Genomic DNA, 144179 nt, shown 5'->3' on the forward strand with positions numbered 1-144179 from the left:
TCTTCATGGAGTATATTTATCGATAGTGACGGAGTTTGAGAACTAAAACATTTTCACAGATAGTCAGGTATACTGAATATACCAAATACTATATACTGAATATAACAAAAGAGCAAGGGTTTTACAAATTTATGTGTGGTAGTTCGCTGGCAACGGTAACATAATTAGATATATTTTGAATGATTGTCCTGTTTTCTGGTATCTTGCTATTTTAGGAGAAATCAAGCATTGGTAGTCTAAGCAATCATGTTACTATTCTCTTTCGAAACTAATGGATTAATTGTAAGTAATACAGACACTGACTGCTCGGCGGTGAGATTGCTGCAGTAGTCTAATGCAAGAGCCGCAGTCGGAAAGAGTAATGATTGAGGTTTAAATGAGAGTCCAGTCGATCATATCTACATTGCCTACTGATTCTTTGAAACTTTCATAGTGCTGGAATGGTCCTTTGTCTTGTTTTTTTTCCTAATACAGTTGTAACAAGTCACCTAAAAAAAGAAGTATTATATCGACACCTAAAGAACTTCTGTGCTCAGTAAAAGAAAAAAAAATTGTTTGGTGACCATTAATACCTAAAATGTCATATTCTTGAGCAGCCATGTAAGAAAATATCATAACTAAAATCTTCGCACCAGAAAAGCAGTAGTGGTAACCTACTGCATGTAAGCACTGAAGAACAATATCTCAAGGAGAACATTCTGAAAGAAGAATAATCGCTTGTCAGGAATGGTAGTTGGCACCAATTACTTCTTCGAAGGTAGTTTTCGCCTCATTTACATTTAAAATCAGTTTAATTTTTGATGGGTTCATTCGTTCATTTTGGTTATTTGCACCCTCATTTGTATAATATTCATCATTTAAACTTCTTCTGACTGGTGCTACAGTCAGCAGGTGCGTAGGAACTCTAATGTAGCGTCACACTTCATACGTCAACTACTTTGATACTTCGCTAGTCTGTTTTTAAGGGTCATTAACAACTGTGTGATTCCAATATTAACGACTCTATAGCATCTTACTGTGTCAAATAAAAGAAGAATTTTCAGCACATGTCTCAATGGCACGCTTTTTTCAACATTTCGATCGTTCTCTTACAACATCATTTATTTAAGACACCTCATTATGTACCTGAAACGCATACTACCTTTTCTCTACAGAATACTCAAGTTTCACTACGGTCTTCGTTTTTGTGTATTTTGCTATGGGTGAAAGATTTTCTTTATTACTTGTCGCAGCAGACATTTCCAGTAACATGAAACTTTACTCGTGGATAATATCTACCGATCAAACTCCTACTGTTGCCTGTTGGTTAAATTTCAAGATGAACCTTGTACATTGAGATGACAGTGCTTATTAATGTAAAATATTTGTGTCAGCTGAGAACTTCATGTCACATTGGGGCTTTATAAGCCAGATAACAATCAAAAGCCGTGTTCTTCCATCAAAAATTGCGCTCTTATATCTGAGTCATCTCGCCTCACTTTGTTTTGACTCAAGTTCTTGTCATGTAAATTGAAGGTGGCGGGTCCGCGGAGGGAGGAAGCGAAAGGAAATGAAGGAATTCGTCATGTCAGCTGCATTTGGACTTTATGTGGAGTCAGCGGTGACGAATGAAAATGTGTGTCAGACCGGGATTCGAACCCAGGATCTTCCGTTTAATAGTCAATTGCATTAACCACCGCACCCACAGACACAGTGTTCACGCAGTTGCGTGGGCTACTTCCAACCTAGCACCACCTACCCCCATGCTTACTACTTTCAGACTGCTGCAGGAGGTCTAACGTGATTGTGCATTCATCCTGAAGATGTTAGATTTGTAGCCTATCTAGGCGACACAGTTATATGAATGCGAGGAGTCTTTTCTTTCGGACATGTCTGTAAGAACAGACACCACACTCTCAAGTAATCAAGTTCGTGTCACTAGTCTATCTGCATTCCTTCCCATTGGGGCCCTTTGTGGCGCCTGGAAGGAAGGAAACCAAAATACCAAAGTCCATCATTCCCGGATCGCTCAACTGTAACAGTACTTCCCATAAAAGCAGTGTTCTGGTTTTAATATCAGTTTAAAGAAGTAACCTTTGGATGAATGGAAAAAGTATACAATCGCAAAACAGAGGCAGGACAAGCAGAAAAATCTTGACTAGCAATCTGGATTGCCTTAGTATTTGTACTCGAAGTTCAGCTTTCGTGATATGAATGCCCAGCCTTCTCTATCGAGTTGACGACAATTTAGCTTCTGCGGCCAACAAACAACAAATGTTATGTTCAAATATGTGTGATATCTTATCGGACTTAACTACTAAGGTCATCAGTCCCTAAGCTTGCACACTACTTAACCTAAATTATCCTAAGGACAAACACACACACCCATGCCCGAGAGAGGACTCGAACCTCCACCGGGACCAGCCGCACAGTCCATGACTGCAGCGCCTTAGACCGCTCGGCAAATGTTATGTTGCTTCCTACCACAAACTGCCGATAGTAGTGCATACGGCCTTTGCTCTTGACAGCTGTCCAATAGTAAATACAGAGTGAGTCACTAACTATTGCCACCAATAATAGCTCCGAAAGTATTGTAGTAGCTGGAAGGCTTCTGGAACAAATGTTGCATGGGACAACGGGGGCCATGATATGACAGGTTTTTTGTTGCTAGGTAGGGTCGCGTCAGAGATATGGTCTTTGAAGGTCAACGAAGGTCACAAATCTGGCATGAACGTCCATTTACAGAAGGTGTTCGAAGTGATGACCATTGGTATCAATGCAGTGCGGCAATCTTCTTACAATGGATTCAGTGGTATTCCTTATCACATAGCCACTTATCGAAGCATGTGCTCTGACAATTCTATCTCGCATAACTTCAGATGTAGCTGGAACGTCTTTATAAACAATGTCTTTTACGAATCCCCACAAGAAAAAATCCAGAGGCGCCAAGCCTGGCGAACGAGCCGGTCACGACACATCTCCGCGTCCAATCCTATGATTTGGGAATTGTCTCTGCAACTCATTTTTAGTCATCAGCGAAAAATGTTCCAGACACGCATCGTGTTGATGCCACATTCTATTCCTTGTTCCTAAAGGTATTTCTTCCAATGACAGATCTAATGTTTCGTGCAGGATTTTGGTGTACTTCCTACCATTAAGATTTCCTTCGATGAAATGGGGGCAATAATTCTGTCCTCCAGAATCCCACACAATACATTCACCGACCACGGTTTTTTGTGCGCAACTTGCCGTAGCCAACATGGGTTTTCACTTGCCCAATAATGCATATTATGGAAATTAACATTTCCATTGCAGCCCCGTCAGTAAATAAAATCAAATTAATAAATGTGTCACCCCTGTGAATCTGAAGTTGAGCCCATCGGCAGAATTCAGTGCGACGCTTACAATCAGTAGCAGTTAATTCTTGCTGGAGACTGATATGGTGAGAATGATATTTATGGCGATGCAGAACACGAACAACACTACTCTGGCTCATGCCAGATTCCCTTGCGATTTGACGCGAGCTGACACAACAATCTCGAACCACAGTAGCAAGAGCACCGATTTCCGTTTCCTCGTTAGTAACTTTCTTTTGCCGGATATGTTTCGATGCGCTAAAGATCCAGTTGTCCTCAATTTATCATATACATATTTAATGTACGACGTGTAGGGCGAGTACATTGAGGATATCTTTCTAGCTCTCACTGAATTTCGTTGGCATTCTGCTTAAATGAGAAGCATATCGACTTGTTCTTCGAAGGAATACATTATTCACATTCGCGTGATTCGGCGATACTAGTCTTACCGTTCCTATTAGTGTTGTATTGCGAAACCATCAACTGGTGTTTACATCTCAATGGCACGTTAGATGGATACGCCGTATTCGGCGAATATTTACTATTGGTACGACATACGAGACAGAATTGTCAGAGCATGTACTTCGATAGCCGGCCGGTGTGGCCGAGCGGTTCTAGGCGGTTGACAGCGATGAGACGCGCCTGATAATGCTGGCCCAAAACGTGATTGACCCACCTCTTCTGAACTTTTACTGCACGCTTGAGACGTGTATTGATACGTCGCTGTCCCCATACTCTTCTTCTACGACGATCTTCAGTGTCGAACATGTCCTGAACTCGTCATAAATGGGGAAGCCGACGTTACTGATGTAGGTTTCACTCCAGGTGTTGCTTTACCCATTTTCTTTTGTATCACGGTGGTACGAAGTTTGTACTGTCGTTCGGAATGGACACTTAGATGCTAACTAAATTGATGGTGTGTAAAGCCTTGACTTCTGTCTGCGTCAACGCCGCTGTCCCAGTTGCCACCAAAATAGCAGTACGTAGTTCTCTTGCTTTCTAGTGCCAGCCATAATTTGCAGGTAGTATAGTACTGCAGCGGTGTGGTCCCGCTGAGTGATGTGCAATACACTTCGAAAATGCTGACAAAAGTTCCTGGTGAGGTCCGATGCTGCCTCTCCCAATGACGGCCGAGTGAGCGCTTATCTACCGCCACGTGGGTGTCACGCACTCCCACTCTCTTGCACACAAGCTGCGAATTTACTACATGCATACGTTTGATGCACTGTCCTTACCAACAGATTTGGGCAAAATTTATTCGAATGACGAATAAGGAATACAGCTAAAAATTATATTTATTCGAGACATTACTCATTTATGATAATAAAAACATTTTCCCTTGTATGTGAACAAAAATGCGTTGCAAACAGTAGACAAAACTGAAATCCACCGAAATTAATTGCTCTAGTTCCTTTTTATATATTGAGCAGATATACTTTACCGTAAATATACCTTTTGTTACTTAAAATTAGTTTTCAGAACAAACTCTCTTTCTCAAACACCTTGTCTGTATTTCATGATAATAATATCAGTCTTTCAAATCACAATCTTGTTCAACGACAATTGAGAAACCATTCAGTCTGCTGCAAATGAGTTTGTTGTGATTGCTTCACTTCCCAAATCAGGTTCAAAATAAATTTTTCTTCTTACGTGATAATATCATTTGAAATTCATGACCCGATGTTTTCAACATTTCGTTGGCTATTATATGTCTGTAGTATGTTGCAAGCTTCCCTTAGTCTTAGCCAGCAATGCAGGTGAACTTTTTCTTATTAAACTGTGGATAAGTATTTGCAGTTGCTCTAGAAAGCCGAATAAATTCTTATAGTCGTCTGTTGATACTTTATCTATAAAAACGTTGCCAGCCTGCTGCAGTATTATGAACTCTTTTACATCCTCAAACCCAAGGTCTCTTCTGAAATTTTTCAATCGTAAAGCTCCATGAAACTGCACAGATGCATGTGGCATCGATGAAGTATTTCATCTTCTAACGAAAACCGTACTAAAAGTTAATCTTAAAACACTTTCAGACTGCTTTCGACATCCAGCAGCATTACACAAACGTTTTAGGAGTTCTTTTGATTTAACGATTGTTGATATTAGTCATTAGCAGCCACTAAGTTCTTACTTTGGTCACTTATTATGCAGCACAACAAGTACTATCAAACTGCGTAATTCTATCAGCAAAACATCAATATTATATAGTGTTAGCAATCTTGGTACAATGCAGGAAAGTGTTGAATATTAAGAGTTTCTGTTGGCTGCATTCTCATCTTTGGCTATATACAGAGGGTACTATCGCATGTTAGTAAGGGGATGGCGGAAGTACTTGCACCTCCAGTCTCTTGAATTGAGCCCCGTCGGTATTGTAACTGCTAAGGTCGTCCGCCTATAAAGCATATTTATGGTACATTTATTGCAATGTAAAGCGAGTAAAGCCGTTGTGGCGCACGAAACGTTGGAAGTGGCCATAAATCCGTAGGAGTCTTTAAATTTATTTATTAATCAGTTTCAACAAATCTGAGTGCATACTCAAGATGACACAAATAAGGTATTCAGAGCTCTATTGACCAAAATGCAAAACTTAATACCTAATACGATAGAGCGCAAGATAAAATAATCTGCCCCTTTTAATTTCACTAACTTTACAATGAAGGGGGTAACTAATGTTATACCAAAAATAACAGGGAAAGGCAAACAAGAAATACACAATAATCGTTCTTAGCCCGAAATACCGAAGACTAAAATATAAGCAACCCAAAGCTAACACCCAGACTAACACTAAATAGGTAATTAACAAAAGAGCGAAAATCATCACTAGAATACATCGCTGCATGTTACCCTATGCTCGGCACAATAAATGAGGACACAATAAAGTGAATGTCAGCAACAAGGAGAGATTAAAATTTCATTGAACACATCAACAATAAAATAATGTTTTCTACTTTTAATACATCAGACTCTGCAGAGGCCTCACTGCAGTTGAAAACTATAAGCTCTTGGTCTTGGTAAGTAACTTAGTAAGTAACAATCGTCTGCAATACAAGACCACACCTGTCATAACCAGCAGTTTCCTTTAACCGTTGAAGCTGAAAACACACTGTAACTATGAACACTAGACTCCTGGCTGTGCTGCGTTTCCTGGATCCACGAAGCCAAGCTCCGTTTGCTGCTCCATACTGGAACAACGACCCACGTTGACAACAAGCCGCCTCAGCCCTGTCTGCAAGTCCACAAGGGTGCCTCGCTGCTTTGCTCCATGGCTTCCTGCTTCGCCACATCCAGCCAGCTGCTCTCTTCAGAAGTTGTCAGTTGCTGCCTTCCAGCTGGCTGTCTTGATACTGCTGCTGGCCATCTTGATATTATATCTCCTCCACCGAGCCTCTGCTCTTATGATGACAGTGGCCACCCTATTCCACATACATGGGGCCATTACCACGGAAAACTCCCCTGGGCCAGCCAAATCGGCACATAAACAAGCTCGGCCGGCACCTTATGCCTCGTCCGGTGCTGATAACAAAGACTCGTCAACCATTGTTCATGGCTCCAGGCTGCTGATGCCGCTAGTTCACTTCCATACGGCAGAACGTTTCTCTTTGTGACAGCATGTCGTTCTGTGCCTCACCGTAGGGATGTAAGCGGCAGGTTTGCTTCAACAGACGTGCTCTGCCATGGCAGAACCCAACACCAACGCCCGCACCAACAGCCCAGGATTGCGGGAATATGACTGTGCCGTGAACTGCTAATTCACAACACAGTGCGCTCAACCAGAAGGTTGATTTGAGCACTGCGGTGCTTTACTAGGCCTTCACTTTCTTCCACCTCTGAACCGACAACCAGAGGGTGACCTACTAGTTCAGCATTTACTCTAAACCACAGTGTAACTTGACTTGCCGTGTTTCTCATTATTAGAGGCGAAAGAAGCGATAAATAATGGAAAACAGTGTAGGACCCACGTGTGTTCAAACTCCAATCTCTTAGAGTTTTAGTCTGTAACTTAATCCATTGAGCCACCAAAGCCCTTTTCTGCACAAACCATTTATAAGTTATTTACCAAACAGAAATTGTGCTCAGCCCAAGGAGCAAACACTAGTTATGCAATTCCGTACAAGAAGTAAACAAAGAAAGTGCGTTGGCATTCTATGTTTCGGTCTATATTTAAGTTATGGATGATTGATTTGTGAATAAATGTATTTAAATGATCTTCTTATTCCAGTAATTATTTAGAGGGAAATTTATTCGAATAAAGGCCATCTCTACTTACCACTGCAACTTGGTTCAAATGGTTCAAATGGCTCTGAGCACTATGGGACTCAACTGCTGTGGTCATCAGTCCCCTAGAACTTAGAACTAGTTAAACCTAACTAACCTAAGGACATCACACACATCCATGCCCGAGGCAGGATTCGAACCTGCGACCGTAGCAGTCGCGCGGTTCCGGACTGCGCGCCTAGAACCGCTAGACCACCGCGGCCGGCCCACTGCAACTTGCTTTCTCTTTCCGTTCAGTGCCGTTAATATTACCAACTTTAATTAGTCCTATTGCTTCATTTGCTCGATTTACTCACGAGAGCCTACAGTATAGTTAGAATGCAGATTTTTTATTGAATATAAAATAGTTGATGATATAACCAGTTGTCAAGCTCCCCAAAATAAACCTTTCTCGTTTGTTCTGTCTAAAACATGTCTCAAGTCAGTGTGATTTTAGCTGCAGAGTGAAAGTGAGCATTATTTAATTAACTACTCATTTCTGCAAATTTACAGTTGCACAGCTAAACCAACGACTGTCAGTAATATTCAATATTCGATTATCGCTTTAGTTTTCGTTGTACGTAATGTTAATCAATCGCTGTGATAATGCTTGGTGAGTCTCAGGTACACAGTATATATAGGATGGGGCATGTAGATGTGGCCTCGAGAACGGAGTTCCACGGTACAAAGAAAAACAGCAGAGGAAAGGCAATACAGTAGTAACCTGACTATAGCAGATTCATCTCTTGGTACTTTTGGGACCTTGTCAGCAAGTTACTGATGGAATTGCTATAGTCTCATCCGAAATGTTCTGCTGCAGTTCTTTAAGATTATGAGGGTTGTTGCGATACACCTTAGACTTGGGGGCTTACCGCCAAAGTAATCACACAGTGACAGATCCGGTGACCTGGGTGGCCAACCAGGAACCGCGACCAGACTGACTGATAACAACTCTGCCAGGCGTGAAGATTGTGTGAATGTGCTCCAAGGTTCGGCTGGTTGTAAGGGCAGTTGTTTCATCCTGTAGGAAGTAACTACAGGTCTTTTCTTCCTCCGTTAATTCAGCCACAAATGGTTTAAAAATGTTGGTAATGTAGTGAGCCGAAGTTAACGTCTGATGAATGAAGGTGGGATAAATAATGCGAGGCGCAGACATTACATACCAAACCCCAATCTTCTGGTCACGCATTAGTGTTTCATGGAGGTTACGTGGATTCTCTGCTGCCCAGAATCTGTCATTCTGTGAGTTGACATAACTACTCAGGTGAAGCCAGGTTTCATCAGATATAAAGAACAGACCCATTTCCAAGCCATTCATTTTTAACTCAGTGAACAGCCACTCACAAATCTGGAGGCTCTTAGGAGCAACTGCTGCTTTTAATGCATGAACAACAGAAACTCTGTAGGGTTGCATTTGCAGGTTCAGATGGAGTATTCGCCCGCATGATCAACGTGATATACCGATCTCTTGCGACAGGCGTCGAGTTGCTTTGTTAGGACTCCGAAGCATTTTCTGGTGAACAGTAGCCACATATTCTGATATGCGGGCACATTTCGCAATGTCTTTTCACTTGTTCAAAACGGATCCTGCCTGACGTCATTTTCGAACTAAGCATTAAATGGCACTCTTTGCTTGCACTTTGACACCATTAAACTTCTCAGGTAACAACTGAGCACACTGTTTCCACGAATTTGTTATCACATAAATTTCCACAACGAACAACTGCTGTGCCACAGTGAGTACCATAGTTCCCTTTGCACTGCTCCACTCACACGACATATCCCGCACGACGCTCTGAACCGGTGTGGATCACGTGGGGGGCTGCACGTGGTGTACGTGTCTTGAGGTGTAGCTACACGCATACTTTCAAATCCAATCGTATCCACTCGGCCGGGCCACTTTTACTTGCCTCACACTATACATACTCTGTAGAAAACATGGATAATACGAGCAGATACTTAGGAAATTATAATTTTAAATGCATTCCAATGCTTGCAGACCGATTAGTGCCACTAAGTCGTGATGAAGCCGCATAGAGCCATATTTCTTTAGCCGCATTGCAGTGCCTCTCGCCCGTTGCCCTGCATACAATGAGTGCACACCCGCGTGATGGCGAGTGATGAAACTGCTGGTCGCGTCCTTCTGCACCACGTCCAAAATGAGCGATAGGGAACGAACACAGATCATGCTGGTTCGCTGCATGGATGCAATGCTCTAGTAGGTAGTAGTCATTAGCCGGTGGCGTTGACCACACGTGAATCCTACAACGCACATCTTCAGTTTAGCAGTTGACGTACAAATGATGTAGCTGTGGTGTACTGCAACTCGGCCGGAAACTTACCGGGCTTACAACCTTTTTGCCATAAGTGATGATGCGCAGACTGTCAAAGCTTGAAATGACCCTTCGAGTCACGCACACGTATAAGCAATGTGTACAAGCTGATTTGTGCCGTTCAAAATTGGAGACAAACCGTTTACAGCGAAGTACATGGAGAAGTTAGATTTTCACTTGCATTACATTAGTCCTTGTGTGAACCGATTACCTGTGGTGAAACGAGTACTGAAAAAGGCGTTCCCATTTTTTTTTTTTTAAATCAACACGTACAAAATATTGAGGGCGGTGCAAAACGTTTCTTGAGAAATTTATGTGGAATGATTTGTTATGGCGTTCGTTTCCTAATACATTTTAACTGGAAAGGTGCACGGGAAAGTATGGAGAGTACCACCATGTAGGCCTCACCACGGATTGTGACAGCCCACAGTAGTCGTAACTTGATGAGCGCCTCTTTGGTGTTCTGTCAGACCATTTAATCCCTGCAGTCTACATTCGTATATAAGACATTGCGAATTAAAAGCTGTGTTGAATGCTTGAAAGGTAGGTGGTCTTATAATGCCATGTATACCCAGGTCTCTATTCATTTACTGGGATGAATCTCATCTTCCATCTACGTTACGCTCATCCACTGTCATGCTTGCCGCATCAAGTAAATTTACGTAATCAAATATGATCAATGAATACGATTCACGCAATGGATAACTTTGATGTTCTTACACAAGCATTGAGTAGGGATATTACGTTATGGCAGTTGCTCTAGGGGTTGAATTCGTTAATAATTCGTTAATTTCAATCTTATTCTGTTTTCAGGGCACACACTCATTCATTTTGCACCATCAGTTAGCGTTTAAACGGGTAGGAACGGATGGGGATCGGAATTTCATGATATAAGAATACGTCAATGGAGAAACAAGATTCTCTGATCATGAATGACAGTTTATTTTAAAGAAACAATAAGCTCTTATCGACGTACATTGAAAACACGTGCATATGGCGTCATTTACAATACAATGGATATATAATTTAACAGACGATTGGATTCCGTAACAATTAATTAAGTGGATGATCTCTTAATGCACATCCACTCTAAGTGGAACCAGCCTCGTGTTTGAGCCTAGAAGGAATACAACGGACAGGAAAAGGAACATTTAACAAACACACACACACACACACACACACACACAAACACACGCAGTGAGGCAGCGGCCAACGCTTATCATAGTAATCTGATTGCATAAAACACTGACACAACAAGAAGAGAGAGAGGAAGCCGGCATGGTTGGTTGGTTTGTTGATTTGGGTTGAAGGGACCAAACAGCAAGGTCATCAGTCCCTTGTTTCAAATGTGGTCCATTTCGATAGTGTGATATCTCAGAAAAGTCAGGACGATAAAAGGGAAAAGGCTAAAAAATGTAAAAGGGCAGTCATGTTGTCAATGGTAAAAACAAAATGAGGTAAGTCAGCAAGAGAGAGAACCCAACGCTATGATAGAGGCAGGAGCAAGACCACCTGCGACTTAAAAGGTGCAACCGCTAGAAAGTAGAAGTGCGTATGGGAAAAGGAGACTAACCAGTCCTAAAAAATGATAAAAACAGAGTAAAAGGGCAGAAAAGAGGATCACGGTCAGGGAGGGGAGTCGGTAATCTCCAAACACGGCTAACAGTGGGAGATACCTCAACACTCACCGCCCTGCCTCAACACCAGAGAGAGATTAAAAACCTTAAAACTGAGAATAAAAACCACTATCCCGGAGGAAACAGAGAACCAGGGCGACCCTCCGTGAATTGTCAGTCAACATCAAAGGTAAAGTGTGGGGAAGCCTGTACTTAGCACGCAGGGCCAAAAGAAGGTGGCATTCAACCAAAATATGGGCTACTGACTGGAAGGCTCCACAACCACAAAGTGGGGGTGGCTCATCACGCAAAAGAAAACCATGGGTCAGCCTGGTATGGCCAATGCGGAGATGACACAGTGTGGTCGAGTCCTTTCGGGAGAGGCGAAAGGAAAAACGCCACGGGCCTGGTGTCACCTTAATCGCATGCAGTTTATTAGACAGGGAAGTAGCCTCCCAAGAGTTGGCCCATGACTGTGCGAAGTGGGATTTGATGTGAAGCCGTAAATCTGCTGCAGGAGGGGTTACAGAAAACGGGGGGTAAGTGCTGCTCCCCCAGCCAAACGATCAGCGAGCTCATTACCCGGGATACCCACATGGCCAGGGACCCAAAGGAAGTCAACGGAACAAGTAGCACGGTGAATATCAGCAAGATGGTAATGGATGGCATAGACCAAGTGATAGCGCGAGAAATAGCCAGAAGGCCACTCATTGAGTCTGTACATAACAAAACGTGGTTGTGTTGGGACTGTTTAATAAAGGTAAGGGCTTGGGAAATTGCCATCAGTTCCGTAGTAAACACCCCACATGTAGGTGGCTGCAAATGATTTTCCGTTCCAACAGAGGACGTGAAGGCATATCCCACATGATCAGCAGATTTAGAGCCATCAGTGTAAAAAACAACAGCATCTCGAAACTCCCATTAAATTCGGCGGAAAAAGGAACGGAAGACCATTGGGGGGATGGAATCTTTCGGACCTCTTCGAGGCTGAGGAACTAACCAAGGGGGGGGGGGGTGGAGGGGAGGGAGCGAGGAAGACAGGACAAAGAAGGAAGCCGAAAATCACGGCAAAGAGACGCAAAGCGGAGCCCAACCGGTAAACCCGCCCGAGGGCGGGAATCGGGTTGGCGACGTCCATGGTCTGGGAACAGGATAGAATAGGAAGGATGAGTGAGACAGGAACGGACAGCGAGTGCATAAGACACCAGAAGCTTGGACCGCCGAACAGAAAGGGGGGGATCCCAGCTTCAACCAGGGGACTATCAACAGGGCTAGTAGGGATGGCACCAGTGGCCAAACGGATACCACGATGGTGGACTGGATCCAGCACGTGCAGTGTGGAAGGAGCAGTCGAACCATAAACTTGACAACCATAGTCCAAGCGAGACAGAACTAGAGCACGATAAAGACGGAGAAGGAGGGAACGGTCTGCACCCCAAGAGGAGTGGGCAAGGAAGCGAAGGACATTGAGTTTACAGAAACATCCTACCTTCAGAAGTCTGATATGGGGCAGCTTAGTGAGCTTGTTGTCGAAAAGAAGACCTAGGAAACAAAACTGTGGGACCACAGGCAATCGTTGTGCATCGAGATAGAGCTCTGGATCAGCGTGGATCGTAGTACGGCGACAGAAGTGGACCACTCGCGATTTTAAAGGAGAGAATTGAAAATTGTGTGAGAGGGTCCATGCAGAGGCACGCCGTATAGCTCCCTGGAGCTGCCGCTCTGCAGAGGCCATCGAGGAGGATCTAACCCAAATGCAGATATCATCTACATACAGGGCAGGGGCGACCAAAGGACCGACAGAGGCCACAAGTCCATCAATAGCAATGAGGAAAAGAAGTACACTCAAGACAGAACCCTGTGGGATGCCCGTCTCCTGGGTCTGTGGAGAACTAAAAACAGTACCAACCCGAACCCTGAATGACCGATGGAACAGGAACTGGCGGATAAAAATCGGGAGTGGGCCCCAAAGACCCCACTGATGAAGAGTAAGTAAGATGTGATGACGCCAGGCCGTGTCATAGGCCTTGCATAGGTCAAAAAATACTGCAACCAAATGGCGGCGCTGGGAAAAAGCCTGCTGAACTGCGGATTCCAAGCGAAGTAATTGATGATCGATCGGAGACCGTCCCTCTCGGAAGCCACACTGATAAGGGGACAATAGATCCCAAGATTCGATGATCCAATTGAGACGACGGGCTACCATCCGTTCAAGTAACTTACAAACAACATTGGTCAGACTAATTGGCCAATAGCTGTCAACACATAGGGGGTCCTTACCAGGCTTAAGGACAGGAACCAGGATGCTATTCCTGAGAAGGGAAGTCACCCTGGAGCCAGATACGGTTAAACACCCGGAGAAGATGTTGTCGTTGTGGATCACTGAGACGTTGAAACAGTTGGTTATGAATGGAATCTGGGCCAGGGGCTGTATCATGAGAAGATGAAAGTGTGGAAAGAAATTCCCATTCAGCAAAAGGTTCGTAGTAAGATTCTGACTGACAAGGGGTAAAACATAAGGTGGAAGCTTTGGCCCGCTGTTCCCGGAGAAGGAAAGCAGCCGGATATGAGGCTGATGCTGATGCCATTGCAAAATGGGTCGTAAGATGTTCTGCAAGCACTAACGGGTCCGTACAAAGGCCATCTGGGAGGTGAAGGCCTGGGAGGGTGGACTGCCGATGGCAACCCTGGAGAGAGCGAAGTGTAGCCCATACCCGTGACATAGGAACAGTATAACCGAGGGAAGAAACAAATCATTCCCAACATATCCACTTGCTCTGTTTGATTAAATAACGGGATTTAGCACGAAGGTGTTTAAAGGTAATAAGGCTGGCAACGGATAGGTGCCTCTTAAAGTGTTGCAAAGCTTGATGGCGATCACGGACGGCAATGGCAATGGCCGTACTCCACCACGGGACTTGCCGGCGACGAAATGGTCCAGATGAGCGCGGGACAGCAAGGCTAGCAGCGCGAACAATCGCGTCAGACACGTCACGTAGGACGTCATCAATACAACCCGACTAAGAGGGAGAAAACACGACCTGTGCAGTGTATAGAGGGCAATCGGCGCGTTGGAAAGACCAACGAGGTAACCTGTCCATCGGGGAGCGGGAAGGGAGCGTGATAATCAATGGGAAATGGTCACTATCACAAAGGTCGTCGTGTGGCGACCAGTGTAATGAAGGAAGGAGAGAGGGAGAAGAAAGAGAAAGTCAATGGCAGAAAAGGTACCATGACCAGCACTGAAATGAGTAGGGGAGCCATCATTAAGAAGGCACAAGTCGTGGTCTGCAATAAACTGGTCCATGAGAAGACCTTGATGGAAATGCACTGCCCCACAAGGGATGATGAGCATTAAAATCCCCATGAAGGAGGAAGGGAGGAGGAAGTTGCTGAAGAAGGGCAGTTAAGGCAGCAGGTGTAAGAGTCCTGTCAGGAGGGAGATAAAGATTGCAAACCGTGACCTCAGAGTCCAGATGGAAGCTAACAGCAACCGCTTCCAATGTAGTTTGAAGAGGAATCCACGTGCTAGCAATGTCTGTACGGACCAACGTACAAACGCCACTAGAAGCCCGCAGGGGTCCGACCCGATTTCGACAGAAAACACGGAACCCACGGAGGGTCAGTGAGCGAGCATCAGTAAAATGAGATTCCTTTAGAACCAAACAAGCTGCAGAGTAAGACGAAATACGCCGGCCGCGGTGGTCTCGCGGTTCTAGGCGCGCAGTTCGGAACCGCGCGACTGCTACGGTCGCAGGTTCGAATCCTGCCTCGGGCATGGATGTGTGTGATGTCCTTAGGTTAGTTAGGTTTAAGTAGTTCTAAGTTCTAGGGGACTGATAACCACAGCAGTTGAGTCCCATAGTGCTCAGAGCCAAAGTAAGACGAAATAAGGGATTTCAATTCCAGAAGGTGACGATAGTATCCATTACAATTCCATTGGATAACCACAGAATTATGATTTAAGTAGGGGCTGAATACGCTAAAGCCAGTCATACCGCCGGGTCACCACCCGTCACTGACAAGGAGGGGGCGACATCCATGAACGACACGTCAGAATCTGGTTGTGAAGCCGTGGATGGGACCTCTGGTGACACCAGAGACTCTTTGTCCCGGGACTTATGTTTCTTCTTCTTTTCAGGTTGAGATCAAGGAGGGTTGTGTGGCATAAAGGAGCCATCTGCAGCAAGATCGGGAACAGAAAGAGATCGGGCGACCTGGGGGCCGACAGACCGCGGCTCTCGCGGTCATCGCGTGGCAGCAGACCTTTGGCCTGGAAGGTGCCGGGAAGGGGCATCCCGGGAGAGGCGCCCTTGACCGGCAGACGCCGAAGGAATGGGACACTTCTCTGCCTGGGGAGGGGGAGCAGCGCCTAGGGGAGAAGGTGTGGGAGCCGCAGCTGAGGGGGGGGGGGGAGGAGAGGGATCCGGGATTGGGGTAAGGAAGGGGGAGAAAGGGGTGAAGTAACTAAAGCGTAACTAGATGTCATAGACACAGGGTGAAGACGTGTATACTTCTTATGAGCCTCTGTGTAGGTTAAACGATCAAGGGACTTATACTTCTGTATCTTCTTTTCCTTCTTATATACTGGGCAATCTGGTGAACGTGGAGAACGATTGCCATGACAATTAACACACACAGGAGGGGGAACACGGGGACTCCCGTCATGGAGTGGACGTCCACAGTCACCACAGAGAGGGGCCTGTGAACAGCGGGAAGACATGTGTCTAAAACGCAAGCACTTAAAACATCTCATAGGAGGTGGGATGTACGGCTTCAAATCACATCAATAAACAATAATCTTTACGTTCTCAGGGAGGGTATCCCCTTCAAAGGCCAGGATAAAGGCACCGGTATCAACGTCATTGTCCTTAGGACCCTTCAGAATACGCCGAACAAGGTGAACACCCCGCCGTCCGAGATTGTCCCGAAGTTCCTCATCAGTTTGAAGGATGGGGTCCCTGTGAAAAATCACAGCTTGAACTACACTGAGAGACTGGTGAGGGGTAATGGACACAGGAATTGTGCCAAGATGGGTACAGGCGCGAAGGGCCGCAGACTGGGCAGCTGAAGCAGTTTTTATCAGCAACGAACCCGATTGCATCTTGCTCAGGGAGTCCACTTCGCCAAACTTGTCTTCAATGTATTCCACAAAGAATAAATGTTTGGTATTGGTGAAAGTATCCCAATGAGTCCTGGTGCAAACCAAATAGCGGGGGAAAGGTTTTGCCCCTAGCCGACAGGCCTGACTGTCTTCCCAGGGGGTAGCCATGGAAGGGAAAGCCGAAGGAGCAAGAGAAGCAGCACTCGAAGAATCAGTTCCACGCAGAGAGACGGCCGCAGAAGAACGGCCAGAGTTCTGGACCCGTATGCGTTTCATTTGCATAGCGTCCGTCCTGATACCACCCACTCCGATCAGGGGCTCTCCTCAAGGGCGCCACCAGTCACAGCAAGGGCCGTCTGGCACAGCAGCCATTGCCGGGAGTTCCGATGCTCCAGGGTGACAAGCAACCACTCCAAGGCTTGCATGAGGAGGTCACAGCTCAGGTATCAGAAGTGTGATCCCTATGTGTTCAGGGGGCTCAATCAAAAGGGTACATAGTGACCACACCACACGGGCTGGCTACCGTACTGGCTATGCACCCTAGCATCAGACAACGACGTAAAAGAAAAGGTGGAATGTACTAGCAGGGCACACGTCGGAGACACTAGGTAATATGGCTCAAACTACGGAAGAGAAATTTAGTAATGGATGTCAAACCCCAGAGGGAGACCAGGGAGCGCCAAAAGGAGGAGGTGATTACGCAACAAAGCCAAATTGTAAAACCAACAGAACCAGGAGGATAGTGGGGGCCAACATAAGCAAGGACACCAAGAGAGGGAGAGGAGAGGGCGAGGGGGAAGGAGCAAGGAGGGAAAAGGAGGGGAAGGGGAAGGAAATGCAGCCCTGGAAAAAAGGAAGGCTGCAATAGCTCGGGGCGACATGCTCGTCACGCACGTATCCACAAAAGAGTTGTGGACCCCCTGGGGGGGGCTGGCATGGTCAATCTGACACACGTGGCCGTACAATTGAAAAATGGCAACCGATGGAAAATTCTCGTCACATATAGGTATTCATTCTATGGGCAATTTTGTGTTCTTGAATATGCGTAGCAGCATTTTGTGATAGCTACTGAACCACTAGCATCTACCTTGGTTCACATTCACTGAGTTCTACAAAGTGTGGATAATTCATCAAGCTATTTGAGAACGCATCTCGTCCGAAATATGGAAAAAAAGAACTGAGAATGAACGGGGAATGACTGCTGAAGGCATTGCCACTCAACACAATCGTTTCGTGATCAGTTGAATTCAACTTGGGCACCCCGTGGCGATCTAACGAACGAATGCTAGATCATCAGACACAATGACTACCCACTTACAAGAACAATACATACAGAACACTGTTTATCCCATGATTTGTGATATGAAATGAAGCTGAATGAGATCCACGTGTGATCAGAGTCCAGAACGAACAACGTACGTTACACTAACGCGCGAAATTAAGTAGAAGGTATCAGAAAGAAAGATCACGATTCAGTTCTGTGACATCACTGAAATAAAGAAGATTAAACACAATTTCAAATTAAACTACATAATTCCAATACCTTGATGCATACCCTAAGAGGACTGCCCACAGGAGTGAAAAGCTTGTACCCGAAATGTCTCTCACTCGCAGACAGGTAGAAGGGGGCGGGGGGAGGCGAGAGGGGGTTGCCTGTTGAAAATTTCTGAAACACATTCCTTGTACATCTGTGCCCTCACGGTCGTTTACAGGAAAAAATTTGGAATTAATATGACTTGCTCAAACGAAATGAATGAACAGGTTGGCATTTTGTTGTTGCGGTCAGCATCAGCACGGCGACAAATCATAGCTGAAAGTGTTGACGACTTATGCAGACTTTGAATGACATTCCACATGTTCATACAGTACATTTGAGTAAATTTTAACGATGTTTCAGTTATATTACCTAGTTGCACTGCACACATAAAATCATCACAACAGTTTGGCTAGAGTACAATCTACATCTATAGGCCTCCATATTTTCTCGTTTTTCCTCGTCAAGCGACTTTACGGTACAAAACTGATCATTCATTATTGAGCTCGTCCGTTCTGAATACTCTTTCCAAAGAACAGATCATAAATCTAGGAGGCATACTGTCAGTTAACACCTTTCTACATCAGAGATACCGTTCAGTTTGTTAATATTGCTGAAATTTATGAACAGGCTAATATCGTTACACAGCACCATAATGATTCATGACTGCTCACACTTTATCATTACAAGACTCAGTACTTTCCGATAATTAGTAGTTCCAACATAATTTTATATACTAATTTCATGTGGTTCTTCATTCTCATAGCAACAAAACGTGCTCTATCAGCAGAAGCGACTTTTCACAAAATGTGACGAACCCTGTCTCGCTACAGATCCATATTCCGACTAACTCTGATAAAATAAGTCTGTTGAAGAAAAACACAGGAACAGCGTTTGCAATCGGTCACTTGCTTTATTCGGAAATATATGTCCAAGTGATGCTAAATGTTATTATCCTTACATAAAGAAAAGTATTATCTTCTCAACGATCTTCAAACCGTGAGCTATATCCTTAATTTTTATAAATGAAAACGTGAATTTACTGATGGCACTTTTGTTGCCTATGTCTGCGTTCACTTTTAGAATTCAAATTAATAATAAAGTTAACTAATTTAATACGATTGCATTTTGAATTTCTGGTGTATCCACGTATCATCACAATAAAATAAAAACAGTGAATGGTTGGAGGAGTATGAATGAGAACAATGGAGTGTTTAATAATAATGACAAGTTTTTATTCATAACTACAGTCGAGATGATAAATCTTACAAAATAAATGACAAACCTAAACCATAAAAAGGGACGGTGTTTGATTGGCAAAGCATTTATTGGGGTGGTAACTATACAAATTGTCCCTTAAATTAATTCCTCTTACAACGCAATCTGAATTTGTTTCCATGAATCCACTGTGAGGTCCAATTGTGTTCAAATGGAATCAACTACGACCAAGTGCACCACAAAATATGGGTGATCTCACTCACTATTATAGAAATTAACTAAAGTTCTCTTAAGAAAATATAAGAAAAAATAATAAATATTACACGAATGAGTTCAATATTAATGTATTCTGTTACAGATATTAACAGCCCAGCTAAACTTTTAAATAATTGAAAAACTTGTATGCAAGGAAGCAGACACTACCTTGAAACATGTACGCTTTGAAGATAGGTTTATGAACAAAAAGATCATAATCCAGCCAGTAAACTGACACTGAAATGTCGGCGGCATCTAACATGATGTCGATTACATTCTTGCTGTTATCACGCTCTTTGTTTTCTGGTTCACACTTTGAGCCATTTCATGAAGGATTTTGCTGGTCAATAGCAGCCAGTCACTGCGGGTAGCTTCTGCCGATATCTGTCTTTGTACTTTTACTGCTCAGTGTGGACAGTTACTATGTTAAATTCTCACGCACCATGCTCACCATCTACACTTCCATGCAAGAGGTTTGCATCTTTCGTTTACGGTCGCTCGAATTGCTCAGTATATGTTGATGTGACGCTTACACCGACACGGGAAAACAGTGTGCAAACTTTACAAAAGTTTATTAACCAAAGAAAGAAAACATCTTCTTCGACAATAATAACAATATCGCAATTACAGTGCCTCACAGATATGAAAGTACGGCGATTCCAGAGTCTGACGAAGTAACACAATTAGTATCTTGTAAGTCTGATGTAGCTGTCCTGAATAATACCACTCTAGGGACAGCAGACTCTATCCTGGATCCAGTCCGAGTGCAGCAAAGGAAATAAATATGAATGCTGAATACACCGGCGTCGGTCGCTACGATGGAGACGGTGGGGTGAATAGCTCCCGCCCGAAGGGTAGGAGAGGGTCTCGAAGCCGGAAGAACTGGCTTGTGCGGCTCTGGCGCCGACCGTCATAGCGGCCAGCGGCTGAATACTCGCGGCACTATTTTCTGGTCACGTGTGTGGTGGACGCGAATAGGTGAATTGGAAATGGAGGCCTCTGCTAGCGCTGGTACCGCCGTCTGGTGTCCGCGACACTGAGACGTGCAGCGGCCGTGTAGGCTGCACGCGCGCCCGAGGTGCCCTAAGGGTTGCCGATAGCTTTTGAGAAGATCGCCGGTATAGCGCGTGTGGTTGAGCGGAAGTCCGGCATATATCAGTATAGCCGGTTAGGGCTATACTGCTCGAGTGGCCTGACCGTCTACTCCAAATATCAACTGCGGCTCAGTCGCCCGCCGCAAGTCTATGCCAAGTGAATGGCAGACGAAAGAGAGTGTGAAAGAGAAACTAGATTCGAAAGAATATATCCTAAGTGTGAAAGACAGTGGCCGTAGTAACATCCGAGAGATTTTCTACTGGTGATCTGTAAGGATGGAAATCGCGTCGGGTACATGTATTGTGGTAAGTGCTCTGCTCTGCTGACCTACATATCCGGCTTAGGGCAAATGCCTGCAGAACTCTACAAAGTGTTAAGTTCTGAACCATTAGCAGTTTCAGTAAAAGCTACGTTCACTAGAAAGAGCGCGCCAAATCTCTTTTTCTGTGTAATGTATCCGGTGGAGTATTTCGCACATTATGTGAGGAGCTTGTAAACGTCACTTCAGAGTGTGGACGTTTCCAACATTTTGTCTCATCCTTCGACAGTAGCAAGCCACACTGAAAGACATTCCGAGGCAATGCGAGCGATTATGTCATCTGGCACCGGCCAGGCCGTGGGCCTCAATGTTTGTGCAGTGGATAAGTGGAGCGATACGTATCGGGAAAGATGGCACCTATCTATTACTGCGCACTCTGTTTATGAAGCGTAGGCACTGCGAAAAATGGTGTTGGTGAAAACTCAGTTTTCTGAGAAAGAAAAATTATAGGGAATGTATTGCGAGCTACACAACTCCTAAATAACAGAGACATTGTTGGACAGGAACAACCACAGGCAATGATGGACGACGTGAAACACAATACATATGTAGTAGAGATGGAGTGCTATATTTGTAACGAAAAACGGTACAGATTTTGCCACATACGGAAGTAGGATGACAGACATAAATGACGTTCATGTTTGACGCAGGTCAGAGAAACAACGTAAAGGTCTATATAGGGCTCCCAGTAACTGATGTACCGTCTTCGGGCACTAATGCTATTTGTAACCTGTTATTCATGCTGGCTGCCAAACTGATGAGGGATATTACTGCTCTCCTCTGTCAACGTGATTTTCGGTTCTTGCACTGATCGGGGAGGAGTGTTCGTTGAAAAACACGTCTGCCAAAAGCATTCTGTAGGATATATGTCTTCGGAGTAGGCAGGCCATTCCATATGTTCAATAAATGTGTGACGCCTCAGTGGTCCTGTGTAGACTGGAGATGTCGTCCATAAACAGAAAGTCGGGACTTACCGCACCCCTATATATACGGACATGATACAGAGTAATCTCTCTGCAGTACCGCTGAGCTATAACGCTACCTCACACGAAGGTAAACATCAGTGTTCGGCCATTGTACATAATGCCTGTCCACACTCTAATGCTTAGGCTATACCGATGACGTGGTGTCCTTAGGTTAGTTAGGTTTAAGTAGCTCTAAGTTCTAGGGGACTGATGATCTCAGATGTTAAGTCCCATAGTTCTCAGAGCCATTTGAACCATTTGATTCATCGGACAACGTCACTCTGGACCATAGTAGCTAACCCGAATCGACATGCTCCCTGCACAAATAAATTCTTTCTCGGCGATGGTGTGGTTGAAGTGCGACGCATTTAACAGGCTTCCGTACACACAAACCAGCCTGACTTAATCGCCGCGAAATGGTTCTGACAGGGGTACGTGTTCCGTCAGCAGTTGTAAGGCCTGCAGCTACTAGGGCAAAGTAGCAATCCTCTTGCGTCATGGCGGTCCATCTACGGCCACCAGCATGCATCCGCATAGAATTTTCATCTTCAACGTCCTCTTCTAATAGCGGATATCTTTTGGACCCACCTGTTACTGTGCTCGAAGTGGTAACAGTTGAATGGCTTCGAATCGTCCAACTGCTCGTCCACGATCGTAAGCACTCAAATGATGTCTTTTAGACATTTTGCGATTCTACACGGAATGTAGTACTAATCGTTTCCACAACAACCTCCACCAAAGACAGTGCAGCATAAACTATCGAATGATGCAGTGCGATCGAGCACAGGTTTCTCTGCAGTTAACACATCACGCGCTCTACATTTCCTTTTACTATCATTGGTGGGGTGTTCCGTAGCAATTGCCGGCTGTTACGTAGCAACTGGTAGTTATTTCTTAGTAAGTGTCAGTTGATCCTCAGCAAGGGACAGTTGTTCACTAGCTAGTGTCAAGGATCATTTTTTAGCTTAGGAGTAAATCCTAAGCGTCATAATAAGGTTTCATTTGGCACTGACTGAGGCGCAAATATATGCAAGGCATTGCAACTATTTCAGCATTGTGTATTCATTGCACATGTTTTGAACACAGTCCTGAACATATTTTCGATGAAGATTACTTTGAAAATAAGTTTTCAGTGCTTTTTTTCACAACATTCGTTGCCAAAGATACAGTTCAATTCATGAAGAAATCTGGTAATGGGAATTTGATACAGGTAAGCTTGGAACAAGCAACGGACACTAGGTGGAGGAGCTTTGTAGAGCACTACAGTCTGTTGTTAGGTAGTTCGATAAAATTATGGAAATACATGCAGAGAAGCACATCTATGAAAGCGTTACTGGTCACGACAAGTACACTTCAAAATAACTCGTGACATTTTTAGAACCATTCAAAGATGCGATAGAGGTGCTCGAAGGCGAGAAGTGTCTCACAATTTGGCTGTTTTGTTACGGGAGCGTAAACCTGAGCCGTGCGCGCGCCCTGATATCGATTCTGGTAGTCGATGAACCTGTTTGGTTGCGTTGCTAAGTTGCTGATTCCCGAGCGACACCTCTGGCGGCACTTTTGCAGCTACGCGAAGACGATGTAAGTGCGTGCATAGTTTGCAGCTGGGCTGTCTGCTCAGGGGGCCGTTGGCTGGAGGTCGCCAAGGAGTCAGCCGATGGATGGAGCCGTGATAGGAAACTTGGTTGTACGGAGGTGTCGTGGTAGGTTGCTCCCTGTGTTTGGATCGCTCGGGATGACTTCGCGGATCATGCCTTGGTCTGCTGCAGAGCTGCGGTCTTACTCTGAGGTGACGAGGCCACACGATGCAGTTCGTTTTCGCCTTGGTTGAGCAGGACAACCAACGTCGTCCACAATTGACTTCGGCCAAATACAGGAGCCATGGTAGCCAGCAGTTAATATGTTAGTGGCGCCCCGTGGAGTGGCCACACAGTTAGAGGCGCCATGTCACGGATTGCACGGCCCCTCCCTCCGACATGTGTGTGTGTGTGTGTGTGTGTGTGTGTGTGTGTGTGTGTGTGTGTGTGTGTGTATGCGTGTTGTTCTTAGCATAACGTAGTTTAAGAAGTGTGTAAGTGTAGGGACCGATGACCTCAGCAGTTGGGTCCCTCAGGAATTCACACTTATTTAACATTTTGTTAGTGGCGTGACAAATTTTTACTCTGTAACCGTTAAGTGTCGTTTGTTGTTGTCGCCCGATCATTCTACTGGCCGTAGTTTAGCCAATAAGTTAAAGGTGGCTCACCATCCTCAACGTCATCAAAGCTAACGCTCGTTTGAGTAAACTTTTCGCTTTTCCACATTTTTGTGTTCTTGAGTTAATCACTTTGAGAGTTGGCAATACTCTCTTAGAATTTAAAGGTTGGCTACAGCGCGCATACACAAACTCTGGAATCTAAGATATTGTTGTCGCGCGTCGCAGCGCACGGATTAATTAGTGGCAGTTTGGAAGCCAGTGTAGGAGCCCGCTTGCTGTGGTGCGCACGTGTATTGGGCGAGGGGGTCGTCGCCGAGCTGCCGTACTGCCGTGTCCGCCAGCAGCGACACAGAATTTGGTATTGAGTTGATATTTTTTATAATTTGCAGCGCGCTTATTAATTTAAAGAAAAGGGTTTGTGTATGTGCGTATCAGCAGACGGTAATTTTGATAATGATAGGAGTTACATTCTTAAGGGAAACTATTGTTAGGCGAATAGATTAAGTATTGATTTTTGTCATTGATTTCTTTTGTAATTGTCAGGGAATTGTTTCACTATGTATTTAATCGAGAAGTATTTCGGTCTGTCTCAAGTGTTTGATTAATTTGTAATATTGCTTTAATGCCACTGGAGGCAGATTTACATACGAAGCGATTATTCAAAGAGCTTCTACCGTTTTGTTAATTGAATGAGGAAGAATCGCTTTCAGAATATAGTTTTTGAAAAAAGGAATTATTTGTTTGGGTTATCATTTATAGGGCTTACATTTGACGAAACCCTTTCTCTCGAATTATATGTAGTTGTAGTAAGCAGCAACAGTCGCAGCAACAGCAGGAGCCGCCATACAGAACATGCATTGCACTCAGCATGAATAATAGGTTTTTTTTATGTTTTTGTTAAATAATGGAATGCATCAGATCAAGCAGTGGCAGCAGAAAGACCAAGTAAGTTATTTGTTGCGCACAGGACCAATTTTAAAAAAATAAAGTTTAGGCGATCTCTGTAATAGTAAAGTTAACAAGAGTACAAGCACGAGATTTTCAGTAGAAAACACGAGATAAGAAGATAGAGCTCGCGACTTTCAACTTTCACTCAAGTTCAAGACTTGTGCTCCATTCCCATGGTGTTTTGTGGGAAGCCTGTGCGGTCTTTCAATTGCTATTTGAGTTTCGTTTTGAATTTATGTTTAAGAATACATATTGGCTCTGTACTCTGGTCGCGATAGCAGGCAAGGACACCTTTACGTAATTTGTAAGATTTTAGTCTGGTGTATCCATCTCTTTTATTTACAGCAAGTCAGAATTTCACCTAGTAGTAATTTGCGCTATTGATGCTTGTATTTGGTAATCTAAAAATTAGCTTAACTGAATTTACGTATTTCCTTTGGTTAGTGTTTGATCCCCCAAAAGCGACTTCGTTGCATGTTCACATGTTACTGTGCTTAGGGGGCTTGTTTATGGTTTGTCATTTCTTGCTACTTAAATCTAATTTGTATTCTGTATATTCTGAGTCTAGCAACCACCTGGACTCCTAACAGTGAAAAAATAAATCATGAATTAAGGATGGTCCGTCTGTTTGGAAGTACACTAATTATTATTTTGCTTCAACAGCTCAACAGGTTTTTTTAATTTCATTTTTCTTTTGCTTTGCATTGTTTGTGTCCTGTGGCTGCCAACTGAAATCAGGCACTGGTCCGAATTATTTCAACATGTCATCATTGAAGTATTTGGCTAGCCCTGAGCTGTGCAAGTTTGTCTGTGTGTGCCAAACGTGTTTGTGTGCTTGAGCTGAACGTTTTCTCCTGTTCGTTTCTTAATACTGTGTCTTGCTGTGTAGCTATGGCTTGGTGCGCTTCCCACTATGTAGCTCAACTACACAAAAACACGTTTGGCAACCAAAAACTAACTTCACACACCCCAGGACTACCCGAATACTATGTTGTACTAATTTAGATCTTGTGGCTGATTTCGATTGGCAACCATAGGGCACACACAACGTAAAATAAAGAAAAAATAAAAGGAAAAAAGCACCGAGGTTGCACAACTGTGGTGAAACATATTTGGGTCTTAAAACCAAACAATAAATTGTGTGCTGGCGAAAAGGCAGACCCGTCCTTAATTCATTATTATTTTATGCAAGCTCGGGAACTGAGCTCAAAACTCCAATACGATAGTAAAACTGTTAATAAATAAAAAGCTTAAGTTATATGCAGCAGTCTGTTACGTTCGCTTCACTGACATGCATAATTACTTTCTCTGTAAAGTATTTTTATTAACATCCTGCTCTATCTGTTTCACAGACGCGTACGGTTTGAGTCTTTTTCAAACGTCTGATTGTGTTACCTGTTTGTTTTATTAATGATCATAAAACATAAAACTTCGTGTGAGTTACAGATGAGTGTGAAAAGTTCTCTTTTAAATAGTTTGGATTATTGGCTTCACTGCCTGCTTTACGGGCGTGCATAGTTCGTTGTTCTTTTACAATTTTGCGCATTAATGGTTTCACTCATTGGCTTTGATAACTTTTGAACGTACTGTAGGGTGTGCTTCGTGCAGATGCAGTTTGTTGCCTTTCTAAAATTATTTTCTTTTATGGTTGCACCATCTGCTTCACAGGCGTGTATAGCACCTTAACGCTAGTACACTAACGGGCAGAAATGTTGCATCGTTATTAAACCACCATAAATTTTATTACTCCATATTTTATTCAAAGCAAGTCGTAATTTATAGTTCATGCACTACTTAATTACAGTTATAGGGTCTCCTGTGGTACACTACATACAAAATTAGTAAAAAATGTTTTATATCCTATAGTGACAATACCAAACTGTCGGGAAGCGTAGTACGTCACACATTCTGCTATTACTTCACGAAGTATTGCTTGTCTGTTAGTGCCGACAATTCTAAGCAAAATCCTCTGCTCTCGTCGTTAGGAAGAGGTCGTCGACCATTGCCTTGTCCGTGGTGAGAGGTAATGCCTGAAATGTTGTATTCTCAACACACTCTTGACCTCGTGAATCTCGAAATACTGAATTCCCGGACGATTTCCGAAATGGAATGTCCCATGCGTCTAGCTCCAACTACCATTCCGCGTTCAAAGTCTGTTAATTTCCATCATGCGGCCAAAATCATGTCGGAAACTTTCAATATGAATCACTTGAGTACAAATGATAGTGCCACCAATTCATTGCCCTTTTATGCCTTGTTTACGCTATACTACCGCCATCTGTAGTTGCATATCGCTATCCCATAACTTGTGTCATCTCAGTATACACAGTGACAAGTAAAACCGTCTTAATGATACTCCAATGCTAATAACATGGACCTACGCGGAAACGTCTTTCATACTACTATACTACACATGCAGATAATATTACGCAGATTTCCATTTGAACGATTTTCGTAGAAAATTATAAATTACAAATCTAGAGATAAGAAATAATGAACAGATACCAAGCTGTATCAAAAAATACCACAGCACAAGTTTTCCTTGCTAAAGGGCAAGAGGTCAGTCACTTTGTGCAGTAGTCTAACGGAAAAGTAGTTAATGCGTTAGATGTAGAGGAAGCATGATATGGGACATTTGTGCCTTGTATATCTTTAATTTTGAATTGTGCCCGAGAGGAATTTGGTGACAGAATTTCTGAAAATATATGTACTCACGATCATTGGACTCTTGGACTGGTCTGCTGCTCCTTAACTCGTGTATTATTCTGCTGCGTTTCTTTTCTTCCAATATTAGTGTGCTACTGGTGCGACTCACATCGAAATTTACATTTGAACCGCTGAAAATGTATCCAAATGTCTGTCTGATGTGTATCAACATCTTAATGTTTTGTCTGTGGAAGAAAAACAATAATTTCCCTTGTGCATAGCATTATACGACAGTATGACCTGTTACACTGTTTACCCAACCAATATTTTCAGCTATTAAATAATGTGTTAGCCAACATATTGTGTTTTATATATTAGTTAAGTACCTAGGGTTACCAAGTATATATTTATTCAAATTTTTTATTAGTCTACATTCTCCTTTCCCCTCTCTCTGTCAATCTCCATCTGCTCCTCTCTCTGTCCATCTGATCTTCCCTCCTCTCTAATTCCATCTGTTCCTTCCCACTCTTGCATTCCATCTCAAACTCCCTTCCATCTGCTCATTCTCCCCATCTCTCTGCTCCTCTCTCCCTCCACTTCTCCCAATCCACCTTCTCCTCCGCCCCTTTCTCTTTGTACCTTCACCATACCCCACTGTCCATCTCCTTCAGCTCCTCTCCCCATCTTTTTCCCCTCTTCCTGTCCACCTCCTCCTCTCCCCTCTCCCTGTCAACCACTTTCTCCTTTCTACCCATTCATCTCTTCCTCCCACCCTCTCTGTTCATCTCTTCATCCCCTCTTTGTCCATCTCCTCCTCTTTCCTCTATCTGACCATCTAATTCTCCTTCCTCTCTTTGTCCAGACCCACTCTTTGTCCAACACCACTCTCAGTCCATGACATCTCATTCTGACCCTCGTCTTTCTGCCAATGTAATTCTACCCATCTGTCATTCCATCTTCTCATCCCCTCCTCCCTCTGTCTTTCTGCTCTTTCCCCTTTTGTCCATCTCATCCTCTCTCTTTAAGTTCATTTAGTTCTTTTCCTACTCCCCCTCTTTCTCATCATCACTCCCTCTAAGCCCATCTCCTCCTCCTCCACTCTGTCTGTCTCCTCCTCTTCCCCCTCTGTCCATTCCATCCTCCTCCCTGTCTTTGTCCTTTAATCCCTCCCCTTCTGTCCATCTCCTCCCCCTATTTGTGTTCATCTGCTTTATCCCCTCTGTTTATCCATTTCCTCCTCCTTTTTCTCTGTCCACAGTAACACCCTCACCCAGATATGAGGCTGCTGGTTCTTACTCCCACAGTATTTCTTTCCAGGTAATATAAGTACAAGTCTGTCTGAAATTGATCCTTGGGTTTAGGGGCAGCTTTTTACCTTCAACTTTGCCCAAATATGCACTTGTCACATACGTTTCACATAAACGTAATATATTTCACTCTCTAGCGAATTTCACCCTGCTCTTTCGGTATCACGCAGTTAAATGTTTATGACATCGTATCTGTAAAATCATGTGTCGTACAATAATATACAGTGTGGTTATAATTAAACTTCCGTTACTTCAGCCAATGTTGGTAGAGATCCATTTACTGTATGGTTGTCCAACTTTTTAGGAATGGTGTCCAAACTGTTCTTTGCAGCATTTGCGTTGTTAGTAGTATTAGTGTCATGAATTACCATTAGGAGCAGATATTGGTACAGCAACGTAGGGAGGAACTCGGACTCATAGGATCAAGGAAATTCAGCGTGAGCGGCACAAGTATTGTGATCTGCTTCGCCAACATGTGATCGCTGCTCTACGGGAGAGAGATGCTTTGGAGTCAGCTATTCTGATGATACTGGATTGTAAGGCGTACCCAGGAGCAGATATAGACTCAGAACACAATTTAGAAATGATGAAGAGTAGGCTGAAGTTTAAGACACTAGTCAGGAAGAATCAATACTCGAATAAGTTCTCTAAGGCTATAGATACTGCGATAAGGAATAGCTCAGTAGGTAGATCAGTTGAAGAGGAATGGGCATCTCTAAAAAAGGGCCATCACAGAAGGTGGAAACAAAAACAGAGGTACAAAGAAGATAGCTACGAAGAAGTCGTGGGTAACAGAATAAATACTTCAGTTGATCGGTGAAAGAAGGAAGTACAAAAATATTCAGTGAATTCAGGAATACAGAAATACATGTCACTTTGGAATGAAATAAACAGGAAGTGCAAGGAAGCTAAGACGAAACGGCTGCACGAAAAATGTGAAGAAATCGCAAAAGAAATGATAGTCGGAAGGGCTGACTCAGCATATTGGAAAGTCAAAACAACCTTCGGTGAAATTAAAGACAAAGGTAGTAACATTAAGGCTGCAATAGGAATCCCACTGTTAAACGCACAAACGCAGAGAAGAGAGTGGGTAGGTGGAAAGATTACATTGAAGGCCTCTTTTAGGGGCGGAGGCGGGGGGGAGGGGGGGGGGGGAGAAGATTTGTCTGATGTTATAGAAGAAGAAACAGGAGTCTATGTGGAAGAAATACGGGATCCAGTGCTAGAGTTATAAGTTAAAAGAAACGACCATTCATGTTGGTGTGTAGAATGTATGAGTCTGACGATGTATCATCTGACGTTCGGAAAAATGTCATCCACACATTTCAGAAGAATACAAGAGTTGACTACAAGAGTTGACTAGTGCGACAATTACCGCGCAACGGCTCATGCATCCAAGAATAATACACAGAAGAATGGCAAAGGAAATTGAGAACTGACGATGATCATATTGCCCTAGGAAAGGTAAAGGCACCAGAAAAGAATTTCTGAACCGGTTGATAATGCAAGCAAGACTGAAGAAAAATCAAGACATTCATATGATTTGTCGAGCTGGGAAAAGCGTTCGACAATGTAAAATTTTGCAAGATGTTCGAAATTCTGAGGAAAGAAGTGGTGAGCTACAGGGAGAGACGAGTAATATACAGCATGTACAAGAGCCCAGAGAGAATAATAAGACAGACAGGCCAAGAACGAAGTGCTCGTGTTAAGAAGGGTGTAAAACAGTGATGTAGTCTGTACATTGAAGTAGCAATGATGAAAAGAAAGGAAAGATTCACGAGTGGAATTAAATTTCAAGGTGAAAGGGTATCTATGCTAAGTTTCGCTGATGACATTGCTATCCTTAGTGACAGTGAAGAATAATTACAGGATGTGTTGAAAGGTATGAACAATCTCATGAGTACAGAATATGGACTGAGAGTAAATCGAAGAAAGACGAAAGTAATGTAGCTCTGGCAAGAAGAACATTCCTGGTCAAGAGAAGTCTACAAGTATCAAACATAAACCTTAATTTGAGGAAGAAATTTCTGAGAATGTACATTTGGAGTACAGCATTGTATGGTGGTGAAGCATGGACTATGGGAAAACTGGAACAGAAGAGAATGGAATCATTTAAGGTATGGTGCTACAGACGAATGTTGAAAATTAGGTGGACTGATAAAGTAATGAACGAGGAGGCTCTGCACAGAATGGGAGAGGAAATGAATATACGGACAACACTGACAAGAGGATGGGGCAGGATGGTAGGACTTCTCTCAAGATATCAGGGAATAACTTCCATGGTGCTAGAGGGAGATGTAGAGGGTAAAAACTGTAGACGGAGAAAGGGATTGGAATCCACCCAACAAGTAATTGAGAACGTAGGTTGCATGTGCTGCTCTGACATGAAGAGGTTGGCAAAGGAAAGGAATTCATGGCCGGCCGCATCAATCCGGTCCGAAGGTGATCAAAATAATAATAATAAAAAAATCTAATGCATAATGAAGCTACGCCTCACATTCCATAACACATTTGGGGAAAACCGAATCATTGGCCGATCGTTCCAAATTGCGTGGCAACTAAGGCCATCAGATTTAAACCTGTGTGATTTCCTCCTATGGGGTTACCTGCTTTAGCAAAAGGACACACGTTGCAGGTTGAAGATGAGCAAAGCTAGGAAGGTGACCGACTTTCCACATGAGACGCTGCGGGCAGCAATAGAGCAATCTCTAGTGAAATTCTAGGCTGTTGTGGGTACAGATGGTCGTCACATTGATATACTTGTGTAACCTTGAATGTAAACACGGTACACAACTAACAGTTATGTTACCGTCTTATGTGGAAATTAAAATGTGTTTCTTTCAATGGTTTATTCGTTATTTCTCTTCCACTTCTCCTTACAAATGTTTCACTGTGCTACGATGACAACTTTCGTTGAGGTCCTCTCGTGTAGCGGAAGGAAACTTATAATCCCGGTGCATTTTTGAAGGTACATTTAGTACTATTGTAAGTACTGTCTACATATACAGTTAGTAGTAAATACGTAATAAATCAAAACGACATACATGATGCGGCAGTTTTACTGCCAGAGCAATGGGAGTCGTCAGCGACAAAAACGGCGTAAGGGTATTATATTATGTATAAAGTTTGTAGAACTCACCCGTGGTACATGAACTAGTAAGGGGGTAGCAGAGTTGTCACATTTTTTGCACCATTTAACGAGCAGCTAGACGATTTTACGGCGCGAGACTTCCTGTGGTTCACACTTTGCGAATTACTTGGGATCATTGTGTACACACCCTCCAGAGTATTTGGGTGTACAGGGCATGAGAAGAGATTAAAGGTATAGCACAGGTTGGACTGACGAGATATCAACTGTAATTACAGAAGGCGCCTTACAGCCAACCGATGTGTTCTCCACAAAGCTACCCTCATTATACTGCTGTCTTGAATGAACTGTGATAGAAGCCTGAACAACATGGGACTTACATACTAGGACATGTGTTGAAACTGCACTAGCCGAAATCTAGATTTGCTTTAACAAAACCTGAAAGGCAAAGACGTGTGATTGCTGTGCTCCATCATTTTGAAAGGTGTCTAAAGTACCTGACACCACAGGCATATCAGAACAAAGTGTTTAAGTGACTTCCACATGCCTGTACTTCTGAAGGAAATTCTGGGTGGAAAATCTTTTTAGTCCAGTGAAAAGGTAATTTGCAGACCTTCCAGAATCGTTCATTAGGGTTGGAATATGCTCACTGAAAAATCTTTGGGCAAAGCGCGTTGTCCAAAAACAGGGCTACTTCAAAAACAAGTGATTTTTTTTTATTAAGGTACAACATTTTACAAGTAGAATAACGACTTTAATCTGGTCATTGTAAGTTACTTGTAAATTCCGCTAAAGAAGGCCTAATCTAAGTAGCTGTTTCAGATTTTATTTATTGCCTAAATAAGCAAAACAGACAAACAGAATTGCCCGGATTCAGACTAATTACTTTATGTAGTCGAGGCCAGCTTGTAGACTGTTAGAAAAGCTAACCTTACCTAGTCATGAAGCTCGTACTATTTAGATACTAATTACACATTATTGTATCAGAAAGCTGAGGATACTACACTGAACTCCTTCGTACTTGTACTACCAAAAGTCACTGCAACTTCATTCTTTATGTCTATATTTTTCAGCCTCTGCCGCTGGAGGGCTCCGAATTGTAGCGTGTAACAGGGCGGTGTGTAACGTAACTAAGTCGTTGCGTGAGAAACAGCGTGCCGTAATCGAGCCTCGAATTCTAAGAGTTCGTCCACACTTGGAGTAAACCTCCCCTCCTTTTGCATGACAGTGCTAGACCACGTACAAGAGCTGCGACATCTGCAATAAACTGTCACCTTGGGTCCACTGTCGTCCGTCATCCTCTACACTGTCCTGAGTTGGCCCCATCCGATCTTCATGTGTTTCCAAAACATAAAGGGGATTTGTCTTTGATAGTGACGAAGTGGTGCAGGCACACGTGAGGTCGGGGCTCCATCAAAAAAATCAAACTGTACAGTGACGGCAGGCCTGAGTGGCTGAGCGGTTCTAGGCACTACGGTCTGGAACCGCGCGACCGCTACGGTAGCAGGTTCGAATCCTGCCGCGGGCATGGCTGTGTGTGATGTCCTTAGGTTAGTTAGGTTTAAGTGGTTCTAAGTCTAGGGGACAGATGACCTCAGATGTTAAGTCCCATAGTGTTCAGAGCCATTTGAACCATTTTCCCTCCCTTTTGAGTAGAACACACATTTCGTTGCACTAGGTTTCCCTTAAAATCCCCTAACTCCTCTCTGTACTCATTCTCAAGAATGCAGGCATCGTCCCATTGCACAGGCGTACATATCAGCTATCCATTGGCTGCAGTTAGTTTTCCATTTGACACGTCAGCAACTGACCTCAAGAAGACTTCCCATAAAATCTAAGGAAGAAAGCAATGGCAGATTATGTGCTGCGTCATAAGGAATTTATTTAACAGCCTCAAAAAAAGAGTTGAGCGTTCTTGTAGCGCTTACAATTTTGTAAAGTTGTTGCGTGTAGTAAAACAACTTTGCAATCAAAGAGCCCTTAAGTGAGTATACTATAGTTTTATGGACGGAAGGATGCGAAAAGGATAGCCTAAATACAATAAGGATGCATACATTTATTTCATTCTGGTGGTGTTATTGTGTAAACAACTAGGAAACGAAATCAATTAAATTAGCTACACTCCTTATGCACTCATAAAGTGTGAATGTATCTGACAACAGCTTTGTGTAGTAATGCTCATAGGAAACATTTGTCGTGGCTACGTGTCGCCCTGTGGCCGAGATGGCTGTGGTGACTACAGGTCATTGTAATCGAGGGTGCCTTCGGCAAACTTCCTGATGAAGTCGGCGTGTCGTTCCGGCTTCATGATGGACGCCCGCACCGCAGGGTCTTCCTTCATGGCCTCTCCCCAAGCCAGCTGTGAACAAAACGCACATCACAGCGTAACAAGATTTTCTGCAGAGAAACTGTCTTCAATTAAAGAAGACTACTTTGGAGTAAAGTAGATTAAAGTATTCCAAAATTACGTTTTCATATCGCATTTGGAAACAATTTCATTGAATATTTAGTGACCGTGATCGAAGAAAAATAATAGTTTTGAAGATCAGAATGACAATATGGTGTCGCTCTCACACCTCCAACAATGACGTAAATCTTTAAAAAACTTAGACAGTCCATAAACTCTGTGATTTGCATATCTTACTCTCCAGAACGTTTTCCTCAAATTTAAAAAAAGAAAAAAATGGCAATGTATTGTTCGATGATGCAGGATCTCCTCAACCCTTTACCAACCATCTTTTGTGTAAAAAAACCCTCTCCAATAAACAAATCACTCACGCGCAAAAGTCCGGAATCACTGGGATAACATATTAGCTAAAAGTTTCAGTTGTGTTCAAAGAACAGTTATACACCGACAACAGTTATACCCAGAAAAGCTCTACAATATGTTGAATGCAAAACACCGATTTGTCATGATGATAATACTAAGAGGGTGTGCTGAAAAGGAATACCTCCGAATTTTTAAAGTGAAAACTCTTTAAAACTTTTTAAATAAAACAAAGGTTACTAACATTCTACATCTTTACTCGTTATGTCTAACCGTTTATTTCTCAACGTAGTAATCCTGGAGACGAACACATTTCTAGCAACGAGAGACCAGTTTGTTGATGCCATCGCTGTAGAATGTTTGATTCATACGTTTGTATTTGTACTCCCCGTGCCATCGTACGATGTGTGATGGCAGTACGTAATGTACCAGGATCATCGTGTACCATTCGCCTAAGATACGCTGAAAGAAAATCTGGTGAGGCCCCCCATGATACTCCCGATTTCGTGTAATTTTATCATAACGCTGATTATGTGATGTGTGTTGGAGGTAGTAACATATTTCTTGAGTCGTAATGTTTAGTGTAAGCGCCTATGCGATCCACAGCATCTTTCTAGTAGCGTCTCCCATTGGAGTTTGTTGAGTATTTACGTGACATTTTCGTGCATACTAGTCCTAGACCCAAAATTTTGCTAACGGAAGCCACGCGGGATTAGCCGAGCGGTCTACGGCGCTGCAGTCATGGACTGTGCGACTGGTTCCGGCGGAGGTTCAAGTCCACCCTCGGGCATAGGTGTGTGTGTGTTTGTCCTTCGGATAATTTAGGTTAAATAGTGTGTAAACTTAGGGACTGATGACCTTAGCAGTTAAGTCCCATAAGATTTCACACACATTTGAACATTTTGCTAACGGAAAATGGTAGATAGTGAAATCGCTTATCTCTTTTCGCAGCCGCAGCTAAATATCTTCACTTACATGAGCCGTTGTCAATCAGACAAATTTATGATAGATGTCAACATTTAAATTGTTTATTTACAGATATAATCATGTAAAGTTTCGATAGAAAAATGTTCAGATGTGTGTGAAATCTTCTGGAACTTAACTTCTAAGGTCATCAGTCCCTAAGCCTACACACTACTGAACCTAAATTATCCTAAGGACAAACACACACATCCATGCCCGAGGGAGGACTCGAACCTCCACCAGGACCAGCCGCACAGTCTATGACTGCAGCAGCCCAGACCGCTCGGCTAATCCCGCGCGGTGTTTCGATAGAAATACATTTTTTCATCCGTTATCGGGACATCAGTTCATCCACATATACATAAGTACATTTAACGACGTTAGTGTATCCACATTTTTTCGAATATGCCTTCATAAAAAGCAACTGGAAGCATTCTAATATCGATTTCGTAACTCTCGCTGCACCTATAACAGCTGTGAGGTGAATTATAGGATTTTGAGGTCGTGTCCTTAAATTTCTTTATGGAGGGTTCTTTATCCATTTCTTTGATTTTTGTCCCCAAGTTCACATTATTTTCAAAACTTATTTCATTATCGTCACCGTCTGTCTCTTTTATCAGTGGCATATTCCAGTTTTCGCACTCATCAAATGAATCTGAATCTGATTTATCTTACTTTTCTTCTGCTTCTACTTCCAATAGTTTCGGTATTCGTCTTTCGTTTTCTTCATACGTACAATTTACACTGTAGGTGACTTGTTACTATACAGTGGCAGAAAACAAATCGACTCCAACACTTATTTCACTTGGAAAGCAATTAGACTAGCGGTGCTAGAGGATAATGGATTCACTTAAAATAACATGAAATTCGGCAACAGAAATTTTTTTAAAAAATGGGCATTGTGTGTTATTTTGATTTTTGTTTCATTGGAACTGATGTGAGATGCCCTGTACACCTCAGTGTATATTTTTGCCAACTGAACAACAATCATAACTGAACTTTAATATATTCTAATTGAATAATTTACATAACAGTCAGAAAGCCAACAGAGTTTTAGACAATTATGAAAATTTGAAGCAATAATACGAACATCGAGCCAGCAGTAAATGGTTAAGATATGATGTATTTTCGTTTCTGTACCAGCTGAAGGTGAAACATCATGAGAATATCTAAAACAATATATTCGTCACGCAGTTAATTTTCACACCTTTTACGGCTTTTTTCGTTACTAACTTTTTCTACAATACTTTCGTTAAAGAAATGGTGCCTTCTATAAACACGTTAAATAAATTGCAATAAGATGGTGACATTCTTGTCAGATGCTGCTTCTGCTGTAACTCATTTCTGAACACCGATATGCCGGCTGGGGTGGCCGAGCGGTTCTAGGCGCTACAGTCTGGAACCGCGCGACCGCTATGGTCGCAGGTTCGAATCCTGCTTCGGGCATGGATGTGTGTGATGTCCTTAGGTTAGTTAGGTTTAAGTAGTTCTACGTTCTAGAGGACTGATGACCTCAGAAGTTAAGTCCCATCGTGCTCAGAGCCATTCGAACACCGATATGTCTACTTCCACTCTTTGTTTTTGTATAAATTGTTAATGAAAGCTATATATCTTTGTCCATTTGTTTCAAACAGTACCATGCAAGTCTTTTCTAGGTCAGTGGATGTTGCATATGTCTTTCTATTTAACTACAGTACTATTTCTAAAAATATAACGTCTCTATTTATTAGGGTTTCCATAAAATTGATCTTCTCGTAAATGGGGATTGGTCTTAGCTACAAAACTTTAACGTTCTTCTATAAGAAAGTGAGGTGGCCAAGGTTCTACGACTTGAGCAACCACAAACATTTTTTAAAGGTGCGGTATTTGTTGCACATTTGTTACATTCCACTAATTATCATAGTCGATTCAGATAATCTCACACAGCTGTTTCACTGGCATTCTTTGACAAATCGTTAGAAGTACCAAGCGTTTCAGATGTTTTGTTGGTGCTGATGAAGACATTGTTGAATTGAAGGTCCGACTAATTTGCTTTCCATTTCTACGATACTTGTGTGAGCTTAAACATATGCAATACTTCGCTATCTGATAACTTTCGATATTTTTTTTTCATTTTGAGTGTCACTTTTAAACATCAAAGAGAACTTCGTGTGACTGCCCATCCTTCTGTCTTCGACAGCTCTTGTTCTCACAGGTGGCGAAATTGAGTGGAGCTTGTTTCACTTTCCGGTCGTGGTAAATGTTAACAAGGCGCCGGAATTTCAATCTAATCTCCTGTTCAGTGTCCGACCGTGTCAGACATCAGCGAAGTTCCCACTTGCAGCGGGTCCCTGATTTGTTTGGATACTGGGAAAGGTTGGAGGATATCGCAACAGAAAGGAGAAAGAAATTGGGAGTAGCATAATTATTAGTTTATTCTGAAAGCAGAATAGAACAAATGATAATACATTTAGCCGAGGGCGGCATTCACTGATGTTATGCATGAAAAATGACAGATCATATGTACTGAAGCCTTAGCAGTAGAGCAGATCAGTGTGACAAAGGGGAAGATTCCGGTGAATCTAAGGAAATGGCTGGTGGCTTTGGTTTGCGGTTGTGACACGAGTTACTTGGGCTCGCCGAGGGAATGGAACGGCGAGTGCATACTAACGACATTGATGCGTTCATTTCACTGTAGTGAAGAGCTAAACTGTTGCTGTTGCTAACAGCAAGACGGTAGCTGACTTTAAGAACATGTGTCTACGACGGTAAGAAAACTGCAGCTGCCGGTCCAGCTGAAAGCTCACAGTGAATGGGCGGGCCCGGCCGCGGTGGTCTCGCGGTTCTAGGCGCGCGGTCCGGAACCGTGCGACTGCTACGGTCGCAGGTTAGAATCCTGCCTCGGGCATGGATGTGTGTGATGTCCTTAGGTTAGTTAGGTTTAAGTAGTTCTAAGTTCTAGGGGACTGATGACCACAGCAGTTGAGTCCCATAGTGCTCAGAGCCATTTTTTGAATGGGCGGGACAAGGCGTCGGCAATACATTTTATGGGTTGGTCTGCCCCACAATCCTGTAGGATCCCGACTTCAACCATACGGTCCAGTGATGTTAATGTGACTACAGTCAATGTTCGACGTTAGTGTGCAATAAACAGTCACAGACGGCAGATGGCAGCACTAGCAGTGGAGAGTATATAAAGCGTGTCGGGGCGGGGGAGGGGGGGGGGGGGCCTCGGAAAACAGTGTAGATGTCGTAGTAACGCGAAAACGGAGAGATTTATCTGATGTTCAGAAGGGATTGGTCATTTGCTTTAGGGTCAAGGGCGGAAACGTTTCCGATATGGCTAAGTTTGGAAACAGTTCGCGTGACACAGTTGTGAAGGTATACCACGCGTGGCAAAATGGCGCTATCCAAAACCAGCGCCTCCTGACATCTATATACAGGATAATGCAACGTGTCACACAGCTCACAGTGTACGTGCGATGTTCGAAGAGCACCAAGAGTTTACCATACTTGCTGTACTTCACTGGCCACCAAACTCCTCCGATTTAAACCCATTCGAGAATCTGTGGGACCACCTCGATCGGGCTGTTCGCGCCATAGATTCTCACTGAGGAAACTAGCGCAGCTGGTGACAGCAGTGGGGTCGGCATGGCTCCACGTCCCTGTCGGTACCTTCCAGAACCTCGGTGAGTCTCTTCCTCCATGTCTTGCAGCGATCCACGCAGAAAATGGTGGTTAAACAAGCTTTTGAACGCTGGTCACATTAATGTGACTGGACAGTGAACATGGAGAGCAGCTACCAGGGCCTTCCTGCAGAGACACATGGGTTGACTGTGTCTTTTTGTCGACACAGGTTTCCTTTTTTGGCTCAGTTCCAACCGTCGAAAGGTGGTTCCCATGATGCTCCTAAGCGTCCATTAGGAATGTGGAAGATTGTTTAAAACTTGTTCTGCCATTTTGAGTAAATTATCAACTCCTCTCAAAATGACATCAGCCGAAATCTGTTTTCAGATTTTTGTTGCTCAGTATGTTAGGAATCATTATCGTAAAGTTTCTTTTCTCTCAAAAACGTAGTTGATAATTTAACCGGCGACTGTATTTTCAACGAAATTGAAATAAAACTCACACGGAAATTATGGATACACCGGTAAGTTTTTCACCATTAAATGCTCCTGGATCTGTCAACTAATCGATTGCTTATTATTTCCTATTTGGCTCTTCCTTTGTTTGCGGCCTTATGCGTCCATGCATGCGTGCGCCTCGTCACGCAACGGTCCTGGTAAGGTCCGTTGTGTTACATATGTTGCTACAAGTGGACATTTAAAATTTGGTGATTCAATACTTTTTCGGCAGCCTTGTATATCCCTGATTTTCTCGTTATTTTAGGCGATTACTTATCTGGCTCATCTAGTTAATTTTTCCGTGTGGCTGTTATTGATCAATTGGCCTTTAATTTTTCTGAATCTGTTCCCACTCGATATAATTAATACGAGAAATCGAGTCTACGTCTGATATCGAGAATGTTTTTAGTGTGCTTCGTCACTCACCAGTTGTGGAAACTCTTCTGTGGGGAATTTGAGCTGCGGGTACATGGCCCGTATGGCCTCGCAGCGCTCTGCCCACGGCCATATCATGTAGTCCAGCATGCCAGGGCGGTCCCCTGAAAGACAAGTGTGCTGTTTAGAACGGCATTTGTACTGCGAAAACAACCGGTAAAAGTGTAAGAGATGTACTACACAGTTTACAGCTAGAAAAGTTCGCGAAATCGTTACTTTATAACTGGGAGCCCTTAATTTCTAAAATTCTCTTCAAGCATACAACTTCCCTTACCCTCACGCCATAAAATTCTTTGTATGAAACACATTTAGTACCTTACCCCACGTTCTTTCCCGTCGCATCAGCTTGATCAGCGATTGTTACGTTCGCTGGTGGCGGCCTAGTGGAAAATTATAGTTACGTTGCAATGTAATACACTAATACACGTGTACTATTTTAGATAAACGGTGCCGACTTGTTCCAATGACTTGGGAGAAAAAAAAAAAAGAACAGGACATTGCTTGTGAGGTGCCGGAACGTCGTGCCGGCCAGCCTAATTACTGGTAACTCAGTTCTGGTAGAATTCACATCGAGTCGCCTGGTAGAACGTTTGCAGTTTACAATTGTTACAATGAGCACTTTTATTTATTACGGCAATACGTTTAGTTCAGAAAAGTCTCCATTCTAAATCCTATTACACAGTAATTCTTTTTGACTTCATTATAAAATTATCAGGAAACATAACCTCATATTGTGTTGCCTACTAACTGTTACTATTATCCAGAACTGTTTTGTTCTGTTTATCAGGAGACCCGCCTGGATCCAGAGCGTTTCGCCAATCCGTGTATTACCAAAGCGATTAGTAAAAAATTCTCTTCTGTCTTTCTTGTGGCTAATTTAAATTCAGTTCTCGGTTACGTAATATATTCAGCGACCTCACATGTTTACAGACAGAAATCCATATCAGAGTCAGATTGCAGCATACACAGCACGGAATTCATAAAATATTAACATTGCTCTTGCTTCCTCCCGTGTTGTGCTGCGTTTTGGATGTGAGATCATGAGCAGGGAACACTAAGTGGCGCATCTGTCAGTGTGATGTGTTATAAGTTATCTTTAATTGTTCTTCTTCGAATACGGTCGTCGTTTAGTTTTGTTCTCGTGGTCTCGCTACTCCGTACCACTGCCTTGCTCTAACTTATTCCTCTTGGCTTCGTATCCAGGCAAGGTGATGCTGCAAGTGTGTGCGTCACTTCACTACCTACAAGTGTTAAATCACGAAAGCGTCTTCAAAGATACTCTTCTTTATTTGCGAATCTAAATTTTCTCGGCGAATCTCGATGATGAGGTCTTCTCGGGTTATAAGCCGAGTCAAGGCGCCGTCCTGCGGGAACGTTTCAACAAGTTTCCTAGCTTCTGATCTTCAAGCGAAGACACAAATAGGAAACTTGCTGCAATGTTGCTGCACAACGACGCTTTGACTCAGCTAAGAATACGCGAAGACTTCATAAACTCTTCGTTATTGTTCAAACTATTTACATCAATTCTGAAGACAGATCAAATAAACACATCAAACTCGACTTAGGATCTAGGATTTACAATCTTCATTTGTCTTGAGTGCTTACACCGTAGTATATCCGTTTTCTCTGAGGTGTTCATGACACCTATAAGGGGCGTCACCACGGAATAAATGTCCACGCTCATGGAAGTGCTCTCGCGCTCATTACGCCGCGCCCTGCCCCTGTGGTGTTACGTCACTGCAGACGCACCATCTGCACAGATTACAGATCGGGGCGCGCACAGTGGCTTGATCCAACTACATAAAATGTTTATAACAGACACGGTCATCATTCACCAGCATGATCATTTTCAGTGAAACATAGGTCATTGCCACGAATAACTACATATTCCCCCACTGAAACGAAAGACGTCATGCAAAACACCTTTAACGCACTCGATACAATTGAATGTACCATACGTGGTATCCTATTACAATTTTTTATACGTATCATTTATCCTTACTAAATAAATGGAATGTTTTCTTTAAATGTTCATATATGATTATTTATTTTGGCTCGAAGAGTTAACATGAAAGTTGTCTCTAGTTGTTAAGCATAAAATGGTGTTCGTGCTCTGTCGTTACACATTGCAAAACATTATGCTTTTAATGATAAGAGCGTGGGATGTGTTTTCTTCATTTAAATTGAAGTACATTGTTAGTTAACATGCTTAATTTCATCCTTAACTGCCCACATCTTATTTTTGAATACGTAAATATACACAGCAGTTTACCACCCATTGGTTCCTGGGTAAGTTTGTTTGCTCCCAGTTAGTTCGGATACTACTTCAACAAAGTGATCAATTGTCATACAACACGTCTTCTTCGACCTCAGTAATTAAGTTCAGCCCTTTCTATCGGTAGATACGGTACAACCATTTTTTCTTTCGGATGACGTGTCCCCCATTCATTCCCTGCTAAAATATGTTCATGTTATCCCTCTGTGGATTCACCTGACCGAAGGACTAGGACTCTCTATTTGATATATCTGTCCCCGGACTCCTCTACACATGCGGTATATGCCATTTCTTTCTTAAATGCATCTGACCTCATGCGTAGGACAGCCTCTCTATCTCTCTATACGCCTGGCTACGCATTTCAAGTCACTCAATCAACCTAAAGCAAGATGCACTTCACTCTATACAATCTGTCTGCACAATACCTAAGTTTCATTTCTCACATCCTGATAGAAACGGGTTCCTTCACTTCTGGTGTGTCTTTACCCCAGTTTTAAAGCATATAGCACCAACTTCTTGTACAAAATTCCTTTATCCTACACGTTTGTAGCTGTACAAAGACGCACCTGCGTTAACTTTGGCTAACGGTATTACCACGTCTATTTCCTTTTCCCACGGATATTTACATCTGCCACTATGTTTGTATTTAAGATTATCTAAGCCAACAAATACTACTCATGTTCAACAAGACATAACGAGGCGGGGACTAAAACTGCCATTTTCATCCTTTGAATTTTTTTTTCTGTATTGTATTTCAATTCCCCAACGGGGCGGGCTGGCAGCAGCATGTGCGCTGCTCTTCAGCCGAAAGACATAGAACAAACAATAGAAGACATTTAAAAATAACAAATGAGAGAATATGGTGAACATAGACATAAAAAAGGGGGAACATCATGGAAGACAATCGTAAAATGGAGAAAAAAACCGTAAAAAAGTAGCGCACACAAAGAAACCACACACTGGGACAATTAAAAGAACACAAGGCGCAATATGACCGGAGCATAAAAGTATCGACGGATGGCGTAGCACATAACAATCACTAACAGTAACACTACGTACAAGGCTACCACACAATTAAAATCACACCTCCCGACGCACCGGAGAACAGCACCAAACACAACACTGACGTCGTACACTGATGATGATCAAAACGGAGGATCTGCCAGGCGCAAGAGATGAGGGAGATGGTAAGATGGGAGGGAGGGGAAGAGTGGGGGGGAGATGGGCGGGGGGGGGGGCAAAGTGGGCCAGGTAGGGAGGGAGGGACGTGGGAGGGAAAGAGGCAAGGATGGGGTGTAGGATCTCGGGGGGGAGGGTGGGGTGTTCATCCTTTGAAGACTCAGCGGGTTTTATTTTATATGATTACAAAATCTGCTAAAGTAGTCGAGAAAACTCCATTGTCACTTATTTTATAAAACACTTATATATCCATGTGATTATCTGTCATTTACGTCTTTTCACACTGAACACTATGTTATTTCAGTATAGCCTAACTCTCATGTCTTCTACTCGAGATCCTTGCGTAGTGCCTTCTTTCTATTTAACACTAATAAAACGATATTGTTTTGTTGTTCACACATCTGAGCTGTCGTTTAATCCATTTATTTCTAGATGGCACTGCTATCTTCTGCTCGTTACGCTCCTGTTATCACGTCACATTTCAGGCTGTTGCCCGGCAGGCGCAGGTGATAAAAACATACGTAAAAGAGAAGTGTTTCACCGATAGGCCGAAGAAAGAAAAAAAGGAGATAACCTCGAAAGACAGAATGCCTTAGCATCCCCACTTCTGTTTGTTATTCGTTGTAACGCCGGAGGGAGAACATGTTGACATTTCCTACTGAACGGACTTGTCACGCCTTCACCGTTGTAGATCCTGAAAATTGACGTTAGCATATCTCTGTTTTTAGCCTGGAGAGCAAGAAGAACGAAGCTTAAAGGAAAGGAAAAGAAGTCAGTAAACCGTCAATTGTCGTCATTAATAGTCGGCAGGCTATTGTCATCTTTATTAACCCATAAAGAACCTCTCGTATAAAACCAACAGACAGCCTACAGTTTTGTGTTGTTTCTCCTAAAGAAATATAAAATCCCAATTCTACATAACAGTTACGTAGTTAGCATAAGTATGTATGTTTTTGTGTAAGAAACATGCATTTTAAAAAATGTTAATTCTAGTTACTCTCATCGAACTTTTCGTGTTATATTCTTTATTTCATAAACAAGAATACTACTTAGTTATTAAATAAGATAGAATAGTAAGAGGTACATAACATAGAAGAGTGTAAGGGGAAGAAATGGTTTTGGAGAAACGGAAAAAGAAATACCAAAACCATTAACCTGGGCTTTCGGCGGAGTGTTATTCTGCCAAATTTGAAAAGTATGCAAGTTTTCCTGGGGGTATCTTTTTCTTAACCGTATCAACATTGTACAGTTCCTTTTCCCAGCCTGTATATGGATCAACAAGGAACAGTGCCTTAGTATGTGGTAATCACACCACCTTAAAAGGTCCACAACACTGTGGAAAGAAACAACTCGTGTCTTTCTTTATGTAGGAACTATGATGGAAATCTTTTATTAAAACTAAGTCCTCTATGTTAAATACAGGTACATTTACCTATTGTTAAACTTACATAGTCTGCTATGGGCTGACTCATGTAACTTGCTTCTATGTTATTGTCTATTACTGCTGCCTTTTCTGCCTTTGAAGGGAGCCATCTGAAGAATTTTAACAATTGCTCTCCCAAAAATTTCTTATGCATAATTTGTTGTTAAATGCTTTACTGTTTTCCTTCGTAACTTCATTGTTCTATTTCACAAATAACCTAAACCATTTCGGTGCTTCCGCTGACGTTCGTATTGTCCGTACAGGCATACGCTACGAATTAATTTGTCCAGTTAGATGTTCAGTTAGATTCTTCACTAATAAACATCGGTAACTATCCCTGTAAATTCCTGTACACACAAAAAGAGAATAATAAAAAACTACTGTCGCAAGGTCCGCCATCTGCTATCCCGTCGTTACTCTTCCTCGCCAAACCCGGCCAAACTCTTCCGTGTCGGAACTGATACGTAGATGCTTGTCGCTTGAATAATGCTTTGTATACAAGCACAACAGTTGTTTCAATTAGTGTAGACGACCATGACTGTTTATTTTTGGTTATGAACATTTCTGATTTTCTTCTTGTTATCTAGAATATTGTTAACACGTTTTCGTTTGATAGCTTTTTGGGGCACAACACAGAATGTGCTCACTAATATACACTGAAGTGCCAAAGAATAGGCATACGTATTCAAATATAGAGATACGTAAACAGGCAGAATACGGCGCTGCAGTCGGCAACGCCTGTATAAGGCAACAAGTGTCTGGCGCAGTTTTTAGATTGGTTACTGCTGCTACAATGGCAGGTTATCAAGATTTAAGTGCGTCTGGACGTGGTTTATAGTCGGCGCACGAGCGATGGGACACAGCATCTCCGAGGTAGCGATGAAGTTCGGAGTTCCGATTTTCTCGTACCACCATTTCACGAGAGTGCCATGAATATCAAGAATCCTGTAAAACATCAAATCACCGACAATGCTGCCGCCTTAAAAAGATCCCGCGCGAACGGGACCAACGACGACTGAAGAGAATCGTTCAACGTGACACAAATGCAGCCCTTCTGCATATTGCTTCAGATTTCAATGCTGGGCCATCAACAAGTGCCAGCGCGCGAATCATTCGACGAAACATTATCAGTATGGGCTTTCGGAGCCGAAGGCCTACTCCTGTACCCTCGATGACTGCGCGACAGAAAGCTTTACACCTCGCCTGGGCCCGTCAACACCGACATTGGACTGCTGATGATTGGAAACATGTTGCCTGGTTGGACGAGTCTCGTTTCAAATTTTATCGAGCGGATGGACGCGCATGGATATGGAAACAATCCTGTGAATCCATGGACCCTACATGTCAGCAGGGGACTGTTCGAGCTGGTGGAGGCTTTGTAATGGTGTGGGGCTTGTGCAGTTGGAGTGATATGGGACCCCTGATATGTCTAGATACGACTCTGACAGGTGACATGTACGTAAGCATCCTTTTTGATCACCTGCTTCCATTCATGGCCATTGTGCATTTCTACGGGCTTGGGCAAATCCAGCAGAATAATGCGACACTCCACACGTCCAGAATTACTACGGAGTGTCTCAGGAAAATTCTTATGAGTTTAAACTAATGGCATCAGGAACACTCTTCTGATTTTAAACACTTCCGGTGACCACCAGACTCTCCAGACATGAACATTATTGAGCGTATCTGGGATGCCTTGCCACGTGCTGTTCAGAAGAGATCTCCACCCTCTCGTACTACTATGGATTTATGGACAGCACTGCAGATATCATGGTTTCAGTTCCCTCCAGCACTACTTGAGACGTTAGTCGAGTCCATGACACGTCGTGTTGCGGCACTTCTGCTTGCTTGTGGGGCCTACACGATATTAGGCAGGTGTACAAGTTTCTTTTGCTCTTCAGTGTGAATTCCGATGCTGATTCTTGAGTTGTTTCTGCCAACGAAGTATTTCTCCGCAGAAATTTTACCAAATATCTCTCCTTTTCAGTAACACAGTTGCTGGTTCAAATGGCTCTGAGCACTATGGGACTTAACATCTGAGGTCATCAGTCCCCTAGAACTTACAACTACTTAAACCTAAATAACCTAAGAACATCACACACATCCTTTCCCGAGGCAGGATTCGAACCTCCGACCGTAGCAGTTGCGCCTAGAACCGCTCTGCCACACCGGCCGGCCCTCAGTAGTTGCGAGATCTGGATAACGTGCTGGCCAAAGCAACAGTCTCACACGCTCTGTATCCGGCTAGACCACGACACCATTGACAATATTCGGTCTTGCGTTATCTTGTTTAAATACAGTATCAGAGAGAGAGAGAGAGAGAGAGAGAGAGAGAGAGAGAGAGAGAGAGAGTGGGTACGACGAGCGGCCTTTATCACGTCTCTAATGTGACTGCTGCTGACCAAATTGCTGGCTAAGAGAGCCAAAGATGATCGTGCTGAATATCCAATGGTCCATAAGCTGCTGCTTGGGGCCCCAGGCTGAGAGATGTTTCAGAGGCGCCACAATTGTAATATTTATATACAGGAGGTATCACTCTATTAATAGCGACTGTTTGGGGCACCTAGCTGACAAGTTCGCCAAAGTGCAAGATCTGTTTGCAGTGCATATCACAAGTAGTAGTGAAAACTGACACAGACGGAAGTGTAGTACGGGAAAAGGGGGAGGGATAGGGGGGCAAAGCAATAAGTCGTTTGCTTGGAAAAAAGGTTCTAGAACTGGCCCAGCGAATGGTACTCCGAGGTGCAACATCAAGTGCTAGGCCCGTATGACGGTGACATATGCAACCTGGCAATGTTCGCTCTCCTCTGAGTCTCCACACATGGATACGTTTGTTGTGTTGCTGTACGCAGAACCGGCACTCGCCAGAAAAGAAGGCGTGGTGCTTTTCCGGTGTCCGTTGCTGTTGAAGGGCGTCACAATGTCGGCGCGCCTCTCTCCGCTGGTCCGCAGGTCGTGGTCTAGTGGCTAGCGTTGCTGCCCGTGGATGACGAGGTCCCAGGTTCGATTCCCGGTCGGTCTGGGGATTTTCTGTGCCCGGGGACCGGGTGTTTGTGTTGTTCTCATTAAAAAAAATGGTTCAAATGGCTCTGAGCACTATGTGACTTAACTTCTGAAGTCATCAGTCGCCTAGAACTTAGAACTAATTCAACCTAACTAACATAAGGACATCACACACATCCATGCCCGAGGCAGGATTCGAACCTGCGACCGTAGCGGTCGCTCGGCACCAGACTGCAGCGCCTAGAACCGCACGGCCACTCCGGCCGGCTGTTCTCATCACTTCATCATCATCATTATTCGTGACAGTGGCTGGTCTGCGCAAAAAAATTGGACTGTATGTAAATTGGGAATTTGTACGGGAGCTGATGAACGCGCAATTGAGAGCCCCCCAAACTAAGCATCATCATCTCTCTCTGCTGCCACGTCAAGGAATCCGCAACTATGGTCGGTGTGCTCGCAGTTATCGGTGCTCCAGACGTCGTTGTACAGTCTGCGTGGACACTTGTCTTGTCAACCCATTTCCTGACTCAAGGTTCGTGTTGTTCCTGTGCGATTCCCAACGGTCGAGTGAATCACATGTCTTGTCTTCTCGGACGCTTTGTGCATAGAATAGATAAAATCCTGAATGGCACTGAATATGGCCCACTTCAACCGATCGATTCCGTATTCACACGGCAGCGTAAAGGTCGTGGTGGTGGTGGTGGCGTGTTGGGGCTTATGGGCGCTCAACATCGAGGTCATCAGCGCCCTGACACACATTAAAAGGAACGAATGTGGACAGACCTAAGAAAACTAAAGCACACACTCAAAGAAAGCAGGAAAAGAAGGAAAATGCTACATAAGAAAGTAAAACCTAAGGAAAGGGGAAACATAGCAAGAAGAATGTCACAGGAAATTGTTATTGGCTGGCCACTTACATAAAATATGGGCGAGCTTGTCACACAGTGAGCAAATTAAAATCCTCTCCCTAAAATCTTTGTAAAAACATTTGACAGGGCACAGAACTTTAAAACTTTAACCAATTCGTCCGAGTGTTGCCAAAAGAGATGGCAGGTCCGCTGGCAAGTCAGCCGCGACCCGCTGGTCAGAAAATAAAACGCAATCCAATAAAACTTGGCGCACAGTGACCTGGACGCCGCAAGCACCACAAATTGGAGGGTCCTCTCGCCGGAGCAGGAAGCCGTGCGTCATAGGGCTGTGGCCTATTCGAAGCCGAGTGAGGAGAACCTCGTCCCGTCGATGGGGCTGAAAGGAAGTACACCACACACGCGTTGTGGGCTTGACTATACGGAGCTTATTGTCAGTCCCTTCCAGCCACTCATCCTCCCACCGGCGCACGACCCGTGAGCTCAACAGCGAGGTGACTGCGTGCAGGGGTATAGCACACTGAGATACTTGTGGGGCGAGACACGCCTCCTTGGCTGCGAGATCTGCCCTTTCATTCCCAGCAATGCCAACGTGCCCCGGAACCCAGCAGAAAGCTACAACCTTCCCCAGTCGCTGCAGTAGGAGGAGGGCATCCTGGATGGTCTGGACAATTTTGTCTGCCGGATACAAACGTTGCAATGAGTGAAGGGCACTGAGTGAATCGAAACAGACAAGAAATTTAGGAGAGGAAGAATGTCTCATGTGCTCCAGTGCCCGCAAGATCGCAAACAATTCTGCATCAAAGACAGGAAAAGTCTTAGGCAACCGGACCTTGAGGACACGATATGGAAAAACAACTGAGCAACCAACAGAATCCCCTTGTTTCGACCCATCCGTAAAAACAGTTACATAGTCGTGGTGCTCAGATAAAATGGCAGAAAATGCTGCATTAAAAACGGTGGCAGGAGTGCAATCTGTCTTGTACTGCAATAAATCTAAAACTACTCCGAGCCTCTTCAGTAACCAGGGTGGCAGGCGGTTAAAACCTTGGATTTGGGGTTGTGCAGACTCCACACCGAGGGACTCTAGTACACGTTGCACACGGATCCCAAACGGCAACGTAGCCCGGGGACGGCGGGAAAAAAGCGGTCCAGAGGTGGATGGGCAACAAGACGTTGAGCAGGCGAGCTGGGAGCTGCAAGAAACTTACAAGCCTGGCGCACCAGCAGGAGCTGCCGCCGGATGGTAAGTGGCGGTTCGCCAGCCTCAGCACAGAGGCTGGGTACGGGACTGGTCCGATAAGCACCCGTGGCCAGTCGGATCCCAGCATGGTGAACAGCGTCAAGGATCCGCAAATAAGATGGCCTCGCTGACCCATAAACTGTGCACCCATAGTCCAGCCGTGAACGCACAAAAGCTCCATAAAACTGAAGGAGACGCGCCATGTCCGCGCCCCAAGATCTGTGGCTGAGGCACTTGAGGATGTTCAGTGCCTTCAGCGTTCTGGCTTTCAAGTCACGTAGGTGTGGCAGCCATGACAACCTGGAGTCAAAAATTAGGCCCAGAAACCGCACTGTGTCTCTAAAATGTAGGACAGTATCCCCCATATGCAAGGCAGGCAAAGTAAAAAGATGACGAGAACGATTAAAATGAACACAAACACACTTATCGGCAGAAAACCGAAAACCCGTCTTTGCAGCCCACTCCTCTAACCGCCGCACTGTTAGCTGCAACTGACGGCTCACGGTTGCAACACTGGTGGAGGAACAGAAAACAGCAAGGGGGTGACCAGCGCGAGGAGCAATACCGTCTATTGATAAATGATATTCTCGATTGGCTACGATCGTGCCATCGTCGAATTCTGACACATGCTGGTAGGCGTTTCTTTTTCTTGCTCAAAGCATAACACAAACTTCCCATGAACAGCCAAAATTCATATGCGACTTCTGAACATGAAAGCCACTGCGTGATCTTATATACAGAATGTAGGTGACATTGAACCTGCCTACTGCGTTCATTTCCACTGATATACTAACTGTTAACACATCCAGCACATACAGGGTGTAACGGGTACAAGTGCCGATATTTCTGATGGTAACTGAGAACGGTCTACTAAATAACATTACGTCAATATTCACATCATTTGAATACTAATAATTACAAATCGTATCTTTTTAGGTTAGGTATTATCTCCATGTGCAAGTGGTAAGAGCAAGCCATTAATACCATTAATACTTATTTTCACTTGGTCAGCAGGCCAGGTGTTGAAATGCTGATACTTGGCCGCAAAATAGTTACTCTAGGCTGACAGGTGTAGTCTATTTAGTGGTTCAGTTACAGCCATGCAGAAAACATTAGGTCGTAATGTTTGTGACGTTTTTGTGGGAAGACTGTTTGATGCAAAGAAAAAAAAAACCACGAACACACTGATGTGTGTACATATTAATGTAAAACATGAAAAAATCTGCATTTATAGTTCCTTGCACACTGTCTTCATTGTGATGCTGTTTTAATAACTAGCGACCTGCATCAGGTCTCTCTAATAAAGACTGGTGTAAAATTATATATACACTCCTGGAAATGGAAAAAAGAACACATTGACACCGGTGTGTCAGACCCACCATACTTGCTCCGGACACTGCGAGAGGGCTGTACAAGCAATGATCACACGCACGGCACAGCGGACACACCAGGAACCGCGGTGTTGGCCGTCGAATGGCGCTAGCTGCGCAGCATTTGTGCACCGCCGCCGTCAGTGTCAGCCAGTTTGCCGTGGCATACGGAGCTCCATCGCAGTCTTTAACACTGGTAGCATGCCACGACAGCGTGGACGTGAACCGTATGTGCAGTTGACGGACTTTGAGCGAGGGCGTATAGTGGGCATGCGGGAGGCCGGGTGGACGTACCGCCGAATTGCTCAACACGTGGGGCGTGAGGTCTCCACAGTACATCGATGTTGTCGCCAGTGGTCGGCGGAAGGTGCACGTGCCCGTCGACCTGGGACCGGACCGCAGCGACGCACGGATGCACGCCAAGACCGTAGGATCCTACGCAGTACCGTAGGGGACCGCACCGCCACTTCCCAGCAAATTAGGGACACTGTTGCTCCTGGGGTATCGGCGAGGAGAGGACCATTCGTAACCGTCTCCATGAAGCTGGGCTACGGTCCCGCACACCGTTACGCCGTCTTCCGCTCACGCCCCAACATCGTGCAACCCGCCTCCAGTGGTGTCGCGACAGGCGTGAATGGAGGGACGAATGGAGACGTGTCGTCTTCAGCGATGAGAGTCGCTTCTGCCTTGGTGCCAATGATGATCGTATGCGTGTTTGGCGCCGTGCAGGTGAGCGCCACAATCAGGACTGCATACGACCGAGGCACACAGGGCCAACACCCGGCATCATGGTGTGGGGAGCGATCTCCTACACTGGCCGTACACCACTGGTGATCGTCGAGGGGACACTGAATAGTGCACAGTACATCCAAACCGTCATCGAACCCATCGTTCTACCATTCCTAGACCGGCAAGGGAACTTGCTGTTCCAACAGGACAATGCACGTCCGCATGTATCCCGTGCCACCCAACGTGCTCTAGAAGGTGTACGTCAACTACCCTGGCCAGCAAGATCTCCGGATCTGTCCCCCATTGAGCATGTTTGGGACTGGATGAAGCGTCGTCTCACGCGGTCTGCACGTCCAGCACGAACGCTGGTCCAACTGAGGCGCCAGGTGGAAATGCCATGGCAAGCCGTTCCACAGGACTACATCCAGCATCTCTACGATCGTCTCCATGGGAGAATAGCAGCCTGCATTGCTGCGAAAGGTGGATATACACTGTACTAGTGCCGACATTGTGCATTCTCTGTTGCCTGTGTCTATGTGCCTGTGGTTCTGTCAGTGTGATCATGTGATGTATCTGACCCCAGGAATGTGTCAATAAAGTTTCCCCTTCCTGGGACAATGAATTCACGGTGTTCTTATTTCAATTTCCAGGAGTGTACAAATTTCACTAGTTTCAAACGAAACGAAGTCTGGTCCACGCGGTCTGGAGCGCCTTGCCTCGGTTCGCACGGCTCCCTCGGTCGGAGGTTCGAGTCCTCCCTCCGGCATGGGTGTGTGTGTGTGTGTGTTGTCCTTAGAGTAGGTAGTTTAAGTTAGATTAAGTGGTGTGTAAGCCTAGGGACCGATGACCTCAGCAGTTTGCTCCCATAGGAACTCACCACAAATTTCCAAAAATTTTCACTTTACAGTGGGATGTAAGACAGTTTCAGAACTTCCAGTACTAATACTGTCCTCATCACGTTGTAAAATACAAGAGAATGAAGACAACGATCTCCAATAATGACACACTTGCAGTTGGAGGTTAGACTCCTGTGAAAGCGTTAATGGGGATGGTGGAAGTTCTTATCGCTAATTCGTGGCCAGGCAATTTTCACCTGAAACTTCGGCTAGACTTCTTGCAGTCATACCACAGACAACTGGGGAAAGCAGGTAGAACGTTAACTTTGTGAATCTTCGTTATTAAAACATTCTAAGGGCTCACAAGCCATGAGTTCAATTTTCATAGCTGAAAGTGTTAAATAATGCATAATTTTAACACTCAAAAAGTGTGAATTTCAAAGGAATCATTTAGAATTACTTATTGTCAACCTGTAGGTCGAAGACTTATACCCTAGCAAAATCATAACTCAGTCAAATATCCTATTAGGTATGATTTTCAGGAGAAAGGAAAAATATAAAAAGTAGGAAGAAAGAGTGTAAATGAGAACATTCAGTATGCCACGTTACTTTAGTAATTTGAAAATTGTGGAAAATTTGGCACGATGGAAGTTTCATGCAATTTTTATAACAACATGGAGCAAGTCCTGTGGAAACGTCCATACTTCGTCCACCTCGCTATTAAACGATATTAATGCATCTTCTCTGTTTGATGAATGCCCTTTATTTGTGCAACGAGATTAATATCTACAGCTGTTGTTTCTTTTAATGTTGTGATGACACAGAAGAAATGGGAAGCTAGACGGAAGAAAAGTCTGTATTACTTTGCAAACTAATTTAAGTCCAAAATGGTAGATTGCCAACGATTTGACTAGAAGAATTATTCATCGCTTATAAATCAACACTTTTAAAGGAATGTGTCGTAGAAAGAAACAAATTGTCACACTATCACAGTATCTCTTTTCCCAATATTAAATTGAGCAAAAAATTATTTTAATAAGTATTATAAATTTTCTACATTGTGTCAAAAACAAATTCTTTCGTGTTACCACATACATCAGACACAAGTAGTAGATGTAAATGTCGAAGTTGATTTCCGTACCCCAAAATGACAGGTTTAGTGTTCTATCCGCGTAAGCATGTATTGCAAGGTTTATAGGTAGTTTAGCCAACTACAAGATTGTCGTTACGTCTATTTCTACGTGAGGAGTGTTGTTCGTTTCATGAGAAAAGTGATTGCTACAAATCCGTTTCTAAGGATATTGGAGGTGAACAGATTGGTTAGAATATATACTCTGTCTTTCTACAGTTGTTGTGGAAACATAAATTCTTGCTTTGTCTATATCACAGGCTCTTTGTCTGATAGATGTATCCAGTTCGTCCATTTGCGTCATCTGAACAGAAAACTTTATTTGTCAAGCTGCAACTACCCGTTGGCGTGCAGTATAGACTATCGATTGCTACTGAGATACAATGTTTATGTTTCACCATCAGCTCCGCAGAATGCCTATTAAGATGCTTGTTATTGTCTGTAGAAGAATTTCAAATACAAACCACGCTCAAACGACCATTCGCTGGTAAGACGATTTGTAGCTTGACTGCAGCCCAGGATATATTACAAAATGGAGTTACCAACAATTTGTAAAAGCATAGTTATCAATCAACATAAGCATTGTCACTTTCACAACAGATATTCTCGTAACACTTTCCACGGGCTTGTCAAACGTTTTGGCGTCACCCGACATCTGCAGCTCTCCTTGATATCGCTTGTACCACTCGTACATAGCCGTCTGCACTCCACAGCGTTCGGAGATACCACTGGTGCGTCTTCGGTTAAGAAACGTTTCAGGAGTTTGTGGGGTACATTGTTTTATAGACATTTCCTTTCCATCCTTACATCGCTGAATTACAAACAGATGAAGAATACAGGGCTACAGTTGTAAATTAGTCTTTATGCCTTTCGTTTAAAATGAAAATGAATGGTGAATTCTGAGCTCATCGAGAAGTACGTAGAAAAAAGAAACTGCACAACGCCCGATGTGAGAAGCTCGACAGAACCATCTAATACTGGAGCGGATATATTACATCCCATGGCGTGCTTTCGAAAAACATTTTTGCATATAATATAGTCAAAAAGTAAACATATTTTCATTAATTTGTTACATCTGTACTTCCAAGTAGAAATATACTTTGCAGCAAAACATCAGATACCTCATACGCGGAGACCATTGTGAGAAGCGAAGGGTAGTTCCGCGCATGCGTGGCCTGTTGGATGCTTGTTTGTGTTGCATTGTACATTATTACTTTTTCTGCTTCATAATCCGTACAGAAACACTTTTTATGGGAGCTGAAAACTCTGAAAATATTTCTCTTTCAGCTTCCCGCGAGTCAAACACATTTATAATCATTGTGGTCCTTGTGTGTAGACATTCGTTGCCCTCCCGTGGTTGTTTGACAAATGTTCCACATAGGTGACCAGTAATCTAATGTGTAACACCGACATTCGTATACCTCACATACCAAGCAAGCCATCGACCGTCTTCACTAAAAACATAAAGAAACAGTTTTACACATACCCCAGCTCCGACATTCTTTTGTATGCGACATATCGTCCCAGAATTAAATTAAAAACACTTCCCATCCACAGGTCCTAGCAAAGTTGTCGGTTGGTGTCCCTTTGTCTAAGGAACTTGCAAACCCCCTCGCAAACATTTCCAATTGTGTTTCAGCCTGGCCCAGTAGCAACTAGTTTGGTTCCTGGCTGAAAAGTCACTCTCTCTTCAATGTGTCAATGCTATAACTTTTAGGGATGGGAAATGAAAAATTTTAAAAAATTATCAGATCCCAAACACACACTTATATATTAGCATTACTGGATGGTGGGCTGTGGGACGGCAGTTCAAATTTCACAACACGAAATAATTTTTCCATTTAGTATTTCTCGTTTCTTCCGGATGTTATAAATACTAAATAGAAAAACTGACTCGTGCTTTCACGTTTGAACTAACGTTCGACAGCACAGCAGCCAGCAATCCAAGCTGCTCCGCGACACTGCATGCAACACCACTGGTCGCATTCTGAAGAAACACCGACCCGATGTTTCAGAAGATCTCATTGGAGCTGATTGCAGCACCCTCGATCTGAATGATGTCGGTTGTCATCTCTATGGAAGCGCTGGCGGATCCTGCAATTCTGGTCGTGTTGTCCAAACCTCTTCACTATGAGGAGCGTCGAAGATGGCCCTTCCAATAGTAACTTCGCTACTGTCGAGTAGGTCTTCAGATTCGTGGGAAAGAGGCCCCTATCGTCGTACTGCGACTCAGGTCTGTACTCGACTTTCATACGGAGGACATGGACAACATCTCTGCGATTTTGCCTTCCTGTTGATTGGTAATTTACCTCTGCTTCATCTGTAGCGTTCGACAAGCAATGAAGCATACGAAACGTCCCGAAGCAGCATTTTAGTAACTTTTCCGATGGTCTCAGTTTTGCAAAGGCGTACAGTTCCGTACTAAGTCTCCTTAACCAGCGCTTGGCGTTATGGCGCTCTTGCGTTTCTCCTGGGCGTCCAGAGTCCGTATGAGAGGTGTCCTGTTTCTTTGATGCATCAGGTGTTCGAAATAGTCATATTGAGTATCGTCCGGTAGAAACGGAAACAGTCTATCTATTGTCTCTCGGACTCATGTGACCGTGGAGCATGTGCAACCTTCGTATCATGGCAGTGATGCTGTTAATGCAGTGAATAGCGTTGGAAGGTACCAGGGAGTGTAAAGTTCAAGTAATTAGGGCGTCTTAGGTCTAGAGGAGGGGCATTCTATCCTGTTAGTGTTTCTGGAGTACAGTTACACTCTCTTTCCAAATATTAAAATGATGGCTTGGTTTGATGAGAGAAATGCATATGATATTAGTATTAGAAAGAAGTATGTAGTGTCGGCAGACTTGCCAACACTACGTACACTAATAGAAAGACGCGGCCAAGATGCACGCGCTAACTCACGCAGGGTGGCGTGAGGTCTGAAACAGGATACGTAATGAATGCTATAAAGAAAAGTACGTAGCTGCTGGAATACTTAACTTTAATCCATCATTTGTATACAGCGTTCTTGATGATACAAGTGAGACTCTTTCTAGATAAATGCAATGTAATGCTAATGGCGCCTTGCTAGGTCGTAGCCATTGACTTAGCTAAAGGCTATGCTAACTAGCTGCTCTGCTAATGAGCGATGCTTCGTCCGTGTAGTCGCTAGCAAAGTCGTCCGTACAACTGGGGCGAGTGCGAGTAAGTCTCTCGAGACCTGCCGTGTGGTGGCGCTCGGTCTGCGATCACTGACAGTGGCGACACGCGGGTCCGACATGTACTAATGGACCGCGGCCGATTTAAAGCTACCACCTAGCAAGTGTGGTGTCTGGCGGTGACACCACAAAGTACATATTTTCTTTTGTGGCAAAAATGTTATTTTGCTAATGCGTCAATTATTTCATTTTCAGCAACTATTACTTAGCTTTCATGTATGCTTTTATACGATGAACTTCAGACAACTGTATGGACTATCGGAACATGTTGTTTGATAATGATTTAGTAGTTTATGGTTCTGATCCTAGACCAACTATTCAAAGTGTTCTAAAAGTATTGAATATTACAAATACCACTCATTAGCACTGACTGCAATTACTATGTTTATTATTGAGCGTAGTACACCGAAGAGCCAAAGAAATTGGTAGACCTGCCTAATATCGCGTAGGCCCCCGCGAGCACGCGTAGGCTCGACTAATGTGCGAAGTAGCGTTGGAGGGAACTGGCACCATGAATCCTGCAGGGCTAGCCATAAATCCGTACGAGGGAGTGGAGTCTCTTCTGAACAGCACGTTGCAAGGTATGCCAGATGTGCTCAATAATGTTCATGTTTGGGAGTTTGGTGGTCAGCGGAAGTGTTTTAACTCCTAAGAATGTTTCTGGAGGCACTCCGTAGCAATTTTGAACGTGTAGGGTGTCGCATTTTACTGCTGGAATTGCCCAAGTCCGTCTGAATGCACAATGGACATGAATGGATACAGGTGGTCAGACGGGATGCTTGCGTACGCGTGCCGGCCTTGGTGGCCGTGCGGTTCTAGGCGCTGCAGTCTGGAGCCGCACGGCCGCTACGGTCGCAGGTTCGAATCCTGCCTCGGGCATGGATGTGTGTGATGTCATTAGGTTGGTTCTAGGGGACTGATGGCCTAAGATATTAAGTCCCATAGCGCTCAGAGCCATTTGAACCTTCTTTTTTTTTGCGTACGTGTCACCTGTCAGAGCCGTATCTAGACTTATCCGGGGTCCCATATCACTCCAACTGCACACGCCCCACACTATTACAGAGCGTCCACGAGCTTCAACAGTCCCCTGCTGACATGCAGGCTCTGTGGATTCATGAGGTTGTCTCCATACGCGTACACGCCCGTGCGCTCGATACAATTTGAAAGGAGACTCGTCCGACCAGGCAACATGTTTCCAGTCATCAACGGTCCAATGTTGATGTTGATGGGCCCAGACGAGACGTAAAAATTTGTGTCGTGCAGACATCGAGGGTACAAGAGTGGGCCTTCGGCTCCGAAAGCCCATATCGATGATGTTTCGTTGAAAGGTTCGCACGCTGACACCTCTTGATGGCCAAGCATTGAAATGTACAGCAATATGCGGAAGGGTTGCATTTGTGTCACGTTGAACGATTCTCCTCAGTCGTCGTTGGTTTCGTTCCTGTGGGATCTTTTTCCGACGGCAGCGACATCGGGGACTTCATGTTTTACTGGAGTCCTGATATTCACTGTACACTAGTGAAATGGTTGTACGGGAAAATCCCCACTTCATCGCTTCTTCGGAAATGCTGTGTCCCATCGCTAGTGCGCCGATTATAACGCCACATTCAAACGCACTTAAATCTTGTAGCCTGCCATTGTAAGAGCAGTAACCAATCTAAAAACTGCACCAGACACATGTTGTCTTATATAGGCGTTGCCGACGATAGCGCCGTATTCTGCCTGTTTACGTATCTCTCTACAGGGTTATTACAAATGATTGAAGCGATTTCACAGCTCTACAATAACTTTATTATTTGAGATATTTTCACAATGCTTTGCACACACATACAAAAACTCAGAAAGTTTTTTTAGACTTTCACAAACGTTCGATATGTGCCCCTTTAGTGATGCGGCAGACATCAAGCCGATAATCAAGTTCCTCCCACACTCGGCGCAGCATGTCCCCATCAATGAGTTCGAAAGCATCGTTGATGCGAGCTCGCAGTTCTGGCACGTTTCTTGGTAGAGGAGGTTTAAACACTGAATCTTTCACATAACCCCACAGAAAGAAATCGCATGGGGTTAAGTCGGGAGAGCGTGGAGGCCATGACATGAATTGCTGATCATGATCTCCACCACGACCGATCCATCGGTTTTCCAATCTCCTGTTTAAGAAATGCCGAACATCATGATGGAAGTGCGGTGGCGCACCATCCTGTTGAAAGATGAAGTCGGCGCTGTCGGTCTCAAGTTGTGGCATGAGCCAATTTTCCAGCATGTCCAGCATGACACGTGTCCTGTAACGTTTTTTTCGCAGAAGAAAAAGGGGCCGTAAACTTTAAACCGTGAGATTGCACAAAACTCGTTAACTTTTGGTGAATTGCGAATTTGCTGCACGAATGCGTGAGGATTCTCTACCGCCCAGATTCGCACATTGTGTCTGTTCACTTCACCATTAAGAAAAAATGTTGTTTCATCACTGAAAACAAGTTTTGCACTGAACGCATCCTCTTCCATGAGCTGTTGCAACCGCGCCGAAAATTCAAAGCGTTTGACTTTGTCATCGGGTGTCAGGGTTTGTAGCAATTGTAAACGGTAAGGCTTCTGATTTAGCCTTTTCCGTAAGATTTTCCAAACCGTCGGCTGTGGTACGTTTAGCTCCCTGCTTGCTTTATTCGTCGACTTCCGCGGGCTACGCGTGAAACTTGCCCGCACGCGTTCAACCGTTTCTTCGCTCACTGCAGGCCGACCCGTTGATTTCCCCTTACAGAGGTATCCAGAAGCTTTAAACTGCGCATACCATCGCCGAATGGAGTTAGAAGTTGGTGGACCTTTGTTGAACTTCGTCCTGAAGTGTCGTTGCACTGTTATGACTGACTGATGTGAGTGCACTTCAAGCACGACATACGCTTTCTCGGCTCCTGTCGCCATTTTGTCTCACTGCGCTCTCGAGCGCTGTGGCGGCAGAAACCTGAAGTCCGGTCTTAGCTGAACAAAACTTTATGAGTTTTTCTACGTATCTGTAGTGTGTCGTGACCACATGTCAATCAATGGAGCTACAGTGAATTTATGAAATCGCTTCAATCATTTGTAATAGCCCTGTATTTGATTACCCAAGCCTTTACCAGTTCTTTGGCGTTTCAGTGCCAGCTAGTGACGCAAGCAATATGCCACAACGCATGGAGTACGTCTCATATTTATATTAGCCTATGAGAGTATTTCAAAATATAAGTTATTTGTAATTGTGGCCAAGTAACTTTTAATGAATGCTGCAGACATTCCATGCGGCACACATACAAGGCACTACTTTTCAGCATTATAACCAAGTCTCTGTGAACACTGATCGGAATGTTTTACTAATCGTTCAATTTTCTCGACAATATATTCTGCTCCTTGACCTCGGAGCTATTTGAGAACTGCTTTGTGAAAGTCTTCATCGTGGGAAAATCTGCAGTTGCTGCGAATCAGTTCCTCGACTGCATGGACATTGTCGTCTGTACCTTAAATGTATTCGCAGTTGCGAATAAGGACAACCATCAGCTGTAGAATGAAATGACGACAGTAAAAATTTGTGCCGGTGCGGGACTCGAACCCAGATTTCTCCTCTTATCGCGAGCGGTCGCCTTAATATTTGGCTATCCGTGCACGACTCGGGGCCGAACCCAAACTTCCATATGTCGTCAAGCATACGTCTATGACCTGGACTCGTACACAGATTATGTATACTCCCATACAGACGTTGTACTTGAAAGTTGCTTGCCTGGTATCGGCAGGGAGATACGATATTTTAGTGCCTATGTTATTGGGATTACGATGCAAAGTTCTTTTCTACATTTCTACATCTATACTCCGCGAGCCACCTTACTGTGTGTGGCGGAGGGTACTTATTGTACCACTATCTGATCCCCCTTCCCTGTTCCATTCACGAATTGTGCGTGGGAAGAACGACTGCTTGTAAGTCTCCGTATTTGCTCTAATTTCTCGGATCTTTTCGTTGTGATCATTACGCGAGATATATGTGGGCGGTAGTAATATGTTGCCCATCTCTTCCCGGAATGTGCTCTCTCGTAATTTCGATAATAAACCTCTCCGTATTGCGTAACGCCTTTCTTGAAGTGTCCGCCACTGGAGCTTGTTCAGCATTTCCGTAACGCTCTCGCGCTGACTAAATGTCTCCATGACGAATCACGCTGCTTTTCGCTGGATCATGTCTATCTCTTCTATTAATCCAACCTGGTAAGGGTCCCACGTGCATGGTTGACGACATATGGAAGTTTGGGTATGGCCGTGAGTCATGCATGGATAGCCGAATGGTATTACCGGCTCGGTAGCTCAGCGTGTTCCGTCAAAAGCTGGCTGTCCTTCGTGGGAAAAAAAAGGAAAAAACCGACGGACGAAATACAACGAACCGTAATGAACAAAATGCAATGCAAAAAAGAAAAGAAAAAAAGAAAAATGGTAGGGCGACCACTCACCATAATCGGGAAATCCGTGTTTGAGTCCCGGTCCAGCACATTCCATTCTGCAACTGATGTTTGTCATTATTCGCAATTGCGAATACATTTTATGTATTTCATAACGGCTGTAGTCGCCACAGTGTCGGTTCCTTTGGACATGGATGTATGGAATGACGACATTCATGCATGCATGTCCAAAAGAACTTTGCATCGAAATCAGTACAACGCAGGCACTGCAATATCGTATTGTCGTCTGTGATCGATTTCGATGGTGCTCCAGCTTAGCATCACCCACGTTTGTGCGACCTCGGTCATATTGTTGGTACCATTTCACTACGGATGAACGCGACACTGCGTTTTGTCGAAATTCCGCCACAATTTCACGGTGAATCTGTGTGCACGCATACTTCAACTTTTGAGCACGTTTCCAGTTGCTACGCCATTCAGTCCCTCATTGTGATGCAACTGTTATCCATACTGCAGCAGAACTGTGTCTACAGGAAAACCACAACACGTACTCTCTTCTGACGATGCATCGCAGTTGTTGCGTGATGGTCTTACCTGGAGACGACATGGGTAATTCACTTTATGATGTCTAGGCTCCTGCTTTTCGCCTCATCTAGCTTCACTGATACATGAACGTGACGCTACCATGTCTTATCCAAAGAGGCGTGCACGTAGATACGTTGCTATCGATGCTGCTGTGCCTCGCGTCGCTCTTTGGAGCTGGAGTTAGCAGGGTGCATGACATGTCTCACACCAGGCTCTTTGGTTTACAGTGGCCAGTCGGACGCTTGCCACGAGAATTAGTTTGGCATCGCGTGACCACAGTTACAATTGCGTCTGTCTTGGCACTGGTCGGCTATGGTTGGCTATGCGGTTGTCAGTTGCGGTGTTCACATCTGCTGGTGAGATCGCTACGTGCTTTTGGCTCAATCAGTACGCTCGAAGTATAATAGACTGCAGCCATGTAACACGAACTTGCTTTCTGATGTCATGGTTAAGAGCGGTAAATCTTTTACTTTCATTGCCATTGTGTATGAAAATGGAACTTCGTTCTTTGCGGACAGGTCTGAGTCGTGTGCCCACATGGACTAGGATATCCATGGTTTCTATTTCCAGCCATCATTGTACTAGATACTAAACCGCGCTCCCATTCAGTAACAAGTCAGCTCGATTCTATGACAACATTATTTTATGTATATTATTTCTGTTTGGATAAAGTTAGATCTATCGTTTAGGCCTTGCAGAGGATCAATGTCGAAACAATAGTTCTAATTACATCCAAACAAAAGTAAACCTTTCAGTTGCACGGCGCGTTGATCCTTAGTTTCTTTAATAGTGAGTGTAGAGTCCAAACGCTATAGGGAAATAAATGTTGTAATTTCTGAAATGAGAGTGGCAAACTTAAGTTACCTTCATTTTATTGCCACTCATCAATACCCACAACCGCAAATGCTGGCAACTGACTGTCAACCTTTATCGCCGTATTTAATTGACGCAAAATCTATATTTTATTAAAATAAGCAATGATAATCACACAATATCCTCTTTATTAAAACCAGTAATGACAATCGCATGATAGCCTATTGGGACATCATCAGTTTCATCACAGCTAGTTTATCTTTGTCATACATTTAAATTAATATTTTACTTGCTACGTCAGCATAAACTGGTAAAACTAGTGACGACGATAATTAGAATTAAATCTTTATTTTCGAGAAAACCACCAGCGATCTGCAACTCTTGAACAGTCGTCGCTGCGCCCAACAGAGCCCCTGTTGCCGGAGGGTCTCTGGGGCCTCTAGCGATACGTAACAGAGGGTGCAAAGCAGGAGCCCCCTTGTCTGTTCCACTAACGAATAAGTGCTTTTATTATGCTTGTAGCAAAAGTGTAGGTGCAGCACGTGTTACTTAATTGGCTCTTTTGTGGCAAGCGAGGTCAACACATAAATTACCTCCGGAAGAGGGCAGGTGCTAGAACAATTCAAAAATCGAGAACCTCGGCCACGAACACGTACTAGAGTGACCATATGGTTCAACGTGTTGGTCTGCCAGATTCGATAGGCGAAATACGTCTCGGACAGAAAGAAGGTCGTTAGTTTCGATTATGTCTGCCAGCCCTATTGCAGCCTCATCTCCATCCAGCGAACTTGGGTTGGTTTGAGGTTTTAGTTAAACATTCTACAATAAGTAACAACAAGGAAAATTTGTACTTTGACAGTAAAACTACAATAACTGCCGTTAAACGTAATCTGATTTTCATATTGACACAAAATCGCGTTAATAATGATAAAGGAATATGCTCATGTGTTTCGTTTAACCCACTCTCAACACATATATCATTATCAGTAGCTTACTGACCCACATCCGTATGCTGTATTTGGTGTGGTCAGTGTAAAACATGGAGAATTAGCAACGGTCGACAGTTTATTGTGATGTAAGATCCGTTTCAGTACCCAGTGTCAGAAATGTTTGATTAATGTGTCCAAACTGGAGCATCTCTAGCATTATTGCTAATTCCATTCACTGAATCTGCGATGGTTGACAAGTACAATGGAATGTGTCAGTCTTGAACAGCTTAAAACACTAAAGAAATGATGAAATTGTAAAGCAGTCGAAAATCCATTTACAAGGTCCACATCGTGCCATTCAAAAAAGGGCGCAGAGTGAGGAAAGTTGTTATAACTGGCTCTGGTACTTGTAGTCGATTGCTTCCCTTCCACTGTTATCGTAAAACAATACTGACCTGCTTATTCGACTCTAATTTCTCGAATATTATCTTAGTGGTCCTTACGTGCCATGTTTGTTGGCAGCAGTAGATTCGTTTTGCAGTCAGCTTCAAATGCCGGTTCTCTAAATTTTCTCAGTAGCGTTTCTAGAAATGAATGTCACCTTCCTTCCAGGGATTCGCATTTCAGATCCCGAAGCATCTCCGTAACACTTACGCGCTGTTCGGACCTACCGCTAAAAAATCTAGCAGCCTGTAAGATGTGGTAGGGAAGGCGAAAAATCCGTTTTTTGTTAACTTCTAACATTGATCCAGTTCCCATACCACTAAATATTTACTGCACTCTAAACTTGGGTCATATGCCATTTGATAATACGCTGGTAGTACTTGATCTCCTTGCCTGTCCTGATGCATAACAGACAGTAAAGCTTTTCAGATCAGCAAAACGAAAGACATAGAATTCTATCCGGAACTGTAAGTGGTGCGATTCAGAATTCACTGAGCAGTATATACTACGGAAGACATTGCCTGTATGCGATATGCCAAGGCCAGATAAGCGTGAAGAAAACAGTGTTAGGATTTGCGACTTGAGAAAAGAGATCGAGTACAATTAAGTGACCATATCGACTGGGTGTGAGGAAAACTTCACAGAAAATTTTCAGGCAAGAGATGTGAAGTTTTTCGACGCATTAAGACGAGACTGAGAATATGTAGGAACATGTAAGACTTATCACTTACATGAGACCGATTGTAATTTTTTTGTTTCTGGTACTGTTCAAAAACCCTCACTCTCTCAGTTTATACTAGTCGAAGGACAGATGCTGTGTAATCGGATGATTCAGTTTAGTCAGTGGTATAGTAAACTGGAGTTAATGAATTCTAAATGTAATACAAGTTAATCCTGCAGAAGAGAAGGAAAAAAGTGTAAGAGCTCTTTATACTCGTCTATTCGTAATACCGTTTCTTTTTTTTTTTATGTTCGCACCACTTGCGGGTCGCTCACATAAATATAATCTTAACAGGTTGACACACGTATATGCCATTTTATGTATTGAGTGGAAGTGGATTTAAAATTTGAAAGAAACATTTTGTACCTCGAAGTGTCATCTACAGGAAAGAAGCACCATAATCCTAAACGGATTAATCATGCTCTTTCACTTCCGAGTAGGGGCCAGGCGCAGCACTCACCTCCGAAGAACTTGTGTCCGTTCTCGGCGAGTTCGTCCTCGAAGGGCCGCATGGCTGCCGCTACAGTGGGCACCACCTCCATCACTGTCTGGGACTCGGTGGCTCTCATGCACTGCACGTATGGCATGTAGACCTGCGCAAATACAGGGAAGCATGTCAGTGGTCGAGTCTCAACAAGTGTTCTGTGAGCTGATTAAATCACGAGAAACATCTTTCGTTTGCGTCCTTTTCCAAGGATAAAACTAACGCATTCATATGAAAATAGGACAATAGGAGAAATGTTCTCACGCCGGAGCAATATCCCTCAAACCGCCGCCTGCCCATTCCACTCAGACTTCATGTGGTTTCCTACAATAGTTCAGGCAGATTCTGAGAGAACTGCATCATCAAAGTCACAGATCTTTGCCAACGTGAGACAGTATCTGTATTCCGATACATAACAGACATAAAAGTAAATATTCGTAACACAATTTTCAGAACGATTTTTTATCAAGGCTGGAAAGAATTGGAGCGATGAATGCACAACATGCGAGTACTAGAGATACATTCGGCACATTTATCTTGAATTCTACACTGCCTCCCAACATAGAATATCATTGTTTTAAACAGCTAATCACTTGTAGTCGTCTAAAAAATCAAGGATTAAAACAAGGTTGAACAATTTGCGTTCTTTCATCAGAGATATACTTATAAAAGTTGATTTCTACTGATACGGCATTCTCTGTTCACCTATAGCCTGCACTCCCTTCCCCCTCCTTCAAATACCACAGATACTACAACCATTGACAAAGTCATGGATAACTCCCGAGAACAGAGTTACATGTTGTCTCATCATCAAAACCAGCCACCTGAGGAATGTTACACCACATAATGAGTTAAAAAAGACTATATCATACTCAAGTTGTATAAATAAAAAAATACATTTGTTTGATTTTTATCGTACCTCGAAATATAGCTATCACTCTTTTAAATTTGGGAGTTATTTGGGTTACACACAGTCTGCGAAACTCGGGTGTTATCTACTCTCTTATAAGGATTCGACAGTTACCGGCACATTAATTAGCTACGTTTTTACATGTCCCATATATCATCCGAACGATATCATTTACTGAAATGATTTAGAGCGAGTCAGTTTATAGGAGGTCTGTATGTGACTAACGTTAACATTAATGAACAAATTATTGTTTAGTCCTACTCATGCAACTGAACTCAAAATCTAGGGAGTTTATACAAGCTGCTGGTTTCTTCACAAAAATTTATTCATGGAATAAGAGTCGTCCAGGATAATTGATTTTAAGTTAGTTTAAAAAGTTGCTTTACTAGCTGTCAGACTTTTATGTTATTGGGCAAATGATCAAAAATTTTTGTTATTGTATAATGGACTCGTTTTTGAGCTAATGACAGATTTAACAATGGGTAATAAAGGCTATTTTAACACTTTTTATTAGGTCGCTTTCTTGTCTGTTTCATACAAACTTTGCAATTGATTTTAAACTCATTTCCCAATGAGCTAAAGACCTGAGACTTTCAACGTAGGTAACAACTGGGTGACAATGAAATATTGACTCACTTTCTGCTCTGAGGTGTACCATTGCTATTTCCCCCTAATCTTGTTCCTCTTGAGTGTTTCACGGTTAGAATGGTTGCTGGTAAGTCCCTGTGTGAACTCGATTCTCTCTAAATTTTACTTTCGGGGTCTTTTACCACATGTCACCGTTGTAATCTCATCAAAATGTTTCAAATCGATTGAAAAATTTGACACACACAGGACAAAAAGGCAGAAAATAATTATATAAATAAAAATTTGTTATATAAAACGTTTTTAAAACGAACTGAAAAGTACAATTTCTCCTAACTCATAGAGGTAGTCCTGAAAATTTGTTCTTGTGAATTTTTAATAGCTATGGAAATACTTTTGGAATTTACAACGAGAAACTTGGGAAGCATGCAGTACATAATTGAAGTTCATTTCATTACTATTACCTATTCGATGCGCCTCACGGTTTTCTTTTTAAATTCAAGTAGTATTTTCACAGCTATTGAAAGTACACAGGTACAAATTTTCAGGACCACCTGAATGGTGTTAGGAATCTATATGAGGCTAGGAGAAATCATTTTATACTTTTTAGTCCGTTTTTAAAACATGTCATATTAAAATGTTTCTTATTTACACGACATTTCGTCTAGTGCTGTAGTTTTGGAGGTCGCTATTCTTCTTGAATTATGGTAGATTAAAAAAAATTCAAAATGGCTCTGAGAACTATGGGACTTAAATTGGTAGATTATTTATGATGAATCTCATTAGAGCATATCTGTATTTCGATGGTGCATTTAAAAGTTCAAAGTCCTTGGAGATGTACCTACTTGACGGTCACGAGTGAACACCATATATTATTCTTAACACTCGAGTTTGTGCAATCAGTACTTTCTTTCTATGGTAAGTGACCAGTTATCCCAAAAACTTAGTCCATACGGCTTTATTGAGTGGAACTAAGCAAAATATGTCAGGGGGTTGATTTGTTTATCCCCAAACTCAGCAATTACGCGAAGAGAAAAATCGGCTGTACAGTTTAGTAATATGCTTCTTCCAGATCAAGTTTTCATTAATATGTACACCCAAAAGGTTTGGAGCATTCTACCCTCTTTACTGTCTCCTGTTCATGTGCTACGTCAATTGTTGGCATGTTGTGCAGAACTTAATATAGTGTCACAGAATACAGGTTTTCACGGCCGCTATTTGCATTATTGGTGATATTTGTTTTATTGGCATAAGGCCAAGGTCCAAGGCATCGTCAGAAGCGCAGCCGACTCAGAAAGTTACTACAGTTTAAAGCAAGCATAGCAAGCCGAACTTGTTGTGCTTGTTTGAATCTGTAGCAGTTTTGCGTGCTGTTAAAGATTCTGACGAAGTCTCCTGCTTGGGCAGACGGAACTTTAGGCATAGAGTTATGCCTTGGACCACGGACTTTAGCGCGTAACGCAAATATTAACAATGTTGAGTAGTGTGTACTTTCTCAAAATATAGAGGTAGTCCATTTTCAGAGAACCAGTTTTTGAGTAGGATGAACCACGAAAGTACTAGCCGTCTTCATTAAACGTAACTAAGCAAGTACGGAATATTTTTAAGCGATAGGTGCTAGGGGAAGATGGAGACAATTCATTAACCTCTGACGTGCTAGATTACCATAAGTGTTAAAACATTTCAAGGACTAAAACACAAACATCATGGAATGATGAAATAAGTAAGAGTTTACCGAAGCCACATGAGACATTGTCGATAAATTTTGGTTTCTGTTAATCTAGTAAAATTAGTCGACGAAGAGTCAGTACATTAGAGAGTTATAATACATCAGTTTTTAACTATCTTATGCCAGTGTACCTAACTTTCCTTTAAACACAATTAAGTTGTGAATAAAGTAATTTGTATTCTCGGCGCAACAAACGTCTTGCGATAGATTAATCGAGCGTACTTCTCTACTACATTTATTTTTTATATTGAAGAGATTAATTTTTTGTAAGGTATTTGGTCTTGATAAAATATCTAATAGTTATTTCGTCTCACTATGGGAAGTAGCTTCGCCCTAAGGCGGTCTTTGGAAATTTTTTATTTATTAGGATTTTATTCCTGGCTAAAAGGAATGGACATGTCATCGAATGAAATTTTACTGTACGGGTGTACATATCGGATGGTTATAATTAAACTTTCTGTATTTAAAACGTAATAACACGGAAACTAATTGCCGTAGGAGGACCAAATTTGGTAGCATTAATGTTAAGAGAAAAAATGCAGAATCAGTTCAATTGAAACACTTTTAATGTACTGCTACGGTATATCACACCATTACATACAGGTACCATTTCTGCTACAAAAGAGGATCAAAATGGCGCCCATCGATGTCCATAATAGACTGAAAGAGCAGGACTGCAATCTGCACAGCAGAACGAAACACGTCCGTAGGTATGCTGGCTACGTCTCTTAATATGCTGCCCAACAGATCAGCACATGTGTAGATGTTCCCCTGGTAAACCCTGTCCTTCAGGTAGCCCCACAACCAGAAATCACACGGAGTGAGATCAGATGATCGCGTCGGCCAAGCATCTGGAAACGATCGGCTCACAACTCGATCGTTTTCAGATGTGTTTCGGAGGAGCAGGTGAACTTCACGAACGGTGGGCCCCATCTTGCATGAAAACTGTTGAGTTCGATGGGTCTCTCTGTAGGGCGGGTATGACACGCTGGCGAAGCACATCGCAGCAACGCTGGCCAGTCACACAGCACGCCTTTGGTCCTAGAGCGCCAACATGTTAAAAAAAAATGGACCATTGATGAACGTAGCCATGAAGCCACACCATACTGTGACCCATCCACCCATGCACAGTGACTGGAGCTGAAGATCCCCATAGTCGGCAATTCTGTGTGTTCACCTCACCCGTCGGAGGTAAACGATCTTCGTCTATCCATAGGATGTTCAAGGGCCAGCCCTCGTCAGCTTCAATCCTTGTGAGAAAGTTGAGCGCCGGCCGAAGTGGCCGTGCGGTTAAAGGCGCTGCAGTCTGGAACCGCAAAACCGCTACGGTCGCAGGTTCGAATCCTGCCTCGGGCATGGATGTTTGTGATGTCCTTAGGTTAGTTAGGTTTAACTAGTTCTAAGTTCTAGGGGACTAATGACCTCAGCAGTTGAGTCCCATAGTGCTCAGAGCCATTTGAACCATTTTTGAGAAAGTTGAGCCGCGCGGGACCAGCCGAGCGGTCTGGGGCGCTGCAGTCATGGACTGTGCGGCTGGTCCCGGCGGAGGTTCGAGTCCTCCCTGGGGCATGGGTGTGTGTGTTTGTCCTTGGGATAATTTAGGTTAAGTAGTGTGTACGCTTAGGGACTTATGACCTTAGCAGTTAAGTCCCATAAGATTTCACACCCTTTTGAACATTTTGAGAAAGTTGAGGGCGAAGTCAGCACCTCATTGTGCGTCCTATGGTGCAAGCTGCTGTACGATATGGATCCGGCATCTTCCGTTCAGTGGGCCACGGGATGTTCAACTGTCGTGACACAGCATCCGCACTGCATGACGATCGGGAATTGCGCGCAGCGTTGTCTGCCATAGCAACAGCGATTTCATCAGCCACCTGTGGTGCAACCTGTCGTCGACCTCTTCCCGGAGCGACGCCCAGTTCTCCAGTTAGTTCGAACTTCATCATGCTCCGCGCAGCAGTTGGAGAAAAAGGACACTTCCGTAAACCTTTCAGCCGGCGATATTCTCGAAGTGCAGCTGCAGCGTTACTGTTGTTTTAATAATAGAGCTTCACCAATAATGCGTTGCTCCTTTTGTAGAAGCTTATGTTGACACGTCAACAAGTCTGGTCAGGTGTGTGAGACTATGAACCACGATAACTGATCACGGCACCTGGTGGCAATAACTGGAATTGGACGGCGACGCTGTGACGCATGGAAATCATGCACCCATACCCTGGACATTAATGCTACCAAGTTTGGTACTTACACGGTAATTAGTTTCCGTGTTATGACGTGTTAAGTAGGGAAAGTTTAGTTATAACAACCCAATACGTTGACAAAAGATGCTGGAAAACAGTTGTAGCGGAAGCTGGAATCTATATCGACCTGGGGCGTTTTTCTCAAAAGCTGTAAACCAAAATAAGTGCCGGCAGCCACGGAAGAGAAAAACACCATTCAGGCAACCAGTAAGACGGTATAAAACCTTGTAAGTACACATGATCACTTCTTTATCTTTCTTGGAAAAGTTTGGATTTTGTCTTTTAGGCAGTTTAATCAAGGCTCTGTAATATATTTGTTCCATCACTATGGAAACATACTGCAGGTAAATACTTGGTCAAAGTACCTTTCAAAACCACAACAGTTTGACAGAAATGTGCACATCAAAATTATCAGCGAAACTGGATAAAATGTTATCGTAAAAAAAAGCCGTAAGGTCGATAGCTTTAGTAGTAAAATGAAAAGGAGAAGTCAATATGCGGGGTGATAAATAAATTAACTTAATAATTCAAACCTCACTTTCTACGCCCCACCTTTCGTATTAGGGAAACATTTAAGAATCTGTGTTGATTGTAGTGCAGTGATTAAGGCAATAGACTCGTATCCACAAGACCTGGGATTCACCAATGCAACTCGTTTACATTACATAAAGCAAACCGGCGTGATGGGTCCTTTGAAGACGCCAGGATCGATTATCTATCCCTTCCCTGTCCAGGCTGAACTTATACTCAGTCCCTAACGATCCCATGTTGTTGGACAGTATGTTAAACCATATGAAACTTCCTCGCAGATTAAAACTGCCAGGAAGTTTCATAACAGCGCACACTCCGCTGCAGAGTGAAAATCTCATTCTGGAAACATTCCCCACGCTGTGGCTAAGCCATGTCTCCGCAATATCCTTTCTTTCAGGAGTGCTAGTTCTGCAAGGTTCGCAGGAGAGCTTCTGTAAAGTTTGGAAGGTAGGAGACGAGGTACTGGCGGAATTAAAGCTGTGAGGACGGGGCGTGAGTAGTGCTTGGGTAGCTCAGTTGGTAGAGCACTTGCCCGCGAAAGGCAAAGGTCCCGAGTTGAGTCTCGGTCCGGCACACAGTTTTAATCTGCCAGGAAGTTTCATAACATTGCACACTCCACTGCAGAGTGAAAATCTCATTATATTAAGCCATAATTCTCTTGTCTGAGGTTTAATTACTTCATCTAACCATATCGGGTGTGGTCTAATGATAAAAAGCTTGAATTTTCGCAATGGCGCACTGGTTAAAAACAATTACAGACGTTTCAGAAACGAAACATGTATACATTGCAACAGTACTTTCATACGGCACACATTACTTGTCTTTAAGAATCTTCTACAAATCTCGTGTGAGCTCTGTGATAACGAGGATAGAACTCTTACCATATCAGTTTGCTACATATTGATGTATTATTTGATGCGGAATTTTCGGAAGAAACAGGCATATTTAATATGGTTATTGCTAATTTTTGTATTTCAGTTACGACACATTAGAGAACGTAACTGTTGTGCTGTCCTGGGAGATGGTAATACAAAAATATGCTGGTTGATTAACATTTCGGCGCGTCACCTTCACAGCATGATAACGTCTTGTAGCTGGTTAAACGATAACGAATTGCGAGCTTAAGCATTTCGAAGTAATACTTGTTGAATTCTGTAAGATAATGCAAAATATGTAAGCCATTTACGTAAACTATTACTATTCGAAAACTAAGCATATCTACCAATCATTTGATCTTTTTAAGAGGCATTCATCTCGGCAGCTTTGAGTAATTAAGTGATTTGGACGGAAAACCCATTCCTACTTTTTAATTTTTGCTTAATGTGTATAGATCTGCTGCTTGGGAAGTAAGGCATACCTTAAGGTTTTAGTTATTTAAACAATAATTCTATACAATGAAGTTTTATATTCTTGGTACTTCTGTTTTGTGGGAAACAGGCCGTGGCTTGAGGCCTGGTTCTGTACCCGTTGTTTTGTCTCCTAATGCTGGAGACGTACTCAGAACCTATAAAGTCGTATAAAGTAAATTTTCACACTTCAACAAACCTGACAGCATATTTTTGAGTTTAATTTTGGAAATTATCACTAGCAGGTGGAACCGAAGTCAGAGAAACCTACCTTACGTCACAGCCTATTGTCGATTATTGAGAAATCACCGAGGATGTTATTATATAATTTACTTTGACTAGCATGGAGTGCTGCATCAAACCAGACTTCGGAGTGAAGACAACAACAACAATTTAACTTAATAACGTTTTTTCAGAGAAATGTTATTTTTTCAGGTAATTCAATAATTTCTACACTAATATTGCTTGCTAACTGAAGTTATTTACATCCTACCTTAATTACTTACCAGTTAAGATTTTCGTGAGTTCTTTGGTTACTTCAGTTTCCTGCAGCCTGGGTTACACGCATGTTCAAAGGGTTCAAATGGCTCTAAGCGCAATGGGACTTAACATCTGAGGTGGGACTTAACATCTGAGGTCATCAGTCCCCTGGACTTCGAACTACTCTAACCTAACTAACCTAAGCCCATCACACACATCCATGCCCGAGGCAGGATTCAAACCTGCGGCTGTAGCAGCAGCGCGGTTCCGGGCTGAAGCGCCTAGAACTGCTCGGCCACAGTGGCCAACTACATGCATCTAATAATAATAATAATAATAATAACAACAAAAGTAAACCCCACTTAACGCATTGCCGCGCGGGATTAGCCGAACGGTCTCAGGCGCTGCTGTCATGGACTGTGCGGCTGGTCCTCCCTCGGGCATGGATGTGTGTGTTTGTCCTTAGGATAATTTAGGTTAAGTATTGTGAAAGCTTAGGGACAGATGACCTTAGCAGTTCAGTCCCATAAGATTTCACACACATTTTTGAACTTAACGCATTAGATCTTAGGCCTGTTCTCACTGGTCGGCTCTTGACTACAAGGCAGTGCGAGGAGCGATCTCTGATCATGGGACATGTGGTCAGCATGTCACCAGTCTCTGCAACCGTTATCGGATGTAAATAAATCCTGATGATTCCGCTGTTCTTTTGTTCAAGCAGCACCTCTCATTGTCTCACAGGGTTGCGTGGACCCCATGCCAGACCTTCCTAACAAAAATCTGAAGACGTACTGGGAATCGAACCCAAGTCCTTCCGTACCGAAGGCAGCGACGCTAACCATATTTTGTCTGCTTTCTTTCGATCTGTTTGTTCGTGGTAAAGTCTTCAGTGGTTCCTTGTGGATGCCACGCGAGTGGCCTCGATGAGAGGTTCACTCAGAATCTTTTATTACAGAGTATGGCCAGTTTTCAGACCGAACCCTCTGAGCTACCGTGCCTGCGCCATTCCCCATGTACCCGTATGAGTCACGTAACCCGTAACACACCTTTTATTTCGTAAACGGTTACAAAAGTAATACACGATTTTCGCCAAATGTTAGAATGTCTAGAGGCACGTGTTTTTTGTGTGCTTATTATTTTTAGCGCTGGTATCAACGGAGATATTAAAGTAAGTACATTTTTCAAATGGGAGTGAATACTTTTTACGACTGGACTCGATAGCTCTTCAGAAGAAAATTACTGTGATATAGGGTTTCTTAATGTTGGCGTTGAAACCTGTAATAAAAAATTCGAGAAATGTCTCAGAATTTGAGAGCACGGTGGCCGGAATCGGTGTTATCTGTGCAAACACCGCCAAGCAGAATCTCAACACATTTGCCTGTTTACTTGTCTGCACTGCATGCTGCTTATTTCTGCTTCAGCATTCGTTGTGTGCAGAGATTACACTAATGAGAAGAAGTTAGATGTACTATTTTTATGTGGTGAATCTAAAACAAATGCCTTAATAGGGCTACAGTGGAACAGAGCTATCTATCCGGATCACCAATGTCGGACGCGCCAGGCAATTGCACGAATTATTAAGATGCTAGTGCGGACAGGCTGCTTGAACGTCAAAACGATGACAAAAAAGAAGGCTGCAACTAACAGAGATACACGAAGAAGCTCTTCTGACTATGACGCTAATGAATCCGCGCAGTAGCGCGGCACATATTGCCAAGGAATGTGGAATCAGCCCCACGAGTGTTATTCGCATCCTCCATCGAAAGAATTTATATTTCTATCTTATTACTACCAAAGGCACTCGTCGATCGTGATTTACAACGTCGTACAGAATTTTGTCGGTTTTCCCTTCAGCAACTGAGAGACGACCCTTCGTTTTTCCGACGTGTGCACTTTACCGATGAAGAAACGTTTACTGAAAACGCTAATGTAAATTTGCATAACGTGCGCTAATGGGCAGCCGAAAATCCATACCGGCTTCGTCAGGTGCAACATCAGCGGCCGCGGAGCGTAAACGTATGATGCAGCGTCATAGGATATTACAGTGTGGGACGTCACTTCATCTCAGGCGTTCTAAATGGAGATTCGTGCGCACTCTTTCTGACGAACACTCTGCCGGTTCTTCTAGAAGAGGTACCACTGGGTATGTGACAGTGTATGTGGCTGCAACACGACCGTTGTCCAGCTCACTCGTCCCGTGTTGCGAAGCAAACACTGAATGAGAACCTTGCTGGACTCTGGATAGGACGAAATTCCGTTGTAAAATGGCTTACGAGATCACCCGATTTGACCCCTCTCGATTTATTTCTTTGCGGAGAACTCAAAGATGCAGTCTGTGTCGAAGCCCCAGTTCGCCAGAAGATATTTTTCGTCGAATCACCAGTGCATGCTCCACCATATTATCCACTATAACTATATCTGTTGATTGTTCTTTCGAATGGCGATTGCAAATGAGCCTTTCAATCCATGGTCAACAGTATGCACACATGTCCTTAATAAAAGATGATTTTTTTTTCTTGGAACACAAAATTTGTATTATGTGATTTTGCTGGTTGCCAAATCACTGTTAGTAAATTTTTTATGTCATTTACGTGTGTACGAAACTGCACTGCAATGTCATATAAGTCGGCAGCGTGTATAGTACGTAGCTGGTACCACTGTCATTACGCGCTTACGTTCAGCATGAAACGACGTTTCATTAAGAAGAATATTTATCTTACAGCGAAAAAGGTGGTCATCAAAGTATTTTTAACGAAATGTTTAGTTCAACGAACGTATCCTATATGATATAATTATATAATTTAGACCAGTGTAGGTAGAGACAGTTACCTGACAGCATTGTACCTCTGTGAAGTACACAGCCACGTACAGGGAAAGAGACGTCAAATATTCCTTCTGACATTTAGATATTTAATACAGTAGTTGCTTTTTGCAGCGTATAATACCACTTTGTTTTTGAAGAATGAACAGTTGATTTCTCTGTTTCATCTCACGTAAATCTGAAAGGATACACAAATGTGAAATTTCCTTAGCCCTTTGTGATATGCTGCACTCTAGCCTTTGTTGTATTTCCATATACAGTATTCGTAGGTGAAACAGCATCTAGGTCGTAAGTTGGCCCAAGGGGAAATAAAGCTTTATTCTCGTGGCGCAGGCCTACCTTACGGTGTACAACTACGCAGCCTGATCCGGGAAGCCTGCTTGGCAGTGTTTGCACCGCAAATGCCCTTTCCGACTACCGTGCCCTCACGTTCTAGGACATTTCTCGAATTTTTTACGACCGGTTTCAACGTCAACATTAACAAACGCTATATCACTATAACTGTCTTCTCAAGAGCAATAGAATGCTGTTATAAACAGTATACGGTTCCATTAAAAAAAAGTACTTGCTTCAGTATCTCTGAGCCAAGGCTGCCTCATGCTGTGCGCTGGATTAAACCTCCGTTGCGATTCTGTGTTTAGTCTCCTACGGTTATCGCAATTATGCTCTCCTTCCGCAGGTGGCAGTAGCGGTGCGTATCGATATCCCCAGCTTGGACTATCTTTGACCTGGCGCTTATGGTTTCCGGCTGGGCGGTGTGCGACCAGTCGGTCGGTTGGCGTGGAGCAGCGAGGATTTCTCCGCAGGACGTAGTTTAGCCGGGGATGCTGGCGGTCTCTATGCAGTGTCGGAGTGTGTGGGGCTGTTCCCATTGCTACGAGGTACCGACCCTGGACACGAAAGTTCAGTTTTGATTTAATCTACCAGCAACTCAAAACTGTTCACATTTTGTAGTTGTAGTTCGTTGTCGGCTGTTGGGATATTCCCGCGAGCAATAACGTGGTTTTCAAGTTGGAAAATTCTAGCCACTCACCGGTGGAGTTTCACTTTATTTGGTTATTTGAACTGAAGTGCACCAGCGGAATCTTTTGCCTTGTGGCCGTTAACGTCCCGGTTACCTCCCCTGGCCGTTGATGTAAATTTCAGGCAGTGTAGTTTCCTCATCGTGTTGTTGAGGTCCAGCAAGGTGTGTAGTTTGACAGCTCCATGTATGACTGGTTGTGGGCGCCAATATCTTCTACGTTGTTCCATTGAACTCCCTGTTGTGCCCTAGTCAGGTGAAGTGGAAGTTACCTTGTCGGTGGGTCCGTTGACTGTTGGTAGGTTGAGCTGTCGCCGGATTGTGAACGGTTGACCCGACTGCCTGTCTCACCTAAGCGGGAGTTAGTGTTTGAATTCCAGGCCGACCCTAGAACATCTGAGCGCCCTTGGGTGTACTGCCTTTTTTTGTTTGTTCTTGTTGTTTGTACATGTATGGCTTCTAGCCGATTTTTAAAAAAAATTAAGGTTGTTTTGCCCTTAAGGCGTAAGATTCTCTAGGCCTTCAGCCTAATTTAAAGAACAGTTTCACGTAAGACCTTTGGCATTTCAAAGGTTTTAATGTTGTTGTATTTTAAGTGTTGGGCCTTCAGCCGATGTTGAGTTTGAGTTGTTTTGCTCTTCATACATTCAGCCTAGTTCAAAAAACTGTTTCACATGAGGCCATTGCCATTTTAAAATTTTTAATGTTGTTGATTTTAAGTGTTGAGCCTTCAGCCGATTTTGAGTTTGAGTTGTTTTGCTCATAAGGCCTTCAGCCGAAATTAAAGAAGTGTTTCACGTAAGGCCTTTGGTATTTAAAAAAATTAATGCTATGGAGTTTTAAGTGTTAGACCTTCAGCCAATTTGAATTTAACTTGTTTGCTCTTGAAGTGTCTTATTCTTTGGGCCTTCAGCCTAACTGAGGAACTGTTTTAAGATAAGGCTTGCCTTTTAAATTTCTGCTTTGGTTGAGTTTTGCCTAATTAAGGACTGTTTTACGTAACGCCTTTGTTTTTGTTTTTTAATTTAATATTGTTTAGCCTTAAGTGTTGGTCTTTCAGCTGATTTGAATTGAAATTGTTTGCTCTCAAAATCTCAGATTTTTTGGACCTTCAGCCTAAATAAAGAACTGTTGTAAGATAAGGCTTGCTTTTTAAATTTCTGATTATGCTTGTATTTTAAGTTATTGGTCTTCATCCCGTTTTTAAATTAAGGTGGCTTTCAGCCAGTAATTAAGTCCCAAGGATTAAAGCTGCGTGTTTAAAAAAAATTTTTTTGGGCTCTTGTAATGTATTATCAAATAATAAAGTTGGATGTTCGAGTGTAATTGACAGCCCCTTATTTTGACCCCTTTCCACAATTCAAACTACCTGTCCTGTCCTGCAGGTTAAGCAGGGCATCTCAATCTCTGTTGATACTAGAGTTAAAAAAATTAATCAAACAACCAAACTAAGGCATATGTGCCCATGGACGTCCTAATATTTGCGGAAAACCTCGTTTTGATATTTGCAACTGTTCACGAAGTAAAAGGGATGTTACGTCTTACGTGTCTCACCATATATGGGGCCGTGGCCTTGAATATACATGTAATGATGGGAGTAGGCTAAATGCACTACAGAGTCGAAAGTTATGCGGTAAGCAAAAATCTTTCTGATACCTCTGACAGTATAATACATGACCATTACTGTTGTTGCTAAGGTCGTAGGGGTTGGTAACTATCAGAAGTGGTAGTACGAGGGTTGACTGAAAAGTAATGCCTCCGCCTTCGTAACTCTTCAACAGTTGGCAGCATTGGTATGCGGCAGGTACTGGCTTGTTCCGTAGCCTCTTCTCTACAGCTCCAGTTGGCGGGAAGCCTTAGCATTGTGCTGTTACAGTGTAAAGTATGGAACCCTGCGTAGACGGTCGGTCAATGCGATTTAAGCAACGAGCAGTCGTTAAATTCTTGACAGCAGAGGGTGTCACCCCAAAGGAGATTCAGCAGGGAATGTTCAAGTGTTCAAGTGTGGGTGAAATGGTTCAAAATTCAAATGGCTCTGTGCACTATGGGACTTAACTGCTGTGGTCATCAGTCCCCTAGAACTTAGAACTACTTAAACCTAACTAACCTAAGGAGATCACACACATTCATGCCCGAGGCAGGATTCGAACCTGCGACCGTAGCGGCCGCGCGGTTCCAGACTGTAGCGCCTAGAACCTCTCGGCCACTCCGGCCGACGTGGGTGAAATCTTATGGGACTTAACTGCTAAGGTCTTCAGTCCCTAAGCTTATAAACCACTTAACCTAAATTATCCTAAGGACAAACACACACACCCATGCCCGAGGGAGTACTCGAACCTCCGCCGGGACCAGCCGCACAGTCCATGACTGCAGCGCCTTAGGCCGAGCAGGGAATGAAGGTAGTTTGTGGTGACTGTGTTGATGTGAGTACTGTACGTCGTTGGGCGAGTAAGTTTAAAGATGTTGAGGCGGGAACATCTGACCTGCGTGACAAACAAATAGTTGGACGTCCTGTGACAGCAACCACCGAGTTTCACAAACAAAATGTTGACAGATAGATTCAGAACGATCATCGTATCACTCAGAGAGGAACTGCAAGCACATTCGGCATTTCACAAGAACGTGTGGGTCGCATTATTGCTTTGCTTGGCTATCGGAAGATCTGTGCACCATAGGTACCCCGGATGCTGACTCCTGAAATGAAAGCACACAGACTTGAAATTTGCCAGGAACTCTTATCGCGTTACGAGAATGAAGGTGACGCCTTTCTCCATTGTCATGAGACATCATTATACTTCTTCCGTGACGGCTTCAGAAAACTTGTTCATCGTTGGTCAACGTTGGCAGAAATGTATCCAATTGGCTGATGATTATGTGAAAAAGTGAATATTGTTCATTAAAGCTCACATTCTAAGGATTACTTCTGCGTTTGATTTATTAAAATATTCCCATGCAAACCCAATTAACAAAGCTGGAGGCATTACTTTTCATTCAACCCTTGTACGAATCAAAACAATAAAACAATGTCCAGTAAATATGAGTTCGAAAATGCGGACCTCAAGAGCTATGAGCACTTGTTCATCTTCGCTACTCTGAAACACAGAGCTCATTTACTGAACACGTTACTATGGCTCTTAAGGAGATTATTACGACATAGCGGGTGTAATTATTTAATACCCAGGTACGATAACACACATTGAGCCATGGAAACAGACACTTGATAATGTCATCTTGAGGAATATTTGCCGCACTTGCAACACATGCTAGGTCACTTAATCAAGACTGCAAGCTGGTTGCTTGTATGAAAGTAATACATTTCTTCACCGCATTCTAATTGTGGTCTATGGGTGATAAATGAAAGGAAATGGCCAACGAGAACGACAGTGCAGGACCTCGAAATATCCTGCTGGAATATGCTGCTTGATACACTGATCATGAAATGTATGACAACAGCGTTTACTATCCTTGCCACCTAGCGGCATCATTCCAGGAGTTGGAGGGGCATAGGGTGTCGAGAATTGCTGCTTCCTGTGGTCTTTCACCAGATCGTCTACGGATACAGTAATATCGAACTAAGGGACACAAACAGAAGCGTTATTCATTGCTTAACACCACAGTAATGCTACTAAATGCATGTGGTGTGGTGTCAGCAATAAACGATAGAAAGCAACACCAGATCTCAACACAGTTAACAGTTTGTTTTCTCAACGGTTTGTGGTGGTGCTGTCAGTAATCTTTTCTCGAATTTCAGGTGTTGACATTTGTCTGAGAGCCATAGCCAATCTAAGCATCTCACAATCTTCTCGTGGCGTAGCCACTCTGGAAGGAGTGCCTCTCTGTTTTCCTGAGTTCCTTCTTGACTACTCGTTCTGCAGTCATTGCACTGCATTAAACTCTATCTGGGATCTTTTGGTATGGTTCTCCCATGTCACTCATGTTAATGATTCCATCTTTCTAAAAATTCTGAAGTTGGTGATAAACTGAACTTGCACATCCTCTCAGCATGTAGTCTTTCGATCTCCGCTTAAAAATTCCCAGCAATTTTTGATACATGAAACTCCATCATGTAGTCACGTCATATTTCATTTCTAGGAATGCCTTCTGCCTGTGCTGCAAATAAATGGTACAAGTACGAAAATTCAGTCAACATATCACACAGACACGGAAATACCAAAGTATTATTCATGAAATAATTTATACTGCTTCAGTCACTTTTTAACTGATGTTTAATTAGTACAACGTGTTTCAGTGGCAAGCTACCATCATCAGCTGCATTGCAGTTGGATATACATTACATTAATCTGAAATTTGATTACATTTGTTTGCTGTGTGTGTTAGTGAGATCATGTATCGATAAACAATAATGTACAGAAAGATACACTATTTTAGTGTGTACATTATGTGATTTGCATGTTTAAATCATTTCATTAATGCGTTTATTTCCATTTTTTAAAGCTTTAGTTATCTGAGGCAAAGAGCACAGTGACAACCACGTCACAAAAATGGTTCAAATGGCTCTGAGCACTATGGGACTTACCATCTGATGTCATCAGTCCCCTAGAACATAGAACTACTTAAACATAACTAAGCAAACAAGTCACAGTTTAACACTTTCACGTATAGGTGTTTACATAATTCCAAAGAGGCTTAACTGTTAACATAAACTAGTTTCAACTGCTAAGATAGTAATATACAGTGAAAATGAAACCTTTTTTTTCTCCGTTCAAGGCACTATGCATGGTAGTGTGTTACTAAATAATAAGCTAGAAGTAACAACATTACTTTCTTCAAAAACTTCTTCAATGTTGAGTACTTATTTTATTCAAAATATTGTCTTTAACAATAAAAACTGTCTGTACTAACTAATCATGTTATCTGATACGTACTATTAAACAAATGTATCCACGCAGAAAATGTTTAATCTTCATTGTACATTACTATGTTAGATGTATCTGTCCTTTGGAAGGACAGATACAACTGTGTGTGAAAATGTTAAGCTGTGACATGTTCTCACTTTGTTCTGTGTGTCACACAACTAAATTTCCAACAAAGAGTAAGTAAATGCTTTAATGAAATGATCGAACCATTCAAATCACATAATGTAGACACTAAAATATGAGTATCTTTCTGTACAAATTCGTATTTTGCCACACAACCTCTCTAGCAAATGAATGTAATCACACTTCAGATTAATGTAATGTACGTGTAACTGGAATGCACCTGATTATTGCAGCGTGCTGCCGAAACGCGTCGAGCTAGTTAAATATTAGTAAAAATTGACTGAAACAGTAGCAATTGTTTCATTATTTCATAAATTTTCAGTAAAGTCGCAATCTTCTAAACATTCCGTATAACACTGAAGTATCAGTTTGGCAGCGTCAGATCGAAGTGTTCATGGTGTAACATTTTGCATTTTTGGATAGCACGTGGTTCGCGCTTGGCTGTCTCGTTACGGAGTAGACAAACCTTTTCAAACTGGTCGAGCAGCAGCTTGTGGCGCGCCTTAATTTCCGGGTCGGCTGGCCACAAAGGGGGCTCCGGGAACTTGGAATCCAGGTACTCTGCGATGTCGAGCGACTCGATGACCACCCTGCCCCTGCCGACCTCCAGAGCAGGCACCTTGGCCTCTGGGTGCACAGACGAGTACCACTCGGGCTTGTTCTGCAGGTTGATGCCCACCTCGTCGTAGGAGATGCCCTTGGCGGCCAGCACGAGCCGCGGTCGCTGGGCGTACGGGCAGAACAGCATCGAGTAGAGCCGCACCTTGCCCGCCTGCAGTGGCGCCGGCCGCGGGTCACCTGCGCACAGCACAGTCCTCGGTTCGGCACACACTAACTCTTCGCAGTCTGACGTGGACAGCAAAATCCCATAACAGATGCAAAAAACAAAATCACTTAAATACCGGGTGGCTACAATCAAACCTTCACTACTTAACACCTTACAAGACGGAAGCTAATTAATGTGCGAGGACCAAACTTGATAGCATTAATGTCAAGGACATAGGGAAAAGAAATAGTGCAGAATCAGTTCAGTTGAAACATTCTTAATGTGCTGCTGTGGTTCATCATACCATTGCATAACGGTACCATTACTGCTACAAAAGGGGATCAATATGGCGCCCTTCAATGTCCAGAACAGTCTGAAAGAGCAGGATTGCATTCTGCACAGCAGAACAAAGCATGTCCGTAGGTATGCTGGCTACCTCTCTTGATATGCTGCGCTTCAGAACAGCACCTGCTCTCCTGTCATTCAGGTAGCTCCACAACTTGAAATCACACGGAGTGAGATCAGGTGATCGTGCCGGCCAAGCAATTGGAAACGATCGGCTGATAATTTGATCGTTTTCAAATGTGTTTCGGAGAAGCAGGTGGGCTTCACGAGTGATGAGCGGTGGGGCCCCGTCTTGCATGAAAACTGTTAAGTTCAATGCGTCTCTCTCCTGTAGCTTGGGTATGAACTACTGACGAAGCATGTGGTAGTAACGCTGGCCAGTCATACTGCACGTGTTTAGTCCTTGAGTGCCAACCGTTTCAGAGAAGAATGTGTTGTTGTTGTGGTCTTCAGTCCTGAGACTGGTTTGATGCAGCTTTCCATGGCACTCTATCCTGTGCAAGCGTCTTCATCTCCCAGTAATTACTGCAACATACATCCTTCTGAATCTGCTTAGTGTATTCATCTCCACCATTTTTACCCTCCACGCTGCTCTCCAATGCTAAATTTGTGATCCCTTGATGCCTCAGAACATGTCCTACCAACCGATCCCTTCTTCTAGTCAAGTTGTGCCACAAACTCCTCTTCTCCCCAATTACATTCAATACCTCCTCATTAGTTATGTGATCTACCCATCTAACCTTCAGCATTCTTCTGTAGCACCACATTTCGAAAGCTTCTATTCTGTTTTTGTCTAAACTATTTATCGTCCATGTTTCACTTCCATACATGGCTACACTCTATACAAATACTTTCAGAAACAACTTCCTGACACTTAAATCTATACTCGATGTTAACAAATTTCTCTTCTTCAGAAACGCTTTCCTTGCCATTGCCAGTCTACATTTTACATCCTCTCTACTTCGACAATCATCAGTTATTATGCTCCCCAAATTGCAAAACTCCTTTACTACTTTAAGTGTCTCATTTCCTAATCTAATTCCCTCAGCATCACCCGACTTAATTCGAATACCTTCCATTATCCTCGTTTTGCTTTTGTTGATGTTCATCTTATATCCTCCTTTCAAGACACTGTTTATTCCGTTCAACTGCTCTTCCAAGTCCTTTGCTGTCTCTGATAGAATTACAATGTCATCGGCGTACCTCAAAGTTTTTATTTCTTCTCCATGGATTTTAATACCTACTCCGAATTTTTCTTTTGTTTCCTTTACTGCTTGCTCAATATACAGATTGAATAACATCGAGGATAGGCTACAACCCTGTCTCACTCCCTTCCCAACCACTGCTTCCCTTTCATGCCCATGGACTCTTGTAACTGCAATCTGGTTTCTGTACAAATTGTAAATAACCTTTCGGTCCCTGTATTTTACCCCTGCTACCTTTAGTATTTGAAAGAGAGTATTCTAGTCAACAGAAGAGAATGGGCCAATAATTAAAGTAGCCGTGAAGCCACACCATACGGTGACAAGATCACCATACAGAGGAACTTCATGCGCAATGACTGAAGGTGAAGATCCCCACAGTCGGCAATTCTGTGTATTCACTTCACCCATCACAGAAAACTGAGTTTCGTCTGTCCGTAGGATCGTCCAGGGCCAGCCCTCGTCAACTTCAATCCTTGCGAGAAAGTGGGGAGCGAAGTCAACACGTCGTTGAGCGTCCTGTGGTGTAAGCTGCTTTACGATATGGATCTTGTACGGATACCATTTGAGAATGGTTCGAAGCACCTTCCGTACAGTGGACCACGGGATGTTCAACTGTCCTGACACAGCACGCGCACTGCCTGACGATCGGGAATTGCGCGCAGCGTTGTCTGCCTTAACAACAGCGATTTCATCAACCACCAGCGGTGCAACCGGTCGTCGGCCTCCTCCCGAAGCGACGCCCACTTCTCCAGTTGGTTCGAATTTCTTCATCATGCTCCGCACAGCATTTGGAGGATGAAGATCCTTCCGTAAGTCTATCAGCCGGCGATATTCTCAAAGTGGAGCTGCAGCATTACTGTTTTTTTTAATAATAGAACCTCACCTATAATGCCCTGCTCCTTTTGGCCAAGCTCATGTTGACACGTCAAGAAGTGTAGTGTGACTGGTCACGCATGTGAGACAGTGAATCACGATTATTGAGCAAGGCACCTGGTGGCCATAGCTGGAACTGGACGCTGTCGCCGTGACACATGGTAATCATACGCCACATACGCTGGACATTAATGCTACTAAGTTTGGTACTCGTTCGGTAATTAGTTTCCGTGTTATAGCATGTTAAGCAGGGAAATTTTAGTTAAAACCACCCAGTATAGGAATTACCGTGAAAGAATTATTAAACTGACAAAATCAGTCAAACTTAAAAATGCGGACTAGATTGCGATACGTAGGAACATCCTCTCACTCTGGTACGAACACTAGTCGTCTTTCGGTGGGAACAAGCTCACGGGGGTTAAGCCCCTCTCTAGGGCTTGGCCGACTTCTTCTCGTCCATCTTGTTAGGAGAAGTTAATTTTATCTGGACTGTAGAACACAGTGTTTCAAGCCATTATCATCAATTAAGCAGTGAGCCCCAACAACTTTGCTCTCACCGTAGCGAACCACTGACGGGACGGCATTTTCTGTTCCAGTGTCAGTTTTATCAGCGCTTACATTTTAACGTGTATTTGCCATCTCACCTACACGGGGAATTTTATTCATCATAGCACCATGTCGTAGAGGCTTAAAATTCTACCATGGACACCTGTTCTCCTAGAAACTCATACTATAGGCATGTTTGATTTTACATTCTCTCTTTGTTTTTGCTTTTTAGCTAGTGTTACAGACTCGCTAACATTATTCAATATAGTTTTACCCAAGTACTGATAGTACTTACGCTCCTCAGTGTCAGCTAACGTCAACATCAACGTAGTGTTTTCCCTAAAAAGCGATCAGTTTCAAGTCACGATATGGGCGTTTATGATATCAGCCTAGAACCACCACGAACAGATGTCCTAAGACGATGACTAAAAGTGTTTTATGTAAACAATCAGTCCTCACAAACGTAAAAAACATTAGAGGGGAGAGCCTAGAGCCCCGACCAACAGACATCCTAAAACGATGACGGAGTGGTTTATGTAAAGATTCAGTCGCTGCAGACTTGAAAAACATAATAGTGGAGAGTGTTGTACCGAAAGGATAGTGTACCTAGAGAAAGAGTTGAAGTTTTTTGGTCTGCACTTCAGTCTAGTGATGATTTTAGAATCACACGAAGGAATGCGCACTAGAGAGCGCCATGAGCAGTTTCCATCATTTTCTACGGTTTTTGTTATTGCTAGAAATGTGACAGTGTTTTGCGCAGCATTTGTAAATATTTCGATGTCTATACATTTTACTGCTGTTTAAAATATTAAAGTTAGTTGGTATACATTGTTATATCTTCAGTTACAGAATTTTATGGCAAGTGCAATTCTATATCCAGAATGAGATTTTCACTCTGCAGCGGAGTGTGCGCTGATATGAAACTTACTGGCAGATTAAACCTGTGTGTCGGACCGAGATTCAAACTCGGGGCCTTTGCCTTTCGCGGGCAAGTGCTCTACCATCTGCTAGGGTAGCTTAGATGGTAGAGCACTTGCCCGCGAAAGGCAAAGGTCCCGAGTTGGAGCATCGGTCCGGCATACAGTTTTAATCTGCCAGGAAGTTACAATTCTACATATTTTTAAAACCAACTTCGTGGGCCGTGCAGCACTTTGTTCCTTGAAGTAGAAAGAGGTCTTTTACCATCAGGCATGAGAGATTTCCAAATTCAATTTCGTTAATGTATTAAAATATCTTTAAAACTAAAATTTGTGATAGATTCCAATTGCTTCACTTTCAAAGCGTCTTTAACTTGTAACTGGTTAACATTGGCTTAATTTGATTCCACCTACTTATTATTGGTGTGTAGCAGAGCAATAATGTAAAAGACAGACGACTAAATACAGTACTCACAAGATTTCTTCATTGTAATGCTTTTAAATTTCAATAAAATAGTTGGTTCTAGGTGTATGTCCATGTAGTACCTTGGAATATATTTTACGTTTGGAAAGACCTTAATTTTGTCGAGAAATCTTTTTAATTTCAGAAAATTCTGCAGCATTAAAAAGTCAATGCTACCATTAAAAATGGAATAACAAAATACATTTAAATTCCATTGCAAAGTTAACTAGAGGTGGGAGTCTGAAAAGTACCCCAAGATACAACGCTCTTCCCTAATCATTATTAGTGGTGTTGGATAACATGCCCTAAATCTGCAATCAAACTAAATCTTAAATTTTATTATGAAATGTATAATTTGTATCTGATCGTTCATTAGTAATATAGACACAGCTTTTAGAATTAACAGATTGCACCTAAGTAGCTAGTAAGTGACTAAACATTGCAGAAAATATATCCAGGCTGTTACAGTAAAAAATTTATCAACCTTTTTTCATTTCAGAAGAAAAGAATTTTATTTACATGTTTCTTTCCAATTCACGAAATGAAGATACATTCTTTCTATGTGTTTCCCAGCTATTATCAATTCCAAAATATCTCGAAAACTGACAAGAACGGTAAGCTAAGTATAGCAGTAAACTTAGGCGTAAGGTATAACCACAAGTATCCTGGTTCTTTTATCTTTGAAATCTGGCCAGCCTATAGCTAACTAATGAATTTTGTAATTTTTTGGAAGTAATATTTTAGAAACTAATGTCTGCTACTGGTGTACGGAGTGTCTGTCGTAGTAAATCTACGTTTATATGATTTATTGATTAGTATTTAAACTTCGTAATAACTAAATGCTCTAACTCACTTTTGTAAAATAGTTGAAGACATATTTTGGTTTATGACAAGAGTTACGCGTGCGCGCGCACACACACACACATACACACACACACGCACACACAAGCGTGTGCAAGCCAAGTGCTTGTAACATTCACTTCAATTACTTCAGCTTCCATAAGATAATGAACGACTTAAGCATCCTATCTGCTTTTAAGTCGCCCAGTACCGAATAAAGCACCTGAAATGCTTTCTTCAGGCAACTTTCATCAGCGGATATACATTTCAGGAAACTGATGTCACTTGGCTGCATTAGAACAATTTATCAAATTGCTACCGTTTTTGGTCACTGACCATCTGTTTGCTTATAATATAGATGGTACACGTTCAAAGGTAATTCTACTTATCTTTCTCTCTTCTTAGTGTACTTTTTAGCCTTTATGTTACGGCATTGTGACATTATACCATCATGACATATCATATGTATTTTGTGATCATTTTATTAATGCATTTTACTCTGATACTGTTTTATATACTCCACATCACATTCTTGGGGCTCATTACACTCTTTCGTTCTTCATCTCTCTCCCCCCCCCCCCCCCCCCCCCCAGAAGCATGTGGGATATTGTACTATACTTTTTATAGGATTCCTTTGGATAAATGTATGGTTTATCGGCCTCTGCTGTGGATAGTTATTTAAGAGCGTTAATGGGTTATAGTGCTGAAAACTGTTTTCGTATTTTTGATTTTATATTTTTAAGCCATCCATTTACTGGTCACACACTTCATCCCATTCAATACAACCTTTAATTACCTGAACCTGATTACCCTGTTTCTAACTTGGTTTTGAATAATTTTATAAGCTCGCTAGTTATTTGTCTAATGTCCAATTGTTCTCACACATGTGTTCTATGTGTTTGACTACAGTTTAGATGTGTGTGCTACATTATTTTAGCCACCCATATGGACATTAAATAATGTTTTTGTTGACAGGTCTCTTGGATACTATCACTAAGGAACACTTTTTTAAGCTATTGAATTGTAGCAGTGCGTACCGTGCATTGTTTAACACTGGTTTTCATATTTCCATGTTGATGTTGCTTCTCAGTAATATACTGGGAACTGTAATAAAATTTATTTGATCCTATGCTCCTGTCTGTTAGGACACGAGATACACTGAATTATTCATTGTAGCTAGGACTCTCGCATTCTTGTTTTAATTTTGGTTCAAAACTTTTTGTCATAAGTTACTTTAATTGCATTTTTATCAGGTAATGCTTGTTGAGCAGATAGCAGAAAAACTGTTTTTGTTAATTGATGCTGATTGTTTTTGTTTATTTTTTACTTATGACTATACTACAGTTGTTGTATTTGTGGTTGTTATATTTTAAAATTATGTTTGTAAGCCATGATTTACATGATTTAAATTGACTGGTCGTCTTCTTGGCATTGTCTTTGAAGTTACACGTTCTTTGGCTTCTCATGCTACGTCCTGACTACACGTGGCCAGTTTCGCGTTCTGTGTGCACGAGACAGGTTGCTGATGTTTGGAAAGTATTGTTCCGCTATATTATTACTCATGAAACTGACGGTTAGTACGATCGGATGGTTCAGAATGATTGATATGACTGCAGTAGCAAATTTTTCTTAAGTTATAAAAAAAATTGGAAATTTGTGGTAAGGTCTTATGGGACCAAACTGCTGAGGTCATCGGTCCCTAAGCTTACACACTATTTAATCTAGTTTTGCATATTGTGGTTTGGTTGTCATGTCTGTTTTCCAACGTTGATTGGGGTGCCATGAACTACCTGTAAGAATAAAGTCCCATCAGACCTGACTAGTTCACGGTGTGATTATGTTGAGTGTCACTGCTGGTAGGTTTTTTTTCTCTTTTCTTAAATGAAGGAATTGCATGCCTAGAAGAAATTTACGCATGCATAGTAAATTATTTTTTAAAGTGACCTCCTTACCAGAGGAAATCCATATTTCAGTAAATGGGTCCACAGAATCTTCTGTACTGTGTGCTACTACGTGAATGCTGTGACTGTCTCTCTCTCCGCCTTACCCCGCTCGCCCTATCATTGTCCCTGCCTTGCTGTATCTCTGCGGCCATGCTGATTCAGCAGCTAAGCCCCCGCGGCTGAGCCGCCCTGAGCTGCGCTTACCCCTGCGCTCCAGGGCTTTGAGCTCCGCCGCACACGCGAACATAGGCAATGCCAAACCACGCCGCAGCCGCCCTTTGTGGACACCGTTGCGTCAGACTCCCATCTCGCACCATCGATCGCATCGCGAGTGGGAGGAACTTCGCTTCTTTGACGAAGTAGCTACGGGCATCACGCCGAGTTATTTCAGCGATATAATAAGCTAAGCTACGCACAGCTGCTTATGAAAACAGCAAACTCATTATAGATGCAAATAACACGGTGTTACGAGTAACTTATTCGAAGCATCGAATAATAGGTCGTACGTTGATTATGCACTACTCCTCTAAACAGATTGTTACAAATAAATGTTAAGGAAAAGAAAAGGAAACGTTACAGTTCAATTTTCCAAAGACATCAGGGTCCTTATAGGGGGATGATTAGCTTGGATTGTCCAAGGAAGGGAAAAACTTGGCCATAGGCTTGGTAATGTACTGACATTCACCTGAAGTCATTCAGAGAACACACAGAACATCTAACCACGGGAGGCCAATACGTTGGTATCACGGATTTACTTCACACCCTTAGTAGGCCATTAAAACAGTGCAAGTGTCGGGTGACAATTACTGATCTATATGAAATACAATGTCATAACTTCTGAACGGTTTGCGTTAGGACGTTTGAACTGCATGGTTGGCCGCGGGGCATGATGGGAATTAGTATGCGCATGCGACGAAGCCCACTTTCATTTGGATGGGTTCGTCAATAAGCAAAATTGCCTAATTCGGGGGACCGAGAATCAGCGTTTTGCGATCGAGAAGTCTCTTCACCCTCAACGGGTGATTGTGTGGTGTGTAATGTCCAGCCACGGAATAATTGGTCAGATATTCCTTGACGGCTCGGTGACTACTGAACGGTACGTGTTGGTTTCGGAAGATGCTTTCAACCCCATTAACCAAAGTGACCCTAAATTCGACAAGATGTGGTTCATGCAAGACGGAGCTTGACTCTATCGAAGCAGGAGAGTGTCTGATGTCCTTTAGGAGCACTCTGGGGACCACATTCTGGCTCTGGGGTACCCAGAGGCCACTGGCAAGAGCCTCTATTGGCCGCATATCCTCCGGATCAGAACACATGCGACTCCTTTTTGTGCGGCTATGTTGAAGTCAAGGTGTACAGCAATAGCTTCAAAATCATTACTCAGCTGAAAACAGCCATTCAGGAGGTCATCGGCAGCATCAATATTCCGACATTTCGATGTAGAATTTCACTATTCATCTGCGGCACAAAATCGCCAATGATGGCAGGCATATCGAACATGTAACTTCAATCCGTATATCCGCAGTGACGTCGGGGAGGAGGGAGTCACTATGATTTTTGTGGTACAAATGTAAATTCTATGACATTCAAAAAATTTGCACTGGCGGTATTCGCTAGCACAGACAAATAGGACATTCCTGGTCAAGAGAAGCCTGCTGGTGTCAAATATAGGGCTTAATCTGAGGAAGAAATTTCTGGGAATGTGCATTTGTAGCACAGCATTGTATAGTCTTGAATTCTGGAGAGTAGGAAAACCGAAACAGCAGAGAATCGATGCGTTTGAAATGCGCTGTTACAGAGGACTGTTAAAGATTAGACGGGTTGTTAAGATAAGGAATGAGGAGTTCTTCGCAGAATCAGTGAAGAAAGTACCATATGGAAAACAACGACGGGAAGAAAGGACAGAATGATAGGACATGTGTTAAGACATCAGGGGATAATCTCCACGATACTAGAGGGAGCCGTAAAGCTAAAAACTGTAGGGGAAGGCAGAGCTTTGAATACATCCAACAAATCACTGAGGACGCAGGGCGCATGTCCATAAAGAATTGCTCCTTTGTTTCCATAACTGGCCGCTCAAGGCGGCCGAAGTGGCCGAGCGTTTCTAGGCGCTACAATCTGGAACCGCGCGACCGCTACGGTCGTAGGTTCGAATCCTGTCTCGGGCAGGGATGTTTGTGATGTCCTCAGGTTAGCTAGGTTTAAGTAGTTCTAAGTTCTAGGGGACTGATGACCTCAGCAGTTAAGTCCCATAGTGCTCAGAGCCATTTGATTTGGCCGCTCAAAGCACTTACTGAATAATAATTCCCTTCTCAGTTACTTCCCTCCCTCCCACCCCCCACCCCCCACCCCCCCACCCTCGACTCATAGCTCAATCGGTTTCTCTACAAGTTCTGATAATCTTTCGTTCCCTATATTTGTAAATGACAACTTCAGAACTGCAAAGAATGTTTTCCAGTCAAGACTGTCAGAAGTATTTTCTAAATCTACAAATATTATAAATGTAGGTTTATCTTTCTGCAATATAAGATAAATCGTAGGGTCAGTAGAGCCTCTTGTGTACCTGCATTTCTCCGGAACCCAAATTCATCTTCCTCCCGGTAGCTTTCTACCAAGTGTTGAATTTCTCTGCAGATGATCTGTTTAGTCTTTTGCTACAAAGACTTATTAAATTACACCTGCCACCTCCTGCCGTGTTTGGTATTGGGATTCAAAATAGATAGCACACAGATTACGATCTCATCCAGGGCGATGCTTCTTTCATTAGGATATTTCCCGAAACACACACACACACGTGTATATATATATATATATATATATATATATATATATATATATATATATATATATATATATATATATATACAGGGTGTTTCAAAAATGACCGGTATATTTGAAACGGCAATAAAAACTAAACGAGCAGCGATAGAAATACACAGTTTGTTGCAATATGCTTGGGACAACAGTACATTTTCAGGCAGACAAACTTTCGAAATTACTGTAGTTACAATTTTCAACAACAGATGGCGCTGCGGTCTGGGAAACTCTATAGTACGATATTTTCCACATATCCACCATGCGTAGCAGTAATATGGCGTAGTCTCTGAATGAAATTACCCGAAACCTTTGACAACGTGTCTGGCGGAATGGCTTCACATGCAGATGAGATGTACTGCTTCAGCTGTTCAATTGTTTCTGGATTCTGGCGGTACACCTGGTCTTTCAAGTGTCCCCACAGAAAGAAGTCACAGGGGTTTATGTCTGGCGAATAGGGAGGCCAATCCACGCCGCCTCCTGTATGTTTCGGATAGCCCAAAGCAATCACACGATCATCGAAATATTCATTCAGGAAATTAAAGACGTCGGCCGTGCGATGTGGCCGGGCACCATCTTGCATAAACCACGAGGTGTTCTCAGTGTCGTCTAAGGCAGTTTGTACCGCCACAAATTCACGAAGAATGTCCAGGTAGCGTGATGCAGTAATCGTTTCGGATTTGAAAAATGGGCCAATGATTCCTTTGGAAGAAATGGCGGCCCAGACCAGTACTTTTTGAGGATGCAGGGACGATGGGACTGCAACATGGGGCTTTTCGGTTCCCCATATGCGCCAGTTCTGTTTATTGATGAAGCCGTCCAGGTAAAAATAAGCTTCGTCAGTAAACCAAATGCTGCCCACATGCATATCGCCGTCATGAATCCTGTGCACTATATCGTTAGCGAATGTCTCTCGTGCAGCAATGGTAGCGGCGCTGAGGGGTTGCCGCGTTTGAATTTTGTATGGATAGAGGTGTAAACTCTGGCGCATGAGACGATACGTGGACGTTGGCGTCATTTGGACCGCAGCTGCAACATGGCGAACGGAAACCCGAGGCCGCTGTTGGATCACCTGCTGCACTAGCTGCGCGTTGCCCTCTGTGGTTGCCGTACGCGGTCGCCCTACCTTTCCAGCACGTTCATCCGTCACGTTCCCAGTCCGTTGAAATTTTTCAAACAGATCCTTTATTGTATCGCTTTTCGGTCCTTTGGTTACGTTAAACCTTCGTTGAAAACTTCGTCTTGTTGCAACAACACTGTGTTCTAGGCGGTGGAATTCCAACACCAGAAAAATCCTCTGTTCTAAGGAATAAACCATGTTGTCTACAGCACACTTGCACGTTGTGAACAGCACACGCTTACAGCAGAAAGACGACGTACAGAATGGCGCACCCACAGACTGCGTTGTCTTCTATATCTTTCACATCACTTGCAGCGCCATCTGTTGTTGAAAATTGTAACTACAGTAATTTCGAAAGTTTGTCCGCCTGAAAATGTACTGTTGTCCCAAGCATATTGCAACAAACGGTGTATTTCTATCGCTGCTCGTTTCGTTTTTATTGCCGTTTCAAATATACCGGTCATTTTTGAAACACCCTATATATATATATATATATATATATATATATATATATATATATATATATATCGAATGTCAATCAGTTTAACAAGAATGGTCTTCAGGGAAAAACACCTCTTAATCTTCCGGGCTTACGATAATAAATAACACAAATGTAAGTAATATTTTTAGTATTGGCTGCAAAATTGTGAATGTGGACTCTAATAGAAATTCTGGAGGAATTTTGTTGGGCAGTTTCAGAGGAACTCGTTTCGCCAACGTTATGATTAATACGAACTTCCATTTAATAGATTTAATCAGTGCTTCACACATAATTTCTACTAAAAGTAAATTATTCAGAAACCTTCGATAGAAACCCATTACTAGACTAAATATAAATCTGTGACTTGACTATGTCGACAGTTTACAGAGAAAACAACCATTTCCCAGTAGCATCGCTCTTGCGTTTCCACTTAGCGTTCATTATAGATCATTACACTAAAGGTCGAGCAGAAATGCACAAAGGCTTTCTAGTACAGTTATGTAACACTTCGACGTTGGTCCCAGCAGTAAGAGTATCCATTTAAATTTCTGACGTTCTGTTAACCACAATCAGACGGAAACTCCACTTGTAATTTTCATTGATCGTCTGCTGGAAGAGATTACTGGCCGCGCAGTATACGCCGACGTTGCATAAGAGGTCGGTACTGGAAATTTGTTGAGGGTCACTGTTGGCAACTTCATTACTCCGAGTCAATGATAAATATTTGTAGCAATCACAAAACGATGTGTCGAAGAATAAATAAAGCCCATTCGTTATTTGAAGCCTCTTTGATTATGCGGTTTGACAATCTTTCATTCTCTGTCATGCAAACAAATCACGTGCGCGGCGAAATGTTCTCTCAGTCATCGATTCTCCCCCCCCCCCCCTCCATCCCCCCCTCATCACGCCCTCCCTCACGTTCTAGATTTTTTTCACTAACTCTAATGCTGACAAAACGTTTCACATCCGGAAATAATCGAGATAGGGGCACAGTATTTATTATGTAAAATCATACACGCCGCGATAAAAATTTATCCACACACTGCCAATGTAGTGCCCCTTGCCCATTGTCCTCATTACTGGCGGCATTTCACCGATTCCCGTAAGAGTTCGAGCCACGTGTGCATCCGCACTCAAGAGATCCTACGGAAATCGGTGAAATGCCACGAGTAACGCGGGTAGCGGGCAAGGGGCAATACATTAGTAGTTGAGAATTTGGGGCTGACAGCAGGCGCGCTAGGGTGGTCCGTGCAGTTGCGATGACCACTGTGACCGGATGGCGCAGTGGTCAGAGCATCTGCCTAGTAAGCAGGAGACATGGGTTCGAATCCCGCTCCAATACGAATTTTCAACTTTTCTCATTGCTTTAAGGCAGTCCCGTCTCGCAGCCAATGTGTGGGCTTCCTTTGCGTCCAAATATATAGGTCAGACGGGAAGAAACTTCGGGAGCCGCTTTAGAGAGAACATTAATGATTCCAGCGCAAAGGTGGCACTAAGCGGGCATTTGCACAAAACTGGTCATCTTATTATGGAAATCCGAAAGAATATGCACGGACTATATTGCGAAAGCAAAGGCAATACCCTTGTTTTGGAAGTAGTCGAGTTTTGTTCTGCTCTACAAAGATTCATTTATTCTACCTTGAATGCCCGGACAAACCTGCGACACAATGGTGTTTTAGCAAATGTTGACTATCTAAACAGATAGGCCTTACTCCTACAGCCCACTGTTTTATTGTAATAGGTCTTTAGCTTCCCAGATTAGCCCTTCGCGTTTGTCTACTAATATGGCATCGTTTTTGTGAAAGACGGAATTTGTACTACCACTCGTTCTTTCTTAATATTTTACATTTTAAATGTGTGCTTTCAGATTTTTTTTTATAAACAAGGCTTAGTCTTTTGTATACTGCGTTACATATTTTTAATAGTTTAACACATCTACAGCTGAACCCAATCCTTGATGCCTTCTATAGCGACGGTTTTGTTTTCGTCGCTTCTAATGCCACCTGTGAACACCTTCCGCATTGCAGAACGGTCATGACTACCTTGACCGCTGTCGCTCAACTACCTGCACGTGGCACAGTAAGGCTCTTCTCGTTTTTTGGGTTCAGACTTTGAAACTGTCTGGGTGCTTTATTAGTCTACAGCTTTGTTTAAACGGTTTGGTTTTTATCCAGGTATATTTCTATAGTTTCGACTGCCCCCTTTATTTTAACTATGGACTACCGCTTTAGTTGCGCGGGCTAGCCGTGCGTTCTAGAGCGCCTTGTCACGGTACGTGCGGCTCCTCCCGTCGGAGGTTCGATTCCTCCCTCGGGCATGGATGTGCGTGTTGTCCATAGCGTAAGTTAGTTTAAGTTTAAGTAGTGTGTAGGTTTAGGTACCGATGACCTCAGCAGTTTGGTCCCGTAAGACCTTACCACAAATTTCCAATTACTATCGCTTTAGGCGCCCTATTAGTTTACAGCTTGATGTAAATGATGGGGAGTGGCTCTAAGGCAGTTAACTTTCCTCTATGACTTGTTAAAAAGAATCTATGTGAGCACTCTTCAAGTATTGTTGTATAATACTACTTTTCAGTGTCCCTATATTCTTCTGACCATTGTTAAGAATTCTTTGTGAAAAAAATAATTCGTTATTAATGTTGTACAGATCACCTGAGGATGTGTCTTCAATTGACGCGAAACCGGTCGTAACTTTTAATAAAAATTATTTTACAGCCACTGAAGATCATTTCATTCAAAATATTTTACACACATTTAAACGTCGGTCGTTGCGTAATTTATGAATATTTTGATGTATGATTAATAATTTAGCACGTCCATTATGTGCATCATCTTTAAGAAAGTATTGTCACCTGAGAAAGTAAAAAGCAAAAGGAACGAAATACGGATTTAACGTACAGTCAACGAAGCAAAAGTTCGATTAGGACAAGTACGGGGAAGGATATCGCCGTCCTGCCAATCGCTTTAATAGCTGTAGGTAAACCGCAGAAAGCCTAACGGCTGGACGGGTAAATGATTCCCATTCTTCTCGAACGTACTGCGGTCTCTTCTGTTGCCTGGGTTGGCACCCCTTGATTGTTGATAATTATTAAGCAGACTCATTACAAGCTTTGGGTGGATATTGGTTTGTCTAAAACAAATAGTTTCATGAGAACTCGGTACTCCAGTAGTGCATCGATTTTAACGTAAATTACCCAGGTTGATCAGTTTAAAAAATCTAACGAATAAAACAATATTTTTCTTCTCATTTCCACACATAACTTGCGTTATGGCGCAGGATATGCGATCTTGAGTGAAATATGATACTATTGATATCAGCGCCATCCCTGAGCCAGGCCGACAGTTTTTCACCTTTTAATCGCATACACTCCTTAAAGAAGCCATCTCCGACCAATTATCACTCTTCTGTGAAATCAGACTAATTAATTTACTGAATAAGGGTGCTATATACGGCAGCAAAAGTGTACCAGAATGTCTTCGAGGACCGTCAGTTTCGTACAGGCGGGAACGAAAGGAAAACTGGAGCTTTTGCGATTCACTTTAAATACGCATTACCTTGGCAATGGCGTATTACGTTGGGATGGACTAAACTACTAATTTCGAATAATAGGTTACAATGCTCCAGATATAATTACGTAAGAGTTTCCGGGGACCTATTAATTGATTGATGTCTTCGGCGTAGGACTTGAAGTAGACTGCAACCAGAGAAACACGTTCTATTACTGTTGCAGTGTTTTCGGACTGTTCTATGTCGTTGAATAAATAATTTTCAATTTTCACTTATTTAAGGTTTGTTTAAAATTCCAGACAATGTAGTCACGCTACATTCAACAAATAAGAATTTTTATTTAAATATAGAATCTTGTCTATATACAAAATTAAATGTGGCAGTAATCTTTGACTTTGCCATGGTATATCGCATTTGCATAATATGCTAGTATAGCAAGAAGGTAGCTGCTTTCAAATGAACGAATACTTTGCAGGCTCACGAATGCACCCTGACCACACAGAGCTATCTACACTGATGAACTAGAACTTTGTGGTCAATGCCCACCTCGAGACGGAAGGAAGGATCAAGAAAGGATGGGCATTTAGGGTTTGACGTACGGTCGAAAACGCGGTTGTTAGAGATGGATGTACAAGCTCGGATTACGAAAGGATGGGGAAGGAAATCGGACGTATCCTTCTCAAGGAACTATCCCGGCATTTGCGTGGAGCTATTTGGAGAAATCGCGGAAGATCTAAATCTGGATGGCTGGACGAGAATTTGAACTGACAGCATTCCCAATGTTAATCCACTGTGATAGCGAGACATAGTGGGACCTAGTGGAGTTGCGGGCATATAACAAACCGTGCGTTTACACCTATGCGACTTGCACCTAGTCGCTGTGCGTTGCTTACCCCACACGCAAGTAGATGCACGCGTATAGGTGCGTACCTCTTCCTCAACATGTGCGTTCGAGGATTCCATTCACACCTGTGTTCACAATGGGCGCCTCTACCTCCGTTTGGGGAAGTCCTTACCACAAATTTATAATTTCATCAGTCTTCCAACTGGTTTGATGAAGTCGGCCACGAATTCCTCTCCTAATGCCAACCTCTTCATTTCAGAGCCGCGCTTGCAACCTAAGTCCTCAATTATTTGCTGAATGTATCTCAATATTTGTCTTCTTCTACAGTTTTTGACCTCTACATCTCCATCTATTACCATGGAAGTCATTCCCTGATGTCTTAACAGATGTCCTATCATCTTGTTCCATCTTCTTGCCAGTGTTTTCCACATGTTCCTTCCCTCTCCGATTTTGCGTAGAACCTCCTCATTCCTTACCTTATCAGTTCACCTAATTTTCAACATTCGTCTGTAGCACCACAACTCATATGCTTCAATTCTCTTATGTTCCGGATTTCCCACAGTTCGTGTTTCAGTATTATACAGTGCTGTGCTCCAAAGGTACATTCTCAGAAATTTCTGCCTCACTTAAGGCCTATTTTTGATAATAGTAGACTTCTCTCGGTCAGGAATGCCCTGAATCTTCCTTTTATTTGTCTCATTGCTTCTTCGGTGTATAGATTCAACAGCAGGGGCGAAAGAATACATCTCCGTCTCACACCCTTTTTAATCTGAGCACTTAGTCTTCCCCTCTTATGTTCCTTCTTCGTTCTTCTACGTATTGTATATTACCCGTCTATCCATATAGCGAATCTCTATTTTCCTCAGAATTTCGAACATCTTGAACCATTTTACGTTGTCTAACACTTTTTCCTGATCGACAGATCCTATGAAAGTTTCTTGAGTTTTATTTAGTCTTGCTTCCATGATCAACTGCAGCGTCAGAATTGCCTCTCTGGTGCCTTTACCTTTCCTAAACCAAATTGATCGTCGTCTAACACATCTGAAATTTTCTTTTCCATTCTTCTCTACACTGTTCTTGTCGGCAACTTGGAGGCAAGAGCTTTTAAGCTGATTGTGCGATAATTATCGCCCTTGTCAGCTCTTGCAGTCTTCGGAATTGTGTGAATGCGACTTTTTCGAAAGTGAGTTGGTACATCGATAGACTCACACATTCTTCACACCAACGTGAATAGTTGTTTTGTTGCCCATTCCCCCAATGATTTTAAAATTTCTCATGGAATGTTATCTATCCGTTCTGTCTTATTTGATCTTAAGTCCTCGAAAGATCTTTTAATCCCCGTCCCATCAAAGAGGCCTTCGGTGTACTCTTCCCACCTATCCCGTCTCTCCTCTGCATTTTACAGTGGAATTCCCGTTGCACTCTTAATGTTACCACTCTTGCTTATAATTTCACCGAAAGTTATATTGACATTCCTTTATGCTGAGTCAGTCCGTCCGACAATCATTTATTTTTCGATTTCTTCACATTTTTCATGCACCCATTTCGTCTTAGCTTCCCTACACTCCCTGTTTATTTCATTCCCCAGCGACTTATATTTCTGCATTCCTGAAGTTACCTGAACATTTTTGTACTTCCTTCTTACATCGATCAACTGATGTATTTCTTCTGTTATCCACGGTTAATTCGCAGTTTCCTTCTTTGTACCTATGTTTATCTTTCCAACTTCTGTGGTTGTCCTTTTTAGAGATTTCCATTCCTCTTCAACTGTACTGCCTGCTGAGCTATTCATTATTGCTTTATCGACACCCTTACAGAACGTCAAGGGCATTTCCTCATTCCTCAGTACTTCCGTATCCCATTTCTTTTCGTATTGATTCTTCCTCACTAATCTCTTAAACTTCAGCCTACTCTTCATCGCTGCTACATTGTGATCTGAGATTATATCTGCCCCTGGACACAGTTTACAGTCCATTATCTGATTTCTGAATGTCTATCTGACTGTGATGTAAATGACTTAAATCTTTCCGTATCACCCGGCCGTTTCCAAGTATACCTCCTCTTGTGACTCTTGAACAGAGTATTCGCTATTATCAGCTGAAATTTTTGCTAGAACTCAGTTAGTCTCTCTCCTGTCTTATTCCTAGTACAAAGCCCATATTGTCCTGTAACTTTTCCTTCTACTTCTTCCGCTAAAGCTGCATTCCAGTCCCCCATGAGTATTCGATTTGCATATACATTTACGTAGTAGTGACGATACGGATCCCAAGCGAGGACATCGACTGACATAAACAGTGTTGACAAATGTCTTATATGGCCTGATGCCTGGGAACGAAATGCATCTTCCGGGAACAGTCTAAGACCTGCTGACATTACAATCCTGAGTATTCAGAACACTTTTATCACTTTTCGAAGTTTTATTTACTTCTGACGTTGCGTCATATTAGTGAATTCTGGTTGCTAAAAAGTCGCACACGTAGTCTGGATTCTTGTGAGCACAGGTTGTCCTTACTAGACGGGAAAGTAGAAATTTATCTACGATCTGATGGAGAAAGATATCAACTTTAGCCAAGCTGTACGTGTAGATTGCTGGGTCTCTTAAACGAAAAATGTAAGCTGTGTTTACACACTGTCAACCAGTGCAACACTTCCTCTTAGAGGCTTTGTAGATTTTATTGTTAGAAATACACTGATCAGCCAGAACATTACGACCATCGACCTATTATCGATATAAACTCGTCCAGGCAATAGCAGCGTCACCTGGCGAGGAATGACTGCTAGTCAGACACACGTACGGTGCGTTTAGTATCAGTGAGCGTGCAGTCCGTGTGTATAATGGGGAAGGCGTGCGATCTACCTGCGTCTGATTGAGGGCATATTGTTATGGCCTGGACGCTTGAAACGAGCATTTCGGAAACTGCACGATTGTTGGGTGTTCCAGGAGTGCTGTGAAGAGTGTCTTCAACACATGGGATGTACAGGGTGGCAGCCAGTCAAGGAATATTTTAGGGAATTGGTTCAAAAAATTTGTTTCAAAGGTCCAGTGAAATCTTAACAAGTTTTCTCCCATAGCAGCTTTGGCTGTGCCTACGTAACACAACTTGCCTGCCTTTCGGAAATGGGGCAGTTCTGGCCAGTTAAAGCTGCTGACAAGAGACGCCTTGAGCCCTCTGCTGAAATTGCTTGTGAATTCACGCTATGGGTTTTAGCCAATAGCGTGCGTGGGATACGGGCCACGTATGTAGACGCTGGAGCGTTCCGCAGCGCAGAACACAGTTGCCTCTCTCTCTTGAGATCCAGACCTCGAGCAGAGCAGACGTCATTCGTGGGAGGCAGAGCCTCCGGCTCTGCGTTTCACGATCAGCCGCCGACGTAAGTTAACATGAACCTTCTCCCCTTCCGTTGCCCACTTTAGTTAGTTATTCGAGCTCCTAGACTGGCCTAAATCTGGTAACTTCCGACCCGAGGCGCGCCCCTTGTATACAGTACACTCAAATATATTCTCTTTATTTTATCTAATTTGCTGTTCTGTCATTTAACGGCAACCCTGGATGCCCACTTACAAGTCCTGACCTCCTGTTCATTGCCGCCTTAAGCCGCATAATCCAACTACCTTTCCCCCCCTTCCCTGCCCATGTATAGTGAAACCACGTCCAGACGTCGTGACGTTGGGCGCCCACCTTCATTACAAATGTCGAACGTCGTACGCTGGGCGGACTGCTAAAACAGGACAGGCGGCAAACTGTCGTGGAGCTGACTTTAATGTTGGGCAGAGTAAAAATGTGTCTGAACACACAGTGCACCGAACATTCCTAATGATGGGCTGATGACCCATGCATGTGCCAATTAACACCACGATATCGGCACCTACGAGTGAAATGAACACGAGACCATCGGCATTGGATGTTGGCGCAGTGGCAGAGCGTTGCATGGTCTGATGAATCCCTACACCTTCTTCGTCAGCCGATGTGAGCGCGCGAATTCGTCGTCCACCACATGTACGACGAGACAGAGATAAGCTGGCGGCCGCTCCATTATGCTCTGAGGAGCGTTCACGTGGCCATCCATGGGTCCAGTGGAGCTCTTGCGAGGCACCATGACGGCCAAGGTGTATCGTACACTGGTCGCAGACCAACTAAATCCCTTCATGACGATCATATTTCCGTACGGCAGTGGAATTTTTCAACAAGATAATACTCCATGTCACTAACCTAGGAGTGTGATGGAACAAAGTGGCGAATTCCAATTGATTTATTGGTCCCCCAGCTCTCCAGATCTGAACCCTATCGAACATATTTTGAAGTGCCTGAACGTGGTGCCAGAGCTCATCGCCCTTCTCCCTGGAATTTAAGGAAATTGAATAAACTTGTTGTAGCAGGGATTCACAGTTTTAAAAATTTTTTTCAAGGACATCATCTTTACGCCAGTGAATGTTGTAATTTTTTATTACACTATTGCAATTTCGGCCTTAAGCCATTATCAAGTGCTGATATTATGGCTTTATCCCATGTCAACGCGCCCCTTGTATACAGTACACTCAAATATATTCTCTTTATTTTATCTAATTTGCTGTTCTGTCATTTAACGGCAACCCTGGATGCCCACTTACAAGTCCTGACCTCCTGCCATAATATCAGCACTTGATAATGGCCTAAGGCCGACATTGCAATAGGTAATAAAAACTTATAACAGTCGCTGGCGTAAAGACGATGTCCTTCAAATAAGGAAATTGACTTATGTGTGCAGATGGGGTGCAAACTCCGTCTAGCGACCTACCAAGTCCTCATTTCTTCCATGTCACGACACGTCACCGCTGTTACCCGTGCCAAAGATGGACATACCGTCTGTTAGGTAGTGGTCATAATGCTCTGGAAGATAAGGGTGTATCTTTGGCCGAACGCTTGATATATTCTGTGATGACAGCAATTAAATTTGCTCTAGATATACAAAAATGGATCTTAATAACACCGTGTAAATTCATGTGGTTCCTTCAGGGCCGTCTGGTTGTATTTTGTAAGTCTACTAATGACTGCTAATCGACGACATCGTGAACAGTTCCATAATTCGTTTGGTATTAGTCTTTTTTTGTGATGTCTTTCCTTAAAATAAGAGGTGCACAAAGGAGTGGGAAGAATAGGTTCCGTTTTTCTATGCCTACCTCTGTCTTAATGCCTTGTCGACAGCGTTATACGTAACTGAGTGCCCCGCTTTACCTTGACTAGAGACGAGTATTAACGTGCCTTGTAAATTAGTGGCCAACGGTCCCAACACCAATAGAGAAATATTGCTACAAGAAGCTAGTGATTTTACAAAAATAACAGCGTAACGCAACACTGTCACGAAATGGTGGACAGGCCTTTTTAGCGTAGAAGCAGATCGCGAAAAATCTTCAGAATTGTTACTTATCCATTTGAAGAAAGAAATTAAACTTACCTTTCTGGAGGAACCGGACGCTCATCTTGTTACGATAAATCAGCAGTGGAGAGTCTGATGCAGTTTCTTTATAAACTCTGCAGTGCTTTATAAACTCTGTTTCACTATGGGTCGCGTTTTCTGACGCTCTGTCATTCAGAACGCCCCAGTCAGAAATGACAGGCTATCGAGCTGCGGGGCCTTGCAGGTAGCGTCCAGACTGCTCATGTTCGCATCATTACAATTCTGAAAAGGAATAAACACGGCCTGTTGGGAAGGTCGGGCCACCGAGGCAACTGAATATCAAAATGATTTAGGTCTTTGAACATTTCCAATCCGACACGTTTCGTATCGAATTCATTTCCTGAAATATTTCTTCGGATGTTGATGATGATACGTGCGTCTGTCACGTACTAATGTGTGTGAAATTCTGTAATCTACACTGCCTTTGTAAGGAGACGAAGCTGGATTCCAACCGCGTTCGAACCTCCTCCATGCGTTTCTCCCGTCGGTTTCCAATGGTTTCTCGTAAAAACAATATTATACCAAGTTCTTTCAATCTAATTATATTTTTCTCTAAGGGGTATTGAAAAAAAAAAGATTTCTAGCATGCTGCAAAGAGAAGAAGGCGAATATTGTAGGAACAGAAGAGCTGAGATTATGAGATAATACACCCAGATCGTACAAAAGGAAAGAGTGTGGGCGATGACAACTGTCTTTTCTGAAATTTATCTTCTGACTTTAGAAAATTACCAACAGCTATATCATTTATAAGGCAGGTCACATATTTTGCACTTGTTCCCTAGCCAAACTACTTCAGGGAAGTAAATCAGTACCTTATCGAACGAACTACATAACATCAGTGAAGTGTTTTACCAAAAATACATACTTTTCTTCAGTTGCTTAAGAGATCTCTGGTGTTAGAGTGGGCCCGCCTGGATATCCGAGCGTTAATGTATCTCAGTCGGCATTCAGGGAGTCGCGCCGGCGCTAGATCGAATCCGCCTGGCAGATTTACGATGAGTCCTGGTTTGCCGGCCAGCCTGGCTGTGGTTTTATGCGGTTTCCCACATGACTAGATGACTAACGGGCTGGTTCTCACGTCCCGCCTGTTACATGGTTAGCAAGCACTTTGAAAACGTTCTCAGACTGTTAAAACTGGTCGCAGACAGATGAGGTGCAAACATTCCATCCCGGAAGGGGAGAAAAGTGGAAAGAGGGGAGGAGGGTGTAGCGGTGGTGACACGAAGCGAATCTGACGACCCTCTAGCACTACCATTGTCAAATCCATTTTAACATGCAGACTGCGTGAAGATATCGGATAAGGTCAGGAAAACGAGATCTGTGATATTTTTGTGGCACACCAGTCATCGCTCAATATGACCAATAATTCAGTGAAAAGGTTATATTAATAATAAAAGTAAAAACATTGACTTCTGTTCGCCGGTACAAAGCCTCAGTAGATAGTACGAAATTGGCACGACTGAACAGAATCGCTTACTGTCCGTGCTATAGTGAATATTTACCTAGCGCCAAATCCACTAGTGACATAAGCTAACGTGATTACTAAGACCCGAAATTTTTGAGGGATCGATAATAATCCAAGTGCATAAACTATTACATATCTGGAAGGTGTTGCACTGCGTGTCCTTGAAGATGTAAATATTTCCAGCAGTGTGGTGTAATATACTGATTACAGTGGCGTGTCTTGCAAGTCACAAATGACTGCAAACAGATGTGAAATGTAGTCGAAAGGTGCAGCGGCTAATGCAGTATACCTGCATTAGAAGTATCAGCACATCAGTTCGAATGGGCGAGAATGACAGGTACCCAACAAGTCATTTTGTGTTGCCTTGGCGTTCTGACTTGAAGAGAACAGGCTGTTACCAAATTACTGAATATGTGGAAACAGTGGCTGTCTAGCTGTACGCAGAGCTAAACACATTCTAGAGCACACGATGTGATTCAGTCACGAGCTAATATCCATCATGTCCTCGTCGATAATTCTACCATGCTAACTGCAGACAGCAATCGGATAGATTGGTGACACGCCTGTCACGGAAACGTCATCATTGTCCAAAAGTGTGCTGTGTGGCAGAATGTACTATTTTCGGAGGGTACAGCTTCAGCCTGTCTTGCAGTGACGGCAACATAAATGCAGACGCAACACTGATGATCATATCCTTGTAGCCTACATGGTTGAGCGACAGAGCGAACAAAAGCCAGCTGTGATGATCTGGCACGACTTTGGGTACTCCACTCCATCGGATGTGGAATACAACGTACTGAGGGCGACTTGATCATAAATCCCTACGTCAGGCAGATATCAGGGCCGGTTGTAGTGACTCTCCCTCAGGCAACGTCACATGCATTGCTCCTGCAGGGCCATTCCCGGTATCGTGTGGCGAGCTATGAGCATGCCTTCATTACAGACCAATTAGTAACACTGTTTCTCTGTCCCACACACAGGCTGAGATATTTCCGTGATTTATGTTGGCAGGCTGTTGGTTTGTCAGAGATCTACTGAAATCACTGAAATTTGTTACTGACTCACACGCAAACCGGGTCCACGTTACATGGCATGGGGGCTCACACAATACTCATACCACTTTCAAAGTCAGACTTAGTGAAAAAAAAAATTATCAACTGTCTATTGTCACGTACGTAATGTGCGGTGTAAACTTCATGTCTCTCACAAGTTTCTATCCTGATGCTGCAAGTTTCACAAACTTTAATGTAGCTACCGGGATTCACACTATAATGAACACTATTCAGTACATATCTGAACATTCATGCTGTTTTATTTAGCTAAAATTTCTCTACAGATGTCCATTTCGTCATAAGTAGTCTGAGGACGTGAAAAATACTATATACACATCATTAATAAATAAAACGATAAATGGCGATCATTTTCCTGAAGCACGTCCAAAAGTTCCTAGTACTCACTACAGAATACCGTATTTTTTTCCCTCTATGTAAATTCTCAGTCAAATCGGAAGCCTGCCTATCAAGCCCATAGGGGTGTATTTCCTTTAGTATAAGTAAGCGTCTTAACAAGGGTGTAAGGCAGAGTTACTTGGTTGGTTGGTCTGGGGGGGAAGGAGGAATCAAACAGCGAAATCATCGTCTCATCGGATTAGGTAAAGATGAGCATGGAAATCGGCCGTGCCCTTTGAAAGGAACAATCCCGGAATTTGCCTGAAGCGATTTAGGGAAATCACGGAGAACCTTAATCAGGATGGCCGGACGCAGGTTTGAACCACAGTCCTCCCGAATGCGAGTCCAGTGTGCTAACCAGTGCGCCATCTCGCACGATGCAGAGTTACTGTTCATGATCACGTGCACGCCAAATAAGGGTGGCCGAGCGGTTCTAGGTGCTACAGTCGGGAGCCGCGCGACCGCTACGGTCGCAGGTTCGAATCCTGCCTCGGGCATGGATGTGTGTGATGTCCTTAGGTTAGTTAGGTTTAAGTAGTTCTAAGTTCTAGGGGACTGATGACCTCAGAAGTTAAGTCCCATTGTGCTCAGAGCCATTTGAACCATTTGAATTCTCGGCTGCATGCAATGTTGCGTCGTGAGCTTCTTAGTAAAATTATCCATTATTAAGGGGGTTGCCTCCCGTCGCGGCTCTTCTATTATACTAAGTTGCATCATTTGCAAATTGTTAAATTCTCGCCTTTGAGAGACCTTTAACTTTAACTCTCATTGTGAGACATTTTGTGTTTTTTCTGTTTCATGGCTGAAAACGTAGGAATTCACAGTACCTGAGAGAAGAGCAACGTAATGAAATCTAAGTTAAGAAAACAACAAAAATATTGAAAGAAAAATTTTTATTGTGTGGTACCATGAAGCTGTAATATATCACGGAAGAAAAGAGAAAAACTAAAGGTAAGCGACACCATTGTTTATTGCCTGCATTACGCGCGTCACGGTCTTTTCCTTTTCTAAATACCTCACTGAACAGTTCATAACTCAAATAAAATGATCATAAGTTTAATGCCCTATGACATTAATTTCTCTTAATTGCATTATTGTGAAAGATCGTGACTAATTTGGCAGTTTTTAGGCAGCGTGCGGGTAAGATGGACCTTAGATGGCTTTCTGCTGTCTTAAAAAAGAAGCGTCCATCTTGTTCAATAACAGTTACAAATAATTTTTTCTGCGCGTAATCTTAAAAATTGTAACTTATATTGTAACATAATTCAGTTTCATGCACCACTGATCTTTCTATATAATGAACAAAATATGGAAAGCCGTACCAATGGATTCTGAAAATCTAATGAATGTTGAATCTAATACCCATTATCGGCAGTAGCACCTATCTGGCAGCAGAGGACTCTAACCGAGTCATTTCTGAAATACACTCAAAATCACAAGCAGCATCTATTGAGGAAATTGCCGATACGAGTGAAAATGATCTTCTTACAATGTGATTTAAGAAAACTGAAACAGTGATAAATAAGCAATACCAAGAAATGATCCCGCGATTGAACGGACTTGACAAAGAGATGGTCACGCGAATTTAGACGCAAATTAATGTCACCCTTAGCAAACGCAATCAAGAGATGACCACACAAATTTCCACGAAAATGGACAATTCCCTAGGAGAGGGTGACAAACAATTTTCCGCACAAATTAATACCAAGCTTGGCGAACGTGAGCAGGAACTGTCACCGCGTATGGACAAGCATGACAAACAGTTCGCTGTGCAAATTAATACCACTCTTTCCGAGTGAAATAAAGAATTAGCTAACATTGATAACAGTTCGTCGACTGTTTTTACCGAAATTTCGGAACTAAAGATAGCTTATGAAGACACCGGAAGCACTAAAGAAGTTAACAAGCGACGTACAGTCACAGCAGACAGCGCAGTCTACAATAGAAACCCCAGTCCACCAGCTGTCTCAGAGAGTTGAGTTTATTGCTTGACCCACAGGAAGTGGTAAGTGAACGCTTAGACGCTCAAGGCAAAGATTTTCCAAAGAATTTATCAATTTCTTGGAAGAAAAAGATAAAGAGGTGAACGAAAAGCTAAATATCGAGTGGAGAGATACTGTAGACCCACTTAATGCAAAAGCAACACCCGAATCGGGTGCTGTGGATGAAACCACTCAAAATGTGGAGGGAGGCGTCTCGAGATAGTATGCACTACTATGATAAACATTATGTTCGGATGGCACAGTGGTTAATGCAACTGTTAATAAACAGAGGGTCCCGGGGTCGAATTCTGATGCAACACACATTTTCACTTGCCGATTCTACGAGAGTAAGTCAATTATTATCCGCAATTTGGTTATATTTTTGTTATACCTTTGCAGTTTTCAAGCAGCTAGGTTAGTTTCGTTATCGCTGCCGTGCTGTTAATCATGGCTGCTCCGCTGTCTATTTGCATCAAATAGCAACGGTCAGTCATCCGTTTTTTGTGGTCGGAAGGCGTATCAGGGGCCGAAATTCATCGAATACTTTCGGTATAGTACGGGAACAGTATTTTGCCACAACCGAGTGTCTACGAATGGATTGAAAAATTCCGAAATGGTGGCAGCAAATGTTACGCACGATGAAGGAGCCGGACGACAGTTTACCGCCACAAATGAAGAAACCATTGAGCGTTCACCTGAAATGATTCTCTGAGAAAGATGATTAACTATTGACGAAGTGGCACATCGTCTGAAAATTAGTCACGCTTCTGTCTACGAAATCATCCACAACAGACTTGGGTTTCATAAAGTTTGTGCGAGATGGGGTCCCAATACAACTAACACAGTTGCATAAACAAACGCGCCTGGACATCAGCAAAAAACATTTGGATCTCTATGGTAACGAAGGGGACAACTTCTTAGGCAGTATCATTACTGGTGACGAAACATGGATCCACCATTACGAGCCGGAGAGTAAACGGCAGAGTATGAAATGGAAACATCCAAATTCGCCGTGCAAGAAAAAGTTCAAGACCTAATCGTCCGTAGGGAAACTGATGCTTACGGTTTTTTTGGGACGCACAAGGTCCAGCACCGGGAGATTATGGGAAAAGGGGCACATCAATAAACAGCGTACATTAAAGTGAGATGCTTACTGCCAGGGTAAAGCTTGCAATTCGAAGCAAACGCCGAGGATTGGGGAACTGTAGGACGCCCATAGATAGGTCACGCGTGCACTACACAAAGGAAGCGGCTACTCGGGTAGCAGAGTACTTGTGGCGAGGACGCGGGGGTCTTTTAGGCTAGGCAGTAGTGCGAGGTGTCCTGACGAACACTCACCAGTCGATGTGCAGGCAGGGAAATCAGGACGCGCTCAGTGTAAAGACACTTCAGTTATCAAGATATTAGCAGTAAATTTTCAGAGTGTTCGGAATAAAGTTCCTGAATTTACTGCCCTCCAGGAAGCGTGTGGCGCGCAAATTATTCTCGGGGCTGACACCTGGCTGAACCCTGAGATAGGAAGTTCTGAAATATTTAGTAAGGGTTGGAGCGTGTATCGGAAAGACAGATTAGACACCATAGGTGGTGGTGTCTTCATTGCAGTTGACAAAAATATTGTGTCTACTGAGGCCGAAGTAGAGTGTGATTGTGAAGTTATCTGGACACATTTAACAGGTCTAGTGGAAATAAAGTTAATTGTGGGGTGTTATTACCGGCCACCAGGTTCCACCGTGACAGTTCTGGAATCATTCAAAGGGAGTCTACATTCTGTATCGCAGAAGTACCCAGATCATGCTATATTAGTCGTAGGCGACTTCAACCTACCTAGTATAGACTGGGATGTCTATGGATTCATTGCAGGTGGTACAGACAAGCCGTCGTGTGAATTATTTTTGATCACATTATCCGAAAACTGTCTTGAGCAGCTAAATCGACAGCCAACGCGTAATGGAAATATTTTAGATCTGGTACCCACGAACAGACCAGACCTCATCGACGGTGTCAGTGTTGAGACAGGGATTAGTGATCATGTTGTCATTACGACTATGGTTACGAAAGTTAAAAAGTCGGTCAAGAAGGCTAGGAGAGTATTCTTACTAGAAAGAGCAGATAAGCAGTTGTTAGCATCCCACTTAGTAAGTGAATCGACTTCATTTACTTCCGGTACGATGGACGTGGAAGAATTACGGGCAAATTTTAAACACATTGTAAATCACGCATTGGAAAAGTATGTGCCGAAAAAGTGGGTTACGGACGGAAAAGACCCACCGTGGTTTAGCAGCGCAATTCGGAGAATTCTCAGGAAGCAAAGGCAGTTGCACTCGCGGTACAAGAAAGATCGGGAGAATGAGGACAGGCAAAAGTTAGTAGAGATTCGTGCTACTGCAAAAAGAGCGATGCGCGAAGCATTCAATCACTACCACCGTCATACCTTAGCAAAAGATCTTGCTGAAAACCCAAGGAAATTCTGGTCTCACGTAAAATCGGTAAGCGGGTCGAAGGCTTCCATCCAGTCACTCACTGATCAGTCTGGCCTGGCAACGGAAGACAGCAAAACGAAAGCTGACATTTTAAATTTAGCGTTTGAGAAATCTTTCACGCAGGAAGATCATACAAACATACCGCCGTTTGAGTCTCGTACAGATTCCCGTATGGAGGACATAGTGATAGACATCCCTGGGGTTGTGAAGCAGCTGAATGGGTTGAAAATAAATAAATCGCCAGGTCCTGATGGGATTCCAATTCGGTTTTACAGAGAGTACTCTACTGCTTTGGCTCCTTACTTAGCATGCATTTATCGCGAATCTCTTGCCCAACGTAATGTCCCGCGCGACTGGAAAAAAGCGCAGATGACGCCTCAATATAAGAAGGGTAGAAGGACGGACTACCAATATTCTTAACATAGGTTTGTTGCAGGATTCTCTAACATATTCTCAGTTCGAATATAATGAATTTCCTTGAGACAGAGAAGTTGCTGTCCATGCATCAGCACTGCATTAGAAAGCATCGCTCATGCGAAACGCAACTCGCCCTTTTTTCACCTGATATCTTGCGAACCACGGATGAAGGGTATCAGACGGATGCCATATTCCTTGACTTCCGGAAAGCGTTTGACTCGGTGCCCCACTGCAGACTCCTAACTAAGGTACGAGCATATGGTATTGGTTCCCAAATATGTGAATGGCTCGAACACTTCTTAAGTAATAGAACCCAGTACATTGCCCTCGATGGTGAGTGTTCATCGGAGGTGAGGGTATCATCTGGAGTGCCCCAGGGAAGTGTGGTAGGTCTGCTGTTGTTTTCTGTCTACATAAATGATCTTTTGGATAGGGTGGATAGCAATGTGTGGCTGTTTGCTGATGATGCTGTGGTGTACGGGAAGGTGTCGTCGTTGAGTGACTGTAGGAGGATACAAGATGACTTGGACAGGATTTGTGATTGGTGTAAAGAATGGCAGCTAACTGTAAATATAGATATATGTAAATTAATGCAGATGAATAGGAAAAAGAATCCTGTAATGTTTGAATACTCCATTAGTAGTGCAGCGCTTGACACAGTCATGTCGATTAAATATTTGGGCGTAACATTACAGAGCGATATGAAGTGGGACACGCATGTAATGGCAGTTGTGGGGAAGGTGGATAGTCGTCTTCGGTTCATTGGTAGAATTTTGGGAAGATGTGGTTCATCTGTAAAGGAGACCGCTTATAAAACACTAATACGACATATTCTTGAGTTCTGCTCGAGCGTTTGGGATCCCTGTCAGGTTGGATTGAGGGTGGACATAGAAGCAACTCGGAAGTGGGCTGCTAGATTTGTTACTGGTAGGTTTGATCATCACGCGAGTGTTACGGAAATGCTTCAGGAACTCGGGTGGGAGTCTCTAGAGGAAAAGAGGCGTTCTTTTCGTGAATCGCTACTGAGGAAATTTAGAGAACCAGCATTTGAGGATGACTGCAGTACAATTTTACTGCCACCAACTTACATTTCGCGGAAAGACCACAAAGATAAGGTAAGAGAGATTAGGACTCGTACAGTGGCATATAGGCAGTCATTTTTCCCTCGTACTGTTTGGGAGTGGAACAGGGAGAGAAGATGCTAGTTGTGGTACGAGGTACCCTCCGCCACGCACCGTATGGTGGATTGCGGAGTATGTATGTTGATGTCGATGTAGATGTAGGATTGCTGTCAAAAGGTGTTGTGTAATTGTACGACAATGCCCGTGCGCATACTGCTGCCCACTCTGCTGAAACGTTCCGGAAACTCAAATTTGAAGTACTGGTTAATGCTCCATATAGTCCCGAGCTTGCCCCTTCTGATAACTTGTTTGGTCCACTCAAACAGGCATTAAGGGGCCGTCGATTTGCCTCGGACGAAGCAGTTAAGGAAGCGGTGTATTCCCTGGCTCGCAGCTCAACCGAGAACCTTCTTTTATGACGGCATCAGGAAGCTTGTACAACGATGGACCAAGTGCGTCGAAACGCAAGGAGACTATGTCAAAAAATGATGTTCTTGTAAGTTTCCTATTTGATTACAATAACATTTTTAATGCTTTGCGGATAATAATTGACTTACCCTCGTACATAAAATCCCGATGCTGCTGACATCATTAGTTCCTGTCATTTCTTTGCTTCTCCACTCCACCTTCAATTACACGAGATGTCTCTTCTTTCTGTCATGTCCGAAGGAACAGACACAATGCATTCATACAAAAATTATTTTGGCAAATCACGAAAAACAGTCGGTCTCGTATGACAGGAAAAATGCTACGGAAGGAAGCTTAAGTGAAGAACTTCTATATAAAGGAAACAATATTACGTAAGATATCCGAAGCATGAGGAATAGCTTTAATGACGTTGAAAACAGAAACGTACTTAAGGAATTCTTGAAAGTGTAAATATAAGTTAGAATACAGCATTGCTGGGTAGTGAAAGCTGGAGCAAGTGAAAACATGAAACTTCTGATGAGATGCATTGTGAAGCGTGATTCTACACAAGGATGCTAAAAAGTAAACCCACAGATCAAGTACATAAGTTCTGGAAAGAATAAGAGAGAGACAAAATGTACTCAAACCCTAACCCTATGAAGGGGTAGATAGGTTGTGCATCTAAATAGCAAAACTGACAATGGAGGAGGAGGAGGAGGAGGAGGAGGAGATTACAGTTTAACGTCCCGTCGACAACGAGGGCGTTAGAGACGGAGCACAAGCTCGGATTAGGGAAGGATGAGAAAGGAAATCGGCCGTCCCCTTCCAAAAGAACCATCCAGGAAGTTGCCCGAAGCGATTTACGGAAATCACGGAAAACCTAAATCAGTATGGCTGGACGTGGATTTGAACCGTTGTCCTCCAGATTGGGAGTACAGAGCGCTAACATCTGCGCAACTTCGCTTCGTTACAGGCAATGGAAAGAACTGCTACTATGTGTAGCAACGAATGAAGATCAGAAGCCGGCCGAAGTGGACGTGCGGTTAAAGGCGCTACATTCTGGAACCGCAAGACCGCTACGGTCGCAGGTTCGAATCCTGCCTCGGGCATGGATGTTTGTGATGTCCTTAGGTTAGTTAGGTTTAATTAGTTCTAAGTTCTAGGGGACTAATGACCTCAGAAGTTGAGTCCCACAGTGCTCAGAGCCATTTTTTTGAAGATCAGAATGTATATATATGGCTCTGAGCACTATGCGACTTAACTTCTAAGGTCATCAGTCGCCTAGAACTTAGAACTACTTAAACCTAACTAACCTAAGGACATCACACACATCCATGCCCGAGGCAGGATTCGATCCTGCGACCGTAGCGGTCGCTCGGCTCCAGACTGTAGCGCCTAGAACCACACGGCCACTCAGGCCGGCAGAATGTATGTAACAGAATATTAAGAATGAGTTAACAGCTACGAAGATATGAATATCAGTACGCTACCAAAATACTCAGATCGTTCATGACGTAAAAGGAATAAAAAAGCATTGATGTTGTACAAAAGGTTTAAACGTTAAGACGAACAGAATTCAAATTCTTGTATAGATACCGACTTTTTGCGTACGTTGCGTGAACAGAAACGGCACTTCACATGGGAAACGCGTTGCACGTTCTCGGATTCTTCTAACTATTGTACTACGTAGATTTTTTTAACGCTTGATGAAATACGCGTCTAAACTCGAACCATTTGGCTTAATTACTATCTCTTGTGTCTACGCTCCACAAGCCACCTTACAAGGTGTGTAGGATCGTACTTCGCGTAACGCTGTCAATCCAGCACTTTCCTGTTCCAATAGCGAATGGTACGCGGGAAGAACGATTGTTGATAAGCCTCAGAGTGAGCCCTAACATGTCTTCTTGTTCTATTTCCGACATGTGTGTAATGGGAACTAATGCGCTGATTGATCCTGCTCTCCTAGGAACGTAAGCTCCCGGTATGTACAGTCGTGCTCAAAAGTACCCGAACGACCTGAATTGCATGTATTTTCATTCGTTGTCAACACTAACGATATTTGTCGTTTTTGACTCCCAGTGAGACACAGAACTATTTGCGAGATCACTGTAAGTTCAAGATGTTATTCCGAGCTGCTGGTGGAGAAAAATTCGGTAGCTGACGCCCGTTTGTGTGTAGTCAACAACGGTATGTGTGGGTCTCTATTCCCAGTCAGGACTGAACTCTTCGTCATATTATTTTTAGTTCAAACATGCTCACATGTCGCTGCTGTTGCAACAAACCCATATTTAACGTTCGTCTTCTCTAGAATATAACAGCGATAGGTGCCGGGTTGGAGTCCTGGGAAGGAAAAAATTAATGTTTTGTCTCGTCATTTCAGTTAAAACATCTAGCTACTGCCGAGAAAATCCGATATCTCACAGTTGATTGTACTTGGATATCAATCCGATTGGGTTCTGGGTTCGAATCCCTGTCCAACACAAAGCTTTACCTCACGCTATTTCAAGTAACTTACCTGTGAAGAAGCAATATTTAACATCTCTCGTCGTTCGTTAACAGGGACAGTAGATGCTGGGTAGGAATTCGCGTCCGTTAAAAATGTCTGCGTTATGTAATTTAAAGTTGATATTTGTTAACTGATACTGTCTAAAACCGAGGTATGTCACTCTCTGCATGCCTAATCAGGAATGAATGTTAGTTTCCGTCAGTCACGAAATCTTTGCTTAGTCTGCATGACCTGGGTTTGTATCCATATGCAGAACGAGACGGTTCGTCGTGTCATTTGAAGTTCATACATATTCTCAACTAGCTGCTCGTGAATAACTTAAATTTTTAATGTCATTTTGTGTTAAATAATAAGTACGGTATGTTACTTCCAAGAGTAAATCATGAATACGACGAACTTACTACGTGCATTACCTATCTGACGTAATAGAGTGGTAACATTTCAGGCATGTCATTTAGTGTAGTAAATGTGAGCTTACAAGCCTTATGGACAGTCTTATCTGTGATAAGGTGTTCCCTGATATTTGTAGTATCGTGTTATTACTTTACATCTTGAGTTATTGCGATACAGAGCAGTGTTTTTTAGTGGTGACTTGTTGGAACCATTTTCAACAGTCAAACGACTGTACTGAGGAGCGATTAGAGGACCTGCCAGACAGCTGCGTTATGCCGGTTGCATGCGAATCAGGTGAAATGCAATTCAGGTTGTTCGGATACTTTTGAACACGACTGTACTACGGCTCTATTGTATCGTCTGGAACTGGAGTTGGATGACCGTATACATGACGCTTGACGCTTCCGCACTGACTAAATAAATCCTTGATGCAGTGCACTGTTTTTCTTAGGATCTTTTCTATTTCCCCTATTAATCGTATCCAGTAAGGGCCAGACATTGAGGAGCTATAATAAAGTGACCGTCGAATGAGTTTTTGTAAATACTTTCTCTGTGGGTGGACTACACTTCGTGACGATTCTTCCAATGAATCTGTCTTGCATCTGCCTTACCTACGAATAGTTTTGTGAAATCCTTCCACTTTAAACCTTCGGGACCCTTACTCCCACAAGCTTAATGGATGTGTCTGCATCCAGTGACTGTTAGGCTATTGTGTAATCAGACAATAAAGAGTCACTCAGCCTATTTCTTGTGCAATACGTTACATTTCTTTATGTTGGGGATCAGTCCTCAACTCTTGCTCTAAGCGTCGATCTTCCGAGGATTTTTCTCCATTTCGCTACAATTTCCTAGCGTCGTGACCTCTATATACAACCGCAAACAGCCTGGTGGAGCTTCAAGTGTCATCCACTAGGTCATTTGTATGTTTTATGAACGATAACGGCGCTATAACACTTTCTTGCGACACGCGCATAGTGTCTGAAGATTTGTCTTCATGAAAAACACGCTATAACACTTTCTTGCGACACGCCCATAGTGTCTGAAGATTTGTCTTCATGAAAAACGATGTGTTGTGTCATAGTTGCCGAGAGCTTTTCAGTCCAGACACAATGCTGTTCTGATATTCAGTACTTTCTTATTTCGTTCATGAGGCAACGTGGCAGAACTGTATTGCACGCCCACCGGAAGGAATGCGCATCACCTGCCTGCCGGTATGTACTCCGTTCTGGGCCCTGTGAACTAACAGAGCCAGTTGGGCATCACACAGTCGCTCTTTGCGGAATCCATGATGATTCGTGGAGAAATGACGTACTACGCGGCTATGAAACGTTTCCTAAACTTTTATGATAGACCGACTGTGATATAAGCTTATTGTTACGTTAATCTGTTCGAAGACCGTTCTTAAAAACGAGAATCAACTGTTCACTCTTCCAATCATTTGAATCGCTTTGTTCCTCCAGCGACTGATAATATACTGCTGCCAAAAGTCAATTCCTTCGCACACTCTGTGTATACTGAGATGACGAATGTCGTGGGGTACCACCTAATATCGTGTTGGACCTTCCTTTGTTCCACGCAGTGCAGAAACTCGGACTCAAGAAATCGTTGTAAGTCCCCTGTGGAAATATTGAGCGATGCCTCTTTAGCCGTCCATAACCGCGCACGTGTTGTCTGTGCTAGATTTTATACAGGAACTGACCTCTCGATTATGACCCTAAACTATTCAGTGGTGTTAATACCAGGCGGTCGGGGTGGCCAAGTCATTCGCTTGAACTGTCCAAAATGTTCTTCAAACCAATAGCGGACAACTTTGACTCGGTGACATGACATCAGTGCTTGGGAATATGAGATCCATGAATAGCTGCAGATTGTCTCCAAGTAACCGAACATGACCATACGCAGTCAATGATCGGTTCAGTTGGACCAGAGGACCCAGTCCATTCCATGTAAATACAGCCTACATGGTTATGGAACGATTACCAGCTTGCACAGTGCCTTGTTGAAACTTTGGATCCATGATTCCGTGGGGTCTGCGCCTCACTCGAAACCTTTGATCTGCTCTTACCAGCTGAAATCTGAACTCTTCTGACCAGGCCACGATTTTCCAGTCGCCTATCCAACCGATATGGACACGACCCCACGAGAGGGGCTCAGGGGATGTCGTGCTGTTAACAAAGGTACCCGCGTTGGTCGTCTGCTGCCATAGCCCATTAACGCCACACTTTGCCGCACTGTACTAACGGATACGTTCATTGTACATCCCACATGAGGACGTTATTTCACGCAGTGTTGCTTGTCTGTTAGTACAAACAACTCTACACGGATATCTCTGATCTCGGATGTTAAGTGAAGGCCGTCGGCCACTGCGTTGCCACTGACGAGAGGTAATGTCCGAAATGTGGTATTCTTGGATCATGGTGATCTCGGCATATTGAGTTTCCTAACGATTTCCGAAATGGAATGCCCCGTGCGTCTACCTCCAACAAGAAATCCGTGTTAAAAGTCTGTTAATTTCCGCCATGTAGCCATAATGACGTCGGAAACGCTTTCACATGAATCACGTGAGTGCAAATGAGAGTTCCGCCAATGCACTGCCCCTTTATACCTTGAGTACGCAATACTACCGCCATCCGTGTATGTGCGTATCGCTATCCGATGACTTTGTCACCTCAGTGTGGAAACGTATCGGGTCCAATCACATTTCGCATGTTGAGCCATTGTAGTTTGTTTTTTATCCCGTGGTTACTTACTTCGGTATCTGCCATATTAGTGTTCGTGCGACGAATGAAGTTAAGAAGCACAGTACATTCTCCCTCACTGAAACAACTTTTACCATCTCCATGTCATTTTTCTTGTCTGTGGTACAATGGTCACTCAGTGAGCTTTGATACAGTTATTGACTTTGCATAAGACCAAAGCTTCTAGGATATGCTGTCATATAGTATGTTGGGTTCCTTAAGCTTATTTTAACTTCCTTCCGTTTTTCCTTATCTTCAAGGCTTTGGGTACGTTTGAATCTGTGGTGAAATTCTCTTTGTTTTCTGAGCAGCGTGCAAATACGGGGATCCACGGGTCCTTCTCGTCCGTCACAGCTTTGCTCAGCACCTGATTGTCTATCGTATGCTGTCGATTATCACAAGTAAACGTAGACTACTTTCTCAGTAAACTTGGGCAGTTCAGATACTACCAGCATTAATGTTTTTTTTTTTAGATACGTTGCTTAATTACGTTAGGTTTACAGGGAAATAAAATAATATTCATTAGTGGTTTTCGCAATATTTGCTCACATTTCTTTTACTTCATATAATGAAATGTATATCCATATTAGGTATCTTTGTCATTATTACCAAACTGATACATATGAAATATTTTAACATGGCTGTTCTACATAGATATCCTCCTCTCTGTTACTTAAGCATAAACAATATCTGCAGCAAAACTGAAAATGTCGATTTTTAACTTCATTCGAAAATTTTTGGTTTGTAATGGGAAACAGATGTGTTGTAGTAAAAATAAAAACTGTACGAATTTAACATATAGCGCTAGAAAACGAAATTTCTTCAAAATAAGGTACTTCGTCAGGCTCATACAAGTTAATCGGGTAATTCATAAACAGCTACTAACAGGAAACTCTTGCCTTTGATCATGATGAAGAACGTTATATTGAGCCCAAAATAACAACATTAATTATATAGATTTTTTGTTTGTGCATGTGAACTGTGATTGGGTCAAAAGTAATTGTTTTGTTTACATAAAAGAGCAGCCGGTAACGATCACGTTATTTTTATTGCTTACAAAATGTAATCTGTAATTTGTAGGGATATACAATACGTAATGGACAACACTGAAAGATGTGCGGCTCTAATTACGTGCTAAATAAACAAAAAAACAAAAGTCGTTCCCTACCAGTTTCTCTCTTACACATACATTTTTCTTTCGCTACCAGTAACACAGGTAACCCTGCCACTTATTACGTCATTTATGTTTTTTACCATAACTATCCAACCGTTGTTTTAGTAGAGCTGAACTCTACTCAGACGTACTTGACAATACCATAATTTTGAAGTTCAGTCTCAGACATGAATGTATCATGTTGACTCCTCAGGTGAACTGAAATACCCAACACAGCCACCTATTTGTCCTTTGTATCGATCACAGTCTTTAAAATGTCTATGAAAATTTTTGTTACAACTTCTTGTTGTGACTTGGCAAGACAGCCAAGCCACTATGAGGTAGCCGAAAGGCACGCGTTTAAGCTCACGCAGGCTGGCGTGAGGTCTGGAACAGTTAAAGGAGTTGAGTCTAGCAAAAAAGGTACGTAGCTTCTGGAATACTTAACTTTAATCCATAATTGGTGAACATCGGTCTGACGGTACATGCATCACAAGATAAATAGCAAATGATAATGGCGCCTTGCTAGGTCGTAGCAAATGACGTAGCTGAAGGCTATGCTAACTATCGTCTCGGCAAATGAGAGCGTAATTTGTCAGTGAACCATCACTAGCAAAGTCGGCTGTACAACTGGGGCGAGTGCTAGGAACACTCTCTAGACCTGCCGTGTGGCGGCGCTCGGTCTGCAATCACTGATAGTGGCGACACGCGGGTCCGACGTATACTAACGGACCGCGGCCGATTTAAAGGCTACCACCTAGCAAGTGTGGTGTCTGGCGGTGACACCACATTCCTCCCCCGCAAATCGGCGGACGGTTGTGGTATAAGGCTTCCGCCCGCCGTGGGGAGGACCCCACGTTGACGCATGCAACGAGGTGGAGAGCCTAACAACAGGCGAGGCTGTGCCACCCGCACCCTGCCATTCGGCCCGAGGGGAGCTAGGAAACGCCTGAAAACCTACTCCAGGGTACACGCCAACATGCGGTGTATGCGCCCGTAGAGAGACAAGAGGGGCCGAAGGCTCGACCTCCATCGGGTCGGGGCACCCGACGGGCGAAGACCCCATGTGGTCCGGAGCGGGCAAGAGTTCCATGGCGGAGGACAGCTGGTCACGGGAAGCGATCGGCAGCGCGTGACCCAGGGAGGCGCCCGGCGGTTGCAGCGACGCATCTACTGCGGGCGTCGCCGGCGGGAGAACAGGCGGCGGCGCGTCGCCATGGGGCAAAATGGAAGGCAGCGTCGGTAACACCTGGGGCTGAGGCGAGCCAGTAGATGGGTCCCCAGGGCGCTGACCGGACGGCACCGTCGCTGAAAGCAGACGGGGAGCGGCAGAACCCGTGCTACGACAGAGGCGCAGCTGATTGAGATGCCGACGCACCTCACCAGAGGCCCCCAAAACCAGATACATAGCGCGGCCGAGGCAACGAAGAATGCGCCCTTCGATCCAACGCCGTGAACCTCGATAGTTACGATAGTAGACAACGTCGCCTGGGGCAAAAGCATGTGTCTGCTGCTGCACAGGAACCTGATGCGGCGGATGTAGCAAAGACATCAAGGTTCGATGAGGACGACCGTGGAGCAACTCAGCCGGCGAGCGACCATCTCGGGGCTGAGAGCGATACGAGGACGAAAAGAGCAACAACGCGTCCTCCCGAGAATGAGACTCTTTCAACTTCAACATCTGTGACTTGAAAGTCCTGACCAAACGTTCAGCGGCACCGTTGGACTGCGGCGAAAACGGCGCGGACGTCAGATGTTGAATACCAATGGCCTTGCAGAATGACTGAAATTCGGCGGACATGAATTGTGGGCCATTGTCGGAAACAATAGTTTGTGGAAGACCTTCAATGCAAAGATAGCGGATAACGCTTGGATGGTGGCAGATGACGTCGTGAAAGACATCCGGACAACAAAAGGGAAATTACTGAATGAATCTACCACAACCAACCATCGAGCATTCCAGAATGGACCAGCAAAATCGATGTGTAAGCATTGCCAAGGGGTAGTGGCTTTCGGCCATGCAAAGAATTTCCACGGTGGTGCTGATTGTTGTTCGGCACACGCCATGCAAGAAGAGCACATATTCGTAATCGTAGCATCGATTCCGAACCAAGTACAGTGCTGACGAGCAAGTTGTTTCGTTCTCACTATACCCCAATGTCCTTGGTGGAGAAGCTTTAAGACAGAGGACTGTAACGAACGTGGGACCACGACCCGGGACTGATCATTATCAGAACGCAACAGCAAAACACCACGTCGTACAAAAAGTCTCTCCTTGTGAGCAAAAAATCTGCGAACCAACGGATCTCCGATCCGTGACTTTGACAAGGGCCATTGCGTAGCAACAAAACGCAGAACGGTAGCAAGGACAGGGTCTGCAGCTGTGACTGTAGCTACACGACGAAAATCAATCGGAAACGATTCGACCACGTCATCGGTTTCCGAATCAATGAACATGCAAGCAAGTTCGGAGGAATCGAATGCTCTATCCTCAGCAACAGGCAAACGGGACAACGCATCGGCGTTTCCGTGCTGAACAGTGGACCGATACAAGATATCGTAGCGGTACTGCGAGAGGAAAATAGACCAGCGAATGAATTTCTGCGCTGTACGTGGAGGTACAGGCTTTTTCGGATGAAAAAGCGACGTCAAAGGTTTGTGGTCTGTGATGATGGTAAAGTGACGACCATACAAGAAATCATGAAACTTAGTAACACCAAATACGAGAGCCAATGTTTCTTTCTCGATCTGTGAATAATTTCTTTGCGCAGACGAGAGCAATTTGGACGCAAAGGCAATAGGGCGATCGTGCGAACCATCTTTGTGGGCAAGCACAGCACCGATCCCGAAATCCGATGCATCCACCATCAACAAAAGGGGCTTCTGGGGATCGAATGGCGTAAGGCAAGCATTGGAAAACAACGCCGATTTCAACTGGCGAAAGGCGCGTTCGCATTCCGTCGTCCAGACAAACGGAACACCTTTACGGCGTAAGCGATGAAGCGGAGCTGAAATGGAAGAGGCCTGTGGAACATATTTGTTATAGTAAGTTATTTTTCCCAGCACACTCTGTAGCTGCTTCAAATTCTGCGGCGAAGGCAAGTCCTGTATGGCACGGAGGTGCTCTGGACTCGGATGTATGCTTTGGGCATTGAGTATATGGCCCAGATAGGGTAAGTCACGAGCAAAAAACACACGTTTGTCCTTCCGCAAGCGAAGACCAATTTGTCGCAAGACCTGAAATAATGTTATGAGATTGGCTAAATGTTCTTCTTCCGTCTTTCCGGAGATCACAATATCGTCCAGATAGTTTGCTGCAGTAGGGACCGACGCACAAACAGTTTGTAGATATTGCTGAAGCAATGCAGGGGCGGATGCACATCCGAATGGCAGTCGTTTGAATCGATACAAACCAAGATGCGTGTTAACCATTAAAACGCGCTGGGATTCTTTGTCCACCGGTATTTGCAAGTACACATCTGCTAGGTCCAACTTCGAAAAATATTTACCCGGGCACAGTTTGTCAAAAAGATCTTCCGGGCGAGGTAAAGGAAAAGTTGCAATCACCAGTTGTGGAGTCACTGTTGCCTTGAAGTCCACACAAAGTCTCAATTTTCCGGAAGGCTTTTGCAAAATTACTAAGGGTGATGCCCAGAGAGAAGCCTGCACACGTTCAATTACACCTTGTGATTCCAAATCGTGTAATTTTTTGCGATCTCATCACGCAATGCGTGGGGAACATTGCGCGCTCTGAAAAATTTCAGTTGCGCGTTTACTTTCAGTTCCAAATGTGCTTTATAGTTCTTAGCGCAACCAAGGCCCAGTGCAAAATTGTCTGCAAATTCTTCACATAGACGAGAAACACTGAAGGCACAGTCTGGTTCACTGATAGGACCTGATTGACTATAGACAAGTTAAACAACTGAAACAAATCGAAACCAAACAAGTTCACTGCAGAAGAAGAACGAAGGACGTAAAATGACGCAAGTTTTGTTTGTCCCTTGTATGTTGCAAGAAGGCTGCACTATCCTAACACAGGGATAGCTTGTCCTGAATAACTACTTAACTGAACATTTGCGGCACACAATGGAGGTGTGCCCAGCTGTTTGTACATGTCCTGATTGATCAGTGAAACTGCAGCTCCGGTATCGAGCTGGAATGGGATCGCTTTGCCGTCAATGTCCAAGTTGAGAAAGTTTATTGTCCTGTTGACGACAAGAGCAACTGTCTCATGCAACGTGAACTGACACTGGTACAGAATCACTTGCGACGTGACGGGATTTCCGTCGATGTCGATGCACACTATTTGTCGGACGAACACAGTCACCGTTAGAGAGAGTGGCACTGGGCGGAGTGGAATGAACTACATGAATTTCCGTGAGCGAAGGTTCACGAGCCAGAGTATCCTTGGTTCGATTCCGATTCCGGCACAAAGCAAAGGGCCTGGAATGGTTTTGAGCTTCCGATCGGAGCTTTTTCTGGCAAACACTTTGAACTTGTCCCATTTTATTACAGAAAAAGCAAATAGCTTGGCATGATGGGCAATTCTCAAGCGAATGTCTAGCAGCACACCGCGGGCATGATTTCACTGCATTTGCTTGCTTGCGCGGTACACGTGGCTGAGAGCCAGGCGGCTTTGGCGCGGCCGGGCGCAAGGACTGTTTACTGTTCCACGCAGCTCGACCGGCGGGCCGGTGAATGTGACACACGGCTGGTGAAGTTTCAAATGATTCCTGAGCAAAGTCAAGGGTGTCCTGCCGATCCAATATGTCTATCACTTGTTGAAGGGAGGGATTGACTAGTTTCAAAATCTGTTCCCATATACGAACATCAGAAACGTTCTGTGCAATTGCATCACATGCCATAGTATCTGAATATGGAAGTCGACATTCACACTCAAAAGCACAATCCCTAGTAAGGCCTTGCAAAGTTTCAACCCACTCCCTATTAGTCTGACCGGCCATACGTTTTGTACGAAAGAAGGTGTACCTTTTTGCAACTACATTGACTGATTCTTTGAAATATGCATCTAATGCAGACAAAATTTCGTCGTAGGACAGAGTTGCTACGTCACGTCGGGGAAATAATTTCACTATCACACGGTACGTTTGGACGCTTACGGATGCTAACAAAAAAGGCTGCTGCTCGTTGCCTTGAATTCTGTAGGCGCCGAGATGGGATCCAAATTGGCGTGACCACTCCGTCCTGCTTTCCAGTGCCGCATCGAAAGGACGAAAAGGTGGTGCAACTGCGTGTTGTGGCTGCGGGAGCGGTGGAGCGGCGGCGGCCACACCGTTTTGCATTGCACGTTGACCCTGGATGAGCTGTCCAAGGGCATCCAGTAAGGCCTGCGTCTGCTGATTCTGTAAGCGATAAAATTCGGACAGTACATCTGGAGATGGTGGCAAAGCCATTACACAAGTAAATCAGGGCAGAATTGGTACAAACGCGATTTGGCTCGTCGCCAAACTATTGTAACTTGGCAAGACAGACAAGCCACTATGAGGTAGCCGAAAGGCACGCGTTTAAGCTCACGCAGGCTGGCGTGAGGTCTGGTACAGTTAAAGGAGTTGAGTCTAGCAAAAAAGGTACGTAGCTTCTGGAATACTTAACTTTAATCCATAATTGGTGAACATCGGTCTGACGGTATATGCATCACAAGATAAATAGCAAATGATAATGGCGCCTAGCTAGGTCGTAGCAAATGACGTAGCTGAAGGCTATGCTAACTATCGTCTCGGCAAATGGGAGCGTAATTTGTCAGTGAACCATCGCTAGCAAAGTCGGCTGTACAACTGGGGCGAGTGCTAGGAACACTCTCTAGACCTGCCGTGTGGCGGCGCTCGGTGCAATCACTGATAGTGGCGACACGCGGGTCCGACGTATACTAACGGACCGCGGCCGATTTAAAGGCTACCACCTAGCACGTGTGGTGTCTGGCGGGGGCACCACACTTCTTTTACCCGTTCATCTCTAAAGACCTTGTCGTCAGTTACAATTTGAGCTATGATGTACGTTTCCTGTGCTCTCGTTAGAGTAAACGCCCTGCAGAATAACAGCTTCATACCTTTGGCATTTGTGTGGCACAAAGATGTAGTCCAAAAATTCATTTCTACCTTAATTACATTTATCACAATAGTCTACTAATTATTTGAACATTCTCCGTGACATGAAATCTGTTCTGCAAACCAAAGTTATTTACGTAATGGGCCGACCGGCTAAACTCCTGCTTAAGTATAATAGTATATTTCGTCTCGACTAATATTTACGCCGCAGCATTTCTATCCGTCGTTTGCTGCCTGCCTGAATTTACCTCTTACTACAGTGCTGACGTGTTCCTTACTTCTGGAAACCCGTTATCAATTTTCGAGTTCAAACCTACTCATTTTGTAATCAGGATTCATGTGACTTAAATGACTGAAGTTAATTTTAACTAGAGCTTCATAAAGTTCTGATGTTGACTTGTCTACCTTCTTAATTTTTAAGGGTATCACTTTTCTTGGTTAATTCACCCTCAAGGAGAGCGCTAAAACACAAGAAATTTTCATAGCCTTTCTCTCTCTCTCTCTCTCTCTCTCTCTCTCTCTCTCTCTCTTGCTCTCTCTCTCTTTCTTCCCAAAAATCTAAAAAATTCTATGTGTTTCGTCTTGCTCCTTCCGTCCGCTTCTTTCGTTTTTTCTCTATGGTCGTTTGCTCAAAATTTCTGTTCTGTTTTTCCTATGTTTTTTTGCCTGTCATCTCTGGAGACGCTTAGTTTCTTGAGGTCTTCCATGACTTTTTTACCCAGTCTGTTTTAACTTTGTTAATCGTCACCATTTTAGAAATCTTCTCGATCAGTTTTTCATGTGTCCAGGGAATTTTGCCCTTATTTTCCTAGTGTTGTTTGTAATCGTCCATGTCTGTTTGGCAGTTCTTTTGTCGGTCTCTTTATCCACATCCCCTCTTTCTGAATCAGCCCGCAAATCATTCTTCTGTTGGTATTTCTGTCTCTTCGATTGTTGTTCTTTCCTTAAACGCTGTTCTTTCTGAGGCGCACAAGTCCTCCGTTAGGCTATTATATCAGAGTGTCTTAATGTGGAACTGAGGGAGATACTTCTTTTTCTGTAGTGGTTTCCTGCTTTCTATAGTTTTGTGATCCTTGCTTCACTGGATGTCGAGTTCAGTTTCCTGTATAATGTCTTCCAGGATCTGAAACTTTCCGCTTGCGTTATTCTTCGCTTTGATTTAGAGTAGATGATGACTGGATTCGAAAAATCCTTCCCTTGTTCTTACATTCATAATTTCTCTGGCATTTTCCAAGGCCATCGCTTTCAGGTCTACTTGAAATTCTCCTAAGGCTTTCTAAGGGATTTCGAAGACCACTGTTTCTTATGTTGTTTCTGACATTGCGTTGCAGCGACTTCGAGGTCAAAATTCCTGAAGTGTATCAGGTTCTGTCCATTCTTGCTTGTCCTCTTGTGGACCGCGTTTTTTCCCGTTCTCTCTCTCTCTCTTGTATTAATACACTGGTGTCCAAAATTAAATTTAGTCCCCCTTAAATATACCCACAACCACCACCACCATCCAATATTAAAGCGACAAACCGCTGTTTCCCCGTCCCGTGTCTAATTCACGATATAATCATACAAACTGTGAACAGATGTCCGTATGATCGTGTTCTGTGCAGAAGATGGCATTCCGGTCAACGGAAGCGATGACGTCAGGGCACCTACCTAATGGGGTAGGGTTTGCAGTATAGCCCCAATCCACAATCACTGTGTACACAGTCACAGACGATGCAGTGTGGCACAACGAAGACGCCTACCAGACTCTCTGCGGTGGTGGGCCATAGGAAGAATGGGCGCAGGACAGTCGGAAGCTAATGTGGCCCGATCGCTTAATGTGAATCGTTCTGTTGTTTTTCGGATGTGGCGACAATCTATAGAGACCGAAACTCTATCACGACGACCATGACATGGCTGACTACGTGTGACATCAGATTAAGAGGACCGTTATTTGGCTGTAAGGACGCAATGTACCGCCTTAGTACTCCACTGCAACTGGTGTGTGAGCTCGCAGCATCCACTGAACGTGTTGTACCGAGTCAAACGGTGTACAGAAGGCTTCGGCAGAGTGGCCTTCATTACCGGAGACCGACTGTATGTGTACCTTTGACGATTGTTCACAGATGGGAATGTCTAGAGTTGACTCGTCAACATGTCATCTGAACAGTCGAAGAGTGGGTTCAAATGGCTCTAAGCACTATGGGACTTAACTTCTAAGGTCATCAGTCCCCTAGAACTTAGAACTATTTAAAGCTAACTAACCTAAGGACATCACACATCCATGCCCGAGGCGGGATTCGAACTTGCGACCGTAGCGGTCGCGCGGTTCCAGACTGAAGCACCTAGAACCGCTCGACCACCGAAGAGTGGGGCAAAGTTCTTTTTACAGATGAGTCATGATTTCGTCTGGAGAGTGATTCTCGGCGGATTCACATCTGGAGGGAACGTGGACCACGATTTAGAGCGCCAAAAATTGTGGAAAGAGACCGATATCGAGGAGGATCCCTAATAGTGTGGGCAGGGATTACGTTGAGCACTCGAACAGCTCTTTGTGAAATTTCAGGGATGAATCGGCAAGGTTTAACTGGTGTTAGGTGTCGTGACAAGATCTTGGGACCTCATATGCAGTTGTTGCGAGACGCTTTGGATCTAGACTTCGCACTAATGCTCGATCTCACAGAGCACAGCTTGTTGATGTTTTCTTGGAAACGGACGATATTGCACGCACGGGATGGATTTCTCGCTTTCCCGAGTTTAATCCCATACAGAATATCCGGTATGCTCTAGGGAAACGGGTTGCATCACGTCAGCATCCACCAACCACTCTCCAAGACTTGCGAACAGCTCTGCAGGAATAATGGGTGTTATTGCCTCAATGTGAGACTGACAACATCATTCACAGCATGCCCCGACGTTGTCAGGCCTGTATTTCTGCCAGAGGTGGTCACACACCATACTGAGCACGTTAACCAGTTGTCCAACTATTAAGTTGCAAAAAAAAAACGAAGAACATTTTTTTTCTACCGTTATGCATGTTGAAGTTGCTTCCATTCTGTATTCTTTACATTGTTTCTGCTATACTATCACCTGCTTATTCTGTTTTGTGGCAAAATAAAAGCAATCTGGAAAGACTCCTTATTGTTGCTTTAATCTTTGACACCAGTGTAAAAAGCTGTATTATCGAATTATCGGCGGTAGGTAACTTCTGTTTCTAAGGCAAATAAAGAAAAACCACCGACTGTTTTCTGTTTTCTTTTTGGTAAAGATTGATTCATTTATGCCGGATGAAATTTGAGTTTTCTAGCACCAGTAGACGCAACCAAGACATTTTATTATGTAACCTAAAAATATTTCCAAAGATACAAATTTCTCTTATTCTTTACTGTTGCATAGGAAAGTGAGGAACAAGTCTTCTTAGCGACCACTTGCTTTCTGCGCATGGTCAGGCCGTATGCCAACACTAAACTACCCACAGTGGTGATTTCAGTATGAGTGATCAGCAACTTACAACTGCATAAAAGCGGCTTATAGCTTTTGTTTCACTTATACCGTTTCACAATATTGTGAAATATTTCTCGCCCTTCACTCCTTGAAAGATTTCCTTACTGCCTGTACAGTTTCACAGTTACACTACCTGACTGATGACCATAGATGTTAAGTCCCATAGTGTTCAGAGTTACACTACCGACAATTGACTCCGAAAAAGTGTATAACTGGTCACTTTTGTAACACACATGTGGAATACTTCTGATTCATTATTTTCGAACAGTTCAGTGCCACATATTATGGACAGTTAACAATCAGTATCCATTGCACGTGTACCTAAGACAAGTGATGCCAATAATGGTCGTACTCTCCTATGCTGGACGAAATCCTTGACATCACAAAACTACCGGAAAGTTCTGTCTACTTGCTGCAGATTGATATCCATATATGACAGACCGACGTTTTTTGTGAAACATATGAAACATGTCTCAATAACTTATTTATTTTTTACTGATAGTATGGTGCTTTATGGATGTAGGTTTCATCAGATACTGTTCGGTAACTCAACTCACACTTCTGTGCGTTAAGTTAAAAGGACAAAATGTAAGAGAGGCATTAGATTTCTAAAAATCATAACAGAAACTTCATTGTATGTCTGGCTAGACGACTGGAGATACCATTCGTATAAGCAAAGCGTTGAACACCACATGAAAACGTCGTTGTCATGATAAAAACTTTCCACCAAATTTACATTCTCTGAAAATTTGAAGCTCCTTTTAAATTTTGCTTTATACTCCATACACAATTCGTAAATTTAATTAGAAAGTTAATACACTTTTACATCTTTTCAGTGTATTATTCATGTCATGGAATTAGAAGACCACCACTCACACATGAAATCCTGAAAACTAGGCTGAAATGATGTTTGTGCTTGCCAGTATTGGGGAACCAGAGTCGAGCGGGAGGAGTATTTGCCTTTAATGACGTCACACATCCGGCCATCCGAGAATAGACCACTTAAGGGCCTCTTCTGTGGCAAGCAGGTACCTGATAAGTTGCAGGCTCCATCGTGCAGGATCCGGCAGTATAATTTCTGCATGAAGGCAAAACTGACAGACACATCTCACACAATCATCAGCTTGTAACTCACGGTTCTGCCGGAAATCCTGAAATTATCTTAATAGAACGTCATTTTTCAGCGGAAAATTTAGATAACAGCTGAGGCTTTCGACGACTAATTACAATTTATATTTCTCTAGCAAGAGATGCCTAAAACAAATCCTTATGGGTTCTGCTGTTATGTCATAGTCGGTTTATGGAACCATGATGTGAAGGATAACGGCTTACGTAAGTGAGACAGAGCGTTCTCTGCCGAACTATGTGATTCACAATTCACATATCAGAATGTGAAAACATTTAATTTTCCTTCTTTATAATCTCTGAACACAAACCTCCACGCTTACAGGCACCGAGTGGACTGCCAGTGGTTCTATTGAAACTGGCACTGTACACTCTAATTACAAATTACAAAATCTCAATAGTCGCAAACCATTGCAAGAATTTGCATGTGCGAAAAAATTGGGCGTATTCGCATTAATGTTACCCGTTACAGCCAATTTTTCTAGGCTTCGCGTGTAAGATGAAATGTGTTCTTGGTCGTTTTGAATATGGATACCCACGTTTCGCGACAAGTGCCAGTGAGCCGTAGGGACCTTGGTTTGGTCTCGAACCGGCACACAGTTTCAATATATCACATACAGTTATTATGATACGTTTAAAATGTATTATGAACTGTCGTACATTAGTTACTTCACTAATAAACTAATTACTAACCCTTTCACTACTGAGTGCACTGCTGATGATTCGATAGTGCTTGTAGAATACCTTTCTCGTAGCAGCAGTGGATTTTCCCCGTCTGATTGACGACCTCCTGATGCTTTCTTTCTTGGTGGTAAGTCTCTAACATCTGGCGAATGAGGCTGAGATGAAATCTGGTAAGTGAAGTATTCTTTCCGGTATGAACCTTGTAAATAACCTAAGAGTTCAACATGCACATGCCTAAGGAGAGAAGGAAGATTTTTTTTGCTTCGTTTCAATGCGTCGCGAACACATTTAGTTGAGCTAAGTAGCATGTTGTATTTGTCCACTGCACCCACAGAATCGTTGTATTCAACACACAATCACATCTGATTTCATTGCAGCTGTATGAGGTATCGTCGACATACGTACTGTACGTCTCTTTCGTCATGCCACTTCAAAGCGACCATAGTATCGCTTGATCTAAATTCCATCTCACATCTTCGCAGTTCGGCTTCGAGTTTCGGCGGCGAAAGTTCATGCGAACTATACCTACGGTATTTTCTTCTTTCATGCAAGTAATGGAAGCGAGATGTGTTCCAGTTGTCGATATACAGCAAGTATTTCGTTGTTGTTGTTGTTCTAGTGGTCTTCAGTCCAAAGGCTGGTTTGATGCAGCTCGCCATGCTACTCTAAATGTTGAAACGTCCCCTTTGAGCAATTATACATGACTGTGCTTAAACTGACATACAATATTTTGTTAGCGCAACGCAATCTGACTTTCAAAATTCCCTACAAAAAAATGGCCCTGACTAACATTAACTTTCACAAATCACTTACCTCACAAAAATCTTCGCTGCTCAAGCTACTGCAATACAGCGAGCGCCACTACTGCCAGCTAAATAAAAGATTCAAACTACGGAAGGCACTAACTACTGATAGGGATAGTTAGCAAATGAAAGATATTAATAGAGAACAAACAATGTATTTACCTTGATATCATCATATATAAATATAGCAGTTCATGACAAATTTCAAAACTCCGCCATCTCTCTCCCCACATCCACCACTGCTGGCGGCTCACCTCCAACTGCCCAACGCTACGCGCTGTTCACATCCAGCTGCCGCTGCCCAACACTACAATGGCAGACAACAATGCAAACTACCCACAGACTGCACACAGCACAGCCAGTGATTTTTCATACAGAGGTGGCGTCACCAATAAAAAAACCTACACAGCCTACTTACATAGCCCCCATGATCCCCACAAAAAATTTTACAAATTGGATTGGGCAGTGGCCAATACAGATATGAAAAAATTTTTCGTAATTACGATAACAAAGAAATCAAATGCACACACTTATTGATACAATGTTGGTCAAAAGCTAAAATTTTCTCACAGTCCATAAAGACAGTCCTAATCGTACATAACAGTAGAATAGCAGTGTTTTTCTCAAAGTCTGAGCAGTAAAAGAAAATGCACACGGAAGTAGTGGATTTCCATGCAGTCTTGAAGAAGTAGCGTTGTCCTTCCAACGGAAAGACAGTGCTGACTCTTGACATGCTGACAGATAATGGGCCACAACAGAGCAAACCCACAGCAGAGTCAGTCGAAATTTTGAAGAGTATTGGTAGGTAGGTCATCACAGAGCAGACCCACTGTAGTCCTGGTAGAGATTACGGTACTGGTGGGCCACCAGAGGTGCAGACCCACTGCAGTCCTTGTAGCAATTGGTGGGCCATCAAAGATGCAGACCCACTGTAGTCCTGGTAGAGATGGCCAGCAGCCATCTGTTGCGACTGTGCAGGTGTACAATCACCATCGAAGAGTCTTGTAGATAATATAGCAAGTCCATAACCACCACTTGTGCACTCACAAAGTTTTTTTGAATTGTCCTTAGAACCAGCAATGCTGTTATCCAGTCCCTTGCTGAATTATTAACACACGTGCAAACACTAACAGTCCCAACTTCTCACATATTGTCCATATACTATGACCAACAGAAACGTGTGCAGTGAAATGGAACTGACAAGTTACTTGATTTGATGACATGGCGTTAATTACAATTTTATAACATAAGAATACAATTACAAAGGTACAAAATACAGATAACATTTGTAGTAAAACAGGCTTTACAAAAGAATAGAAATAGACATATACATCAGTGTTACAGGAATTATGACATAAGAAAATACATAAAGATCACAAGAACTTTTGAAACATCACCTTCACATGTGAGCAACAAACCAGAATAAATAATGTCTAAGCATATTTACAAGGTAAATAACATATTATTAATGCAAATTATATTTGAGGATAACAGTATTCCTCATCATAGTGAATGTAGCTTAATATTAAAAGAAGAAAAAATTCTATGAAACTACACAGAGACAGGAAGAAAACAAATACACAAGGGTACACAAACACATAGTGGGATAACACCAATAGGAAAGGACAGGGTTCGTTTTCAGTGTAACATTTGGTACTGGAGTCCAACCCAAAACTTCATATATCTTTCCTCTTATTTCATCCTTTGTTTCCACCAAAAAAATTCTATCTAAGCATGCTTTCTGTATTTATAAGTTCACACATTTCGTACCTCAACATTTATTTCCAAGAAAATCCTACCTAAACCTGTTTTCTGTACTTTTTTTCGTATAACTTCTCAATGCATTTCTTCCAATTCATCGCAACTCATTCTCTTAGAGGCTACCCCCTCTTAAGCTAACTTAAATCTACTGAGCTCAGATGCTAAACTAAGGGACGAGGCAATGCAGCAGCACAAAACAAGTAACACAAACATCAATGACAAAAAATACAAAAGGCGAAGCAAGCAGCATAAATTACAACTAATATAAGGCAATGAGCAGCAAACAAGAAAAATAAATCAGTAGTAAACTGGCTTAGCAGAGTAATACAAAGTCAAATTCAATAACATTATGCCTGGCAAACAGCAGCAGAAAATTAAATAACTTCTACCTAAACATGAAATAGCTAAAGCAGAAAAAATAATACACTAAAGATAACAATGCAGATAAGGGAAATGTATATTCACATCTTAATATCTATGTCATTAAAGTGGTGCACCACAAAAACTAATTCTACAAAAAAATTACTAAGTACTAGAAAAGAAAATTATGTATGCATTTCCTGTGAAGGTAAATGTCTTTTTGTGCTCCCTCATTTGTTTGAAAAAAATTATTATTTACTCGATCTGTAGACAGAAAATATTTGTATTAGTACATTTATAAAATTTTATTTTAACCAATGCTGCAGTGCAGCTAGAAACTAGATATTAAACAAAATGAGTAAACAAATACATAAAGCAAGCCATATGGGATTTCTCTCAATTAGCAAGACAATAGCTGTGAAATGTGTAATCATATGTTTTCAAGTTCAACCGTGTCGTTTTTGTGATGCTCTCTACAAAGGAACGTCAATAGCGAGGATAATGTCCTCCCCTTTTTTTTTCTACCTGTGCCGCTGAAAAGGGCTCGCAATAATGGCTTTTTCTCCAGGCGTCTGACACAGCTGGGTGCCCGCGACGCATTACGTGCAGGTGGTCACTTAACTTTCGTACGGAAATATTTACGACAGCAGTTTCTGCTACCGTGGCAGTCTCATATAAAAATATTTCACAGGTCAAGAATTAGCGTTGCAAATCTATAGAAACAAAATCCTATAAATATAAGTGTCCAAAAAAAATATTCGTCAGCCTTGTGATACAGTCACGCATTTACGCACATTTCATAACTCTTAAAGCACGATTCTTGGTTTCCAACATACTTCTTATTCCTCATACACGGTAGCATCATCTTATTGATCATAAACATATCTCAATAGCATAGTACACATCGTCGTCGTAATAATAACATCATAACACCTCAGTCAAATCTCAAAAACGTCGTAGCTTTCTGCAATAATTTCAAAACCTAAAAAAAATTCTCTGCTCATTACAATAGTGTCATCTACCTCAAACGTACTTTAAAATCATGCTCCCTTACCAAATATATCATTCAAAGCTCTCATAGTATCACAATGGTTCCGAAAAAATATGAGCATTTCACAAAGTAAAGACAAAATGCAATTTCATACGTGTAAAGTTATTCAATTGTGAAATTGCGTAAACATGAAGTTATCCAACGGTGTAGTTACGTAAACATCTGTCACTGACGTAGTAAAAAAAAAAAAAAAAAAAAAGTTTATCTCTCAGTTACATGATCAGATAGCTGTGTAATTTGTGTGTTAGAGAAATATGGTACCGATGTGTAAAGTTGTATAAGCAAATACCATATTAGCTAGGGTTCCTTGTGGTTGCCACACACATGGTACACAAAGTAAGCGTGTACCCCCCTGAGGATAAATGTAATTATACCCTCAGGTGTTACAAATTACAGCAATGGAATGAAATGTATCACGGAAAACTTTCTTTGTAATTCAAAAATCTTTAAAAATAAATGTTTTAAGTATAAAATTAATCACTCAAATGCGTGTCCTGTAGCGCTAAATGCGCGTCTTGCTGTAAGATAATTCTGTGGAACTGTCGTAGTTATCATCCTCTGTAAGCAAAGTTCTGCTAAAGTCAATGTACTTACCTCATGATACACAAAAGTGAAATGCTTTGCGTATAGATATCTTAGTTATTACGCTTATTGCCGTGATGAGGAAAGTACTGTACTGTAACGTATTGTTGTGCTACGAAAAAGGCTGTCTCATTGTTGCTATACCACAAAAGTTACTACTAAAACATGTTTTAATTTCTTGAATAATGCCAAAAAACTGTGCAGATATAAAACAGATACACCGCAAAAGCAACATTGTAAATTGTCACTCATTAGTAGCGTCGTGATATAGTCGTGTAGCTGTCAAATAAACTAACCACTGTGTCACCTGGTATCTCTCAGAAAGCACCTTGAATCCATAATGTATTTGCAAGTAAACCAAAATGTTGCATTAAAATCTCATTAGCAGTACCAGTATGTGTCCTAAGTATGTAAGCCTGATAGTCGTTACGTAATCGTGCAACTAACAAGCAAGAATGTACAAATGCAACACTGTGTAGTCTGTTCACTATAACAATGCATTCGTAATTTCTATTTAAATAAGTTCTCTTGGTTCTTGATTGGATATTTAACTTCAAACATTGTTGCATGTTAACAGTTTCTGAAGTCTTTCAAAGCATACTAGTAATGTAAAGTGAAAAGTTTTATGGCAAAGACAAAGTTAAAAAGCAGATTATCTCTCAGTAAGCGGTTTTACATGTGAAGTGTGGTGCAATCCTTTACTCTTCCTAGTACGCAGACTTTCAACTTCAAAGCAATTATCACGTTGTTTACATCGGTAAAGAATGCTAAATCTTTTCTCAAGGCTAGCGTCTTTGTTATTTTTCCCTGAGCCAGCGGCCGCACGCACCTGCCTGCTGTGCAAGTCATTGTCTGTCTCTTTGTTGGCGCGCGTCGTTATTGGGATTAGGAGACCTAACTTCTACAAATTCACTCTGACGAGAAGGCCCTGCTCTGTTCGAATCCCGCCAGTTCTGATGCAATTCAGATCTGTCGTTACGATCATATCGTCTGTCGTCATGTCGGTAGTTCCTGTAGTTTCTTTCTTGTCGGTCATGTGGTGCAGAATTTCTCCCGGAATCGTAACTGCGCGCTGAACTGTTGCGTCTGAAGTTATTTTGTCTCCCTTGATAATAATTGTTTTGGTTTCCATATTGTCTGTTTCTATGGTTATCTCTGTCATATTCATAATTACGGAAGTGCGATCTTTCTCTGTAACTATTACTCTGCCAGTGGTTGTCATACGGGTGGTGTCTGTTTTGGTCACGATTTACATTGTGAGAATAGCCTTGTCGCGCCCAGTTATTATTTCTTTCATCGCGGAATTGCGATGGATGTGACCTGTAATTGTTGTATTCCTGTTTTCGCATCCGGCGACTGTCTGTGTCAATTTCTAATTCTTGTAGGAGTTCCTGAAAAACTTCAATGTCATCTTTGCAACGTCCTGCCAAAATAATGTGTCGTAAATGTTCAGGTAATTTCATTAAGCAAATGCGGATGAGTTCTGAAGGGCTGTATGGGTTTGACAGGTACTGATTTTTGTGCAATATGTCTTCAAAATATTTCACAAGACTGGAGAATTCAGATTGTTCGAAATGTTTCATCATTATGATGCCATGTTTTACTCGGTCTTGTGTGGCTTGAGACCAATATGCTGAGAGGAAGGCATGGTAAAATTCTCCTTCACTGTGGCAATTGTGAATGACCGATCGCATTCTTACAGCTGGTTCATTCTCTAAGTAGCCACACATAAATTCTAATCTGTGCTGCAATGACCAGTTGGGAGGAAAACAATGAGAGAATTGATGGAGCCACGCTTGTGGATGAATGTCGTTGCCAGAATTCTTAAATGTTTTGAATTTACGTGTAGTAATGAACAGCTTATAGTCAAAATCATCATGTCGGCGAGTCGCATATCGGTCATTGTTAGGTCGTGTCGGCCGTTCCATCTCAAAATTCGGTACACCTTGCCAATTTCTTTCATAATTTCCGAAATGCGCTGTGCTATTATTTTGCGGCTTTTCCGTATTTCTAAGTCCCTCTTCCCGTGTTGGAGCGCGAGTGTCCTCTGAAAAACGTAATTCTTGTATTACCTGTGTCAGCTGATCTTGTACTTCGCGGATTTCTCTTTTGTACTGTGTATTGATTTGATTTTGATTTTGTTTGAATTTTCTAATTTCTTCATACTCTTCTGTGTCATTAAAGACTACCGGTTTTGTGTCGTTCAGATTATCATCTACCTTCGTAGATAAGTTAGTGAACTGATCCGAAAGTTCGGCTACTTTCTCCGATAGTGAACACATTTCCTCAGTGTGTTTTTCTGAACCAAGTTTCAGAGTGTCCATTTGTGTTGAAATCGAATCTACTGTGTCCTTTAAGTTTCCTTGAGTTTTTGCAAGTTGCGTAACCGAATCGGTAGATGCAACTGAGTCAATTTTAGCCGACAAGGTCTCATGATTTTCATGAACGATGGATTGCAGTTCTTTTATGGCTGCTTCGTGATTCTGTAATGCATTTTCATGCCGCGAAAAAATAGGTTGAAAATGCTCACAAATTTGTGTTTTTACGTCATTGCAGACTTTTTGACATTTCGATTCGATGTTATGTAACTCAGTAGTTAAATCTTCACGTGTTTGTTCAAGCGTGGTGTGAAGATTTTGTTCCATTGCGTCTAACTGTTGCTGTGTTTGTCTCTGGTGTTGTTCCATTGTGTCTAACTTTTGAAGCTTTTCCTGTGTTTGTCTCTGATTTTGTTCCATTGTGTCTAACTTTTTGAGATTTTGTTCCACTGTGTCTAACTTTTGAAGCTTTAGTTGTGTTTGTCTCTGGTGTTGCTCCATTTGTTGCATTAGCTGTAATAACAATGCATTAGTGTCTGGAATCTGCTCCTCTACGCTTTTCGGCAGTGCATTTGCACCGGCAACATTCACATTTTGACAAGCAGAAAATGTGTCTTGACTTATTTGAGAAAACGGTGAGGACGCAAAACCTGAATCTACAGTATTTGAAAAATTGTGTCCTGTCATTTCGGATTCCTGAGGCGAGCTGTTGCCGAGCGATCGATCGATAATGCTTCTCTGTTCACTAACTGTTTCACTGCCTACGCCATTGTTTGCCGCCCGCTCCATTTCCCTATGCACAATTACCAAATTACTACTTTGAACATTAGTTAATTCATTACACAGTGGTGCTGATAAGCTACGCTCGTCGTCACTATTATTTCTCAGTTTACATTGGAGCCTAATATTACGTTTTTCACACGCCATTATTGTCACAATATTTCACACGACGACACAGAAAAACACAATTTGAAGAGGAAAAATAGGGGAACACATTAATATAGCACTGAAAATAATATCTAGTTAATTGCAAGCGCAGCTGCAAAATACTTGGCGCAAATCTACATGCATACCACAACTGTTTTACTGTACAAGAATGAAAAACTACAACTACAAAGTAAATTCTCTCTACAATTACGCGCTAGCAATAAACAAAGGATGCACTAATTGCACAGACTACAAGAAGAAATCAGAAGATTCCAGTGAGGTATCCTCGGCTAAGGGTCGACATATGAAACGTCCCCTTTGAACAATTATACATGACTGTGGTTAAACTGACACACAATATTTTGTTAGTGCAACGCAATCTGACTTTCAAAATTCCCTACAAAAAAATGGCCCTGACTAACATTAAACTATACCTTTCACAAATCACTTACCTCACAAAAATCTTCGCTGCTCAAGCTACTGCAATACAGCGAGCGCCACTACTGCCAGCTAAATAAAAGATTCAAACTACGGAAGGCACTAACTACTGATAGGGATAGTTAGCAAATGAAAGATATTAATAGAGAACAAACAATGTATTTACCTTGATATCATCATATATAAATATAGCAGTTCATGACAAATTTCAAAACTCCGCCATCTCTCTCCCCACATCCACCACTGCTGGCGGCTCACCTCCAACTGCCCAACGCTACGCGCTGTTCACATCCAGCTGCCGCTGCCCAACACTACAATGGCAGACAACAATGCAAACTACCCACAGACTGCACACAGCACAGCCAGTGATTTTTCATACAGAGGTGGCGTCACCAATAAAAAAACCTACACAGCCTACTTACATAGCCCCCATGATCCCCACAAAAAATTTTACAAATTGGATTGGGCAGTGGCCAATACAGATATGAAAAAATTTTTCGTAATTACGATAACAAAGAAATCAAATGCACACACTTATTGATACAATGTTGGTCAAAAGCTAAAATTTTCTCACAGTCCATAAAGACAGTCCTAATCGTACATAACAGTAGAATAGCAGTGTTTTTCTCAAAGTCTGAGCAGTAAAAGAAAATGCACACGGAAGTAGTGGATTTCCATGCAGTCTTGAAGAAGTAGCGTTGTCCTTCCAACGGAAAGACAGTGCTGACTCTTGACATGCTGACAGATAATGGGCCACAACAGAGCAAACCCACAGCAGAGTCAGTCGAAATTTTGAAGAGTATTGGTAGGTAGGTCATCACAGAGCAGACCCACTGTAGTCCTGGTAGAGATTACGGTACTGGTGGGCCACCAGAGGTGCAGACCCACTGCAGTCCTTGTAGCAATTGGTGGGCCATCAAAGATGCAGACCCACTGTAGTCCTGGTAGAGATGGCCAGCAGCCATCTGTTGCGACTGTGCAGGTGCACAATCACCATCGAAGAGTCTTGTAGATAATATAGCAAGTCCATAACCACCACTTGTGCACTCACAAAGTTTTTTTGAATTGTCCTTAGAACCAGCAATGCTGTTATCCAGTCCCTTGCTGAATTATTAACACACGTGCAAACACTAACAGTCCCAACTTCTCACATATTGTCCATATACTATGACCAACAGAAACGTGTGCAGTGAAATGGAACTGACAAGTTACTTGATTTGATGACATGGCGTTAATTACAATTTTATAACATAAGAATACAATTACAAAGGTACAAAATACAGATAACATTTGTAGTAAATCAGGCTTTACAAAAGAATAGAAATAGACATATACATCAGTGTTACAGGAATTATGACATAAGAAAATACATAAAGATCACAAGAACTTTTGAAACATCACCTTCACATGTGAGCAACAAACCAGAATAAATAATGTCTAAGCATATTTACAAGGTAAATAACATATTATTAATGCAAATTATATTTGAGGATAACAGTATTCCTCATCATAGTGAATGTAGCTTAATATTAAAAGAAGAAAAAATTCTATGAAACTACACAGAGACAGGAAGAAAACAAATACACAAGGGTACACAAACACATAGTAGGATAACACCAATAGGAAAGGACAGGGTTCGTTTTCAGTGTAACATTTGGTACTGCAGTCCAACCCAAAACTTCATATATCTTTCCTCTTATTTCATCCTTGGTTTCCACCAAGAAAATTCTATCTAAGCATGCTTTCTGTATTTATATGTTCACACATTTCGTACCTCAACATTTATTTCCAAGAAAATCCTACCTAAACCTGTTTTCTGTACTTTTTTTCGTATAACTTCTCAATGCATTTCTTCCAATTCATCGCAACTCATTCTCTTAGAGGCTACCCCCTCTTAAGCTAACTTAAATCTACTGAGCTCAGATGCTAAACTAAGGGACGAGGCAATGCAGCAGCACAAAACAAGTAACACAAACATCAATGACAAAAAATACAAAAGGCGAAGCAAGCAACATAAATTACAACTAATATAAGGCAATGAGCAGCAAACAAGAAAAATAAATCAGTAGTAAACTGGCTTAGCAGAGTAATACAAAGTCAAATTCAATAACATTATGCCTGGCAAACAGCAGCAGAAAATTAAATAACTTCTACCTAAACATGAAATAGCTAAAGCAGAAAAAATAATACACTAAAGATAACAATGCAGATAAGGGAAATGTATATTCACATCTTAATATCTATGTCATTAAAGTGGTGCACCACAAAAACTAATTCTACAAAAAAATTACTAAGTACTAGAAAAGAAAATTATGTATGCATTTCCTGTGAAGGTAAATGTCTTTTTGTGCTCCCTCATTTGTTTGAAAAAAATTATTATTTACTCGATCTGTAGACAGAAAATATTTGTATTAGTACATTTATAAAATTTTATTTTAACCAATGCTGCAGTGCAGCTAGAAACTAGATATTAAACAAAATGAGTAAACAAATACATAAAGCAAGCCATATGGGATTTCTCTCAATTAGCAAGACAATAGCTGTGAAATGTGTAATCATATGTTTTCAAGTTCAACCGTGTCGTTTTTGTGATGCTCTCTACAAAGGAACGTCAATAGCGAGGATAATGTCCTCCCCTTTTTTTTTCTACCTGTGCCGCTGAAAAGGGCTCGCAATAATGGCTTTTTCTCCAGGCGTCTGACACAGCTGGGTGCCCGCGACGCATTACGTGCAGGTGGTCACTTAACTTTCGTACGGAAATATTTACGACAGCAGTTTCTGCTACCGTGGCAGTCTCATATAAAAATATTTCACAGGTCAAGAATTAGCGTTGCAAATCTATAGAAACAAAATCCTATAAATATAAGTGTCCAAAAAAAATATTCGTCAGCCTTGTGATACAGTCACGCATTTACGCACATTTCATAACTCTTAAAGCACGATTCTTGGTTTCCAACATACTTCTTATTCCTCATATACGGTAGCATCATCTTATTGATCATAAACATATCTCAATAGCATAGTACACATCGTCGTCGTAATAATAACATCATAACACCTCAGTCAAATCTCAAAAACGTCGTAGCTTTCTGCAATAATTTCAAAACCTAAAAAAAATTCTCTGCTCATTACAATAGTGTCATCTACCTCAAACGTACTTTAAAATCATGCTCCCTTACCAAATATATCATTCAAAGCTCTCATAGTATCACAATGGTTCCGAAAAAATATGAGCATTTCACAAAGTACAGACAAAATGCAATTTCATACGTGTAAAGTTATTCAATTGTGAAATTGCTTAAACATGAAGTTATCCAATGGTGTAGTTACGTAAACATCTGTCACTGACGTAGTAAAAAAAAAAAAAAAAAAAAAGTTTATCTCTCAGTTACATGATCAGATAGCTGTGTAATTTGTGTGTTAGAGAAATATGGTACCGATGTGTAAAGTTGTATAAGCAAATACCATATTAGCTAGGGTTCCTTGTGGTTGCCACACACATGGTACACAAAGTAAGCGTGTACCCCCCTGAGGATAAATGTAATTATACCCTCAGGTGTTACAAATTACAGCAATGGAATGAAATGTATC

General features: G+C 42.8%; 1 protein-coding gene across 1 annotated transcript; it reads right to left on the reverse strand.

Annotated features, from left to right (window-relative positions):
* Nucleotides 1–34247: 34247 nt before the first annotated feature.
* On the reverse strand, nt 34248–104930 carry LOC124546238 (pyrimidodiazepine synthase-like). Its single transcript, XM_047125022.1, has 5 exons — nt 104881–104930; nt 83247–83578; nt 66094–66226; nt 40471–40583; nt 34248–34570 (listed from the first exon to the last, which is right to left on the reverse strand). Exons 1-5 carry the CDS (start codon nt 104903–104905, stop codon nt 34448–34450), a joined length of 726 nt encoding a protein of 241 aa, XP_046980978.1. The 5' UTR covers nt 104906–104930; the 3' UTR covers nt 34248–34447.
* Nucleotides 104931–144179: the final 39249 nt, after the last annotated feature.

The sequence above is a fragment of the Schistocerca americana genome, chromosome 1, assembly GCF_021461395.2.
Source record: "Schistocerca americana isolate TAMUIC-IGC-003095 chromosome 1, iqSchAmer2.1, whole genome shotgun sequence".
Taxonomy (NCBI): domain Eukaryota; kingdom Metazoa; phylum Arthropoda; class Insecta; order Orthoptera; family Acrididae; genus Schistocerca; species Schistocerca americana.

Excerpts from the sequence above, each read along its gene's own strand:
- LOC124546238 (XM_047125022.1), bottom strand. The coding sequence starts at position 104,905 with ATGAGCGTCCGGTTCCTCCAGAAAG. Across the intron at positions 83,579-104,880 it reads CGTCCGGTTCCTCCAGAAAG|GTGACCCGCGGCCGGCGCCA; the intron begins GTAAGTTTAATT and ends TGCTGTGCGCAG. Across the intron at positions 40,584-66,093 it reads CGGACACAAGTTCTTCGGAG|GGGACCGCCCTGGCATGCTG; the intron begins GTGAGTGCTGCG and ends CTTGTCTTTCAG.